Genomic DNA, 144,179 nt, shown 5'->3' with positions numbered 1-144,179 from the left:
TTGGGGAGGGTATGTGCTATGATGAATGCCGTGAAATGTGTAAACCTGGCAATTCACAGACTTGTACCCCTGGGGATAAAAATACATTATATGTTTATTAAAAAATATAAAAACAAATAAATAAATAAATAAATAAATAATAAAATAAAATGAGGTTAATAGTATCTATTATTAAATATCTACTTCATAAGTGTGTCAAATATTTAAAGATTTAATCCAGACTGCTTGCTAGTATCTGTGTTCTATTCACCCTCCTGGACACACAGCCAGAGTACATGTTCCAGTCTTCCTTGCAGTTAGGCGAGGCCATGTGATTGAGTTCCAAGCAACAGAAAGTGGGCAGAAGGGATACATACCACTTTTAGATATTCTCTTCCCCCCAAAAAAAAAAAAAAAAAAAAAAAAAAAAAAAAAAAAAAAATTCTTGTGTGTGATTTTCCTTCTCTATTTCCATCTGCGTGCTGAATGAGGATAATTGCAAGGACTTACAGGATGGGGGACATACAATAGAAAGACCTTCAATCTCTGAATGACTACATCCCTTCACCCCCATCTCTCCTCTGTCCCGGTGAGACACAGGCAAGAATAAAATTTTATTTTATTAAGTCACTAAGAATTTAGAGTTATTTTATCCATTTGCCTGATAGTGCTATGTATATTAGGCTAACCCATTCATGTAAAAATCACAGTGCCAAGTATAGAGAAATTGCTAGATAAAGATTAGCTGCTATCACCATTAGCAATGCCTCCATTACTACTACTTCTGCAATTACTCCTACCACAGACATAGTGTGACTGGAGTCCACCATCTTATCTCACTTGATCTAGTCATGTCAGCTGGAAATTGAATCTACTACTTGAGGAGTCACAACATACTTTGACTTATGTTGAAATTCTAGTAAACAACTCTGAAAAGAAAGAGAAAACCAGATTTTTTTTTACATGTTACTTCTTTCAACATAGTTCTCCCTCATTTTGTACTTTGAAGAATTGAAAATTATAATTTTTTTTAAAAACTGCTTGAACTCTGGAAAAAAAAAGCAATAACAAAAGTAAAAATAAATAAGCACTTCTGATGAGTTTGCTGATTTTGTTATTGGCCCATTTTGAAGACTGGTTATGTATATATAGATTTTTTTTTTCATTTTTTTAAAGCTTTTTATTTTAATTCCAGATTTTCATTATTGGCCCAGTTTGAAGATTGACAATTATTTTTGAATCTTGATTCTCTCATTCAGTGTATTATTTTCATCTCTCAGTTTGTGGCATGGGGACTCCCTCAAGATTTGAGAGCAATCTACTTATTCACAGTACTTGAGTTCTACACACTTAGACTATATTGTCATTCAACTCAAGTCTCACCATCTTGTTCACTAAATATCTTGAAATCTTTGTCAAAAGTTACATCAATAGTGTTGTTATCTAACCCATAGCATTCTCCTAATCAGTTTAGTAATTTTGTTAAAAATTTAAAATGGTAATTACTTGGAATAGTGTTTTCTTAACAATCCTGGCTAATTCCTGGTAATCATTGCTGTCTTTTCTACTATCTGTTGTCTTTTATAAACCACCGGTTGCCTTTTTCTCAAACCATCTGCTTATTAACATATTACAAAATTTTGCCTGGGTTAGACAGCAAGTGTATAACATTGAAACCCTCTTCCTTCCAACTCCCCTTCCAAAATATGATATTTGCCCTTCTCCAATTTCTCTAGAACCTATCTCAATATCTGTGATTTAACCATTACCACTGACAGTTGCTTGATCTCATCAGTAAATTCTTCCAGTACCCAGGATGTGATTCACCTGGATCTAAAGAACTGAACTTACCAAAGTCTAAAGTCCCACCTCCCTAGTCACAGAAAGTTCTTATCGCTACCAAATATGTAAGCATGACTGCAAATAATCGCAGAGACAGGTCAGGAAACATTATCTTACTTATGGAGCACCTCCAGTCTAGGAAACCTGCATATCCACTCAGCTATGTGCTGAGGGTCTGCCATAGGCCAGGCATTTAACACACATACCTCATTTAATCCCAACCATGAAAACAGAAGTTCAGAGAAGAAAGTTGACTATGATTACACAACCAGAGTCAGGCTGAGATGGGAGACAAACCCAAGTCTGTCTAATTCCAAAACTCAGGTTCTTCCTACTGAGCCATAACTACTGTCTCACTGGGACTCTCATTCCATCTTCCCTCCTCACTTGGCCTTCAGCTCCCTTTTAATTATACTGTTCTGCACTTCACAATATTCAGACACCTCTCCTTGGTGAGGAAAATGGGAACTTGTCAGAAACTGATATGCTTTCCTCCCTCTCATATCTGTACTTACCTTTTAAGCCTTCATCAAATAATTGAGAATGTTCTAGCAAAAAGAGCTTTATCATTTTTCACAGCTTCAACTTCCATTTTTATGCTGACCCCAAACTCACCCCCATATTTCACCTAAAATTCCCTTGATCATGTTGGTAAGCCTTGGTTCCTCTTGGTCCTCAAGATATTCATTCCGCTCTTTATCAGAAGTCCCTACTTCTCAAATCAACATTGTTCTTGGAACCTCATCTTCCCAACATCAGGGCCCTTCCCATGCCCTTCTTTCCATACAGGATCAATGTGTAAAATGGAAGATTCTTCTTGCTGCCTTGTTCACCTTCTTGTGGGCCCATTCTATGCCCTCATGGACATATAAGCTAAAAACATGGCTATCAGCTAACTACCTTTTGGTATCACCTGATTACCACTCCAAGTCTCCCTTTACCGAGAGGCATTTTCATCTTTTGCAGGGATTGATGAAGTATAGTGATTCCCAGCACAACTTCTGGAGTGTGACTGCCTGGGTTCAAATATTGACTTAACCAACTACTACCTCTTTTACCTTGGCATTTACTTAACCTCTCTGGGCTTCAGTTTATCTCTAGGATGGGGATAATTATTCCTTATGGATAAATGTTAACTGTTAATTATCATCAAGTGAATCTTAATGTTGGCATTTTTGGGGCACCTGAGTGGCTCAGTTGGTTAATGTTGGCATTTTTGCCCTCTAGTTAAATGAAAAAAGAAATATTTGAGAGTTGGGAGCTTTAACATTTGTCACTAAATTCATACTATGTGAGTAGTTAGCTCTTCTGCTTAGCAATAGCTAGCAACAGAATTTCTGAGCTGTAAATGTCATTGCATCCAAACCAGAGGCCAGAAGTTTTAGACTAAAATACCAGTATAGCAGACCACATAAAGACCCTGCTTATGGCCCTTCTGAAGAGAGTAGCCCTATTTGGTACCCACATGAAACTAAGGCCTCAATGTTACCAAATCTTCTTTTGCTTTTTTCCTAAGACATAGCAAAAATCTAGATTTTTATGTAAAATCTCCCAATTTTTAGATGTTGGCAAAATATTTTTTAAATAGTTAGCATTTTACATGTTTAAGAACAAAATACCAGCAGTTTGCAATCTCTGGCCTAAAGCCTGAGGCCTGAAGTCCCACACCCCTAGTCACAGAGAGGACTTGTAGCTACCACATGCTGTAACCATGACTACAAATAATCCCAGAGATAGGTCAGGAAATTTTATCTTATTTATGGAGTACCTCCAGGATGGGAAACCTGCGTGTCCACTCAGCTATGTGCTAGAGTCACCCTTTTCTTTGCCACAGATATTAATTTACCACAAGACAGCTCTTGTCAGATCCTCCAGAATCTCCAGGTCAAATTCCTGGCCCATCCCAAGATTCCAGGCACTCACCGGTGATCTTATTTATGGTGTCAGTTACTAATGGTGCTGAGATTAAGAACCTGGTGAAACAGATGTCAGACAAGCTGTTGCTAAAATTGTCTATGTATGGTTAGAGACAGAACTCTGCCCCGGGACTGAGCATCTATGGAAGAGAGGGGGAGGTTATTGGACACAGCACTCAGTGTGTTCATGGTCAGACCTGCTGAAGCCCAAAGATGAGCCATTTGAGGAAATGGGCTGGTGGCAGCTGTTGAGTAAGCCTTACTCATATGAGGATTATGAGAGAGGTGAAGAAGCCTTGATAAGTCGTTAAGAGCCAAGTCTATCTTTGGAATCCAACATAATTTTCCGGCAGACTCAACCCATAAAGGCTAGAACTAGGATTAGCTCAGATTTAATGCCTACAAGTGGCCAAAATACATATTCAAAATTTTTATTTTGGCACTGTTTGCATTGATAAAATAAATATATTAGAATATATTAGAAGCAAACTAAATGTTTATCTGGAAAGAACTGGATATAAATTATAGTACCTTCATCCAATGAAATAGTATATAGCCAGTTATGAAATAAATTAAATTAGTTTTTAAGAGCTGTCTATATAATAATATGCATGGTATTATCACTATTGGGTTAAAAACAGATGAATAAAAAAAAGAAAGAAAGATGGTGGAGGAGTAGCAACTGAGATGACATCAGGTTGCAGAAGTTCAGCTAGATAGTTATCAAACCATTCTGAACACCTACAAACCCACAGGAGACTGAAGAGAAGAACAGCAATTCTAGAAACATAATCGACCACTTTCTGAAAGGTAGGATGTACGGAGAATTGAATCCGAGGTGACGGAAAGATAGACCATGGAGGGGAAGGGACCAGCTCCCAGCAAGCAGTGGAACAATGAAGCACAAAATCTGAACTTTTAGAAGTCTGCTCCAGTGAGGGATATCGTTCCAGAGGCTAAGCAGGGGTGGAGCCCTCACGGGGACAATGTGGTCTCAGCTCCTGCGGGGTCACAGAAGGATCAGAGGTAACTCAGTGTAGCAGAGTTCGCAGGTATCAGAGCAAGGAAGCTGAGTACAGAGACAGAGCCTAGGAGTGAGCTCTCAGCTTGGGGTTACCTTAAACTGTGATCCACAGAACACTCAGGCCACTGCTCTTTGAGCAGGGACCCCACAAGTGGCAGATCTGGAGAGACGACCTTCCTCCACTGGAAGGCAGTGTGGCGGAAATCTGCTAAGTTTGGAGACTCCAAATGGGGCTCTGTGCCAGAGACAGAAACACTTGGTCACAGGCTGGGTGAGCTCGAAACGCAGCCCGAGACCAGGGAGATGGGAGTGGTTAAGCATTTCTCCAAGGGCACACTGAGGAGTGGGGCCCCAAGCTCTCAGCTCCTCCAGGCCAGAGATTGGGAGGCCGCCATTTTCATTCCCGTCCTCCAGAGCTCTACTGAAAGCATTCAGGGAACAACAGCTCCAGGGAGAGAACCCAAGCAGATTACTTAGCCCAGCACCTGAAGGGGGGGTGCAATTCTGCCTTGGGCAAAGACATTTGAGAATCACAACAACAGGCCCTTCCCCCAGAAGATCAGCAAGAACTTCCAGCCAAGACCAAGCTCACTGATCAAGGAGAACAGCGGAATTCCAGAGGAGGGCAAAGCAAAGAATGGAATTCATGCCTTTCGCCCCATGATCCTTTAGTCTTGCAAAGTTAATTAAATTAAAAACAAATCTTTTTCTTATTCTAATTTTTTTGACTTTTCCTCTTTCCTCTTTTAAAGTTTTTTACCTAGTTTATCTTAACAATACCTTTCTGTAAAACATCTTTTTTAAAATTATTTTTTATAAACATATAATGTATTATTTGCCCCAGGGGTACAGGTCTGTGAATCACCAGGTTTACACACTTCACAGCATTTACCATAGTACATACCCTCCCTAATGTCCATAACCCCACCACCCTCTCTATACCCCTCTCGCACCAGCAACCCTCAGTTTGTTTTGTGACATTAAGAGTCTCTTATGGTTTGTCTCCCTCCCTATCCGATCTTGTTTCATTTATTCTTTTCCTACCCCCCCAAACCCCCCATGTTGCATCTCCACTTCCTCATATCAGGGAGATCATATGACAGTTGTCTTTTTCCAGTTGACTCATTTCACTAAGCATAATACCCTCTAGTTCAATCCAAGTCATCGCAAATGGCAAGATTTAATTTCTTTTGATGGCTGCATAGTATTCCGTTGTGTATATATATACCACATCTTCTTTATTCATTCATCTATTGACGGACATCTAGGTTCTTTCCATAGTTTGGCTATTCTGGACATTGCTGCTATAAACATTCGGGTGTACGTGCCCCTTCAGATCACTACATTTGTATCTTTAGGGTAAATACCCAGTAGTGCAATTGCAGGGTGGTAGGGTAGCTCTATTTTCAACTTTTTAAGGAACATCCATGTTGTTTTCCAGAGTGGTTGCACCAGCTTGCATTCCCACCAACAGTGTAGGAGGGTTCCCCTTTCTCTGCATCTTCACCAGCATCTGTCATTTCCTGATTTGTTAATTTTAGCCATTCTGACAGGTGTGAGATAGTATCTCACTGTGATTTTGATTTGTATTTCCTTGATGCCGAGTGATGTGGAGCACTTTTTCATGTGTCTGTTGGTCATATGGATGTCTTCTTTGCAGAAATGCCTGTTCATGTCCTCTGCCCATTTCTAGATTGGATTATTTGTTCTTTCAGTGTTGAGTTTGATAAGTTCTTTATAGATTTTGGATACTAGTCTTTCGCACAGCAAAGGAAACAGTTAACAAAACCAAAAGACAACTGACAGAATGGGAGAAGATATTTGTAAAAAAAAAAAAATCTATTTAAGCTTTCATTACTACAGTCATATTTTATCCTTCATTGTATCTAACTTATTTTTTGTATACATATACGGTTTTTCTCTTCTAAAAGTTTTTGGGATATTATTTCTTCTAATAGATCAAAATATACCCTAAATCTAGCACAGGGCTTTGTCCTAGTCCCTAGCCTGAGCAAGTTCTCTCCACTTTCTTCTTCTTTCTTTTTCCAAACAACTTATCAATTCCTTTTTTATAATTATTTTAATTTTAATCTTTACAGTTATATTCCATTCCTTCATCATGTTTACACTTATTTTTGTATGTATATAAGGTTCTCTTTCTTTAAAATGTTGGGAGGTAGTTTCTTCTAACAGACCAAAATACACCTAAATCAAGTGGATGGCTCTGTTCTATTCACCAGTCTAATATATATATATATATATATATATATATATATATATATATATATATGAAATCTATCTATTATCTAACATATATATATATATATATATTAATAATAGATCTCCCCCCAGTTTGGAGTCTCTTCTGATTTGGTTAGCGTACATTTTTCTGGTATCTTTGCCACCATTTTAGTATTTTATTTGCTCCTTCATATATTCTTATCTAGATAAAATGACAAGGCAGATAAACTTACGACAAAAAAAAAAAAGAACAAGAGGCAAAGGCTAGGGACTTAATCAGTACAGACGTTGGTAATATGTCAGATCTAGAGCTCATAATGAGGATTCTCAGTGTGTTAGCTAGGCTCAAACAAGGCATAGAAGATATTAGAGAAACCCTAGCTGGAGAAATAAAAGCCCTTTCTGGAGAAATAAAAGAACTAAGTCTAACCAAGTTGAAATAAAAGAAAGCTATTAATGAGGTGCAATAAAAAATGGAAGCTCTTTGCCAGGATAAATGAGACAGAAGAGAGAATTAGTGATATAATGACGGAGGATAAAGAAGCTGAACAAAAGAGAGACAAACAACTACTGGACCGCGAGGGGAGAATTCGAGAGATAAGTGACACCATAAGACAAAACACTATTAGAATAATTGGGATTCCAGAAGAAAAAGAAAGGGGGGCAGAGGGCATATTGGAGCAAATTATAGTAGAGAATTTCCCTAATATGGCAAAGGGAACAAACATCAAAATCCAGGAGGCACAGAGAACCCTCCTCAAAATCAATAAAAATAGGTCCACAATCCACCATCTAATAATAAAACTTACTAGTCTCAGTGACAAAGCGAAAATCCTGAAAGCAGCTTGGGAAAGAACTCTGTAACATATAAGGGTAAAAATATTAGATTGGCAGCAGACTTATCCATAGAGACCTGGCAGGCCAGAAAGAACTGGCATGATATATTCAGAGCACTAAATGAGAAAAATATGCAGCCAAGAATACTATATCCAGCTAAGCTATCATTGAAAAGAGGAGAGATAAAAAGCTTCCAAGACAAACAAAAACTAAAAGAATTTGTAAACACCAACCCAGCACTACAAAAAATATTGAAAGCGGTCTTCTCAGCAAAGAGAGAGCCTAAAAGTAATAGACCAGAAAGGCACAGAGACAATATACAGTAACAGTCACCTTAAAGACAATACAATGACACTAAATTCATATATTTCAAAGTTACCCTGAATGTAAATGGACTAAATGCCGCAATCAAAAGACACAGGTATCAGAATGGATTAAAAAAAAAAAGACCCACTGATACGCTCTCTGCAAGAGACTCATTTTAGACACAATGACACCTCCAGATTTAAAGTAAGGAGGTGGAAATCTATTTACCATGCTAATGGACGTCAAAAGAAAGCTGGGGGGCAATCCTTATATCAGACAAATTGAATTTTAAACTAAAGACTATAATAAGAGATGAGGAAGGATACTACATCATACTCAAAGGGTCTATCTAACAAGAAGATCTAACAATTTTAAATATCTATGCCCCTGGCAGGGTAGCAGCCAACTCTATAAACCAATTAATAACAAAATCAAAGAAATACATTACAACAATACAATAATAGTAGGGGACTTTAACACTCCCCTCACTAAAATGGACAGATCATCCAAACCAAAGATCAACAAGGAAATAAAGGCGGTAAAAGACACCCTGGACCAGATGCACATCACAGATATATTCAGAACATTCTATCCCAAAGCAACAGACTACACAGTCTTCTCTAGGGCACATGGAACATTCTCCAGAATAGATCACATTCTGGGTTACAAATCAGGTCTCAACTGGTACCAAAAGACTAGGATCATTCCTTGCATATTTTTAGACCACAGTGCTTGGAAACTAGAACTCAACCATAAGAGGAAAGTTGGAAAGAACTCAAATACATGGAGGCTAAAGGGCATCTTACTAAAGAATGAATGGATCAACCAGGAAATTAAAGAAGAATTTTGAAAATGCACGGAAACTAACAAAACTGAAAACACAACTGTTCAAAATGTTTGGGACACAGCAAAAGTGGTCCTGAGAGGAAAGTATATAACCATACAAGGCTTTCTCAAGAAACAAGAAAGGTCTCAAGTGCACAACCTAACCCTACACCTAACGGAGCTGGAGAAGGAGCAGCAAAGAAAGTCTAAACCCAGCAGGAGAAGAGAAATCATAAAGATCAGAGCAGAAATCAATGAAATAGAAACCAAAATAACAGTGGAACAAATCAACGAAACTGGGAACTGGTTCTTTGAAAGAATTAATGAGATTGATACACCCCTGGCCAGACTTATCAAAAAGAAAAGAGAAAGGACCCAAATTAATAAGGTCGTGAATGAAAGAGGAGAGACCACAACCAAGACCAAAGAAGTACAAACAATTATAAGAACAGATTATGAGCAACTATACACCAGCAAATTTGACAATCTGGAAGAAATGGATGCATTCCTAGAGACATAGAAATTACCAAAACTGAACCAGGAAGAAACAGAAAACCTGAACAGACCCCTAACCAGTAAGGAGATTGAAACACTCATCAGAAGTCTCCCACCAAACAAGAGCCCAGTGCCAGATGGCTTCCCAGGGGAATTCTACTAAACATTTAAAGAAGAATTAATACCTATTCTCCTGAAACTCTTCCAAAAAACAGAAATGGAAGGGAAACTTCCATACTCATTGTATGAGGCCAGCATTGCCTTGGTCCCAAAACCAGACAAAGACCCCATCAAAAAAAGAGAATTACACACAAATATCCTTGATGAACACGGATGCAAAAATTCTCACCAAAATACTAGCCAATAGGATCCAACAGGACATTAAAAGGATCATTCACCACGACCAAGTGGGATTTATTCCAGGGCTGCAAGGTTGGTTCAACATCCACAAATCAATCAATGTGATACAATACATTAATGAAAGAACAAGAACCATATGATACTCTCAGTGGATGTTGAAAAAGCATTTGACAGAAAGAGTCTGGAAATTTTCCTTCTGCTTCAATTTTTTGAGACAGCTTCAGGAGAATAGGTGTTATTTCTTCTTTGAAAGTTTGGTAGATTCCCCAGGGAATCCATCAGGTCCTGAGCTCTTGTTTTTTGGGAGGTTTTTGATCACTGCTTCAATCTCGTTACTAGATATCGGTCTATTCAGGTTGTCAATTTCTTCCTGGTTCAATTTTGGGAGTTTATAGTTTTCCAGGAATGCATCCAGTTCATCTAGGTTGCTTAGCTTATTGGCATATAACTGTTGATAATAACTTCTGATGATTGTTTCTACTTCCTTGGTGTTAGTTGTGATCTCTCCCTTTTCATTCACAATTTTATGAATTTGGGCTTTCTCTCTTTTCTTTTGGATTAGTGTGGCCAATGGTTTATCGATCTTATTGATTCTTTCAAAAAAACAGCTTCTAGTTTCATTGATACGTTCTACTGTATCTCTGGTTTCTACCTCATTGATCTCAGCTCTAATCTTGGTTATTTCCCTTCTTATGTGTGGAGTTGGTTTGATTTGTTGTTGATTCTCCAGTTCTTTAAGGTGTAGAGACAGCTGGTGTGTTCTGGATTTTTCAATTTATTTGAGGGAGGCATGGATGGTTATGTATTTCTCCCCTTAGCACCGCCTTTGCTGTATCCCATAGGTTTTGGACCGAAGTGTCTTCAATCTCATTGGTTTCCATGAATTGTTTCAGTTCTTCTTTGATCTCCTGGTTGATCCAAGCATTCTTAAGCAAGGTGGTCTTTAGCTTCCAGGTGTTTGAGCTATATGTAGAAGAATGAAACTCGATCATTCTCTTACACCGTACACAAAAATAAACTCAAAATGGACAAAAGACCTCAATGTGAGACAGGAATCCATCAGAATCCTAGAGGAGAATATAGGCAGTAACCTCTTCGATATCAGCCACAGCAACTTCTTTCAAGATATGTCTCCAAAGGCAAAGGAAACTAAAGTGAAAATAAACTTTTGGGACTTCATCAAGATCAAAGGCTTCTGCACAGCAAAGGAAACAGTCAACAAAACAAAGAGGCAACCCACGGAATGGGAGAAGATATTTGCAAATGACAGTACAAACATAAGGTTGATATCCAGGATCTATAAAGAACTCCTCAAATTCAACACACAGAAAACAGACAATCATATTTAAAAAAATGGGCAGAAGATATGAACAGACACTTCTCCAATGAAGACATACAAATGGCTATCAGACACATGAAAAAATGTTCATCATCACTAGCCATCAGGGAGATTCAAATTAAAACTACATTGAGATACCACCTTACACCCGTTAGAATGGCCAAAATTAGCAAGACAGGAAACAACACGTGTTGCAGGGGATGTGGAGAAAGGGGAACCCTCTTACACTGTTGGTGGGAATGCAAGTTGGTGCAGCCTCTTTGGAGAACAGTGTGGAAATTCCTCAAGAAATTAAAAATAGAGCTTCCCTATGACCCTGCAATTGCACTACTGGGTATTTACCCCAAAGATACAGATGTAGTGAAAAAAGGGCCATCTGTACCCCAATGTTTATAGCAGCAATGCCCATGGTCGCCAAACTGTGGAAAGAACCAAGATGCCCTTCAACGGACGAATGGATAAGGAAGATGTGGTCCATATACACTATGGAGTATTATGCCTCCATCAGAAAGGATGAATACCCAACTTTTGTAGCAACATGGACGGGACTGGAAGAGATGATGCTGAGTGAAGTAAGTGAAGCAGAGAGAGTCAATTATCATATGGTTTCACTTATTTGCAGCATAACAAATAACATGGAGGACATGGGGAGACGGAGAGGAGAAGGGAGTTGAGGGAAATTGGAAGGGGAGGTGAACCATGAAAGACTATGGACTCTGAAAAACAATCTGAGGGTTTTGAAGGGGCAGGGGGGTGGGAGGTTGGGGGAACCAGGTGGTGGGTATTGGAGAGGGCATGGATTGCATGGAGCACTGGGTGTGGTGCAAAAACAATGAATACTGTTACACTGAAAAGAAATTTAAAATTTTTTTTTAAAAAGAAAAAAAGAAAAAGAAAAAGCATTTGACAAAGTACGGCATCCTTTCTTGATCAAAACTCTTTGGAGTGTAGGGATACAGAGTACATAGCACAATATCATAAAAGCCATCTATGGAAAACCAACAGTAAATATCATTCTCAACGGAGAAAAACTGAGAGCTTTTCTGCTAAGGTCAGGAACATGGCAGGGATGTTTATTTTCACCACTGCTATTCAACATAGTACTAGAAGTCCTAGCCTCAGCAATCAGAAAACAAAAAGAAATTAAAGGCATCCAAATTGGCAAAGAAGAAGTCAAACTATTACTCTTTGCAGATGATATGATACTTTATGTGGAAAACCCACAAGACTCCACTCCAAATCTGCTAGAACTTGTACAGGAATTCAGTAAAGTGTCAGGATATAAAATCAATGCACAGAAATCAGGTGCATTTCTTTACACCAACAACAAGAAAGAAGAAAGAGGAATTAAGGAGTCAGTCCCATTTACAATTGCACCCCAAACCATAAGATACTAGGAATAAACCTAACCAAAGAGGCAAAGAATCTGCACTCAGAAAACTGTTGAGTACTCATGAAAGAAATTGAGGAAGACACAAAGAAATGGAAAAACGTTCCGTGCTCATGGATTGGAAGAACAAATGTTGTAAAAATGTCTGTGCTACCTAAAGCAAGCCACACATTTAATGCAATCCCTATTGAAATACCATCAATTTTTTCAAAGAAATGGAACAAATAATCCTAAAATTTATATGGAACCAGAAAAGACCTCGAATAGCCAGAGGAATGTTGAAAAAGAAAGCCAAAGTTGGTGGCATCACAATTCCAGACTTCAAGCTCTATTACAAAGCTGTCATCATCAAGGCAGTGTGATACCGGCACAAAAATGGACACATAGATCAATGGAACAAAATAAGAGAGCCCAGAAATAGACCCTCAACTCTATGGCCAACTAATCTTCAACAAAGCAGGAAGAAATGTCCAATGGAAAAAAGACAGTCTCTTCAACAAATGGTGTTGGGAAAATTGGGCAGCCACATGCAGAAAAATGAAATTGCACCATTTCCTTATGCCACACACACAAGAAGACTCAAAATGGATGAAATACCTCAATGTGAGATGGGAATCTATCAAAATCCTTAAGGAGAATACAAGCAGCAACCTCTTTGACCTCAGCCGCAGCAACTTCTTCCCAAGAAACATTGCCAAAGGCAAGGGAAGCAAGGGCAAAAATGAACTATCGGGACTTCATCAAGATCAAAAGCTTTTGCAAAGCAAAGGAAACAGTCAACAAAACCAAAAGACAACTGACAGATTGGGAGAAGATATTTGCATATGGTGTATCAGGTAAAGGGCTAGTATCCAAAATCTGTAACAAACTTATCAAACTCAACACCTAAAAAAGAAATAATCCAATCAAGATATGGGCAGAAGATAGGAACAGACATTTCTGCAAAGAAGACATCCACATGGCCAAAAGACACATGAAAAAGCTTCAACTTAACTCTGTATCAGGAAAACACAAATCAAAACCACAGTGAGATACCACCTCACACCAGTCAGAATGGCTAAAATTAACCAGTCAGGAAATGACAGATGTTGGTGAGAATGTGGAGAAAGGGGAAACCTCCCACATTTTTGGTGGGAATGCAAGCTTGTGCAGCCACTCTGGAAAACAGTATGTGGGTTCCTCAAAAACTTGAAAATAGAGCTACCCTATGTCCCAGTAATGATACTACTGGATATTTACCCTAAAGATACAAATGTAGTGATCCGAAGGGGCACATGCACCGGAATGTTTATAGCAGCAATGTCGAGAATAGCCAAACTATGGAAAGAACCTAGATGTCCATCAACAGATAAATGGATAAAGAAGATGTGGTGTATATATATACAATGGAATACTATGCAGCCATCAAAAGAAATTAAATCTTGCCATTTGTGACTATGTGGATGGAACTAGAAGGTATTACGCTAAGCAAAATGAATCAATCAGAGAAAGATAATTATCATATGATCTCCCTGCTATGAGGAATTTGAGAGGCAAAGTTGGGGATTTGGGGGGTAGGGAAGGAAAAAATGAAACAAGATGGGCTCAGGAGGGAGACAAACCATAAGAGACTCTTAATCTCACAAAATAAACTGAGAGTTGCTGGTGGGATGGGGGTTTGGAGAGGGTGGTTGGGTTATGGACATTGGGAAGGGTATGTGCTATGCGGGTGCTGTGAAATGTGTAAACCTGGTGATTCACAGACTTGTACCCCTGGGGCAAATAATACATTATATTTTAATAAAAAAAAATTTTTAATAAAAAAAGGAAAGAACTAAAAACGAAGTGAACACATGTGTAGATAAGAGAGGACATATGAGTGTGTGGGCTGAAGAGTCTTAGGAAAAGAATCTAGAAAGATATATACCACACAATTAACAATGATAGGCCAGGAAAGAATGAATTATTGAAAATGCTGTTACATTTGCTTTGTTGCAGCAAGCAAGAATAATTTTGCAAGTTAAAAAGGGGAATATGTAAAGAAAATATTCAATTCTCATGAAGTCAGTTCATAATTAATATAGCACCTATGACTCCAGTACTGTGCTATGTGCCGTCAAGAATATAAAAGAAAACCTCCTCCTGTACTCAAATATTACTTACTATGAGAGCCTATCTATTTATCATCTATCCATCTATTATCTATTTACCTACCTACCTATCTATATTATAAACACTACTCACACCCAGGTAATCAAGTCCTTCCCATTTCATACATAAAAGAGCCATCATTACTCCTATTTCACAGAGAAGGGAAACAGGTTCGGGAAGTTCAGTGCCAGCAAGGGAGGGAACTGGATGCTGGCCATAAGCCCAGGAATCTTCACTACTAAATGCTTAAAAGCAAGTGTCTTCTTTGTAAAGAAGAAAAGATATTTCAGTAAAAATTCATCAAGAAGCATTGAGAAGTGCTTGGTGAAGAGGAGATACCTGGAGTAGTCAAGTCTGACTCTACACAAGTGAAATCTATCAGCTTATTGCTGATCTTGCTTTTCAACTACTTTTTTAAACATAATCTATTGCAAAGATGGACCAAAAATCATAGACAAGACCATCTATGTTTCATGGAGCATCAGAGATGGCAGAGACCCTAAAAACCACCTCTTGTCACATCTCTATTTTTAAGTCAGGAAAACAACACCCAGAAAGGCCTGAAGACTGTCATACAGCTGACCTGCGGCAGGAATAGGACTTGAGTCTGTGGCCTTTCCAGCACATTCACACCATGCTCATCCTCGTGAATGACCTGGTGACACATCAAAGTAGTACTGTTGATGAGGAAGGTGCTCCCACCAATTGCAGTCTGACCTTGGTTCAACATCCCCCAAATCAGCCTTGATGAATCAGTAATTCTCCTCTAATCACATCTTTCTTTTTTTTTTTTTTTTGGTTAAAGATTATTTATTTATTTATTTATTTGACAGACAGCGACCACAAGTAGGCAGAGAGGCAGGCGAAGAGAGAGAGAAAGAGAAGCAGGCTTCCTGCTGAGCAGAAAGCCCGATGAGGGGTTTGATCCCAGGACCCTGGGATCATGACCTGAGCCAAAGGCAGAGGCTTTAACCCACTGAGCCACCCAGGGGCCCCTAATCAGGTCTTTCTTGAAACAGAGATTGCTATCCTGTTATTTTCTATCAGGAAGACAGCGGAAAAACACCAGCACAACTAGTATATACCAAGTGCCTATTACACAGCCCTCACTGAGAGAAGGGTTTTTTATTATATTATCTCTAATAACAGAACATAGATTCTGATCTCCATTTTACAGCCACTAAATGACAGAACCAAAGGCTCAAATCCAAGCCTTTTAAAAATATGCCTAGGATATGTTCCCTGTGTGTTGTCTTCCATGTAGCAGGAAAAGAAAAGAAAAAGAAAAAAAAATGGCTATGGCCCAAAGACTATAGCTTCTTTAGAAGCAAAACATGCTACTACAATCTCTGCTTCCAGGAGCAAGGAGTCAATGAAAATCAAAAAAGAGTGCATTTCATTCTGTCATCTTCTGACCTATAAAACTGAATTAGAAGACTAGACTCCTGGAGAGTCACCGCCTCCGGGCTCTATAAGAGACTCTGTTCATTTCTCAGTGTTCCAGATTTCTAGATCTTGTCTTCAGGCCAGCTTCCTGTTCTCCTCTAATCACAGCAGCACTCCATTTTGTGCTTGGACAGTCTGTGAAATCTGCACTCCCTTGGAGCTGATGATAGGTCTCAGGCTTAAAACTTCTATAAATTCCATCCTCTGAGTTTCTTGAGGTGGCCACTGAGGAGAGCTGAAAACAAATTTGTCATACCTCAGTTAAGTCTAAGTGTTAGTCTACCGCCCTTCCACGTCCTCCTTAATGTCTCCTACTTCCGATCAGATCTAGGGCTTAATGCAATGGGAAAAAAAGAATGGTTTTGTGTGCACCAACACGTCCCATTAAAGCTCATACTCCTACAGTACAACTCTTTCCAAAGCAGCATTTTCCAAGATAATGAGCTGGAATGAATAAATCCCCTACTGCTGGTTCTTCTTTAATTATTTTCCTAAACAGAAAGGACTATGTCATTGAAAGTATAAAATGCACCTAGAAAAATATTCTTCAGTAAAGTGCACCAGAATCAAGGTGTGACATCCCCAAGAACAGCCAAGTCACAAAAGAGTTAGTCATGCTCGAGGCCAAGTTAAATAACTCATAATTTTGGATTTCTGGGTCCTGCTAAGATTCTTGAGTGTGGACTTATGAAATGCCTGACCAGGCAAGACGGCCCCTGTTGAATCTTGCTTGACTTGGCCGTTGCATGGGTAACTCTCCTATGATTTGGCCTTCCCCACACATCTCACACCTTCCTACAAGTGACCTTTTCACTCTGTGCTTGGCTTTTCTATGGTGGGTTAAGTGTCTGCACACATTCACGTCACCAGGTTTGTGGTGTGAAGATGACGTGGTATTGCTCTCCAGATTTGCAAGAAGGGCTGAAGTTCTTCTTTGGTTCATACAATTTTTTCTCGAATAATTATGGGTAAAAAGGATATGGTAAGAGGATGTATGCCCTACTTGTAGCTCTTTGAGCGCCTCTTGTAGCTCTTTGAGCTTCCCAGCACTTTTTATCAAACTGAGCTTCCACATATCCAGTGGTGTCTATTCCCTTGGACTCCAAATCTTAGGCCATGTGTTGTTATCTTCTGCCATTCCAGAGCCATTTCCTCTGATACAAAATTTCCCAAACTTCTACACATATACTGCATCATGCAGCGCTGGGCACCTGCGATTCCTTATAACATTGCTCTAGGTCACCCTGATTACAGTCATTGGTCCTCCACTTATCCTATGTCTGTGGTAAGCAGTCTTACTTTTAACCATCTGTTGTCATCGCCAAGAAGTCTTCCTTGAACTCTGGACTGACCCAGCTGCTTCTCCTCTGTGCCCCTGTAGCATCCATATTCATCTCTCTCATAGCATTTCCTCACCACAATAATTGTTTCTTTATGGTCTGTCTCCATGCTGGGCTGTGAGCTCCGAAATTGTATGGACTAGCTCTTATTTATCTATACATTACAAACAACTAACACTATGTCCTGCACAATAGAGCTGTTCATGTTGATGAGCCATTGTCAAAGGTTTGACTGAATGAATTTGTGTGAATGCCATTTCCAGGCCTGCAAATTAATTCTACTTCGGAAACTCATTTTGTTGTCAGTATTACTTTGTCATGATATATTAAGTATGGCTTGTGTTGACATTCAAATAGAAGGACACAAACCCAACTGAAGTTGTCACTACAGGAAAACTAATTTGTTTAACTCTCAAAGGGTAATTTGATTTACCAGGTCTTGTGGAGGGCCATGTTGAGGGAGATGGCTGAAGTTCCCCATGCTTTCACCTTGTAAGAGACAAGTACTTTAGCAGCTGCTCTGGACTATCCTTTAGTTTGGTCTATAGTTCAATATTTTCTGACAGTATCTTCCTTAAATCTTCCCCAAAGGCTCTGCTGATCTTCATAGACATTATCAAACCAAAATGTCTGATATGACTTATGAACCCCTAACCCTCTGTATCAACTTTCCAGCCACATTATCACCAGCATGCTTCTGTCTTACATACAGACTGGAAGCCCCAGAGATAATCTTTGCCAACCTCAACACCTTAAGTTCGCATGAGGATATCTCTGTTCAGCTACATAATAAAGGATGTCACTGAGTGTTTAAGTCTCAAGGAGTCTTATATCCTGACGCTTTGAGTATACAAATGAGTCTTTCCAATTCTGAATCCTCTGACTTTTGCCCTAATAATTTTATTACAGTTGCAATCTCCTCTAATTCTGAATGGTTAAAGGAGCCTTGCCCTGGCCACTTTTCAGGAGAATAAGGCCAAGTTAGGGTGGGGCGTGGAAAGCTTAATGTGAAGACATATGTAAGCACACATCACAAAGAAACCCAACCAACATTTAAGAAAAAGACTTTACTGATGAAACATTAAGTCCTCTGCAGACCAGCATAGCCTGATAATGGAATATGGAACCCGTGACCATTTGCCTAGGTTTTTCTGGGAATCACTTCTGGATGATGGGATTGCTAAACTAGTTCTCTTCTGCAAAGAATACTGATTGGCAAAGGGACATGAGATGTTTGTTGGCTTGCGGTACTGGTTGTTTCGCTTTGTGAATGTCCTTCCTATGGAGCATCACCAGCAGCATTTTGAGGCCAAAATCTGGCACTGTGACAGGGTTAAACAAAGCATAGTTCCAAAAACCTAGTTTGGAAGCCATGTGGGAAGGTTTTACTGGGTCTTTGGGGATTGCACAGAACATTACATCATTGGGCATCCCATGCTCCTACTTGAAGGTAGAAAGTGTCATACGAAGACCTGCATATCTATAAACTGGGTAGAATGTGATCCTGACACTCTAGAGAGATGGATCATATAACCATGTTCACTTTGCCTTGGCCTCAGCCCATTGAGTGATGCTAGGAATGACTGGGGCACTCACCTGAGCCCCTACTACTCTTGGCAACCCCCCACAGACACCTCCCTGATCGACTGGATCCACTTTTGTGGCTGGACCAGCCCTCGTGGTTCTTACTATGATTGCAAGGTACATTTCAGAAACAATCATCAAGGAACTTTGAAAAAACAAGGTTTTTCACAGGTCCTGGAGAGGACATGGCATTCCCAGAGCCACACAATGAGGTCACAAGAGACATGGACCTGACCTGGGGCTCTGGCTTGCTGAGGCTACAGGTGGGGTGCCTAGGTTTCTCAGGTTCACTCTTGATTGGTGAATTTAAAACATAAGAGCAGGAATTAGAGAATGGGAAATGTAGGGTCACTCAAGTGGGCTTTTCTAAAACGGACCTTCACGGGCAGGGTGGCCTTTATTTGGTTGTGTAACTGGTGATATGTCTGGAGATGAATGTCTTTGGAAAATAGCAACCAAAAACTTACTGTTGGGCACCTATATTACAATGTTTAAAAAGGTAATCGTTAGGCACTTAACAGTACGGTGTCATGCTTATGATCTTTCTGGATGAAACCCAATGAGAACTGATTCCTTCCATACTGTAAGCTTTCTAAGGGCAGGGAACATGACTTACCACTAGCATTCTCGGCATTTTGCCCAAGTAAATAAATATAAAAACAAAAAGCCAGCTATATTTAACTAACTTATATTAATAAATAGTGCAAACTCTGAATGGGACTGCCTGAGTGTGTCCTTGCACAAGATTGATGAACTTTGTAATTTTTCTTTCACCTATAATATGGGCATAATAATAATAATAATAATATTGCTGGCATGCAATAAGCACTTGACAAACATTTTTTGTTTCATAGTTAAATCTGCAAGATGTTTTAGGAGAATAAGAAGGAACTCCTACTGAAAGATACATCTTACTGATGAACTGACCTCTAGTGCGGTAAAGTCAGTTTCTCCAGATAGTTTTGCCAAACATTCAAGAAGCTGGGACTGGGAGTTAGCCTTACCTTTTTACCAGCTAGGTTTATAGAAAAAATGGATCTTAGAAAATAATTGAAGTCCGGGGTTTGCAGGGACTCTCTGATGCCTACTGAATCTGTCTCCTCTTCCTGAGCAATCACCTGGACTGTGTATTTCCCAGCTTCTCTCGCAGATAGGTGTGGCCATTGGAGTTCAAACTACACAATCAGGAGGAAGTCATGTAACCAGTTCCAGGCCTGATTTATCTACCAAGTTCAAGTTTCTACTCTTTCTCCATCTGCTACCTGATAGGAGAGGTAGCAAACGTATGTGTTGAAGATAGCAGAGCCTAAAAGGAGCCTGGTTCCTGGGATCGCTGCTAGGAAGAGAGCAACTCAACCGGGAAGCGTGGGTTGAATTGCAAGATGAGTGAGAAATTAACAATAACGTGTTCCTGTTTGAGGGTTTATCAGTTACATCATCCAGAGACAACTTAGGAAGGGCTTTCCCTGCCCATGGGCAGAGGGAGGATATGCAGTGTGGAAGGAAGGGAAAACTCCACAAATCCTCTTCACAGAGCCCAGAAACTTCTCCTAGAATGAGAACTGCAGGAGGGTTGACCTGGCTGTCCTTGGAAGACCCCTTTGTCCGCTTCAGCTTCACTGGGTGAAAATACCAAAAAGGATTCAAAACCTTTTTGGTTTTCTATGCCTCTGCAGGGCCCGCAATAAAGTCTAATAAAAGCAGAAAGTGTGAATAGGAATCATCTGAAGTGGGAAATGCCGTTAGGCTGGCCCATAAAAGATGAGTGCTATGAGCAGTAAAATGAGCTAAGAAGGAAAACATGATTAATGTTTTCTCGGCCTTAAACAGCAAGATCCCCTTTCACAGTCCCACGTGGCACTGCACGCCTGGCTAGAGAAGCAAGGGGCCCTATGCTGAGCTTGTCCCTGTGTCAAGGGACTTACTGCCATGTGCCTAGGGGACCCAGTGGGTTTGGGAGACGGACGGAGCTCAACTCCTCCATCACCTCCCTGGCCCTTTCCAGGATGAAGGCTCCCACTGAGACACTGGAGGAAATCCTGAATTGCCCAAGTTACAGAACTAGGACATTTCACATAAGGAAAGGAAATCCAGAGTCATGGTACCCAGTGTAGCAGGGAGAACAATTGACTTAAGAGATTTGAGATTTGACTTAAGAAAGTGAACATCCTCTCCCCTCTGCCCACTGCCATAACTCATTGTCCCATAGAGAAAATACTTGTCTTAACTGTGCTGCTTCCCACACTCACACCCAAACAACTCTCTCTTCAGTGTACGTGTGGTTTCTAGTTCTTCAAACAACAATTCAAATTCGCCCTCCTCCATGAACACTTCTCTTTCTTATAGTCCCTTTGAATTTCATTTTTAGAAAAACATAATAGTAAAGACCTGGGATGGAGCCCTGTCTTTGTTACTTACAAGCTCTGTGATTTTGTGCACATTGCTAATCTCTATGAGTTTCTATTTCCCCATCTATAAAATAAGGATTAAAATACAAATTCTGTAGGGTAGTTGCAGGATTAAAGGATAAACTTGCATAATGTGTAACATGCAATAAAAACTCAATAAAAATGTGTTTCCTTCTAACATTTTACAGAATATCTGGTCATTACCACAGATGTAATACTTTCACTGTTCACTGTTTCATATGTACATATCTTGACTTCTCAACCAAGCTAAAATCTTTTTTTTATTTAAGATTTTATTTGATTTTATTTGTTTATTTGACACAAGCAGTGGGAGTGGCAGATAGAGGGAGAAGCAGGCTCCCCGCTGAGCAGGGAGCCCAATGCAGGACTCTGTTCCAGGACTCTGGGATCATGACCCCAGCTGATGGCAGACGCTTAACTGTCTGAGTCACCCAGGCTCCCCTAAGCTGAAATTGTGATGGTAGGAAATTTTCTACATGTCTGCATTATATAGAACAGTTCGGAGAAAATTATGGAATACTAAGCCATATTTAGTACTTTTCTTGTTACTTGGTGTTCATAAATCATCTGATTGCTATTAATTAATTGATAGTTTGATAATTAGTGTTAACCTTTTGACAAAGTCAGACAGAAGGGATGGATGACTCTCATCCTTGACCAAGGAATTCATGAAACTAAGACTTTACTGGGGCCATGGAAAAGACAGATTCAGATTGAAGGAGTCTCTAAATGGCCCCGGTCCCAGAAGGCCAGCAGCCAGGTTTCAGCAAATAAGGACCAATGCTACAAAGAATAAAAATCCCCGGCCTCAGCTGATGCAAGACCAGCAGAGCACAACCTCTGGTGAGGATCTGGCTGCCCTCAGTTAAGTTGGAGAAAGCAAACTCTGAGATGACATCCGCATGTGTACTTGCTCAGAAGTCGTCTCCTTAGAACAGCCCTCTTAGAAAACCCTATTTAAATGATTCCTTATCCTCATTGCCCAATCACTCTCTATCATTCTGTTGTTTGTAATCCCCTCGAGATGACTCTTGGAATCTGAAATTATATTATTCATTTGTCTGTTAGGGTATCCCGTAGCCATCTCTCACTAGACCATGAATTCCTCAGAATCAAGCATGTGTCTAATTGTTCACCTCTATGTCCTCATTCCAAGGGCAGTGCTTGATATAGACTAGGCATGAAATACATGTTTATTGACATTGAACCAGATGAACTAATGTAGCCGGTCACAGGTATGGCCCTCTCTGGAAATCAGATCTCCAACCAACAACCGTAAGCACCAACACTTTGTGAAAATTTAGCTTTGTGGCTGGGTTTCCTTAGGAGGACAACTCTCCTTTAGTTTATTGAATGCAAATTAGTACAGCAGAGCTTCTCTAGAATCCTCCAAGTGCTAAGCAATGAATCAAACATTCAGCATCAGCCAAGCACCTCTGCCCTTCCATGTCTACCCTCTATGTGCTCACTAATGATGAACTGTTTCAACGAAGAGGCTATTAGTCTATGAGCTACAAGAAGGTTCTGAATTCTTTTTTATTAAATTACTAGGCTTGAATTGAGATGCTATCATTTTCTTCCAAAACTTATTTATTGATTGACTTTAAAGTTGTTATTTCATTTTTTTTAAATTTTTTTAAAATTTGTTTTCAGCATAACCGTATTCATTGTTTTTGTACCACACCCAGTGCTCCATGCAGTCCGTGCCCTCTCTAATGCCCACCACCTCGTTCCCCCAACCTCCCACCCCCCCACCTCTTCAAACCCTTCAGATTGTTTTTCAGAGTCCATAGTCTCTCATTGTTCACCTCCCCTTCCAATTTCCCCCAACTGCCTTCTCCTAACTCCCCATGTCCTCCATGCTACTTGTTATGCTCCACAAATAAGTGAAACCTTATGATAATTGACTCTCTCTGCTTGACTTATTTCACTCAGCATCATCTCTTCCAGTCCCATCCATGTTGCTACAAAAGTTGGGTATTCATCCTTTCTGATGGAGGCATAATACTCCATAGTGTATATGGACCACATCTTCCTTATTCATTCGTCCGTTGAAGGGCATCTTGGTTCTTTCCACAGTTTGGCAACCGTGGCCATTGCTGCTATAAACATTGGGGTACAGATGGCCCTTCTTTTCACTACATCTGTACTTTTGGGGTAAATACCCAGTAGTGCAATTGCAGGGTCATAGGGAAGCTCTATTTTTAATTTCTTGAGGAATCTCCACACTGTTCTCCAAAGTGGCTGCACCAACTTGCATTCCCACCAGCAGTGTAAGAGGGTTCCCCTTTCTCCACATCCCCTCCAACACATGTTGTTTCCTGTCTTGCTAATTTTGTCCATTCTAACTGGTATCTCAATGTGGTTTTAATTTGAATCTCCCTGATGGCTAGTGATGATGAACATTTTTTCATGTGTCTGATAGCCATTTGTATGTCTTCATTGGAGAAGTGTCTGTTCATATCTTCTGCCCATTTTTTGATATGATTATCTGTTTTGTGTGTGTTGAGTTTGAGTTCTTTCATTCTTAACTTGCCATTCCTTCTACAAAAATTCCGAGCATTGGGACACCTGTGTGGCTCAGCTGGTTAAGCGGCTGCCTTCAGTGCCGGTCATGATCCCAGTGTGCTGGAATAGAGTCCCGCATCAGGCTTCTTGCTCCATAGAAAGCCTGCTTCTCCTTATGCCTCTGCCTGCCGCTCTGCCTGTGCTCTCTCTCTCTCTCAACCTCTCTCTCACTCTAACAAATAAAGAAATAAAATCTTTAAAAATAAATTAATAAAAAATAAAAATGCTGAGCATCATTCAAACTCCATCATTCTACCCTCTCCCCACCCCCCCCCCAGTGAAAACAGTTCCAACCTCACCTTTTACCCTGAGCATCTCCTCTGAATTTTTAGTCTTTCACGTCATTTGCCCCACAGGCACATGACTGCCTGGAAAGTAAACCTTTTAAGAAAGAAATTATCACATTTTTTTTTTTTTACTCCTCCATTATGTACTTGTGGATCCTGGCAAGCTAGTATGCAAGTTGAATTTATATTACTCTTCCATGGAATGTCATATGAATGATAATCTTTGTTCATTTGGGCCCATTAATTTGGAGAGAGTGATAATTCAGCCATGCAACCATCTTGCGCTATCCTTGAAAAATGGGCTTGGCCAACAAATTCAGCAGTAAAAATGACTATGTATTGAGAATCTGTACTGGGCCACAAACTTTCCAAGGATGCAAAGAGGAACAAGACAGACTTTTGTCCAGAAACACGAGTAAGGGTGGAATAGCTTTCTAATAGCTCTTTATATGTACTCAGTGTGCCAATCATAAAGAATTTTCACCATTCCATTAAAGAGAATTGAGTACAGCATATTCTTGAAAATTTTTTATCCAGTTTGTTAAAAGAAATATTTTTATTACTTTACCACTTATAAAGACATATGCCATAATTGAGATGTAATTGACTTGGAGTGTTCTAATTAATCCAAATTACAGAAATTTTCTGTACTTAACACTCATAAATGATTATTGAAATTCTTACTCTGTTCAAAGAAAATACGGAAATTTCTTTTTTTTTTAAGATTTTAATTATTTGACAAACAAAGATCACAAGGCAGAGAGGGAGTCAGAGAGGGGGAAGGCAGGTTCCCCACCGAGGAGAGAGCCACATGCGGGTCTCGATCCCAGGCCCCTGAGATCATGACCTGAGCCAGAGGCAGAGGCTTAACCCCTGAGCCACCCAGGTGCCCCTAAAATATGGACATTTCTGTGTAAAGTTTGCTCCTTGGCATATGATGATTATCTGTGACCTGAAACCTAAAACACTAACAGTGCATAATATTTGGTATGCAGCTAAATCAGAAAGAAATAACTATAAGCTTTATATGTAGTTGTTTTCAGTCTGCCCTTATGAATCAAAGGTTGACTGCAAGATTTCCACATAAATGGTGCCTTTTTAAGTCTTAAGACATGTCACACCTACAATCCATGGAGATTCTCATCAGCTATTATTGCTCCAGGTCTTTCGGCAACCATGTAATAGCTGATGGAAACTGTCCAGCCTTTCAGTCTTTGAAGTCATCTATAAAACCAATGCTATGATAAAAGTGTTTGCTCTCCCAAACCAAGCTCCGTTTCCAGTGAATGAGTGTGGTAGTGGACAACCTGACCCCCCAAATCAAGCCCAGGTAAAATGGGTCAGTGGGCTCCCAGTGTCATTGTCTAGGGAGAAACAGTCCAACCACTGGTCTCCCATTTGCAAAACAATACTTCCTACCTTGTCCATCCCCCAGTGGTTACTGTGAGGATTAAATGAGAAAACATTGGGGGGGGGGGGATATGAGAAAGTGCTTCTAAGTGGAACAGCCTGAGGTGCTTTGTTGGTCTAAGTTGTCATTTGGTATGGGGTGATTCAAAAATCCCTCCCTCCAGGGGCTGTGGAGGCGCTTTTAAAGTGGGGCCGGGGTGGGGGGAGGGGTGGGGTGTAAGTGTATGATCAAACAGCCTCAGACCCCCGCTCATCTCACTGCCTCAGGACACAACTTTTTTCCTGATTGTCCAAGTGCCCAACAGGATTGCGGGGGCCAGGGGTGGGGGGCGGCTCAGGCAGCAGAACCAGGCACAGACCCAGAGTTCCAATGGCCCGCTCAATCACTTGCTACACGAGGGCCTGCATCCCATACTTATTTTTTTAAAGCTTGTTTCCAGATCTCTGAAATGATGATCAAAATAACACCTATCTCACAGAATTATGGGGGAATGAGCTGACATACACATATAAAGAATGGTACCACGCGCAGGGCACGGGGCCAGGATGAGGGTCGCTGTTGGGACTGGCTGGATTCTGCAGCTGGCACAAAAGCAAACAGCCCCCTAGAGTCAGACCTGGTTTCAAGTCCTCGCTCCCTCTCCAACCGGCTCTTCGATCCCGGAGGATCCACTCAACCTCACTAGTCAAAATGAGGATGGAGAAATCTGCTTGAGGAGGTCTACATAAAGATCACGCCAAGCAGCAGAGACAAGAGTGCCATGCTCATTGTAAAGCACAACGCAAATGCATATACTGCTATTTACTTATTCCATACAAACACGCCATAAGACAATTGCAAAGATTTTATTTAGCGGCTTTCTGTGCTTGGCACTTAGAAACAGAGTTCCGTGCATAAGGGCAAATTTTTTATACACCTTTACTTCATACATATTTTACATACCCTTTTTATTGCCCCCTTTTTTAATATTCATAATATTGGATTCCCCACTAGGCACATAAATACATTTATCTACAACACTTCAAAACCAAAAATCTTAATAATATCTGTTATTATTTTACTTGGTATTATTTGCATTTCCACACCACTTAAAAAGTTTAGCCTGCACCAAACTTCACTTGTTTTCTTAACATTAAAGGATCTGAAAGGGAAGGGAAAGATGAAGGAAAAAACCCAAAACTTCAAAATGCAATGAACTATTTGAAAAAAATTGGAGATCTAAGGGCAGGTGGAAGGATGGAGAAGACCCATCTGTAATTCCCTGGGATGAGCCCGGATTTCTTCTGCCACAGCGGTCTACGGGGCAGGCGATCCAGGTCAGGTGTCTGGATCTGGCATGTGGAGGGCCAGGCCTCTTTATGTCACCTCTGCTCTTGGTATCATCTGTCAGGCTTATAACACCCTTCCTTCTTCATACTCCTTCCGGTCCCCCTCCCCTGCCAGCTGCAGGCTCTGGAATTAGCACTGCCCACACGGGGCACCCCCCCCTTCTGGAAAACAGTGGTCAGAACTGCAAGATGGAAGTGCATTCCTTGCCCCGGTCCCTGTCACCAGTGCCCCAACTCTGCATAATGTCCCAGAGAGGTTTACTCCTCCGTGATGCCACGATTCTTTCTAGAACCTGTAGTGGGGGAAGAAGGGGGGACCAAACCAAAACCAATTTCCTCCATACATTACAACTCTCACCATTGCTCACACTTCCTCTCTCAGTCTTGCTTTCCACCTCTCTCTCTTGCTCACTACTCCTTCTCTTCCTTTCTCCTTCGGCTGCTCTTACTCCCTTTTCACAGGCACCCCGGGAACATCAGCGATAGCACGCCAAGTGAGGAGAGCCAAAGTTCAAAAGCAATCATTTCCAGGAAGCCAAGTCCAGTTGTAGTGCTGATGTCTGTCTACCCTCATGGACCAGAAGGGGCTCCAGGATACACGGTTCGTTCCAGAAACGGGGTGGGCTACGGGGCAGAAAGGTTGACTGCCATTGCTGCCCCAGTCCATCTACTGTTGTAGAGATGGATTCTTGGTGAAAGCCCCCACCTGGGCCCCCCTGCACACAGTTCACCCCCTTCCAAGTCAGTGTGCTTGTGTGTTGGTGTAAGAGTTTGTGTGAATATATATGTGTATGCATGCATGCACGTATGTATGTATGTATGTATGTATGTTTGTATGCATGTACAGGTAGGTCTGTATTCATGTCAGGGTAACTTTTCATGGCTGCTACATGCTAGCATCTCCCTTAACATTATTATAAAATGATTATTCAGTTTCTTCAAAGGCCACTCTGGAGTAGGCAATGCTTTATAAAACTAAGGTTTGGGAAGGCAGGAGAATGGCCACTGAGTCGGAGATGACTCCACTGCAAGTATTTCCTTCAGTGGCTTAAATGTCTTTTGTTGTTCTTGGGTATGTGCTTTCTTCCTCCAGAAAAAAAAACAAAAAACAAAAAACAAAAAACACAGTTCCCATTTTTCAAAGGCTTCGGCTCCCAGAAAGGAAGATCTGCTCATGGAGACGCTGGGGCCCTGGCTGCAGTGGGCTACCTGGTGTTTGGACGGGCCATTAAACCATGTGCACGGACATCTGGGAGGAGGAGCCTGGGACCGCCCCGTACTGCCGGCCATCACAGGTGTTGGTCGCCTGCTGGTTATTGGGCGAAGGGCTGATCATGTGCATGCTGTGCTCCATCCCTGTGGGCAGGTACTGCCTCTCGCCAAAGGCCCCATTGGAAGGAGAAGAACAGAGTAAAGTGCTTTGAGAGGCGCTCAGTTTTTCTGGGCTTGCAGCTAGCCTGGGAGAAGTGGGGAAATTGTATCCATAGAGATTGTAAGGGTTGTGGAGAGAGAAGGCGTTGTAGGAGCTCTGCTGCATGTGGCTGCCCCCAAACATATGTGGTGACGAGGAGCTGGAGGCCGCATTGCCAGCCTGCATGACATACTGGAACTGGGAAGTGGGGAAGGACCCCAGCTGGCCGCCGTAGGCTTCCATCTTGCTGTTGCTAGGCAACGAGGGAGGAGTCGGTATTCCTGAGATCAGGGATGGAGTCCTCTGAGGCATGAAGGTTTCTGAGGGCTGAGTGGCTGAAGCTGTGCCACTCTGGAGCCTGTTGTAGCCACTGTCACTCAGCCCTGGGTAGCTCTGCAAGGCCGCCATGTTGCTTCGGGCACATGGTGGATAATCAGAGAGGTTTAGATTGCACAGCTGGCTCTCTCGACAGCCCACATTGAAAGTGTTGGGGGCCAGATGAAATGTTGGAGGAGAACAGGATGGAGATAAAAGGTGAGAAGAAGCTGAAGGGGATGGTGTCCCAGTGCTGGAGGTGGTCGGGGATGTGCCTGTGCTGCCCCCTAAAAAATAAAAGATGAATACCATTGAGCCAAAGGCCTTTTTTAAAATTAACATATGTTATTTGTTTCAGAGATACAGGTCTGTGAATCATCGGTCTTAACACAGGTCATAACACTCACCATAGCACATAACCCTCCCCAATGTCCATCACCCAGTCACCCTATCCCTCCCCCATCTCCCCAACAGCAACCCTCAGTTTGTTTACTGAGATTAAGAATCTCTTATGGTTTGTGTCCCTCCCCAGTCCCATCTCGTTTCATTTTTTCCCTCCCTGCCCCCATGACGCCCCATCGTGCCTCTCCAATTCCTCATATCAGAGAGATCATATGACAGTTATCTTTCCCTGACTTGTTTTGCTCAGCATAATACCCCCTAGTTCCAACCACGTCATTGCAAATGGCAAGCTTTTCCCCTTTTTGATGGCTGCATAGTATTCTATTGTGTATATATACCACATCTTCTTTATCCATTCATCTATTGATGGACATCTAGGTTCTTCCCATAGTTTGGCTATTGTGGACATTGCTGCTATAAACATGCGGGTGCACATGCCCCTTCGGATCACTACATTTATATCTTTAGGGTAAATACCCAGTAGTGTGATTGCTAGGTTGTAGGGTAGCTCTATTTTCAACTTTTTGAGGAACCTCCATACTGTTTTCCAGAGTGAGTCAGAGGCCTTTTAAGAGGAGCCTGTGTAGGCCAGATGCAAGCCAGGCAGCAGGTGCCCTCAAATGCCCAAGATGGGCTGATTTTTATAGAATCATCACTTTCTCTTAACTCGGCAGACTTAGGTCAAGTGATTCTACCTGTGCACAGGTACATGGGCACACACACACACACACACACAGTCCAAAAGAGGGGACACAAAAGAACACTAAACTCTTGTGTCTGTGTGTGTCCTCAAAGTCTTGTTTAAAAGGAAAAAATAAGCCCTCCAATATTGACATTGTCATTTCTCATGAGCAAATTCACTTTCCAGTACAACCTCTTGACAACCAGCTTTAAAATCCACCAGTTCATCTTCCCCCCATTGTGCATGGAAATGCATTAACTACATGTTGTCACCTGGGACTATTGCTGACCTTGCCATATTTAGTCCTCCAGCTAAAAACACAGCATACCAAATCTCAGGCCCTCACCTGGAAAGAAAATGGGGTACTGGGGCAATGTGCCAAATCAAGGTTGAGGCCTGGAAAGGCTGAGCAGGAGGCCCAGGTATTATGAGGAGGTGAGGTGTGGGACCAAAGTCCAGTCATATGAAAGATATTATGAGCACAACCAGAAGAGCTAGGTTAGCATAAAACAAAGCTAACCTGTAACTAAATCATTATAATTCAGAGGCTCTGCTAATCTCCCTCTAGAAAAGCCTGTCCTGCATCTCAGAGATTGGAACCAAGACTGTAAATGTAGTTTGTGGATTTGGGATGTTTGTTAGGGCGAGTCCAGATAGGTCACAATGTCAGGAGCCCTCCTTTCTCCCAGCCTGCCACACAAAACCTCCATGTGACCCTGGGCACATCCCTATATTCTCTGGGCTTCTTTATCCAGAAGATGAGAAACTGAATCGGATCCAGTAGTTCTCAAGCTAAGAGAAGCCATGAGCTTTAAGTTCCAGATCCCATCTCAGACCAACTACATGAGAATCAAAGGATTCTGATGTATAGCCAGGGTTGAAAACCAGTGATACCAACCAAATTCCTTATTTCAAAGCACCCATCAGGGTGATTCTTAACCTTTAAGCTGTATGAGAATCACATGAAAAGCTTGTTAAAACAGATCGCTGACTCTACCCCAGGGCTTCTGATTCTATAGGTCTGGGGCAGGGCCTGAGAATTTGCATTTGAGACTGATGCTGATGTCTGGTATGAAGACCACACTCAGGGTGAGCAGACCTCCAGGTCCCTTTCATCTCCTCAAGTTCCTAACACTGTATTTGACAGAGTTGCTCCTCGGACATGCGGATGTTAGATCTGGATCGGGGGCTGAAGCAGCAACAAAGGAAGGGCCAGTTCAACCCAACCTACTTACTTCACATGTGTACTCAGATAGTTTCAGAAGGCAAAAATGACCCTTCAGAGCCTCTCCTTTCCCAGGGCTACGGAGCAACTGGGCAACAGCCCATCTTGCCCCACCCATTGGCAGTTAAAGGCAATGGTGAATGCTGGGGCTGCCGGATCTTTCATTTGAATTCCAGAATGGGAGGCTGCTCTGTCTTCCATATAGGAACTCTACCATGATGGAATTCCTCCTTTGGGACAAGGTTGGGAGTTTTCCAGAGTTGTGAGAGCCCTGATTCCCCCAAGGAGCATGGTGCCCCTAGCTCATCCACAACTCTCGTGAGGATTCTTAGAACCTGAGCAGCTATAGAAAGGTAAAGGACATTTTAAGTATAAAGGAGCAGGAATAAGGTTTTTTATCAGTGAGAGAAATGTGAAGAAAACCAGCAGCCTTCTGGAAATACTGAGATCCAGAGAAACCATCCACAGCGTGTCAGGGAGGAGGGTCCAGATGTGCAAACCAAGGGGCAGATAACCTCAAAGAGAAACCTAAATTTCATTTTTAGCCTCAGCCTACACCCACAAATATGGTAGTGGTATTGACTGGGGAAGTTCAAATTTAGCTCGTTAATAGTTTCTTCAGAGTTGAGTTTCTATAAAACCCAACTAATATCATCTCTTCCTTGGTCAAAAAATTCCCCCCAATGAACTTCCAAAATAGAAGAATAAACAATTGCTGATTTTAGAGTCATTTCAGGAAATTCTCCATCCTGTTTCTTCTTTATGCCTTAAATTCCTTTAAGAGAGGTAAGAAGATTTTTATTCCACAAATTGAGGTAAGGCATTATCGTATATACCAAGGTGAGAAGTAAACCAAAGTAATTCTAGGTCCACTGGCCTCCCTTCAGCTCATGACCCCAGGCAATGTGGGCTGCTTCTTCCTTCTCTTCATCTGTGACAGAGGGTCTCAAACTGACAGGCTTCTGTTTCTGTCCTTCTCAGAATTCTATTGGCATCTGAGGATTAAATTTATTCTACAATGTGAATGACCAATAGCAAGGACTTTTCAAGGAACCATTTTGATGTAAAGGAGTTTGGGAAGGGGACGACTGGGAAGCATGTGGAAGGACATCTCCTACTTCTTGTTTTTGGACCCCTGAGTGACCTGCCTCCAGGGCCTTATGGGAAATTCAGAGATTCCCGCTCTGCAAGTGGCACTCTACACATTTTCCTCCTCTTCTACCCTAAACGCTATGAGCTTCAGGGAAATAAGTGCAATGGCACAAATGGAGAAACTCGACTCCAGCTGTAAAGAGATTTGTGTTTTATGGGACATGTATCTGGTCTCCACTCTTTGAAAGTCCATCCTTGCTCTCCCCCAGATCTGGTGTTTATGCGGTCCCCGAAGAGACCACCCATTCAGCACACTGCACTGTCCTGCTCTAGGGATACTCCATCAGCTCTGGCCCTGGCCTCGCAGCAGGAAGGGCAAGATGGAGCAGATGACTTTTTACAACTCTAAATGGTTTTCTCAGATGGCTCAAGATGGAACGAATGGTATTGATTTAAGGCCGCAATTGGTTTCACTACAAAAAAATAAGAAGGGAACTATTAACAAGTTACAGGGATTTCTGCTGAGCAGATGAGAGAGGTACATGCTAAAAAGTGTGTAGTCAGCTTGCTTTTGGCTTTTAAATGACACTCCCTGGAAATGAGACTTGGTGGCCTGCTGCGTTTCAGGGGGTGGGAGCCCCCACATGAACTAGTGTTTGAAGAAACGCTGCTATGCACTTAAGAGTACTCAGTACAAATAATAGCTCTTTTTCATAGTCCACATAGAAAGAGCAGACTATGGTACATATTTTGCAGAGAAGCAAGCCAAGATACTGAAAAGTCGTTACTCTCTTACCTCACAGACTAGCGGTCGTTGTATAAGATGGGGAGAACCAGCCAAGGGCTAAATAAAGCCTCAGGAGGCAGGCAGTCCTCCCTGTGCATCTCAACACCGGGCTGCCTTGAGGCCTCGCATCACAGAAGAACTAGGGCAGAGTGGGAGGCCTGGGCACACTTCCCGCAGAGGGGTCAAAGCTGCCTCTCACAGGAAAAGCCTACCTCCCTTTCCTGCATAACAATCTCACCTCATCCCCTCCCAGATGCTCTAAGAGTCTGGACTGAGACCTTATTTACTAGAGGAGCACGGACTACAGAGTTTTGGATTGCCCGGCCCTCTTACTGAGTATGGCATCTTGTGAGTGAGCCTCTCTATGGAAGCAGAATTTTGAGTGTCTCCCTCTGTAGGGATATTTTGAGAAACAGATGAAATAACATGTAATACAAAGTGCACACAGGCATTAAGTATTTGTCAAGGTTCAGCACATTGTAAATATTGTTTCCTCTTCTCTGCCATTCTGTAAGTGAAAAAGGAGGAAGGGAAGGAGAAAGGAATCCTAGGACATTCGGGTTCCAACTCTCAAGTGTTGGCTCCTACCCATGGAGATGAGCCTCTTGGCCTCCCCGCACACAGGTGAGCCTATGTCACAGCTAGGTGCCCGGATGTAACAGGCTGCCTTCATGGCTGTGAATGATGGAGCACCGGGCCCTTAACCACTATGGGCCCATTAAGCCAATCTTCCCAAAAGCTAAACCACCTCTGTTTCCTCTCTGGACTATCTTTCACTCTCCCCTCACCCCTGCCCAGAATGGAAATTTGATGCCCCATGTCTATCTCTTCTCAGCCCAAGCAAGTAGAATTGAACACAGATAGGTAAATTGGTGTCTTTCTCACTGTCCTCAGAGGTCTTAATCCACTTCTGAGAGGTGATGAAAATGTAATGCCCAAGTAGCTGAAAAGTCTCTGGTATTCCAAGACCAATCCCCCACCCGTCCCTCCTCCCTACATCCTGTTTTATCCATGGACCCAAGCGAGGAAGTTCTCATCGAAATTCATCCTCCACATTAGCCTGTTCCAATATTTAAGGCTCAGGGCCAAACTAACCAAAAAGAATACATATTTAGCAGTGCTTCCATATGAGGACAATAACCTAGAATATACTTGTATACCATGAAGACAAGTTAAATGTGACCATGAAAATCCTGAATACCAAACCTGCTGACTTTTGCATCTTTAAATCGATCATTTCCAGATTATAACATGGAGGCTTCCATATACAGTTTCCTTTGGGGTTTATTTTGTTGTGCTTTATTCCCCCCAACCCCCAAGTTGAAAAACAGTAAAAACAATACCCCATCTGGGCTAGTAAAGAATAAATTTCCATGTGATTACTTGGTTCCATCAGCCTGACTCTTCTCTCCTATCACTCAGTGGTATGTGTCCCTGAAGAATGGACACGGTGGAGTCACCGTGGCCCTGAGCAGCCTTCTTTGAGGCTTGCAAACGGTTAAAAGGTAAAATGTCAACACCCTATGGACTCATCCCAGGGAATAAACCCAGAGGCCATGAAATTAATGGTCATGATCCCAGCCCTGTCCATCCCTACTAAGGAATTACCCTTAGTTGAAATGAGTACCCTTCTTAAAATGCAGATGCATAACATTACAGCGCTAATGAAAATTGTGTGGTTTTGATCTTAGAAAGACTCCCAATGCATCCTTCTCCATAAAGTTTAAAGATATACATGGATCTGAACCTCTTCCTTTTGAAATAGCTTTTAACATATTCACCCAATTCTCATCTTTCACACAGGTCCTCTGGGTTCTGAGTCTCTGTGCTTCCTGCATGGCCCTGTCTCACACCTGTGACACTGCCTCAGGTGGGCTGGCCCCATCTTTTCCCCTTCCATTAATTGGGTTGTTTTTTCTGCTACTTGTTTTACTGCCTTCCCTGTGTTGTATACACATCGGTTGTGATTTTCATTTAGAGCTGATCTGCCTCTCTCCTGGCTACACTACCCAGCTTCCCACTGAGAAACCCCCTCCCCTCCCTCAGCCCTTCCCCCCCACCTCTGAGGAAGGCAGGTGACTAAGGACTGGATGGTCCAAGCATCATATTTCCCAGCCCCCAGCACAGTAATTGGTTCAGAGGTGACACAGTTAGAGTCAGTGAGACTCGGTGAGATTTTGCTAGAAACCTTAAGAAGGGCATGTGACCTTTACCATCAGATTTAAACTTAAGAAGATGGAGGTCTAGGGCTGCTGGCAGCTATGTTACCACAATGGCAGGGGTTGGGGGTTGCTGAGAATGAAGTCAAGTGAGAGTCTGGAGCAGGGTGGTGCAAGGGAGATTAGAGGTGTGGGTGGGTTCCAGAACTTGGTGACTGTTGGTTATGGTGGGTAGGGAGGGAAGGAAACACCCCAGATGGTGAGTGGATAGCAGTGTCCTTCCTCCAGGAGAGGGCGCCAAGTCTGTGAGGTAAATCAGACTCAATTTTGGACACATTGAGCATAAAGGACTTTGGGACAACATAGGATATGTCACCAATAACTGTTTTAGTGAACTCAACTGAGATGCCCTCAGTTGGGGGCATCTGAGCATCTCAGTTGGGGGCATCTGAGCTGCTCATGGGCATCATTCCTGATCTCAGTGATAAATAAGATCTGCGTTAAGTGGCAATCTCTGAATTGTTTGGCGATCCACAGGAGTTCAAAGCCACGCTGTCCACTGAACTGTCCTCCTTTCTCTACCTTTTACTGGTATGAATTCTCAGCATCTAATCCCTTTCAAGGGCCAACCTTGTAATCGTAATTTGTAATTATTACAAATCAAACTGATGAAACGCCTAACACTGACAGAGATGCTCAACATCCTTTTAACTGCCTGACATATAAAAAGCACCAAGAGTGTTAAAATCCCTCTGTTTTGTCTGCTACTAGTTGAGGAGAAGGGAGGGTTTCTGTAAATGACAGGTCCCCTTACTTCCACAGATGAAGATGTTCTGCCGGCTCTGGTGTCACTGGTCCAGGATGGTTCCTTTTAAACAACAGTTGTCAGACCCCACGGAGAAGGATGGCACTCACAGAGGCTCCCTCAGTTTGGGCCAAACAAATAGCTCCACAGTATACATCAAAAGAACAATAAGACTGCCCTTGTCCATAACTGGCCTGGGATTTCTTTTTTCTTCTCTATCTGTGTTCCCTCAGTCAACATCCCCCAAGCACCACTTCCATGGTTGGCTCATTTTGGCCCCACCACTAGCCGTGTTTGGGCAGAAGCCGCTCCGGAAATGTAATCCCTAGCTTCAGACTCTCCCAACGTATAAACTCCCTGGAAGATTCTCAGTGGAGATGTCTGAAGGTAAGACCAGACATCTGACTTGATAAAAATAAAATACTGACCTATTCAGAGTTAATGTTTAAGTTGCTGACAAGAAAATATCAAGTGGAAGAGTAAACTAAAAAAAAAAAAAAAAAAAAAAAAAGTTGCAGTGAATTAAAGCTCTAGTGAGTAAGAATGAAGAAAGGAAAGTGGTGGAAAGGCAAGGGCCCCATCGAGATGGAGAGCCACCTGGGAATCCTCAACTCACTTCTGCCACCGCTTAGTGGCAAACATGCAAGTAGACTGCTCTGTACCTTGGTTTCTTTTTGTGTAAAAGGCTGAGGAGGATGAATTCCATGCATTCTTCTCCATAGGAGAAAACAACTATACAGAATACCCATTCAGTATCTTTTTTAAAATAGAAAGATCTGGGGTTTTGCAAAATGGTGGCTAATTCAACTAAGGGCTTTTCCTTTGAAATTTTATCAACAAATGGGTCTTCATGAAAGAGAAACAAAAATGACCACAAGGATGGGATAAAAAAAAAGCAGCCTCCTAATCTCACTCAGACAGAAGAGTGGGTCCAGCCTCCAGCAGCAGCAGCAACAGGAGCACAAAACTGGCTTGGGGCCGAGATTTGACATGCCAGATATTCACGTGTCTGAAGTGATGAAGTTATAGGGACATTGGGTGAGGCAATCATCATGTGGAACTTAAGTTTGGCGCCAATGCTGCCAATACTCACTTCACCAAAAGGGAACTGCTACAAGACTCCGTCTGCCACTGAAGTTTCCACTACAAGTTCAACACTCTCCACTTCTTCTAAGACACAAAACAGTTCAACACAGATGGCTCTGTCTCTTTTCTTCATTTTATGAGTGATACTGTCCAGAGTTACTGGAACTCTTAGTTCTTAAGGGAAGAGGGACTGGATGTTGTTTCTTTTACATCCTTTGTTAACGTCAAGAAACCAAGCCATATATTTCTTAATAATGAAAATCTGGATCAAGTTCAGTGTATAGTTCAAAAATGTATTCCAATTAAACAATTTAATAGAATTTTGGCTTCTCCTTTATCCCCATCCTGCTACCATATGTATCCAATAATTCCAAGTTCATTCCCCCCCTACTAATAAAAAATGGAGTCACTAAATAAGTGTGACATTTTGCTTTGAAATTTCAGTTTCTCCAATCAACAAAACGAAAAGGCAGCCTATGGAATGGGAGAAGATACTTGCAAATGACATATCTGATAAAGGGTTAGTATCCAAAATCCAAAAAGAACTTACCAAACTCAATACCCAAAGAATAAATAATCCAGTTAAGAAATGGGCAGAATACATGAATAGACACTTTTCCAAAGAAGACATCCAGATAGCTAACAAACACATGAAAAGATGCTCAACATCACTCATCATCGGGGAAATACAAATCAAAAACCATGATGAGATATTACCTCACACCTGTCTGAATGGCTAACATCAACAACATAAGAAACAACAGGTGTTGGCAAGGATGCAGAGAAAGGGGAACCCTCCTGCACTTTTGATGGGACTGCAAACTGTGTAGACACTCTGGAAAACAGTATGGAGGTTCCTCAAAATATTAAAAGTAGAACCATCCTATGACCCAGCAATTGCACTACTCAGCATTTACCCAAAGGATAAAAAATCCAGATTTGAAGACATACAGCCTCCCCAATGTTTATAGCAGCATTATCCACAATAGCCAAACTATGGAGAGAGCCCAAATGTCTATTGACTGATGAATGGATAAAGAAGACATACATGGTGTATATAAATGATGGACTATTAGTCAACCATCAAAAAAATAAAATCTTGCCATTTGCAATGACGTGGATGGAGCTAGAGAGTATTATACTAAGTGAAATAACTCATTCAGAGAAAGACAAATACCATATGATCTCACTCGTACGTGGAATTTAAGAAAGAAAACAGATGAACACATGGAAAGGAAGAAAAGGAAAAAAGGAGCAAGGGAAACAAACCATAAGAGACTCTTACCAGTAGGGAATAAACTGAGGGTTGATGGTGGGGGGATGGGCTAGGTGGGTGATGACCATTAAGGAGGGCACTAGTTGTGATAAGCACTGGGTGTTGTACGTTAAGTGGTAAATCACTGAATTCCACTCCAGAAACCAATATTGTACTGTAAGCTCACTAATTAAAATTTTAAATAAAAAAAAAATAAAAATAGGGGTGCCTGGGTGGCTCAGTCAGTTAAGCATCTGCCTTCAACTCAGGTCATGATCCCAGGGATCATGATCCCATGATCCTGGGACCAAGCCCCTCGTTAGGATCCTCTCTCAACAGGAAGTCTGCTTTTTCCTGTCCCTGTCTCTCTCTGCCCCTCCCCTGGCTCATGCTCTCTCTAAATAAATAAGTAAGTAAGTAAGTAAGTAAATAAATAAATAAATAATGTCTTTTTAAAAATTAAAAATAAAAACAAAAAAATAATTTAAAAAATACAAGAAATAAAAAATCTTAAAAAGAAAGAAAGCTCAGTTTCTCTTAAACCACAGTTTTCCAAGGGTCAACACCTGCCCAACCACCCCACAGGATGGTGAAATGCAGACTGTCAACCCCAATCATCACTCCACATCCTTATCCACACAGCATTCCAGGTGGTTGTGCTCCAGGCCAGTGTATCAGTGAGCCTGCCCACCTGAGCCCCGGTGCCACTAACTGACTTCCTTTCATTAGGTCCTTCCAGGCTGCCAGGCCCTGTGACAGTTCTCAAGAGTACAGCAGTGAACATAATGTCACCACCAATACCTGCTCTCAGGAACTAGCCATATCCCTGCCAGCCTTCTCACACTGGCTTCCATGATACAAATTCTCGCTTAGCCAGTTTGGGCAGTCAATGAGTAAAGCAAGGCAGAGAAACAAGAAGCCCCCTCAGAAATACACCAGATCAAGTAACTGTCTTTGCGTGGAAATGACCCACTTTCACTTATGAAGCCTGTTTATATAAAAGTCCTCAACGAAAAGTTACCCTTCTTTGGTAGGTGAGGAAACAGACTCGCTAAAAGTAATTTGTCCAAGGTTATAGAGGGAGTTCGTAGCCATCAAAGATGAAGGCCCAGATCTCCCAAATGTCGTAACACCTTTGCCTCTCAGGGCCCACGAGGGCCTTAGAGCAAGAGCAGCACCCTGAATATGTACTGACCCTGCTTCTCTCACAGAATTATGAGGAGAAAGTTGCTTCATGTGGAAAACTTCCTTTTCTCCTCCATTTAAAACAAAACAAAACAAAAAATGGATGGAAATTCTGCATTACTTGTCTCATCAGATCCCCATGATGAGGTTTATGCTTTACATAGTTAATCATCAGAAAGGCATTATCTCTCGTCCCTGAGGGAACTTCCTCTCAGGTCTCTATGCACAGGGACATGGTGGGGTGGTGATGATGATGATGGTGATGATGATGATTGCTAGCACATAGTGAGGGCCTACTCCATTTTAAATGTACTGTCTCGTTTAATCCTCACAAGAATTCTATTTTTCCATTCTGCAGATGAGAAAACTAAGTGTCAGAAAGAATGTGGAATTTGGCCAAGGTCACAAAGCTAGGAAAGAGTGGGGATAAGAGCCTCACCCAAGGGGTCTGCCCCCAACTCCTACGCTTTTAATCACCTTCTTCATCTTAAAACTGGAGAGATTTCAATACTTTAGGTTACAAAACCTAATTTAGTGCACAAACTGCTAGAAGCTCCTCTGGGAGAGGAATGTAATATAATCTTTAAGTCCTAGTTCTTCAAGTCCTAGAAAGGTTTCCCATATGACAGAGCCAACAATTTCAAAACTTAGGGTTCCATTAATGGCAGCCCTGTGACAGAACAGAGTAAGCTCTGTAATTTTGACTGATGTCACTTTGGGGTGGAAGGAGGTTAGAGAGAGAGACTCATAAAGTGTCTGACACTCTGGGAAGCTTCCTAAGGTGAAGGCGTCCTGCCGTGGGAAGAGCCACTGACTGAGGAAAAGAGTTGAGGTCAGCCCACAAGCCGTCTTTGCTAAAATCTCTGGCTTCCCAACCTGAGCTAACAGAGAAGGGAGAAACTGGAGGAAAAGCACAGAACAGTGCAAGGCAAAAGTTCACCCAGCACATCAACTTGAGACAGGTGTCTTGCCTTTCCAGGTGTTCAGCAGAAAAGGAGGGAGCATAAGTTGCAAGTTTCAGATGGGCTTGCAGCAATCGCCTCCTCACTGTCAGATCTAAGCAGTTCATTCCTATTGTTTGGACTGAGCTTTTTCTCCTCTACAAAACCAGAATAAGGAAACTGATAAGGCTGCAATGAGGCATATATATGAAATAATTATTAAATATCTCTTGGAATACCAAGGGCTATATGAACACTTAGGCATAGAAATAATCATTTCATGTAAACATGAACATAACCTTGCTTTTCAGAAAAGGGAGAGAACGCTGCATCTGGAGCTGGCTTCTTTGCACAAGTGGTTATGCTTTGGTTATTTACAAGGCTACCAAGTACTCTTCATTAGAGAAGAACCGGTGTGACCCATGGCTTGGCTTGGGCCCAGATTTGCTGTATTCAGTTCTGCTCCCACTCTTTCCCCAGCACTATCACTAAGAAGAGGCCATGGCCTCGGGCCTTACCTTGCTGCTTTTGCATGGTGGTGAAATCCTCAAAAGTGAGTGTGCGCACGGGGGGTCTCCAGAACGCATAAGTCTCCATGATGGCTTCCAGTCCGGTTCTGCGGAGAGAAAAGCCAACAAAGGAGGTTGTAAATCATGCCAAGAAATACACTGACTTTTTAAAGATCCTGCAGTGGTTTGTCTGACAGGTGGTATGTACATAGGCATTGAAAGATTTCACCCCCTCCCCGAGGAAATTAGTCTAGAAGAGCACAAGGAACAGATGACACTGAAATGCGTAAGGAAGAAGAAATTAACCCAATTCAGATTATGTGCAAGCAAGTCATAACTAGGATGGAATTTTGCTTGGAGCTTTCTTCAAAGGAGGTCCGGTCTTCATGGAAAAAAAACAATTGTTAAAGGTCAAGGTCACGAATACCATCATGACCAGAGCTGAGCCCAGAGCTGAGCCCAGAGAGGCACTGACGGTTTCTCAAGCACAGGATGATGTTTCATCATTACCGCAGTGCACGGACACAGCCTGCCTCGAGTCACCCCTACCAGTCAGTATTTGGAGTCCACAGAACCATCAAATCGCTTAAATGAACAGAGACAAGCAGGGTAATAGCAACAAAAGGAGAAGCAAGCAAGCAAACACACTTGAGTTTCTGTCTCAACAAAAAATTCCCACCTGAAGGCAAAGTAGGGGTTTGGTCCCAGAAATTATACCTCAGAGAAAAGGGCCAATATATTTCTGCAAATACTGATCTGTGTTCTATAAAATCTAATAATCAAGCTGGTCTTTGAGGGTCACATATTTGAGACCGTCAGACCTCAGGAAACATCCAGTATTTTCCAAATACATTAAGGCTTCTGTTTCATTGATACTGGAGGTTCCATTAATTAAAATATGCACACACTGCCTACTTTACCCTTCAATAAATGCTCTACCATATATATGAGGTGCTGATGGACATCCCTTCAACATAACTATCCAAGTTATCTTGGTCATATACTTGCTGATATCCCATATCCTCAAAAAAGTATTGGTTGGGTTTTATTTAAAGCTCTGAACTTTTAACTTCATTAAAGCTTCTTATTACTGACTTTTCTTTAAAACAAACTGCTTCACTTCCATCTAAGTGGAGGGAGCGGAAGTACAGGGACTATGGACAAGGAAGGTGGAAAAGAGTAGGTAGCATTGTCCTTCCACTGCAAAGTTTCTAGAAGGTAACATGGCATCCCTTCCTGCAAAAGATAAATGTTCCCTCTTGAGATGAAACTTATGCTGCCTGTCTTCCTCCCTAGGCAATACATTTCCAGGGTTCTCTTCAGTCCTGCAGACCAAGAACAAAGTGAGAAGCTTTATTTTTAAGTGAGAACAACTATCCTCTCCTTATAAATGTCTAGAAGATCCCTTGAGGTTCTTCTCAGATGAGCTGCTGAGACACTGATTGGCTCTTCATGTTGGAAAATTTCCTCTCTGAACAGGCTTTACTTGCACAGTTAACTTTCTAAAGTCTTCCCTGGAATCTTGGAGGCTTTAAATACACCAATGTTGGCAAATCAAACTCTGTATTTTTAGAAGAGGTTGAGAAGAGAGGGTGTTGCATGGTGTTTATTAGCTGTTAATCTGTTAAAAGTAGGAATAGAAGACATGTCCACATAGTCACCTACATTAATGCTGAATACAGTACATGGAACTATTTATGGAGAGAAAGAGTCCAAGCAATTAGGGAGTTTAGAATAATAAGAGGATAGGCAGATAAAGCCATGCTGAGCTTTGATGATTGTAAGAAAGAGACAGGCCAGGCATGGATCTCACCGCCTTGTTCTGGAATGTTGGCCACCCACCAGAACATCTTAGGATTCCCTTTAATGGCATGGGAGGCTCACTGCAAATGGTAAGGTCTTTGTTGTTCCACCTCCTATCTCATTCTTCCAGGAGCATTTACCAATGAGGGACAAAACATTAACTCAAGGACAAAGAACAGTCCCTTCTCACTTCACAAGAAAGTGACAGATGACTGTGAAGAAACAATTACACACTGATATACCGCCCATATCATATTTATTCAAGAAATAGAAAAACTTTGATTTCATTTTCATAATAGGCAAAAAGCCTGTGGCAAAGTTATTCATAATTTTATTTAGGCCATCAACACTATATAGGATAGTGACCATTTACCCATCTGTCCAAATCTAAAATCCAACTGAAAGACTGAGTTGTAGAATCATAGATTTAAAAACTGGGAAAGTTCTTAGGTATTACCTACTTCCAGTTTCTGGGATGCCATCTTGAATGGTTACCCAGCCTCTGCTGGGGTATTTCCCAAGGAAAACATTCAGTTTTCTAATAGATGTTAGAAAGTTCTTTCTGATCTTGGGCTGAAATCTCTGACAAAACTTGTACTCTCTGGTTCCATTACCAGTGAGTAAATGGTGACAAGTGCCAGACACTTTCCACATTCTCATCAGGAAGACTTTCCTTAGCAGTTAAGAATGTAATGTACAAGGTATCACATATGGACACAGCTATGCTCCCTCCAGTCCAGAGCTCTGTCTGAAGGTTCATTTTGGTGGTGGAGTTGTCAGGGAGGGGCTGTGACTACTGAAAAATAATGACTGAGATCACCCATCCCTCACCACGCTTTGCTGTAGATCCATCTTTCATAGATTTATCCCAGATACTTCCTGAATCTACTTACATATTCAAAGCATATCTCTTTTTATAAAAATTAATCCTATTTGTTCACTCTATGCCACATCTTATTGTCCTCAAACTCCATTAAGCTTCATCAAATAGATGTGATTGTTAGAAAGTACTAGTGCTAGATATCAGGATTTGGTGACATGAGGTGGCAAGCTAAGAATTAGATAATCCAGCTTTCTTTGTCACTTGTGTGTCTACTTTGGATCCCATTTCTCTGTGTCCCAGTGCTTAGGGTGACGACTGTCACACAGTCAGATCTCAATTTGTATGCATTGAATGAATAAGCAAAGGAGTCAATTTTCACCCTATGTCTTACTACTGCACCATTATCTCATGAATTTTAGCCAGCCTAAAACTTAGAAAAACAACTTGATGTAAAATCAAGACTGTGCAGACAAAAGGAATCTTTTAGTACTGGAGACTTGGGAATTGTTCCTATAGCTGCTTGTGCCTTTCTTGACTCAGGTCTCAGAGGGGTTTCAGTTTTCCTTTGGTTTCTTCTGGTTCCAGTCACGGAATTTCTGACCTACAACAGTCTGAGTCCCCTTCTCGGGGACCAGTCATTTCTACCCTCATCTTCTCTTATAAGAGTCTCTGCCAACTACCCGTTAACATCTTGAGCCACTTGGATGTCTATTCAAAGTTTATTATGAGGAATACATTGCTTACTTATTCATCATCATTCTATCCTAGCTTTGTAAAATTTTATCATAAGGTTCTTAAAAGTGAATTCATTGTCCAAAACAGATTTTTAAAAAGCAGGCTTAGGTAACCTCACATCATTAACGTGTTCCACATGGTGGGCCTCTCCGGGTCTGATGCACACCAGAGACCCAATGTCTGAGGTTTCCAATCAGAGATGATCATATTGGCAAGTGTCTCCCCTCTTGCTTACTTTTCCCTGTTTGCTCCAGTGACAACAGAGGCCATATCCAAACCCTCTTTGTTCAGTCCTTTGGCTGGAATCACCCCTCTGATTTCCAAGCCTCTTCTCTGTAGACTTTTCAGTCTGCTCACTGGCCAAACCAATAGAACGTGCTGAAGAGGAGGGAGACAAGGAAGGAGAGGAAACAAGCCAAAGATCTCTTTTGCAAATTGATGATGCCTCAAGATGAACTGATTTGGAAAAACAGCCAGACTGTAAAGAATTGTTCTTCCAAACTTCTCATTAAAAAAAAAAAGTTCAGCAAATATTTGATGATAATAATAACAATTATGACTATCTTCATGAACCTATTAGACAGCACTCTGCTGCATACTTTCTGTGTTTTATTTGTGTTGCGATGATAGAGGGTTGCTTTTTATGTTTCTTTGATTTATTTTCTCTGTAGTTCTGACTTTTAACTCTTCCCCAAGCTGTTGGCCAGTGATTCTGATAACAAAAGGAACACTGATGAGGCCAATGGTCATCTGTTAACAGAAGACAGTCAAGGGCTACAGAGATGGGGTTTTGAAATCATAAAGAAGACTTTCAGCCAGTAAATGTGCTAGGTCCAGGAGATACAGAGACAAAAAAGACATAGGGTCTTTACCCCAATTCAGGAGTGTTCTGTTCAATATAAAGAGAACAGCATGTAAACGACTGACTACACAACAGTGTGATGAATGTTACACCGAAGATACATGGAAGAGACCACGGAGCACTGAGCAAGAAGTACTTCCTCCACCTGGAAAGTTCCAGAAATGCTCCCTAAAGACCAGTTATTTCAGCTGAGTATTAAAGGGTACTCGGCAGTTTTCCACACAGACAAGAGGCAGGAAGAACTTTCCCAGGAGAGTTCACAGTATATACACAGACGTGGGGGTATGGAAGAGAAGGCACATTCTGGGAACTGAAAATAGTTCAGGGCGGCCGCAGCTCCAGGTGCAAGATGAGATGGTGGGGCGGATACCAGAGATATTTATTGGGGCCTGGATTTTATCCCATGGGTGGTCCTGTACCTCTGCTCTTCTTTCCTTTCTTTTCCTGTTCCAGCACTTGAAAAGACAAAGAACCAGAATATACTGTTCTTTCAGACATAATTACTATATCTCAACTTCCTAATCCTTTTTCTTAGACTGTCTTTCATCCACGGAGGTGAGGTCAACCCTTCCACATCTTTCTCTCCCCTGGATCTGGAATTGGCTTCTACAGATTGGTGGTCCAGGAATAATCTAAAAGACCTCCCAATAGAGGTCTACAAATTGCGGGGGTGGGGGGAGCCATCATTCAAAACTTGGCTTTAGATGGTGTAGTAAGTACATCTACATGATGAATTGGCTGTCACAGTGGTTTGGAAGAACAGGTGTCCAATGGACAGATGCTTGGGGCTGAGTCAAAATTGTTCCTCACCCAGTGATTCCCAACTTGGGAACCCTGTCCCCACATGGAGTCTGAAAAGGAAGCAATGGCAGTCCCTAAGGAGTTTTCATTGCCTCGAGAAAAATCGCTGACAACACAATGCAGGCTAAGAGATTAAGTTTCTTCAAGTTTGACTGGAGTGGTCTGACTTGAATTGGGAAACATGAAATCGCACAAGGGGCAAATGAGCTTAGTGGTGAAGAAGATCAGGAGTTACAGAGACGGACTGCCTGGGTTCACAATGCCATCCTGCTGATCCCCTGTGTAATCTCGGCCAGGCCGTATCACCATCTCATGCCCAAGTCTCCCTGCCTCTAAAACAGAGATAACACTGCTCCCTCCTAATTGTTATAATAAATGCAGATTGATTAAAGATAAAATATATCAAAGAGGAAAAAAACATAATGAAAGCTCGAGGACCACTGCTCTACCCCCAAGCAAAAGAAATGCCACCACCGGCTGCTCAGGCTGTGACCTGTAGCAGGAGAACATTCTTACTTCTCAGGAATCCAAACCTGGGTCAGCCCTCTGGCTCCAGACTGAATGTGGAGGGACCCTCATGTTACCCAATTCCGTGTCTCATTCTCTCCTCAGAGAACCAAAAACGTGTCCCTTTGGCCCCGGTAGGCCTCATTATCTTGCAGATACTTCAAGCTCCAATCTGTTAGCCATTAAAAAGACGTCACTCTGTTAGATGACACCATCCCTGGGCAAGTGCCATAGATAATAAAACAACTGCCAACTTTTCCCTGGCAAACCCACACAGCCAAGAGGACAATGGTGGAAAAGGTTCGTGACGGAGGAGGAAGAAGAAATAACAAGGCAGAGAAAAATGTCAAGTACCGGCTGGAAGACCGTAAGCCAGGGGACGTGATAAACAATCACAGCCTGGAAGGAGGGGGAATCTGGCAGGAAGGCCATCACTGGAGTCTAGGACAAGGCCAGCTACCTTGAGCTGTAGATGCCATGGTTCCTGAGAGGGAGCCCAGCACGGATGACTTACTTTTGCTCGGCTCAGTGGCTCCCATGCCAGGGATAACACAAGAGTAGGCAAAACATACAGGGGTTAGTAGGATTCCTGGGAACGAGCAGGATGAGACTGGCTGCAAAAATATAGGCAATGGCCCAAGGGAGAACAAATAAAAACATAAAAATTGAAAGTGAGGGAGACCCTTGGAAGTCGTGCTGGTTTGAAAGAAGGCAGGGGGTCCGCTCCCTGGCTCTCGGCTTGCTACATGAGGCTTCAGGAGCAATGGGGACCCGGACAGGGGTGAGGGCAGGGCTGTCTGATGACTGGCAAGCTGTGCCTCACTGAGGGAGAGGGACATCACCCTCTGGATGCTGCCATTGGCTGGACTGGCAAATTGTGAAAGCTAGCATCTCACCCTACTCAGTTTTACCATCCCTAAAATGGGAAACACTGTAACAATACCAGTCAGCTCGGAGACAAAAAAGGGACAACCTGGGCTGCGTGTGACATGCTTATTACTACTATTATTATTGAACGCTTGGGATTTGAATTCCTAGAAATAAACATACAAAGTTGAAATGTATGAAATTGCTGATATTTCACCTCTTGGGCCCACAAATGTAGTAATTTCATATGTTCAGCTTAGTAGGTAGGTAAAGGGGTGAACAAGATTTGAGAAACTTGGTTCTAATAGAGAACCCTTCTAACAGACTTTAACTGCACACTTCTTTCCCAGTTCACCAAGAAAAACGGTTTCTTTCAGATCTAAGCACAGATGACCTGACCCTGGGGCTGGGATCTAGCTGACTCTCCCTCTTCCTTCCTTCTCACTTCCATTAACTGGAGGCATTCTGATTCCATGCAGAGTTTTGAGAGAAGGAGCTGTGCCTCGATAGGGTTTCCTGTCTGTGTCCAAGGAAGTGGATCTTCACTCTATGAGCATGGCCTTGGCACAGCAGCCATTTAAGAGGGGGTCCCAGGAAAATCCTCTCCTCCCAAAGATTTTCCTCCCCATCAGTGGAGATGCCTTCCTTTGGGTTAAGTATCAGCCTCGTTCAGCATCCTCCTCCAACAAGCAAATCTATTCCCGTAATGCAGTTAATGGCTCCATTTTTAGATCTGTCTCTGGCACACCATGTAAAGGGACACTAGGTACCAAGGAGGACTGCCGCCAGCCACGTTCCCAGCAAACAGCAGGGCTGGCAGAGAATTAGCTCACACATTGCCTCCTGCAGGCCCTCTTGTTTTCTCAGGGACAGGCAACCTATTAAAGCCAGTTTCCATGTGAACCAGCCACTCCATGATACAGGGCCTGACACCGGCTCCTTGCTATCAGCTCCAAAGTGCTGGGATGTGAGCCATGGTTAAGCCTCCGAGGGTGGCCTCCATAGAGAAAAAGATCCCTACTAGAGAGTTGTACCAGTTCCCTAAACTGCAGAAGAGCCACTCTACCTGGGCCTGTTGTGGAACCAACAGCAGTGGCTTCTAGGGCACCATGCCAGCTCGGAGTATCTGGAGGAAACCATGTCACGTGGGACAATCCCCCTTGCAGTTGCCTTAGAAGCAATGGAGTCTGGGAGGAAGGGTAAGGCCAAGGTCAAAGACAAGATGAAGGGTACAGAGAGAACCCAGAGTCATGCACTCCATGGCACTCTTTTAAAACAAGTTCGTAGAACCTTTACTCCCCATACAGATCATAATTTTAATCCTCTCCTTTTTATGTATGTGTTTGCTTTGGAGAAGTCCCTGGGAATTACATAAAATTTCCCAAGCCGACTTGAGCCTTCTGTAAAATCTTGGCAGCCACTCCCAACAGAAACAAGGCTTTCACGTTAGATGCAGACTGAGAGACCCACAGTGTCTTCTTTCCTTCTGCTCCTCTGGCTATCCCTTTTCAGTGCACAGTCTGCGGTTGTGATGCTCCCTCTAGCTGAGCACAGTGTGCTTGCCAAGCATGGGGACAGAGGGACCTCCTGAGGCTGCTTCTTGACCATGGGACTCAATGCAAACACTCCTGCTTCTCTTCAGCTCCATGACCTTTGTCTTCTCTTTGGAATGTGCTGCCCGCTGGGGTGTCCATCCATAAAGATATAATTTTCCCTTTCTGTTCATACTGAGCGATCTTTCTCGACTAAACCTCACTCTGTTTGGGCTCAGCCTCCGGGACCCCTTCTTTCCTGAAGCTCCCAGACTCTGAAACTTGCTGGGAGTCCTCCTTTTCTCCAGGTAGTATAAACACATCCCCACTGTTCAGACACGGCTCTGCTGGCCTCAAGAGTGTGCATGTCTTACTCTAGGACAGGCTAAATCAGTGTCTACAGCATCAGTCCATCCCAGATTTGAATCAAAATTGCCCTAAGTCTTCAAACTAAGCCTATTTATAGATTCACTCTTTCTTCCCTTTTTAGTTGGTGTCTAAAACTAGCTCCCTGCTGTTGCTACACCTGATTCGCTGTTGCCTGGGGTAAGGTTTTCTCACTCCCAAGTTCCTGGTTTTTAATTTCTCTGTCACTCATCAACTCTGTTTGCTGTTTTGTAACTAAGTAAACAATTATCATTTTACTCTGTGTACCTGGCACTGTAGGAAATAATCTAAGACTAGAAACCTAAAAAAGTTACAGTCCCAGTTTTCAAGAACGTACATTCTAGCAGCGGGCAGAGCCCAGGAACACAGATCCCAAGACATCAATTCATCAAGCTGAGGGGATCTGTTTTCCCTAGGAATAGCAAGGGGCTACTGTCTACTTCGGGAAGGAGAAATGTCCCAGAGGTCACTCTGGATATTGTGCCCTGGGGCTAGGCCTGCTGATGGGTAAATATGCATGGCTCTACCCAAAGCCAGAATTGAGCCACATGATTTCTGAGAAATCTAGAAGGAGGGACAATTTGGAATTAAACACAATTGCCCTTCCATTGCAGAGACGATCAATCCCTGGAAGCAAAATCTGACAATGTCTCCACCCAAAAGGGCCAGCTGTCTACCTCTCCTCCCCTCAACATGAACACACACTTCTGGTAGAGACTTCTTATCAGGGACACAATTACACAGGAAGGCAAAGCAATCATTCCCTAAGTGCGGTTTGAAGAGTGGCGACCTCCTTACACTGAAGTGTGTGAATGGCACTTCCTAAGGAAGCAGGGAGGGCTGTGACAAGCTCTGGGGACAGTGATACCACAGGGCTAACACTGTGGACTCACTGGGGATTCTGTGGGGGTTCTAAAGGACCAGTGAATGTCACCTCTTGTCCTCATCTAAACTCAAGATAAAGTCCAAGAAGGATGTAGGAGCCCAAAGCCACAGAGACCGAAATACCAGTTTCATTGCAGATAAAGGTGTGTGGACACTCTGGCATAGATGTGGAAGCTGAATGAGTGGGTCAGGACTCCCCTGAAGCAAGCCAGCCCCCCAGAACAGCAGGCCTCCTGTGCTGAACCTGCGACACAGGGCAAGAACCTAGAATGTACGCTGTGTGCAGGAAAGCAGGACCTCAAGAGTTCCTTCTCCCAGACTCAGCAATCACAGGGGTCACTCTGGTGCCCGGTGAGAGAATGGAGAAAACGGGAGGGCTAGAAGCCAGGAGTATTCTCCACAGATATCTCTTTACATGGAAATAAGGATCTTCAGCCCAGCTCCCTCGAGTTCTTTTCTTTGCCCAGGACACTGCTGTTGCCTGCCAGCCCCAATCAGAAGACTCCGCAGTGAGAGGCTGGAAGGGTGGGAGAGACTCAGGAGAGGCAAGGGAAGAGAGTGCAGAGGGTGCTGTGTCCTCCCCATCTTCCCTCCACACCCCTCCCTCCCTGAGCCTTTGGATCACACTGGGATAGATTGAGATCGACAAACCTAAACATGTTTTGGTTTGAGGTTTGGCAAATTCTGTAACTCCAAAGTATTCCACAAATGTTTTGTGTTCTGCATAACCAAAAACCATTGGCCAAGAACTCCTCCCGCCCTAATTTTTAAGCCCGTGTGTTTTTAAAGGAAATGTAATCCGTATGTTTTGGGTACATTTATATGCAACTCATCAAACCATGCTCGTCACTATGAGTCATTTGATGTCTAAAATGCATGGGGATGATCAGAGACTTATAAGAACTCCGGTAACACAAGAAGGGCAATAGGTGAGGCACTTGTTGGACGGTAAGGAACTGGATTCTAGTGCTGGCAAAGAACCACCAGATCCCAGAAGATTTACAAATAATCCCCTATAGGGCGCCTGGGTGGCTCAGTGGGTTAAGGCCTCTGCCTTCGGCTCAGGTCGTGATCCCAGGGTCCTGGGATCGGGCCCCGCATCGGGCTCTCTGCTCGGCGACGAGCCTGCTTCCCCTTCTCTCTCTGCCTGCCTCTCTGCCTACTTGTGATTTCTCTCTCTGTCAAATAAATAAATAAAATATTAAAAAAAAAAATAATCCCCTATATCCTCATCCATCAATCGTTCCCATCTGCAAAATGACATTAATGGTTCTTTCCCTCGTCAGACCCTGCAGCCAGGAAGTGAGATTTCAAGTCTGATTATCAGGTCATTTTGAAATTTTTTAAAGACAGAATACAAGGGCCTCCATGAGTCTGTATTCCCAGACTGCTGTAGGACAAAAATTACTTCTATATTCAATGATTCACCTTTGCCCTCTCATGAGACAAGGGACTTCAAGGCCATTATGTCACAGTTTCACCTGCTAGGGAAGTTCAGCCTGACTTCTGTCCTCTACTAGGGAATCCCTTGTTGACAGGGGGTATAGCAAGTAGATGATAAAGCCATGAGGATGACTGCAAAGGCAGGTGGAGAATATACAGATTGTTTTATTTGGAAAAGAGAAGGTTCTGGGTACTTGAGTAGTACCTTTAAGTAAACGAAGTGTTTTCAGAGGAAGAGTTCTAGTTTCCATATCTGTTGGAGATAAAATACGTTGAGTTGAAACTGTTAGCATGATAGAACACGAAGTTCACAGACTTTGAAGTCGGGAACCCGGAAGTTACTCTGTGCTCCAGCTTTGCTCTGTGACCCTACAGAAGCTAATTAAGCTCTCTGAGTCTCAGTTCCTTCGTTTGTAAAATATAGGTCATTTTAAAAATTGGGAAAAAAAAAAAAACTAAGTGAAAGGTCTGGAACACAGTAAGTGTTCAATCATGGATAATTCTGGTAATTACTTAAATTACTTAAAGTACCCTGAAGTTTTAAATGGGGCATACATCACAAAGAATCAACATGTTATCAGAAAAATAAATAAATAAGGCACTAAAATGGGCTATTGAGGATCCAGAGTTCTGCTTTCATGGATTCCTTACAAAGAAGAGTAGCCCACCAGGCAGAACAAATAATTGCCTGTCCTGAGCAGGAAGATATTCACCAGCCCCAAAGCAGATCCAAGCCAGGGCTAAATGATGTGAAGGTCCCTTCTAGCCCCGTGAGGGGACAGGAGGACCCTGGGACTTGCACCAAGATGTCATCACAACTTCCTAACCAGAGGCAAATGCTTCAAGCTACATGGTCTAATTCACCAGACTAAAATATGGTTCCAGTTCTTAGAGCAGAGCACTGATGCTGGTCAGTACAGCCTATCTATTCCAATTTTCTGTTCTAGGTCACACCTCTGAAAAACAAGGACTCCGGTAGAAGAAAAAAAGCAAAGAAAAATATCAAAACAATCTTTAGAGTTCCAAGAAGAAAATAAACAAATACTAAGTGTCACTGGGGATACCAGAGGAAAGAAAGAGAAAGTAGTTGAATAACTAAAGTCATTAGGGTTGACCCCTCATGGTGTCTAGGGCAGAAATTCTTAACACTTGGTCATGGAAATTTTCGAAAACTTGGAGAAAGCTACAGACCTCTCCCCAGAAAATGTACACCCACTCATCCACACTCAATTTTCCTTATATTATCCAGGAACTCACAGAACCCCGGAAATCCACCCACAGACTCGAGCTAATGATCTTAAACACCCTAGCAGCTTCTTTATGAAAGGCCAGCTTCTATTCTGAGCACATCATCACCAGCAAGGTCCTTAGTAAGCCCAGAATGCAGAGCCCCGAAAAGGAAGCAACAGGACACCATTCACAGGCAAGTTCTATGACCTGAACAAGGAATATAAGCTAGAGGGCAGGAAGAGGCCTGTCTCAAATGGAAGGAATAAGTATGCATTCCTCACTGGCTACATTTGAAAGACAAAGGTCTTCACTGAACAGGAAAGCCTGTGGCCTGAAGTTTTCAAACTAGAAGTTGAAGTGAATTTTACTTTACTCAGTAGACATAACCTTAAGAAATTCTGAGGTAAATAAAATTGGATAGCAATTTAAATGTATTTTAAATATACAATAAGAGTTTCGTTAAGAAGTGCTTCTACAGGGGGCGAAGGGTACACTTCTCGTGATGAGTGCTGAGTAATATATAGAATTGTTGAATCATGATATTGTACACCTGAAAATAATACAACACTGTATGCTAACTATAGCGGAATTTAAAAAACAAATAATGTTTTTAAAAAAGCAGTGCTTTTGGGGGGTCCTGGGTCATGCAGTCAGTTAAGCTCTTGACCTTTGGTTTTGGCTCAGGTCATGATCTCAGGGTGGTAAGACTGAGCCCCACAGCGGGCTCTGAGCTCAGTGAGGAGTCTGCTAAAATTTCTCTCTCCCTCTCCCTCTGCCCTTCCCTGTATTCCCTCTCTCTTCTTCAAATAAATAAATAAATCTTTTTTTAAAAAGTGTTTCCATAAATAATTTTGTAAAGGAAATGATCACTATAGATGATTTTTAGCATAAATCTGGGTTCTAATAGAATGTGCTATACCGTTCATGAAAATATCCTAAATATAATACTAGATAGTTTATCTGAAAACTCTTGCAGAGAAGATAGTGAAGGGAACTCCTGACGGTCTGTGTCATTCAGATGTAAAGAAATGCCCCAAGTGAGGGAAAGGTCTGAACGCTCACGTAAATAGTTATTGCAAAGCCTACACACTTTACAAGACACATGTGTCACATTTGTGGTTTCTGTAGGGTTTATATGAAGTGAGTTTTCTGGCTGAATAACCTTTGATAGATCTGTGTTTCCTAGCAACTTCCATTCTCCCCTAGCTCTTGGGATAACAGATTTTAATTTTATATAGGAACGGTGGGAAAGAAAGGATTTAGAGAGAAGCAGAATTAACCAGAAAAATGCCACAGCTGCTAAGACCACTTACAACAAGAGCAAACAGTCCCGCAAACATCAGCGGGTCCTAAGAGTTTCCCTCCATGACAGCCTAATCCTAATGCTGGAGCATCAGGAAAGTTGCGTTCTAGAAACTATCTTTACTAAGGCAGGCAGCATCTAATATATTTGGGGAATATTCCTTAAGAGAAAAGGCTAATTTTTTTAACATTTTTTAGCTAATCTTAAAGGTGATCATCTTCTGATAATTTTTATTTGTCCACAAGTCCTTGTTTGATAATACAAAGTAAATGAGATTATCACTGTATGTGCTGTAGCCACCTAGAGTACTTAGCAGAAAAAGGAGCAATCATTTCGTGGTAATAAATCACCATAAAATTTAATTTAAGGGACTTGATTACCAAGCATGATGTAGGGAGAAAAACACCATGAGGGATCCGATCTGGTCATGTACAGAGTGTTAACAAAAACTGGAAAACTCAATCTCTTGGGGACAGCTTTTTGATTCTCAGAACAGCTATCCATCTCTCTTTGCCTGAGTCAGCACAGAGGCATAGTGTGCAAGTGTTCCCCCAAAAGCAGGAGCCAAAAGCCACCAATGGAGTGTGGGGGAGGGGGGAGTGGATGACGTCATGAAGAAAAGAAATGTCTTTCCCAATTATTCTTACCTGTTTCTTCCAGAATCTCTGAATCCTTTAGCAAAAGGGTTTCGATCAATTTTTAATCTGGTGATCTGGAAACAAAGAACATAAATTACATTTATATTAACTGACTCCTTTTTGCATTGCTCCTAGAAAATTAACAGAAATCACTCTGTTGCTAACAGCTGTTGTTTTTATTTAGATTCTTTTAAGTCTGAGTTTGAATGGAAGTTGATATAGGACTTGGGCCTGGCACCCAGATGTCTGACCCACCTGACCCACTTCTCCCTAAAAACTGAGGTCTTCTCAGTATGTGACTGTAAACTCCCTTCTGCTCACATTTCTTACCCCAGAAAAGGTGATAAATCACTTGCCTAGACACACAAAGGCATGGAACTAGAAAACTGGGCAATGGTCAAGTCCGTGGTACATAACATACAGGAAGAACTTGAAAAGCCCTTGATGGGTGAATGAGCCAGTAAGCGAGTGAGTGAATGATGAACAAATGGAACCAGTCAATCCAATCCAAAGGAATCAGAACCTTAGGCAACCTGCCTCAACCTGAAAGAACCATATAACTGACCGGACTTACCATCTCACTCTAGTTTTCCCTCCCTCCCCTCGAGATGGTTCCTTTAATGACCTAGAATGTTCTTGTAAAAGACACTGAAAGTAGCTACACTTTTCTCAAGTTTGCACCCAAAGGAAAATCTATAAACGGGGGACTCACTGGGGCAGGCTACATCCAGTCTCTAAGGCTTACAAGCAAATCAGAGGACATGAATGACTATGTGACCCAGGCTGGATGGGTCCTTAGGAGCCATCTGGTTCAACCTCCACTCAGAGCATAAGCCCCTCTCTATCACCTCTTATCTTAGCCCCTCGAACTCCTCAGCGAGGGTTGTACACACCACTCCCATGCCCCCAGACTAGACCAAGCCTGACCAACAAATTCCACATGTGTTCTTACATTTTCACTTTCAGCCTTGGTCATGGGAGGCATTTTTGATATTTTTTTGTCTAAACCAGATGTTAATGACTCACTAGCTTCAAGCAACAGAGACTTTGGGGTGGGGGTCAGGGAGCCCAGGGAAGGAGGAAAGGTGCTTTTAATGGAAGGTGATTGTAGGAAGAAGGGAATCTCATTATTAAAGACGACCTTCCCATTTCTGGTCATTGCAGAGCTTATCACCGGGACAGCTGAAGTTATTTCTTACACTGCAAGTCTTTTCCAAGTCTCTCTTCCATCTCACTTTGTCAGAGTGGAATTTCCCAAAGCTGAAATTTTTAAAGGTCTTTAAAAGGCAATGTGAGATTCTGAGCAACAGACTCTGACTTGAAAGTACCAAAGTTAATTTTTGTTTCTCCTAAAACATTCCTTGTTTCTAGAATGGCACACTAATAATGCAGCACTAATAATGTAGCAAAAGCAATTTTACATCTATTTTATAGACCAGAGCAGGAGCCTGAAGTTTTGGCTCTCTAAAGTCTAGTGTCTGCCTTGTGAATATTGTATGGACTTTAAAGACTGTCACTGCTTTTCTGTTTTTGACTTAAAATCCGTTCTTTCTTCCTCCATAATCCACAGCAATAAACCGCACACCATATTTTCTTTTCAAGTTAGGGTTATAATATTTTATTTTCTCTTTCAAGTTGGCTTATCCTGTCCAGCTCATTTATGATAGCGGTTTCTGATAGATGATTGTGCTGCCATGTTTTGGGGGCCTCCACAGACCCCTGTAAATAAAATGACATTCTATTTCATGGGCCTGAGAGAAAAGGTTGAAAACCTGCTTCCCACAGCTCATTCTCTCTCAGGCCAAGAGTTCTGCATGGAGATTTAATAGAAAAGTGCCACCAAATGTCAGGAAAAACAGCACCTCTATACTTGTTTCAAAGCTTTTAATGTGAGATTTAGAGAACTTTGTGTAGTTGCATACCCATTATTTACTTGTCAAGTACCTTTGTGTGCAAAGCAAGGTGACAGAAGGCAAAGGTGACAGTGATACACAGTCCATATATGGCTGTGGACTGTCTGGTGCCCGCCGCCCCAGAAGCTTATAATCTAGAAGAAAAAAGCAGATATATACACTAACACATAGACGTTAACACAAGATGGGAATTGGTAAGGTTTGCAATGAAGGCAAAAGAAAGCTTCAGAGGGAGCCGTGAGAGTCCCAAGTTTAAGAGCTCTGAGAGGTTTCACCTCAGAGACAGCACATGAGCCAGGCCTCGAAGGATGTGTAGGACTTGAACGCAAAGTGCAAAAAGGGGAAAAGGAACAAGGGAAGCATTTCATAAGACACGGCCTACGGAAGACAGAGCATGGAAGCAAAGAAGCATGACAGAATGAAGGGCACACGAGAAGCACCGAGAAGCCCAATTTGACCAGAGCACAGGGTATGGGGAGAGAGGCAGCAAAAGAGAGCAGGAGAGGCTGCCTGAGGCCGTATCTCAGAAAGCCTGTCTTGCCCTGATTAGGTGTCTGTATACCCTACAGGCAGAAGAGAGCAAGTTTAGCAATATAAACTGAACTATGACCCCGGCTGATGCTCACGCTGACCACTTTGGTGAGGTCTACCCATCCTGTAGGTAACACAGACAAATAATTTGGAGGAATAAACCAACGTATTCTCAACCTCAATGATCCACAGTCCCACGGTTCCCATAGGAAGAGCCAGCCTGGCGGCATCCACTCTTCACGAGCATCTCATATAGCATAGAAAGGGAATGCAAATGACAGCTGGGCCACCAAGCCTGCTGTTCTGTGGAGGAAAGGATGTGACATGAGGCGGATTCTTTTCAAAAGGAAAAAGAAGTAAGAGATCTTCCCCTTCCACCTCAGCAGAGTATGAAAAAAGAGGAAACAGACAAGAGAGAAGCAAGCCCGTGGACTTGCACGTGCCTTAGCTCCCTACTCAAACCGAAATCCAGGGGTGCAGGTGGGGAGCTTCAGAGGAAAACTGGCAGCCCCCTCCCCCAACACACACACACATGCAGGGCTGGTCGCATCAAAGTAAAAATGCCACCTGAAGAATCTGAAGAATCAGGTCTGAAGAATCAGGAAGAGGACAAGTTAGCCTCTCCAGGCCTCCTATCACCCTCTCTGTGGGGGAGTCAGGGACTTAGAGGTTCTCACATGCCATGACAGGAAAGGTAGGTGGACCTAACACAGAGGCACTACAGCCTGGGCAGGAGCCCAACAGATGACCCAGCTGAGCCCCGAGGTGAGGCTGAGCCAGCCAGGGAGGGAGGCCCAGGAGGTCCAACTGAGGCAAAAATGCGATAGCACAAGTTCAGCAGTCTTCTATCAATAGAGCATGTCCACACAAGGGACCCAGAGTAGACATGATGGTCACCAGCAGAGCCCAGTGAGGCCCACAGCAAGGGACCCACAAGCCACCACGTGAGGACTCATAATCCCCGCGGCCTCTGCCCAGCACACACACCACACATCTAGAGGCCATCCGGAGTAGTGTGGGAGATTCATTTAAATAGTCCATTTCCAACCCTACTCCATGGTTTATGTTTATCAACTAGACCCCAATATGGCTGCCAGTCTCCATCTCCCCACCTTCAACCAGAACACAGTCCTCCCTTCACTAAAACTGCTACATATAACTTCAGGACTAATCTCTCTTCTTCCACCCTTGTCCCTGTCTGGTCTACACAGCAACTCAAGTGATCTCTGTTAACATGTATGTAGACCACGTCATTCTTGTCAGTGGCTACCCCTCTACTCAAAACTCAACCCAAACTCCTTGGCTGGTCTTGTAGGGCCCCTGGCTAGCTCCTCACCCCCACCCACGCTCCCCTATGCCTGGGCCACAAGCTCCTATCAAGCTCGGCTGCTCTCAGAGCAGAAGTGCATCAAACTCAGGCCCCTCACACTCACTCTACCTCCAGTTTAAAAAAAAAAAGTTATTTTCTATGCTCTTCACAGAGCCAGTGCCTTGTCCTCGTCTCAGGCTAAATGTTGCCTCCTGAGAAAGATCCTCCCTGATCATCCCTCCAAAATAGGATGCTTTCAGGTAAGAACCAGGCCTATTTCCTACACCATTTTATTAAGAACCTAACATGACATGCTCCTTGGGTTCGATGAATATTTGTTCCATGAGTGAATGAGTGAGTGAGTGCATGACTGAATAATGTGGGAAAGAAGGATCACCAGTCGCAAAGCCGTAACAAACCTTAGAGAATACAGACCAGACAACTCCCTCGATCCTATCTGCTTTCACTGCAGCACCACAGACAGAAGTCTCCAATGTCCTCCTGGGTAGAACAAGGTCTATTAATTACTGTCCATGCAGCTAAAACTATTCTGCAGTGGTCATGTTCAAAACCTGCTCCAATGACAAGGAGGAGACATGGAAAGCACAGAGGTTGGGGAAGCATTTTTCTTCCCTGATTTGATTTCCATTATCCTGAGTTGTACAGTCTGCATCATAGAAGACCGTAGCACACGAAGACATGGTTGCTGGCTTGCCACCTTTGGTTTTAATCATTTTCATTGACTTTTTGCCTGGAAACGTCCAGACAGTTAATAAATGAGGTACACCTCCCCAGTGCACAGTGCTGACATAAATCGCACAATCTACAAAAAAAAATGAAACTTCAATATCCTGCATATGATTTTACAATACCAAGGCTGAAAAGGCCTTCCCTTTTTAACACTCTCTTAGTTATTCTTTTTTTTTTAACCATATTGCTTTGAAAGGTGTTCATCAGGGAAGGAAAAAAAAAACTCAGCCCATATGAAAAGTAAAAAATAAAAACCTCTGCACTGATTTGATTGGAAAGTTAGAGCACAACTGGCTCAATAGTTTAGGACATAATGAGTGGCTCAGAACTCCTATTGGATTTGCTTACACAAACCTGGCTGTGGTTTCAGACTTCCTATCTGGTTCGTGTAGCCAATTCTCATCAAGAAATAAGACTGTGTTACCTGAGGAGAACAGGGCTGTGTCTTTTTGAAATCTAGTTTCCTGTTTGGGAAAAAAAAAAAAAATCAAGGTTCAGCAGTCCTTTTCCCCTTAGAGAAGACAAAGACTGCTGCAATGGAAATTTCCTGCTAATTCCATGAGGACATGTTGGCGTCAGCTTCCTTCAAGAAAAAGCATACAGTGGAGTCACCTTTATTCCCAACTCTGCCACTTTATTCTCCACGATGAGAATCTGGGCATGGTGTACCTTCATCTCTGCCTCAGGCCTGCCAAGTTGGCACTCCAAGAGCAAATAATAGTAATAATAACTTCAGTATGCTAGCAGCCCTGGGAGTCTATGGGTCAGTCAGCAAGGGCGGGAGGAAGGAACGGGAAGGGGGGGGAAGAAAAGCATAAAATACTTCATAAAAATAGAAACTCTTTCTTCACATTTCACGACTACTTATATCCAAAGAAGCAGGACCATGGCTATGTAAGGAAACTGGTAGTGGAGGTGTGTTGGCTAATTACTCATTCAGTCCTTTTCCAAGCACACATTCAGTGCTGTGCACCATGGCAGACACAAATGCCTTAGATTTACACAGATGGAAGGGTTCTTCTTAATTAGTGGTTTCTGGCTTCAGGACAATTCTAATTCCCTCGCTCCAGGGAGGGAATTTGAGGGATCAACATTGATATTCCAGGTCTTTATCAAACAAAAAGAATTACATCTAGGATCTCCTGCCACCATTATTTCATAAAATAAGTGACATTTTAGTATCAAAATGGTTAAAAGGACAAAATAAGATACAGTCTATTTAAATGAATGCTTACAGGTATAAACCGCCCCATCCTGCCTTTATCTTTCCCATCTTTTGGTGGACTATAAAAAACCCGGAAAGAAAATACCTTGTTCAGAATGACATAGATAGCTAGTAGTTCGTTTAGGATGAAAACCCGAGTCTCCAAATGGCTAGCCCATTGCCCTTCCTTGGGAAGACTGGATAACATTTCACTTCAATTCCATTCCTCGCACTGTCCTTCCTTCACTGTGTTCCTGAACACAGTGTGTGACCCCCCCTACCATTGACTTTTCCTCTTTACTCTCTCATGCCTCCTAACCATTCCCTTAAAAAGAAATCCATGAAGTAAATAATTTTGCCATAAAATAGTAATCGTTCTCATTCAAGACAGTTGAGGGAAATAAAAACACAGTAGTTAGGTGATCTAGCTCACAGAAAAGAATGTTTTATGCAACCTGCCATCTCCGAGACAAGTCTGAAAATGATTGCCGGGTAACAGGATACAGACCTCCAGACTCCTGGGGGAAAGACCTCAGGTTAGTTTGCTTTACTAGAAGACACTGTGTTGTATGAAAGCCCATCTACACAGCCAAAGGGAATGTTAAATAATCCTGTTCCTTGATGTATCCAGGGACTGAAGACTTATTAAATGGGCAAAAGCTGTTATCTTGATGTCAAACAGGGCAGAACTGAATATGCGTGACTCATTTATTTTGGATGTCAGCACATCATGAATTCACCAACCTGACATGAGAACAGAAAGATCAAACCAGTTACCTATTGATTATAATACCTTAGAGAGACAATGCAGGTCCTCCAATTCCCAACAATCCACTTTCTCCTTAATAAGCAATTTATTCTGGAAAACTGACTCTACTCCCCAATCCCCTCCATGCCTGTGCAGACCCAGCCACTGACCAATGTAGGCTGACAACTAGTGATCAGATGCTGGGTTTTGCCGGTGACTTTATGCGTGTTCCTTCCTCTAGTTCTTGTCACTCACTCCATGAGGCTGGGATGTTTTCAGGCCAGGAAACACTGAGGAAGGGAATTAAGAAACTTGCTCAGGGGGCCCCTGGGTGGCTCAGTGGGTTAAGCCTCTGCCTTCAGCTCAGGTCATGATCTCAGGGTTCTGGGATCAAGCCCCGCATCAGGCTCTCTGCTCTGCGGGGAGCCTGCTTCTCCTCTCTCTCTCTGCCTGCCTCTCTGTCTACTTGTGATCTCTGTCTGTCAAATAAATAAATAAAATCTTTAAAAAAAAGAAAAGAAACTTGCTCAGGGTCATATAGTTCTCCAGTGGAAAGGTCAGAAATCAAACCAGGTTGTTACCAAATCCCACGAATTTAATCATGGTGTCCCACCCCCAACAAACCACCACTGCCCCCACCCCAATCCAGATGAAGACAAAAATATTTATACGAGTAGAATGTCCTCAGACATGGGAACACTGTGAGAGGAGATAGAAGAAATGAGAGGAATTTCAGGCAGCCATGTTTTGTTCTTCTTTCACTGACATTGCCACGGGTGAGTTGTGGCTTTTTAATCTCAGCTTGGGTGACAATGCTGACCCTCATGGCCTCTACAACTGATCTGGGGAAGGCAGCAGAATGTTCATTCACCAGTGTTCTAGTTTGCCCTACAAACTAGATTCTAAAGTTGCAGTATTTGTTGTCATATCTCTGCCTTCACGAGAAACTAATATTAAAATGGTGGCTGGGTGACTTGGGAAAAAGTCCATCAGTTTTTCAAAGAACTTAGACTTGCACTCCTCCTCTCCTGAACCACAGTTAATTCCAAGGTTCCAGTCACTCCAAAATGCATGTATGTGTTGCTGCACTATCTTGTTTCAGAGCTTGAAAAATCTTGATTATTAAAGATTCCTGTAAGGACCCTCCATGGCCTCTGTATTTTACTACCTAAGGAGTTTGAGGGCATTCAGGAGTTTTTTTTAAAAGGGGCCAAAGCAAACTAAGACTCTTCCTCTACTTGGGTCAAATGTGGCAACCACAAGGAAAATCGGAAGTTGGGAATGACTTACAGCAGCTGAGGGAGCCCAACAAGAGTATAGGACATGTCTATAGACTAAAGAGTTGTTGCATATCAAATTCTTCCAGAGGCAAAGAACATCTCAGGAGTCTTATGCAAATGTACTGTGAAAGACCAAAATGCTCTTTCTATGTAAACCAAAGTTTATATCACTCACCTTCACTTGCCTGGCACATAGTAAGCACTCAATAAATACTTAGTACATGAATATTTTTCCTCTATTTCTTCCTTTGTCAGAACACTAGCATAGTATCCAACACAAGTATTGTGGCAGAAGTTCATTTTGCTCCAAGCAGCCCCAAAATAAAAGTACACAGACTTTCAAGCAAAATAAATAAGCAAAAACTCTTGTTTTCAGAAAAGGATTCACTTCAGGATCCTATTAATTAGACAAACTGTCAAAAGATGAAATACTGTCTAATTTGGAAAAAATGAGATTTATACGCAACTTTCCAGGAACTGCATAAAGTGAGATCACTTATAAATCCATCTACTCACACTTCTCAAAAAAAGAACGATGTCTAGAATGCCCACAACAATTCCAGATGTGGTGTCTCTCTCCTTCTCTCCATATCCCACTTCCACATAATTCCCCCATTAGTCTGGCCAACTCTTTTTTTTTATTAAAGACTTTATTTATTTCTTGAGAGAGAGGGAGAGAGCACACAAGCACACAAGCAGGGTGAGGGGGAAGGGAAAGGGCAGAGGGAGAAGCAGACTCCACTGAGCAGAGGGCCGGATGTGGAGCTCAATCCCAAGACCCCAAGATCACGACCTGAACCGAAGGCAGATGCTTAACCGACTGAGCCCCCCAAGCACCCCAATCTTGGCCAATTCTTATGTGTATCTCATCATCAGAGAAAGCAACAGCTCTTTCAGGAAAACTTCCCTTGTTCACCAAATGCAAGAACAGCCGGTCCATGTCTCTGTCACTAAATTATTCCAGTTTTATCATTATGTATTTACGTGTCTTTCACTCACCTAAAACTCTCCTTTGCTTCTGGAGAAATAAGTCCTAATCTGCTCAATTTCTCTACTGAAGTTGGACTATTGTAGGTTCTCAAGTTCTCAAACATTTATGGAATGAGCGAACATATTGCTGACATAAAAACACAGATGTTAGGGTGTGGCTGGTGATCACACAGAGGTAAATTTAGTCTGATAATGTAAATGGAAGCAGTGGGTCTTCAATGGAGTTTGAGAGGCTAGATGACTTTGATGTAGCTGCTGCAGGGATACCCAGAAAACTGCAGAGAAGACGGAAGGAATGAATCAAACCTTGGTACTTGCAAAGGAATAGCAAATGATGAGGAACATTTGCCAGGATGCAGGACAGACCATGAATGCGGGTGCAAGTACAGAGAGACATGAAAATGACTCAGGAGAACCAGTCCTCCTGGTCAAAGATTTTGTCTTTGATCTAAATCTAGACTAGAGCAGCTGCTACCAGGCGTCATGGCCTTGTCATCGCCAACATGATGTCTGCACAGCAAGCCTGGGCCCCCTCATTCCAGTTCCTCAGTGTCCTCTCAAAGGACCAAGGATTTCTTACTGAAGGCATGAATAAGCTCCTTTAAAAGCAGATACAGCAGGTTTCTCTCAAAGGCAGCCTCTTACCTGCTGGTTCTGGTAGGCTGTGACTGTGGTAAACACCGTCTCAGGGAAGTTGAATGTTTTCACTCCATCCCCAACAGGGACAGGTTTGGTGGGTGAAAGGTCGCTGCTGAAATCCTTGCGGATCACGTGAACTCGAGGCTGGTATTTGTGCATTGAGTGCAGAATGATCTGAAATGAGAAGGGCCACATGATGCCAGAGTGGCTCAAAGGTCCCCACACCTTTTCAAGCCCTCATGCAAATACAAACGCAGGAGAGAAGCATTATAGGAACAGATAGGGGGTGGGTGGTGGGGGAGATGTATAAGAAACTGGAAGCCAGTCCTTACCTTGACTGGACAATACTAAACAACTGTCCCAATACCAGAAGACAACACTCCACTAAAAGGTCTCAGAAACTCTGCTATGGGACAGTGGCTCCTTCCTGCTTCAAAGTTTCATCACAGGCTCATGCTGTCTTTAAATTCTATAAGCTGTTATTTGCACTTTGTTATTACCTAATTTATGACCACTCACTGTGAGAGTGAACGGTGTATGTGCATTCTCCCTTCCTTGGAAGAATGTCATTTCCTTAAAGATAAGAGCCACGGCTTTAGTGTTTCAATCTTCCTGTAGCCCCGAGTCTGGACCGTGGCATTCAGCAAAAGTCCTATGTATGCCTTGCCACTAAAGATAAATTAATAAAATCAAGTGTTCTAATTATAACTGGACCTCTTCTTCTTTTAAAAATGCATAAATTTATTTAAAAAATGCATAAATTTCTTGACAAATCAGCCTAAACTGTCACTTAGTTGTTTCTCTGAGTTTATCGCCTTGTGAGTTATTCTGCTGACTGTTGTCATTTCTTTCCCATTTTTTAAAAGATTTTATTCATTTATTTGACAGAGAGAGAGAGATCACAAGTAGGCAGAGAGGCAGGCAGAGGGTGGGGGGGAAGCAGACTCCCCGCTCAGCAGAGAGCCCGATGTGGGGCTCAACCCCAGGACCCTGAGATCATGACCTGAACTGAAGCACAGGCCTAACCCACTGAGCCACCCAGGCCCCCCTCTTTCCCATTTTTCCCACAAGCTTGTCCTGTGTTTCTCTCTTCAAACTCTCCCCCAACTAGACTGTGGGTTTCTGGAACATGAGAACTCTTGTCTGATAAACACAACCTAATGTCCAGCAGACGTTCGCTCAATGTGAGATTTATAATAAATGAAAGTTCACCAGAGAGGGAAAAAAAACTTATAGGCCTACTTACTTAAAATGACTCCAAGTGGCACAGAGCTTCTTATTTTACCTGTTTGGAAAAGCCTAGGGCTAGTCAGTTCTAGAGCCAAAATGGGGGAAGAGGGAGATGGATGGAATTCTTTGACTCACATGTCCTTGATCATCCAACTCGTTGTTGGTCAGCTTGAGTTTGTCGAAACTGACCACCTGTCTCATCCAGGTGTCTCCAGAAGCTAGAGAATCAGGGTGTATATAAACTCTTGGAGGTACAGGGGAGTCCGCATTGCCAGCCACCATCCATTTGGAGCTGTGGTACACGTATCTGAGGCAGAGAGGGAGAGAGAAGAGATCAGAGACAGATACAGAGAGGGAATAGAGGCCCAGAAAGCCAGTAGAGATAGGAGTCGGGAGAGACAGAGAGATGACAAGATGGAAAACAGTAGGGATTAAACAGAGAATAAAAGAGAGAAAAGCAGTAGGGTAGAGGACCAGAGACAATCAGATGGAGATGAAAAAAAAAAAACAGAGAAAGAGGGGGGGTGGGGGAGGGCAGCAAAGGGTTGTGGTTAATGATCAAAGCTGCAGCACTCACAAGGAAAACATTCTCACAGTCCTTTTTCTTTCTTCTCCTCTCCTTGCCTTGCACCCCTGTGTGCACACAAGCATCCTGAGCCCACGTGTCTAGCTATGGAAAAGGTATTTTACTGCAACCTTTCACCTCTCAAATGCAAACCATATAATCTGTGGGCCACTTGTTCAGGATTTGGTTCCTTATTAAAAACATCTTCCATATTGTCCTATAAAACACAGCCATGTGCAGAGACCCTCCAAGCCTCTCACTTATTAACCATTTCCTTACTGAGAATCTGAATTTTGAGGCATTTCTATGAAAACGGAGTGTCTCTGCCTCAGTGCAACCATTCCCAGAAACACTGCAGAGTCTTCCCAGTTAGTGTTTTAGTGTTTCTTTGAACCCAGTTTTGAATATCATCATCATCATGACTTTCCCACAAAGCCCCTGGAAATGAGATGTTGTTAGCAGCAAAGGAGGTCAGTTTTCCAGAGTTTGCCCATTGCCCTGTAGTTCTGAAGAGAGCGTTCCATGGATCTGGTATTTCCCTGCTTCTCACTTATAAAGGACCACACAGGACCTGGATGGTAGTGAACAGAGGCACACAGTCCAAATCACAAGATCCTCTAAAACAGACCTGAAACATCTCCTGTCTTAAGTCATGCATCCAGATCACTTCTCTCTTGGCCAGCTCTCTCCCTCTACCCTATTAGTCCTCATCTTTCCTATTCATTCATCTCTCCCCACCCACGTCATAAGTTCAGGGCCAAGTTTTCAAACATTTGAAAAATGAGCCATGATTCACTGCTCTGATTGACATCTCAAGAGACAGATTAAGCCACAGTTTTGTTCAGAGAAGAACTAATGTGTAAGCCATCCAAGGGACACAGACATTGTGTTGGACTGTAATGACTTTGAAGGAAGGTTATTTAACAAACTTGCTCACAACCCATATTGATAAACTATAATTCTCCTTTCCTAAATGTTCTTCTTGAAATCTTACCCAATTATCCTCTTCTTCCCCTCCATCATCCACAGCATGATTCATTAGATATATGATTAAATATACTGCACTGGTCCACTTCTCCTTTGCCTCTCCAAAATAAATCATCTCAACTCGTTCAGCAATTTCATAAACCAAATCATTCAATATGTTAATCACTTTTAATGTTAAGTGAATTAATTTTAGACCTAATATCCATTTGATTTTTGCAACCCTGGCAGATACTATACAGTCCCACTCTGTCCAGATACTAGGGAGGATACCAGACAAAACCATTACTAAGTCCTGATTTCCAATCATGAGTGACTACTTCCTACATGGTGCTTTGCTACAGGCTATTGGCATATCCCCCCTCCTTGTTCCCTGTATAGTGCATCATACAGGGCACTGTAAAAATGGTTCATCTAATGAGTTTAAAGAACTGTCTTGGAATGCTGGTGATGTCTGCAATTCCAAACCCCAGAGTGATCATTACCTGTATCTTTTATTGTCCACAGGCACAATGTCCATTGCTATGTAATACTGCTGGTGTGGGTCCAGGCCAGTGATTTTCACTCTCATGGCAGGAAACATCCTCCTGTGAAGGGGAATAGGCAGTAAACTCAACAGTCAGAGGGAGAGAAGTCGCAGGAATAAAAGCTTAGAGAGTTTCTTCTTATCAAGAACGCTAAGCACACCAAAGTCCAATGCCTCTAATTCCCAAGTCGGCTGCTTTTTTTTTACTTTGGAAATTATTACTATAAAATATGCTAAGTATTCATTGCTGAAATAGCACCATTTCTTAACTTAAATTGACCTATTTTACGGTTCATATACTCAAAGAGCTCATATCATACCCTGATTTATATTATTAATCTTTAATGTGATTAGGTATCCACACACACATTTCCTATCAGACTATACCATTCTTGAAAATACTTACACTCTTACACTTCACATACTTGAATAACTTAGGCTTTCATAAGCATAAGTCAAGTAGCTTATCACAGTCAAGTAGCTTATCAAAGTCAAGTAGCTACTTGACTTTCATAAGTCAAGTAGTTTATCACAGTTGATTACAGGTGATGATGAAATGTTTTCTGATTGATTGAGTCTATGTAAAAGTAATCTCTCTAGGAAAGAAGAAAAAAGGAAGAGGCTACTATTCCCCAAGCAAAGGGCCAACAAAGTTGAGGGTTTTTTACTACGTAAAACTGTAGAAAAATTTCTGCAAGTTCTCAGGCTGTCAACATGTGTCAGAAGGAGGACTCTGTGGAATAGGGAGCAAATACCAAATGAATTCTAGTGGCCTCTGGGCAGTACCTTGTTTCTACCACAATGGCTTGTTAAACTTGCCAAAGCAAGCGAGGTCAGGATATGGCACTTTACAACTACTCTCATAATTGAAGAGGAGGAGAGGGAGCAACCCAGACAAGTATTGAGTTTCAAGGGTCTAGAATAAAATTCTCCATTCTTCTTTAACCATAAGAAGGAAGAAAAACATCAAACTCTTTTGTATGTCATTCATTTAGGAGTCAGACATAAAAAGTGCTCAGTTCAAAAAATGTGGATTGCCTGAATGTGCTCTAGGGTACTTGTACACAAAATGCTGCATTAAGCTTAACCATCTGGGGCCAGTTAGTTGAGCTGGGCAGAGCACGGTGCTAATGAGGTCAAGGTCACAGGCTTGATCCACATACAGCCTAATTGGCTTTGCTCCATTTCATGGCCATAGACCATACCCTGACCCCAGGCAGCCATCTTGCATATGTGCCCTAGTTGTTTACATGAGGGGCTTTCTGTGCTAGCCACACACTGCACTGCTCACCAGAAGCAATCAAAATGCAAGTGTCCCATGGTAGTAGGTCAGTGGCATCATAATCCTATTTGGGGGAAGGCACAAGAGGGACTACAGATCTTTATAGGAATGATGGCTAGTTCTTAAGTATTTACAAAGAATAATATACAACATTCCTTTCTTCCTACTTTATAACTTTCCAGAAGCTTCTATTGGTATATCATTCTGGATTTTCTACCTCTAGCTTCACCAGTTTAATTAGAAAGCCTTATATTTTAGTCTTATGGTGAGCTAATGAAATCCCATGATGGACTTCTCATAATCACTAAATCTAGCATTCACTATAGAGTAAGCAATTTGATCTATGTTAATCCTCTCCAAAAATTTGGGAATCTTGATGTATATACATTTACATTTAAACATTTAAACCTTCTTAATAACAATGATTTATGATTGCCCTATACTTATAAATGGTTGGAGAGGACCTTTCCAGGGATAGAAAGAAAGTCCTCTCACTTGCTACCTGAGGTAAGAAAATATGGTTCCTCTCAGACATCTACAGAGGCTGTGTTACATTGCAAGAGATGAATGTCTTTCTTCATGACTCCAAGGAAAAGGGTTAAGTGTTTCTAAATTCAATACCTGTTTTGTTTGGAACACCCACATAACCTTGAGTGGAAGAGCTACCAGTTTCTTACCAATACCCAAGTTCTAAATGAGAGGTGTGACTTTGGAAAAGTTATTTAACCTTATCACCCAAGAAACAAAAAAAAGGGACTATCTAATCTCTAAAGTGCCCTCTTACTTTGAAATTCTATGACTACATTTGAATTCTCTTCCTAAAAAATTACCAAAAGTTGCTTTTTCTTTTTGCCAGTATTTTAGCACAGAATATCAAGTGAGGTCATAACACCCTAGGGAAAAATTAATCTTTCATATTCACAAAATGAGATCTGTTTGGTTTTAATTTTATGGTTAAATTTAGGCCAATTCTTATGTCTTCTAAACCCATTAATCCCTATAAGCACCTCTGTCCATGGTGCTGATTCTACAGATTATGTTGGTACCTTCGAAGATTGAGGGCTCTGTAGCCTGCAGTAGTTCTGAATCAGAAGGATGACAGTTTAGGGAGTGAGAAGTAGATGGTGATGAAAATCTCAGCAGGAAAAAGGAACAGAGAGTCATGCAAAACTATGTAACTAAGAAAATAAAAATTGAGATTAAAATTGGAAAGGACATTATGAAGGAAGAGAAAGGAAGTGAAAAGGAAGAAACAGACTTGAGGAACTGGGAGGAGGTGAAGAAAAGTCAGAGAAGGGACACCTGGGTGGCTCAGTTGGTTAAGTGGCTGCCTTCACTCAGGTCATGATCCCAGCATCCTGGGATTGAGTCCCACATCCGGCTTCTTGCTCGGCAGGAAGCCTGCTTCTCCCTCTGTCTCTGTCTGCCACTCTGTCTGCCTGTGCTTGCTCTCGCTCCTCTCTCTCTCTGACAAATAAATAAATAAATAAAATCTTAAAAAAAAAGAAAAGAAAAGAAAGAAAGAAAAGTCAGAGAAGAGAAGTCTTTCTTTGTATGTTCTTGAGTTGTTCCAGAATTTCTTGAGCAGAGTTACATGGAACAATGGCAAAGGCTGAGGCAATCCAATAAAGGAGAAATGAATAACATACCTAAACCTCAACAACAGGATATGACTAAAGAACAAAATTTAGGGGCGCCTGGGTGGCTCAGTGGGTTAAGCCTCTGCCTTCAGCTCAGGTCATGATCAGGGTCCTGAGATCGAGCCCTGCTCAGCAGGAAGCCTGCTTTCCTTTATCTCTGCCTGCCTCTCTGCTTACTTGTGACCTCTCTTTCTATCAAATAAATAAAATCTTTAAAAAAAAACTTTATATGTTTGTTCTGGGAATATCTGGGTATATCCACGTAGGTCTCAACTGAATTTGTGAAGTAAGAGATGTGGAAATGAAAACACTGCAGAATAAATCATGAAACAAGGTCACAGGAGACCTGTGAAAAATGTATTTGGGGGAATTGAATTCATAGAAGTGCAAGGAACAAGGGAACGATATCCGAGATAATATTGACTGGAATACACAAAAACCCCTATAGTGAGTGAGAACCCAAAATTAAAAAACTAGAAAATCTCATAGGCAAAAAAAGTAATATTTTCCCCTCTCTCCAAATGAACCCCCTTGTCAAAAACTAAAAAGAATAAAAACTTTGTCCTAGAATTGCTGTTTCCATCTAAATCATAAGATCTCAAAATGTAGACCAGAAGTAGACTGAAACCCAAGCAACAAGAAAGAGATGGTATTGGAAATAATTCCCCTTCAGAGTTGCTCCTCCTAAGAAGCCTTTTGCTGGTTTTATTCACCACCAAAACTTAGGAAGGAAGAAGGTTCCAAAGGAGAAATAAAATGAACAAGATTTCAGGTTCATTTTGACCTCATGTTTTTGTGATGTCTTATTATATTGGGAGCTTTTTCTACATGCATTCAAGTGCTCTTTTACTTTAAATGTCCATGTTCATGAAGATAGCTTATGACCAATCGGGTGGGTCTTTTTGGTCCCCATGATATAAGACTACGTAGATTGGCTTTGAAAATATGAAAACAGCATAACTGTTTTAACTTTAATTAACTATTCCTATATACTCAAAAGCTTAGTCCAAATTTATTTTTATTTAAATCATTTTCAGTTTTAATCCAAGGGGCAAAAACTACAACCATTTCTTAACAGTGTGGAATTTTAAACAGTTAAGACCATTGTTTTAGACCTAGACAGATTTGTGTGGAATTCTGAAGCTGCCCTTTATTATCCGTGACTTTAGCTAATTAGTTAATTTAGTTAATTAACCTCTTTCAGCCTTTGCATCCTCATCCATGCATGGGATTATTATATCCTATCTCAGAGGATTCCTGTGATGTCTAAATGACATAATATATTTTGAGCATCCAGCACAAAACAGATGCCTAACCATGGAAAACTGAAAGATGCCAGTGAAGGAATGGCTTAATTAAAAGTGTTTATTTCAAAAGAAACTGTATTTTAAAAACTTTTATCATCCTACATAGTGATGCAACAGTTTCCACTGGGTTGCCATTAAAGTTTCGTAATAATTTCAAGCCAACAATAAAACACATGGATCAGTAAGAAGGGCTCAGACATGTACCAAGCCCTATTCTTACCAAAAAAACAAACAAAAACAAAAAACCTCTTATAAAAACATCTGGCTGCTTTTAAAGATTTTATTTATTTATTTGACAGACAGAGATCACAAGTAGGCAGAGAAGCAGGCAGAGAGAAAGGAGGAAGCGGGCTCCCCATCGAGCAGAGAGCCTGATGCGGGACTCGATTCCAGAACCCTGGGATCATGACCTGAGCCGAAGGCAGAGGCTTTAACCCATGGAGCTACCCAGGTGCCCCATCTGGCTGCTTTTAATGCTTTAGGAGATGCAAGCTGTTGTTTGGGGAGCAAGCTTTTTCTCTCAAAAAACACTGGATGGTGAAGTAACACTTGCTTTGGAAATCTACCATGTGGTCCTTATGTACCATCAATCTCCCATATGGGCTGATATACATTTGTAGGCAGAAAATGTCTGTGAGTGTAGAGGTGATTGAGACATTGGAATGGCCCTTGGAGGAAAACAGCAAAATCATAGTAAACTCAAGATCACTTTACCAAGATGTCCATATGCAGAAAAGTGAGCACAAGTAGCTCGGGCATCACCAATACTACCTACCACAAGTAAGTGAAAAGAAAAACGTGTAACAGCTCCTACTTTTGGTCTCCATTCTTGGAATCTAGCCATCCAAAGGAACTTGTCCTTACCTGCCTGCTTTGGTGATGATCATCTCAGTTCCAATGTCATGGAACCTCTTCCAGAGATCAGCGCATTGGAGCTCCACCTGAATCTCTTCCATGGAAGACATGGCAGCAGGCACAGGGCCTGCAGCACCAGAGCCCAAGTCAGGGTGAGTGTCAAAGGAGCAGGAAGTCCGCTCAGTGAGTACCTCAGAGTCTGAACCAGTGCTTTGCTCGGAATCTGCAAGATAAACAATCAAGTCTTAGGTGAGAAACTGCGGAGCCTCCCCCACCCCCACCGCCCTGCTTTGGTAACTTAAAGCTGGGAAGCTCCAGGGCACAGCATTCAGGGTATTTTATTATTTCTTTTATGGTTTGTTTTTGAGATTTACAACCACCTTTTAGGTTTTGTGTTCTCAACATGACATCTGGCATTTTAGCAACAGCTGAACAAAACTGGTCCACAACAGGCAACATAAAGAGTACTAATGTCACCATGGTGAAGTGAAGAAGCCAAACAGGGCAATAAAATAAATGCCAAATTAAAAAATAATAATAATAATTACAGATCTCAGCTCCAAATCTAGACAATTTCACTGGGGGCTGGGGTGGGGGGTAGGGCTCAATGCTAATAATGTATTTTTTAATGTTCTACTACTAAGCATCATTGCCCATCCACCAGTAAATTTTAAACAGAGCAATTTTTTTTTCTCTATTTATATATCCTGGTCATCAAAAGTAATGAAAAGTTGTTTGGGATCTTTAGAAGCACTCTGTCATGTATTTGAGTAAATGGCTTTTCCTAAGAGTCCAATCAGGCCATTTTGGATGGAAAAAGGAAAAAAAAAATGTCTGTTGTAAGGCATATGGAAAAAGTTACCCAAGAAGGCGGTTGAAACAAAGGGAATAAATGAGTTCAGGAGACACCTTGATTGGTTTCTGAAGTATGAGCAGAGGGGAGGGGTGATCCAAACAGGAAGGTAGGATTGAGAGCAACCAAATAAAAAGTTGGCATGCTGTGCCAGATGGTCCTTTCTTCCTGTGTCTCCTATACTCACGAAGGGGTTTGCGGGGGTGGGGGCGGGATACATAGCATGATAGAGAAGGCTGGAGTCAAATTTTCCAGGGAATTTACTGTAATTTTTAAAGCGTTTTACTCTTAGAGGCCCGGTGCCAAGAATCTTATCTCCTAAGATTTTCCAAACTCAGATTAGCTGATACAGTCTTCTTAGGTCAAACGATACTGCAAACTAAGCCTGAGAACCTATTTCCCCAACCCTCCCTTAACATCTAGGATTCTGACTGCTTCCCCTGTCAATAAACACATGCACAAGTAAAGGTTGGAAACAGCAGTGTCTTTTGCTGACAGCTGACTGTTGGGTGCTGTCAAAGGTCAGAGCCTCTTGGGCATTAGTCCTTGATAAGAACAGGATGAAGAAGGATGGGACAGAAAGTCAGACCATTTTGCTGCCATCCTCACTTACCTGCAGCAGGTTTCTAGACCTGTGAAAACCCATCCCACAAGACCTTCCCATTTCCTTCCTTCTAGCCTTGATGTCTTCCTCTCTCAAACCCAGGCGGCATCACTGGCAAGTCTTCCACAAAGCTGCCAGTGCTCACAGGAAGCAAAGTGACATTTCTTTCCACCCTCCCCAGCTCCCCACCCCTCATTTCTGAAGACATTCAGGGTACTGCAGAACTGAACCAAGCTCCGAAATGACAGAGAAGTCTCTGCCCCAAATCTAGTTTATCCACAATCACTAGTCCAGTCACCATCTTCACACACACAAATATATATACATATGTGTGTGTATGTGTGTGTGTGTGTATGTTTTACATGTCCAAGCATATAATCTTATACTTGGTGCTAAACAGGGGCTAACTTTGGCCTCCTTCAAGAGCAGAAAAGTGGAGCTGCTCATCTAACATGGAAGTTGCTGCTGCTGAGGGATACATCTCCATCCTCGCCTGATCCTCTATGCCTTTCCACTGTAAAGCCATAGTATCAGCATCACACACTTGGCCAAACACAGAAATTCTGATCCTCTGAGACATGGATTCCCAAATCCCATTGTTTCTGGGACATGCCAAGAGCTCCTCACTTGCCACAAGTATTGTGAGCTTTTCAAAAACTTCTCAAAGCAAGAGTTTTAAAAAATAGTCTTGTCCTACCTTTGGGAGTAAAGTGGTATGAAATCTGCTTACCATAATGTGCTATGATTATGAAAAAGCTAGAAATTCTGGACATGTGATTTCTCCAATGAGTGTTTAGGAAGAAGGAGGGAAGGGAAAGATATAACTATGCTAACTGATAACTTTTCAATGGGGGCCAAACGGTTGGGATTTGAATGGGGACTATGGCTGGAGAATGAGGAAACCAGAGACTCTACACTCTTAACACACCATGTCATCTGAAATAAAATGGGAGCTCAAAGTTTAACACTAAATGGACTCTTAGTTCATTTAATAATGAATCACCTGGACAAACCTATTTCCTTACCATGTATTTAGAAGGATTGAGCTGAAAACTTATAATCTCTTCCACCTCTAAGGACTTGGAGAGTGTTAATGCATACTTTCCAATGCAACTTTCGGGGATAACCCAGGCAACCTCAATTAGAAGCATCAGATTAAAGCTACTTGGGCAAGACAAGTTAAATGAGGAGAATGTCTGAGGGCTCAGATTCATGTTATCATAGAAGTTAAAGAAACCAGTGGAAATTCTGTTTATAGTTTCAATCAAATCAATCAATAAGCACCTATCAGCATGTGGCCCTATATGAGGTACCAGGTAGATAATTTGAAACAGAATCCCAGACCCTGAGAAGTTTCCCAGTTAGTGTTGATTAATTATGTGTTTATTGGGTGCTTACTATGTGCCCAGCACTGTGCTAGATCCTGAGATATACCAAAGTGCAGAACGAGGCTCTGCCTCAAAGTATTTACAGGACCAATGGAAACTGAGCGCATTCACAAATAGAAACCAAGACAAGTACTACCACATAATTTTCCACACCACTGCATATTGCCTTGGATGTCTCATAGGAATCCAGCAAAGACAGGGATCTCAGAAAACTGGAACAGTCCTGGGGAACTCAGGCTAACTAGAAAAGAACTGGACAAGACATGGAGGCATAGGCAGGATTTGCCCATGAAGAGGATTTTCAGACACAGCTATTTGTTTCCCTGGAAGTGCTCTGTGCTAGATTCTCACTCCCTCACAAAATAGAGCCCAAGTGATTTTATATACAGAATACAGGCATCAGCTCACATTTTCAATAACATAAAGTAAGCTGCCCTATAATACCCTTAAAATAGAGTTAAGACCAACCCCTTAGGTAAAAATAAAACTGAATCCTTTGTAAGATGTGTTTCTAAATCATAGTCATATCAAATATTTAGGCTAACCAGATCATTTATTCCAGCTAGTAATCAGAATGCATAATCAAGTTAACTCAGTCATGAAAATAAGAAATGCAGATTATTTCAATCAAATAGGATCCATTTAGAAATACAACCAGTGCCTTGAATATCAGAATACACCTCTGTGTTTTCAAGCTTTTTTATTCTTCACAATTTGTAACTTCCTGCCTTCAAAAAAAAAAAAATGTTAGGAACTCAGTTGAATGACCTGGAAAGACTTCTTGGCTGTCAGATGTCTCTTGTGGATAGCATTTGAACAGGGAAGTTTTGGCAAATCAAGAACATAAATGATAAAGTTATATATAACTAAGGAAGTTAAAGAAGACTTGAGAACTTGCATGGATCCAAGTTACAAGTCACTGGAGAACATCATATGACACATACAGTCAAACCAACATGTCTATTACCATCCCAAAAAATTCCTAAACAAGAGACTCTAACCATCAGTTCATAGTGTCACTTGTTTTCTATCTCTGACATATTTCATGTTGATAAAATGGACACAGTAACACTAAGTTCCCACAGAAAGTTGGGTTTAGCTTACAGCAAGTTTTCAAGTCTCAATTCATGCAAAATAATAGCAATAAGAAAACAGTTCCTTCATCTACATTTTACACATTATTTAATATATCCTTCCATTTGATGGGGATATAATTTTATATCCATTATATAAATGAGGTAATTGAGACTAAGAAAATAAAAAAACAATGTGACCTAGAAGGTAAGTTTTCTGCCTCCTGATCTAATGATCAGATCTCTCCCAAGATCATATTGGGCTCAACCCCAGCCAAAAGAGCCAGCAATTCTGTAATAACCCTCAACTATTATAACCATCCTTACAAATGAAATGGCTTAATATGTTTGATCCTGGCCAAGTCACATAACTATTCTGGCCCTCATTATCCTTAATCATTTTAACACAGCATATACATTTAATTAGAAGTGCTATCAAGTCCCTCTTAAGTCTAATGTTTACTGGATGAATTAGTAGTGCAGCTTAAAGACCACCAAGCCTAACAACAGCAACTCAACCATGATAAGTTGAGTTGGTTGGCATGCACAGAAAATGCCTAATTTATGTGTATTTTGACTTAATATCAAAACCAGACACTGTTAAAACAGATTTCACAGTCTTTCAGGCAATTTTTGTCTCCACTTAACTAATAATTTTAAGGAATGATTCATTACTACAGTGAATAGAACACATTTATGCCTGGGGCTCTGCTGTTCACCATGAGTGGGGTGTTGGAGAGTCATTTCATTTCACAGAGCCTCAGTTTCAGTATCTTTACTATTTCCTTATCTTATCTATTACTATTTCCTTATCTTTACTATTAGGGACTAGAGGAAGATATCTCCTTGCTTAGAAAATTACATTTATTGCTTTATGATAAAACAGAAATTAACGATTCTGTTAATAACAATGCTAGTGACTTAGGACTATGAGACAAATATAACCCCACAAGAACTATCCCAACCAAAGGGTTAATGGTCAACATCTATTAAACACTTACTAAGTATCTGATGCTCGGCTAAGACTTTATATACATAACATTATGTAATAAATCTAAGCATTATTATTATCTCCATTTTATATATTATTGAAACCAAAATCCAGATTACATCAGCTCCACCTCCTGGGGACTGCAGGCACATGAGACTACATTTACTTCCACTTCTATTTCACCAAATGTTTCTGTTTTGTATAGATCAGGTTATATAGTAATAGACCAAGAGAGAGAAAATAGGTTCTTGCTCCGTAGGAGCTCACAATCCAATTTCATAGGAAAGGACACACAAACTGTTAAAGAAGACTGGCTATGATAGGTGTTCCAATAGATATGGGAGCAAGGTATTAAGGAGCTTTGAAGAGCAAGCAAGTCAATGATTTGGGATCAAAAAGCCTTCTCAAGATGTAATTTGAGGATGGACTTGAAAGAGAAGTTCAATATGAGCACACAAAGAATTTAGGGGGATGGAATTTAAGTTAGTGGTAATAGCACCAGTTAGGACTTGCCATTTTTAGAGAATTACAAGAAGACTGATATGGCCAGAGCTTAAAATACATAAGGGAAGGGGAGAGGTGAGATAAGAGATAAAGGTGGGAAGTCAGGTTCAACTCAAACTCAACTAAATGACTATTTATTTAACATTTACTATGTGCCAGTCACTCTTCTAGATCCTTGAGACCTCAGGGGGGAAAAAATCTCTGGCCACATGGAGTTTATATTCCAGGAGGAACTTGGGTATCATAATATGGAGTTTAGACTTTGCTTTCTTTATATCAAAGTGTTTTTTAAGTGGAGGTGATGATAGTTCTGACTTCCCTCCTGAACTGTGAATTCCCACAAGCTGAATTTAATGCTTTGTCACATCTTCTATATGAATGATGTACAACAGCCCAGTTTCAGTGTGGGAGAGGGGTCACAGAAGACTACTATAGTCAGATAAGAGATGCAGAATTTTCTGAGATTAGATGTACAGTGCCACTTCCATAAGCTTGGACTTTGGCTACTCCAAGGAAAAAACCAGTTTGAAACAAAGGAGAAAAACACAACCCAGATGATAATCAATCAATCATTTTTTCCTACCGATAACTGGAACATGACTATACTGAGCGATACTTCCTATCTGATACAGGTAGGGCAGCCACTCCTTGGTCTATTTCCTAAGTCCTGAAGTCTCCAAAACCAAGACTCCCACAGCCATCTAAGGGTTCCCATTCACACCAGGGCAGATGTCAGAAGCTTATAACCCAGGCAGCACTTTCTGCACCAGGATGAAGTAAACTCCTATTTCTAGAGGATCTCTGCAGTGGAAATTGGTTCTGGGATGTCAGATTTTATCAGGTAGCTTAGCAAAATTTGGTGATGAAATTTTTCATAGAGTAATTCTAAATATGGCAGAAGCAGAGCACTTGGCACGGACCCGAGTACGGACTGAGCCCAAATTTGATACCCAGTCCAGAGCTTCAATGGAATGAACTATAACCCAGGTTGGATTAAAGTAAAATTATGATGATAGCAAACACTCAAACAAGCCTGTTAGATGACTTTAGTGATGGAATGAAGTATCTGAGCTCTCCATGCCCTCCAAGTTCCATTTGGGAAAAGGGGGGAGGTAACCCGAAGCCTTCAATTCCCATGCCAATAAGCCAATTAAGGAGACAAAAAGCACATATCTCTCAGCTGCCTAAAGCACTCGCCACCTGACAACCAACATCTCTCTCAGTGACACACAGAACCAGAGGCAGGGACCCAAAGTCATCCCTGAGAACTCAGCCTTTTAAAGAGGCTTTGCAATGAAGTGGCAGCAGTAATTTTTGTATCTATTTCTTGTTGATCAAAGGCTCAATGTCATGAAAGGTTCAGCCTCTTACGCTCCAGCATACTTTGAAAGTGGAAGCAAAAAAGGAAGAGAAGTTATGAGCACTACACTAGATCTTCCACATACATTATCTCATGCAATTTTCATAGAAAACCTTATGAAGTAGGCATTACTGTTGCCACTTTGTAAAGGAGGAAACTGGGGCTTGGTGAGACTGAGAGGTTTTCTCACATTATGTAACTAGTCATAGTGGGATTTGAGTCCTCCTGACACTAGAGTTGATGTTCTTTCCACTCAACACTCTTTCCCCATTTTCAAAATGAGTCCTGCAGAGCTGGGTGCTTCCCACACTGAACTTGGAAATGCAGAGCTAACATTCAGATTGTTCAGTCAGGATATAGATCCATGGGAACTAAAGCATTGTCACTTCTTTGGGGAGAGGAGAAAATTCAAGCCAGAGTCAGATAGGAATTTTGCTCTCAGTAGCCAGGCGGTTGTGTTCAGGAACATCTGAGATATCTACACTGACTTAATATTATTTAATAAGTAAGCACAAGTACAAAAAACCACCTTTTGTTGTACTTCACATCCTGTCCCCAGTTCCCCTAGGGTAAAACATCCAAAGGTGACAGGTCACTGAAGATCAATGTCAATGTCAAGTCACTCTTTCACTCTAGCCTAGACCATAAGCAAAACAACATTAGAAGGTACTCAGAAAATGTTTGGACTTTGAGAAATGTGTAATGACCGCATTGAAAGATAAAAAAAGTCAGCTGAGTTAGTTCCTACTTATGCAGAATTTGATTTATTTAGGCTTAACTCAGGTCACAGTTCATGGCCCAAGAGTTTTTGATAGTCCTAAATGGATATCTATATTTGAGGAGGATTCATCTGATCACATTGTATGTGAAAGCATTAGTAAACAGTAAAGTATGAAATTCACATATAAGATTACATGCCAATGATGAAGTTAATCAGGAAGACCAAGAAAAAATGAAGACAAATATGGGTCTTGTGTTTCCTAGAACAGTCCTATATAAATATTTTATTTCATTCTTCCTATAAAATTAAAATTTTTGAGATTGACTTTTGGTTCAGAAAATACTCCTGATGGAAAGCACGGAAAATGCATAAACAGAAAAATTAAAAATTGGTCACAAGCCACATGGCAATATTCTATCTAAATACCTCTTACACCAGAGGTCCTCCAAAAGCTGATCCTAATTGACTGGGTGGTCTTCAAGATTTACCAGTCAATTTTGAGCCAGTAGCTGTCAACACAGGCCCCTCCTTGAGGCGTTTGGCATATTTTCTGGGTGAAGTGACACATTAGTTCATCCCCAAGCCAGTGGTTGTTTGCTCTTTGCAACCACAACTACTTCTAACCTCCCACCACCACCCTGACCATGGCTGTAGCACCATAAGTCATCTGCCATAGTGGTCCTTCATTTCCACGAAGTGAGAAGGAACCCTTCCCCCATAGGCCCTAGAAGAACCTGCCTTATACCTTCTTAGGATATTCTCACTGAGCACCAATAAATAAACAAATACATGCTAATACACAAAAGGGGAAGAAGTAAACAGCCAACAATAAGTGTAATTCAACTTCCAGAGACAGTGCCCTTGGAGATGGAGATCTCAAACATGTAAGTAGAATAGACATTTGAGCACAACCAGGGACACAAAATTCTCTTCAAATTATACGCAAGAGACCACCAGCTACACTAAGTTTAAAACCCAACGTACCATGCCAAACATAGAGAGCCATCCTGTTTAAGGACTATAAGAGAGCTACATGGCTGGCAAATATATAACGACCTCCCCAATAATCTTCTAAATCCATCTGTTTGATAAATCACTTATTTATTCAACAAATAATTGTTGATTAACTCACTTAGACCTACCAATGTGTAAGGTAATATGAGGGGAACAACACTGAATAAGATATGATCTATGTTCTCAGGAACTTACAAAAACACTTAGGAGACAGGAGGGGTCAATAATCTAATAAAAATAGATTAGTCAAAATCCAACATGGCATATAGCACACTGGGGTCTGGAATTTGGAATTTGGAATTCAAAAGAGCAAATTCTAAAGTTTACCTCTTCCTTTCTGTCTAATCTCAACCAAGTCACTTAACCTCTTGAAGCCTAAGTTTTATCATTTGTAAAATGAGGGCATCATTAGTGCCTACTGTGTCACTGTCTAACACAGTATGCATGTATGTGTATGTGAATACCTTATCAATAGTAAAACAGTAAAAGAGATAGATAAATGCTCATTTTCATGTTCATCTAAGAGAAACATCAAAAAAATGCTATGGAAGTTTAGAGATGAGAAGACTCTCTTCCAGCCCAGGGGTCTTTTCTGGGCCTAATGAAGAGATATCTGCAATAAAATGCCAGAAATGGGGGAAAGGGGCAGAAGGATCTTCCAGGAAAGGGGAACTTTATGGCAGAGACAGAGCAGTAAAGTCTACCAAACAGGTTTAGAGAACAGCAAGTAATTCAGAACACATCTGCATTACTCCTCTTATATAGTCAGTACCGGGGACAGTGCCTGGCACCTACTATGCACTCGACAGAATGTTGGTTTTGTTGAATAAATGAATGAATGAAATGCTGTATGTTTAGCAAGGCAAGAGGAGAGATATGACCAAAGAGCTGGGGAGTGTAGACTGAAGCCAGATGAAGGGACTTGCATGCTATTCATCTTCTGATCTTCCAGAGACCAGTGCACCTCTGGCAATGAGGATCTTCATTGAATGCCATGTTCCCAATGAAATCTCAATGGGGTCACCTCCATATATAACCTAAATTATTGGCATCCCACCTACTTTTCCTTCCATGACTGTGGGTTGTGTTAAGCTGATTGGCAAGGTCTGACCTCAAGTTTTTCATAGGCTTCAAATGAGTTCAGTGAATTCAGTCACTTCTGTGAGTAGCACTCGCAGCCAAGCATCTGGAAAATTCTCAGATACTAAGTCTCCTCCATAGCAACTTAAGAAGGGACGGTGCCAGGGGTCATGAAGATAAAAATGGGGAAAAGAGTAAGGCCTTCAAGTGTTAGAGCTAGTGATGCTGAGGGAGAAGTAAGGTGGCACATAAGCCCTCTCCTTCAGAAACAGAGTGACCCCTGTTTTTAGGAACACAGTGACTCCTGCCCCCTCTACACCCCCATTCAGCTAGGATCTGTGCTGTCTGCAGTAAAGCCGGGTTTCCAGAGATGCAGCCAGGAAGGGGATAAAACACAGTCCTCTAGAATCACACAGACCCAGATCTATGACTGTGAGCAATCAACTTAACCTTTCTAAGCCAATTTCCTCATCTAAAATAGAGATGCCAATAACTCTCAGTAAAGCCCCTGGCACACAGCAGGAGTATATTAAATATTAGTTCCTTCCATCATGTGGAAAGGGGAGTGACCACAAGGGTTAGATCCTTCCCCAATATCTGAGAGATCCTGTCCATATCTGAGAAAGAGAAAGGTTTGTGTTCTTTCAAATAGAGAAAATTAAATCCTAATAAAGAAAATGTAAAATGTAGATCCCATGGTGAGAAAATAATTCAGGGCCTAGAGCAGAAACCATCAAAATTGAATGGTGTTAGAAGAAACGGTGGAAAGGCAGAAGGAAGGAAAGCAAAGAAATAGTGAAAATGTCAGCTAAGAAACCCTCCTTTTGTATGGGTCTGCCTACTTGATGTTCCCCTGGTAGACAATGGCTGCCATTGAGAATGAAAATGACTAGGATGTAAAAGAAGAAACAACAGGGAATATCACTGGGGAAAGATGTATGCTGGACCTTCAGTAAGGAAATGGGGCTGGGGAGGAAAAGTCGAACCTTGACTTCGGTCAACCTTGGCTGGAGACGCAGTCCAAGGGCACTGTTCCACGAGAAAGGGGGACACATGAAAGAGCTGGGAGGCCACAGCATCCCCTGACTCCAAATCGACAGCCTTGTCAAGAGCATTCACCCTCTGGCTCAGGCTAAGGAAAATACACACTGAGGAGGCAGGAAAGATCTAGAGCTCAAGGGAGTCTCCCAGGGAGCATGGGGATGAGGTCTGAGAGCTGTGCACTATAACCCTATCAGGGAGACTTAGCCAAGGTGACCTGCCTAGTGCCACCCACCCAGAAGTACCAGAAAGAAACAAAGGACCCCGGTCTTGGTCTGAAGCCTGAACCCATCCACTGTGCCACACTTCCTTTGGAAATCCTAAAGCCAAACGCTTTGACGAGGGAAAAGAATCCAGTTGGGGGTATAAGGCAAGCACTGAGAGTGAAACGCACACCTTGGATTAATCATGTTTGTGGCAGTGGCTTTATATTTACAATTCACTGACCTTCAGCCTGAGATGCTTACCAAACTTGGAATTCCATACTCACATCCCAGGGCTCCAGAACCCTCCCGAAAAACCCCCCTCCTGTCTTCTCCGGTCTTCTTTCTTCCTTCTAAGGCCCTCCCCAGAAGAGAATGAGTTGTCAAAGGATGCTCACCGTAGAGCAAATTTTTTGTAATGGCAAAGAAGAGAGTGGGGCAAGGTAAGGGCTTGCCTAACACTGTCCTCTACATGAAGGCTGACTTGGAAGACTGACTTGGGAATCCCAATGTCAACACATTATCCCTAATTTCATTCCTGCCTCCCCGAGTAATCCTGCCGGGATCACTTAACTCCACTCGTTCTTCCACCAACACCTTGGCCCCAGCACGCCTCTGTTTTCCCCCAGGCCTACCTACCTTGATCAGAATGACTCCTGAAGAGACAGTGTCCTCCAAGTGTGTCAGGAATTCAGACACGGACAGCTTCTAAAATAGCTGGTGTGTGGCTGCTGGGTGTCTGTTGCTCTCCGAAGGAGCAGTGCTATCACTGAGGTAGCAGGATTTCCTTGCCAAAGCTGCTCTCACCCTCCTCCCCATAAGGCTCTTCACTCCCTCTCCCTGTCCCAGCCCAGGAAGACTTGGAGCCCCAGGGCCGTGGCATTTAAGCACTGTCACAGTTCCCACTCAATCCCCATCGTGGTGCCAGCTCGGCATGTCATGATGACCCAGCCTGAACTGTATTTAGAAGCCTGGGGCATGGCACCGTGTCCCAGCCCATCTCAGAGTGACAGGAGATTTCCTGAGCACCTGGGCTTGGGATTCCCTCCAGAGGATGAGGGTCAAAAGGACTTTCCAAATGGTCTGTTTCCTTCTCATGAGGGTCTCCATCTGCTGGAGGCCCCTCTCAGAGACTCAATCTCCGTCAATGCTACCATTTCACCCTGTTGTAAAATCCAGACTTGTTATAAAGCTTATGTGTTATAGGAAAGAGAGAATTGTGGGAAAATCTATCAGAAAATAGATTTAGTGGTCTGTCCATGGACTATTCTTACAAACATACATTTCCCTAGAATTATACCCTGGGGATGCACAGAATCTACCAGATGTTGCCAGTGAACAGGGAGAGACTGCCTTGGACTCTTAACTTCTTGGGGGACAGTACATAATAATTCACGTCATCTTCTTGGAAGCCTCTATGCCCATCTTGAAAGTAGCCTACTGGAGTCCAAAAAAAAAAAAAAAAAAAATGGAAGTTATTCCCAGTTACCGGTTTAAAAAAAAAACAAACCTTTTTTATTTACACTTGAATGTAATCTCCACCCAGACAGGCAGACTGATAATTGAGTAACACTAATTAGGTTGGCTGACAGTTTTGAGGGTTACTGCACATAGAGTGGGTCTAGTCCTCAGCTCCACTGGAGCACTGGAGAAAGAAAGGCTTTTTACTGATTGACCCTCAACAATCTGTACCAGTGTCCCTGACTAGAGTCCCATGGAGATACCCTGTCATGTAAAAGGCATCAGTGTTTGGCCTCTCCCCATTTCTGGGCAAGGACCCAACACTCAAGAGAATGTGGTTTTGGGATCATGGCATCTAATCCATTCAAGGATTATTTCCCCCCCTACTGCTCAGATGGGTATGTTAATCATCACCTCCCTTTGTTCTGTAATAAATTCAGCCCTGGCTAATTCTGAGCCTCTATGCATCACTGGAGTTTAAAGATGGCAGTTTTTGACAGGTCAGATATTTAGAATCAACAGACCACCAACCAGTCAAAAATCTTAAGTAGTTTTAGGAACATGTGGAAGTAATTTTTTCCCAGAATTCACAAGTCTAAAGGATGAGATCTCATAGATGGCATTTGGGCTGTTGTATCTATTAAAATATTACTTTATATACCATATTCTATGTGTAATCAAAACTGATTTAACAGTGAAGGCAGATTTTCATTATACCAAATATCACATGTGTTATCAGATAAAAATTACAATGGAGTACACACTATGCACCATCTTTAAAAGAATTCATAAAAAAGTAAGATAAAATTAAAAGTGAATGTGAGGTCACCTGCCTGGCTCAGTCAGTGGAGCATGTGACTCTTAATCTCAGGGTCATGAGTTCAAGCCCCATGTTGAGCATAGAGCTTACTTAAAAATATGTGTGTGTGTGTGTGTGTGTGTGTGTGTGTGTATACATTTTATAGCTTACTTAAAAATATGTATGTGTGTGTATACATTTTATATATATAAATATATGTATATATATATTTTAAGTAAGCTCTATGCTTCACATATATGCATATATGAATGCACAATGACTACAGATGGAAAATACAAATGTTATAGGCTACTTCACAGTATAACTTCACAGAAATCAGAATATTTTGTGTGACACTAGCTGTATACATACATTTTAATTATAACCATCTCAATTGCATGCAGTGAATCTTTTTATAAAGGAAAAATTGTTTTGTAAAATATTAATTTCTAATTTTTTCAAGGAAGAGGCTATTAACCTAATGTAAGTGGAAGGGCTTTGGGGGTTTATATGACCTAAAGTCATAGGTTAAATTTATAAGAACTTGCATTTCTCTGGGAAGAGAATGTATGGTATTTATGGGATTCTCAAAGCAATCCATGACTTTAAAAGGATGAGGACCACTGGTTTGAGAGGCTTTCTCCAAGTGGGGGAAATGTCTAATTTCTAAGTTCTTCTGCTGTAATGTAAAGCATTTCCCCTTCACCAGATATTTTCAGGAGAAATATTTAAAATACGACACAGAATACCAGCAGGGCATCTTCACAAAAACACGTTCTTTGTCTCCCTCACAAAGACAAAGTGGTTGTGTTTCCCTGTGAGTGTTAAACTTTCTCTGTATGGTTCCTTATTTCTTATTTATCTGCATTTTAACCACATATACATGTATGTATAAATGTGTTTTTTTAATCATTTGGGAAGATAGGAGGAATTAAAAATTATCTTTAAGTGAATGAAATGGGACTTTTTTTTCAGTCTTGCTGCTTTGACTCATTCATACCCCCTCAATCTCCTTTCCCCTGCCCCTCAGAAAATCCTCAGTTGGCAAAGGAGGCCCAGGCTCACCAGGCCATTTCTCCTTCCGTGTGCTAAAACCACAGTAATTTTGCTACTGTGGGACACACAGTCATCCCTCACCAGGGATGGGCTCCAGGTCAGTGGCTCCCATGCCTTAGAAGAAACCCTCCCCCCAGTCCCTGCCCCTCAACCCCACCCTCCACCCCCACCCTGTGTCCTCCAGGGCAGTCCCTGCAGGAGGCAGCTCCTCAGGGAAGGCTGGGCACAGTGAGTAGGTGACATTGCCGGCTGCAGGCCTGCCAAGGCTTTCCTAAAGGCCACGGCAACTGAGCCTGCCCACGAGAACATTTTGGTGAGCTCAGTTTGTTTGCTACTGAGAACCCTCTTGCCCTCAGAGTCTATTTTTACCATGCTGTGACGCGGAAGACTCCGCTGTCACAAAAGTGAATGATAAATAAACTCTCCATTATCTGTCATTCCGTGGTGAAAGGGAACCCTGGATTCAGACCAGAAGGCAGGAGTTGGAGCCCTGGTTCTGACCTTGGTATGACCTTAAGGAAGCCACTGTGTCCCACTGAGTGTCAGCTGAGGCATCTGTAGAAAGTGGATAAGGAATCCCACTGCTTATCCCACTTGATGAGTCCTCAGCAGGATGAAATCATGCAGATGAAAGCACTTTATCAACTACAATGTGCCTTCAAAATCTAGGTCACCACATTTCATCATTTAACCTGCAGAAAATTCTCCCTGCTCTTGAAACACTGTGATAAACCCTCATTGATGTGTCCACACCCATTAAAAATGGGAAACTGAGGCTCCGAAGCAAAAGCAAAATGGGACGTGAGGTCTGCTGCCTGGGAGCCTGCACTGTCTCCTCTCACTCCCCCATGCCTCCCCCACGTTGTGCACTTGACTTACTCTTGCTGAGCAACTACTTCCTGAAAACAGACTTGATGAGAATCCCTAGCTCCTTGAGGCAGAGATCTAGACAAAATGCCCTCCCCAGCATCTCATCCCATGACCTATGATTCTGCTAGATCTGAGCAAGGTCCCTGGGTCCCTAATGGCGGGGTAGGGACTAGTGCCCATGTCTGCTATCCAGTGGATCCCATCACATCATCGCCACTGTGGCCCCTGAGCTCCAAAACCTGGCCATCGCCCCTGTGATGACCTCACGGCATGACAAGTTCTTGAACTATCAATGAGAGATCACGGTGGAGTTAGGGGCTCTCCATGCTATGTAGGCACTTTACTATATTCTGATTCTCTGTTAATCAAAGTATATAGCGTCTCTTCACCAATCAAGGAAAACAGCCCATCCCCTAACACAGCACACAGGTAGTTTTCTTTAAATGATCAGATTACATTACACACTCTAAGAGATCTGCTCCATCACGGACCCCTTTATATGGACATCGCTAGGCTGTAGACAGTTATTATAGCCGAATCACTTTGTCATTATCAGTGACGGGAGGCTTTGTTCATTCCAATGACAAGGCCCGTGGGATTCCCAGACCTGCAGCAGAACTGGCCTTCTGCTCCCTTAGTGTGAAATGAAGGCCAGTCCCAGCAAAACTCCAAGTTTTCCGTAAAGTTACTGAGCTTCTCCAAAGTCTAACATTCCTGTCTCTCTTCTCTCTAGACTTCAGTGTAGCTCTTCTCTCAAAGCATACCTCACTTCTTTGCCCTAACGACTTGCTATGTGGCTGGATTCGACAACGTTTACAAACTCTGCGAGGAAATGCCTAACGAAGCATGCTGCTATTGATTCTCATTCCTCAAAAGAACTTTCTGGAGCCTGCTGCTTGTTGCCAAAGAGGAAGTGACATCTCTTCCCTCCGGAAAGACCCTACTGAGATTTGAGTTGGGATTACGCATCTGGATTCAGTTCTCGCAAAACTATTTGTGGAGATGGATGTTCTGCTAACTCAGCCTTTAGAAGAAAGCATGTAATGTGTTTCTTGTCTTGTTCTTAAACTAAACTACCTGTGAAAGACTTCCTTCTTGTCATTTTTTATAATTTAATTATGAACCATGTGGTCCATGAAAAAAAATACATCTCCTTAAGCAAGGAGGGAAAATGGGTTTTAATACATGTGTCAACTATGGTCACTTGATGGTGGCAGTCAGGAGCACAGAACTGAGGAGCGTGAGACTCCAGGTTCAAAGGGAAGAGCAACAGATTGATCAGCGATGTGTGCCAATGGCACAGAAGTAAGGGACAGCAGCCTACGTGTGACATACTCACTATTATATTTATTCCAAGGCTTCTACTAAAATGCTATCACACATGAATCAGCACACTGTCCCTCTCACCTGCTTTAGGGGAATAAAGGCTATCGTGCTATTGTTCATATTTTGTGCCATTCTTTCCAAGTAGACCAGGTCTTCTGGAGGCAGCAGATAGGCCACTAATCTCTCTCCTCTAGCAATAAGGTCAACATGTTAGCAAAGTTCCTCTGCTCTGACACAGTTGTGGTTTTAATGGAGAACTAATGTCTTCATCAGTATCTGTGCTATTTCACACTTCATTTCCTTCCCCAGCTCTTGGATGAAAACCATCCGGTCCTGGTGATTTACTTTGTGGGAGTTTCTTTCAAGTTAGTTTCCTTCTCTAGGGATGCCATGCAAGCATTTTCAGGGCTCCAGCTGGGGAGCACCCAGCCTTGAAACATCAGTGTGTGATCAAGTCATTCAAGAAAGCCGAAGGCCTTGGCAGGCACCTAGCAGTGCGGTCCTTAGCCTCAGCCTTTGAGGCCGAGGGTAACAGAAGCAGCTGCTACATTTTCTGCCTATCGGGCTGCACTGGTTCAATGCGGCAAGGTGGTCTAGACAGCCAGGACCCTGAACACTAGGAGCACACAGAAGGAAAACACTGGTGCTTTAAACTGAAACAGTTCAGGCCTCTCTCAGTGAGTTTCACAAAATCTCCAAACAACCTCAAGGCAAAAATGATCTTGAACTTCTTTTCCACGCCCTGTGGTTGCAGTAACCCCCCAGCCCAGATTCTCTAAAACAGTCCTGATTTCCAGTATTCCGTTCTGTGGCTCTTGAAATACATGTGCATTTAAAATATACAGATAGAAGATAACATCCTAATGAAAAACCATCCCTTAGCGTGAGTACACAATAAAATTCTTAACTTTTAATTTGGCACATTCTGGCCAAATGGCACAACTTGGCAGGAGTGGGTATGGAGGCTGAAGAAAAAAGTGGCACAACTTCAAAAAAAAAAAAAAAAAATTTAAGGGCTGCTCTCCCAGGACAGAAACACAAAGCAGCGCTGGGCTGCAACAGTCATGCAGCTTTGGGGGCGGGGCATACGCGGCTGGTGAAGGACAGATTCCCGGACAGCCTCCTCTGGTAAGGCCAAGCCTAACGCTCTCCATCGGGAGGTGGCGACAAAGAAGGATTGAGGACGATGGACCCAAGGGGAGGCTGTCTAATGCAGAGCCGAGACCCACCAGCAAGAGAACCTCCCTCTGCATGTATCCTTGGGGCCTATGTGCACATGATGTGGTCTCGTTTTTAAGGCGGCCAGAGCCGTGTTGGACCACTGAAGAATCTGCCACCTGTTGCGTTTGACACTAACACCTACCCTCAGAGCAAACTCCACAAAGAGCACCAGGCCCGAGGCCTTCCCAGAGAAGCCTGTCTAAAGTGGCACAGGCCTGAGCTACCCAACATCTGCTGTGCTTTTGCTGCTGCTGTTTTGTGGCATTATCATCTTTTTTTATTTTTTATATTGTTTTGTTTTGTTTTGTTTTGTTTTAAAGACTGATACTCATATCTTGGTGACTCTGAGCCCACCCTTCATCCTCCGAGAGGTAAGCATTAATCAGGAGACCACACAGAGTTCACTATTATCAAGAAGAGCAGGAACGAACAGCCTCAATTTCTCATGGCTTGCTGGTATGAAAGCATGGTATGCTCCCTATTTCTCACTGGAAAACCAGGCAGGTCATTTTCAGCCTCAGCATGTGTGACCTTGGGTCTCTGCCAAACGAGGCAGTCAAAACAGGAAAGCCAAGCATGTCACAGGGTCACTCTGAATGAGTGCTAGCATTTATGCCACCCAAAAAAGTAGCACCCATGAACCATGTTCACACTACAACCAATGTAAATTTTTAAGAACAGATAAAAAATCATTACACTGTTCAGATGTCATCTAGCTATGTACAATAAGGGTGGAATATTCCAGAAAGCAAATGACTAGGGGAGGAAAAAAAAAAAAGAACTACATCCCTAATGTCATAAAAGACCTAGTTTGGAATAAGTTTCCTTGATGGTAGAGAAATGAATCTCCTTGCTCAAAGGCTAGAAATGTCCAAATTCCAGCTGTCAGAGGATAACAAAAGCGTGGGGAGGGAGTTTATGTCTCCATGGTAGGTGATACTGTCCCTGCCTGACTTGGGGTTCTACATTCTTCGTAGACCCTAACACTGACTTTAGTAGAGTCCCACAAAGTGCTCACATTCAGTCCCTCAGAATAAGAATCAGGGAGGTCTTGAGTAACAATAATACTAATCATTGGCTCCGAGCCTAGAGCAGATCTGTGGAATCCCAGGCCTGGTCCTCCCACTTTGGCTGGGAGGGTCTCCAAATGGCCCTTGAGCCCTCCTTGGCAGTCATTAAAGTTCACCTATAGCCACGCAGGTACAATTCTCTGCTCCGCCTCATGGTTGCAACACCCCATTGTTGCAACACCCCATTGTTCCTGATCCCAGCGGGGAGCCTGAAGGTCACCATTGGCCTAGACCAAAACTGCTTCCTGCTCCCATCCCTACCAGTTCCCACCACACACTCCAAAGTTTAGCAGCTTGATGCCAATGCTTCCTATCCCTACGTGGGCCTTGATGCTTCACCAGACCTACAGCCCCTACAGGGTCCTCTGTTCTGTGCCATCCCTGCCACGCATGGGAGAGGGCCCCGTCCCCAGCAGTGTCAGAAATCTGAATGGGACTCTCGAGAAGTGCCTTCAGATGATGTCAGTGTACTACAAGGAGCACAGTTTCTCTGTGCTTAAAACTAACCAGGTCCTCAGGCTGAAACCAAGACTCTCAAGTCTCAGATGGGCCCTTATGAAGAGACAACCTTGTTCAGCACTCCTTTTTTATAAGCCTTGTTACAATCCTGGAGCCAACCAGCAGTTCCAGGTGTTGAACCCCTCTGCCTCCCTGGCTGCCTGGCCTAATGTAGCCCTGAACACCTACAAATGCCCATCCTAGGTGCCCACATGAAGAATGGCTGACCTTCCCAGGTGGGCTAGCCACAGGAGGTGCCACAGACAGAACCACAGTTACTGTTTGGCTCTGAGAAGGATGACAAAGACTTTTTTTCTTGCCCTAGAGCCCCCCCCCCCCCCCCCAAAAAAAAAAAAAAAAAAAACAACGGAAATCAAGGACTTCTTTTACCTGAAATTCTTTTCAGAGCACCAGCACAGGACACCACCAGGAAAAGACTCTGAGCACTTTAAGGAACAGCATATTTCCCAGCCATTTCCATCCACCCTCAGCTCAAGCATCTTAGAACAGCAGAGAAACAGAAAAAGCAGTCCCAAAAGGAGGCTGGGAGAAAGGGAGGCATTCCTTTGTTGTTGTTGTTGTTGTTGTTTCTAAAGTATATAGACCCAGTCCTAACATTTTTCCACATAGCTAGCGACTGGTTTCAGGCCTATTCTCTTTAAGACTGAGAGTGATCTCTTGAACACTTGATTTTTATGACAAAACTCTTCAAGGCCACTGCTTCTAATTATAAAACACATTTTAAAATGCAGTTTCACTATTTCACAGTTCCCAGAATAAGACTTCGGATGGTAACAGAAGATGCATGAGCAAAGCCATGTGCCCATAATATGTATGAAGTTACACATATGGGAATTGTCTGAAACTCATGTCTTCCTAACTCAGCACTAATACCTTACACACAAGGCTGTTTCAAGTTTTTCTTTCTTTTTTTCTTTCCAGTTTATTGACCTTCATGCTCAAGTAAGTCAACAATTCTCTCCATGAAATTTTTTCAATGAAACTTGGGGTCTATTTTCCTGCCCCCTACAAAGGTAGACATTATTTCAGCAAATTTGGATTCACTCTAAGTAAACACTCCAAAAAGGCCAAGGAATGGTCTGTGGAGCAGGAGTAGTCCTAACATCAACACTGTGGGCTGTGTATAATGGCTTTACCTACCTTTCCAAGTCTCAAACCAGGAAGCCCAAACAAAGCCTAGTGTCCTATCCCTCATGTCACATGACAGCCAGGTGATGACAGGGGGGAATACTCATCTTCCTGCGGACACCTGAAAAAGCCTCAATCTGATTAGCTACTTTCTAGTAGACTGTCGAAGCCTTCTTTTTCTCCAACCTGCCACCACATCAAACTGTAATTTGATGACTAAATGTCACAAATGGACAAAGTCAGATGAACCTTCATGGACCAAGAAGTTCCCCTACTTGGCTTGCCAAAGCCGGGATCAAAGGCAGCTTGGAGTGGGTGCAGAATCACAGCCCTGGAACAGAGGTCAGCTGTTTGGCCTTTGCCTGGCTTCCAATGATATTGAATACAACAGATAAATTAAGATCAAGGCGCACGGCAGTTCTAAAAGCACCAGCCTGTCCCCAGGAGATCCCGGGGGGAGAGCCATCATCCACTGCAGGCCAGATCTTGTCGTCACTTGGAGGAATGCCTGTTAACAGGGGGCTGGATTACATACAACAATGTCTAATCAAAAGCCCTACAACATGATCACAGAAGGGGGCGAACTCATCAAGAGTACTCACTTGGCCAAGGAAGTGTTCCTAAGGCAGCCCAGGACAAAGTCGACGAAACTCCCTCCGCTCCCGCTCCTGATTAAGCATATGTGTGTGGAGAGGTGATTACCCAAAATAGCAAGAGAGCTCAAGCTCAAGTGCTTACGGGAAAATCTGACCCTTTTAACTTAAGGCAAGCATGGCCTACCAGCAAATCTCAAAGACAGGAAATATTTCTGGGCTTAATAACTCAAGCCGATGTTCATTTCAGGTTGGGGGATTTCCTTAATTCAAGTGCTGGTTTCCAAAGTTGATGTACACGGGTATCCCAGCTGTGAGGGCTGCACGAGGTGATCAGTCCGTATCCAGTAGAGCCCTGGAGTTCTACCAGAACCTACCCCTACCATTTAGGGGGCAGAATCCCAAGCATCTCCTGGCTGGAAGAATTATGAGATGCCAATCTTCAGGCTTCACGGGCCCAAGAATAAGGCCCAAAAAGGGAGCATAAAGAATGTAAACCATCTCTCCAGGAGCCATCTTCATGGGCAGCAGAGAAGTCACTTACATGTTTTCATCTGAGGATTGCCAGGAAGGCCTCTCTTGCTTTAGGTTTGCCTATAGTTCAACGCGGAAGATCATCGAGGTCATAGTTCTATTTTTTTATTTAAAAAAGACTTTTCAATATACAGGTACCCCTTTCTTTTAAAAGGCCATCTGCTTTTTAAATAAGGAACAATGTGGTGGGGCACCTGGGTGGCTCAGTCATTAAGTGACTGCCTTTGGCTCAGATCAAGATCCCAGCGTCCTGGGATCGAGGCCCACATAGGGCTTCCTGCTCAGTGGGAAGCCTGCTTCTCCCTCTCCCACTCCCCCTGCTTGTTTTTCCTCTCTCACTGTGTCTTCTATCAAATAAATAAATAAAATCTTAAAAAAAAAAAAAAAGGAACAATATGGTTAAGAAAAAAAAAATGTTTAGGAAAAGTGAAGTCTGGAACTGCTATAGTGATTTTGCTTCTACAAAGGAACGTCTAGAGCCACTCCAGGGCCACAAGTTTAAGCTAACATACACACACACACACACACAAGCTATAAATTTGCACAATTCAACAAATCTCATCACTGTATCTCCCATGTCACACATCACAAAGTAGTTGCAGTTGTTTCAGAAAAACAATCAATGCATGAATAACTCCTATCCACATACAATAGGAGATGCCAATATGAAAAATGCAGAGCTCCTGCCCCCAAGGCATTTACAACCTTGAGTGTAGGCAGTATGGAGATATACAATTATTGGGCCAGGAAAAAACCTTGGCATGCTTTTCTGCTAGGTAATATCCTTTCTGCAAGTCTGGCAACATCACTCACAAGAGCTCAGAGCTTCCAGCTCTAGGACAATTAGGAGTGAATAAAGGCAGAGAATGTCATAAGGTCATGCTCTCCTACTTTAACTCCATTACCCTGCTCAAGGCTGAAAGGAATTCTTCTGCGTGGAAATTCAGTGAGACCCAAGACTTACTTAGAGCAGCCTACTCTTCCTTATGTGCGTCCCACTGAGATTCATAGCCCAGGTTTAAAAGGTCACCTATGAAACAGTTCATCTTTCTAGGCAAGGCAAATGTGCAGAGTTCATCCAAGGTCTGCCAAGACTTCCTGTCCTAATGGTTATGAGCTGTGGGGTCTTGCTGCCTTCTCCATCCGCTTCCATTAAGAGTTGGTACAGACTTACTGTTGGCACCCATGTAATACAGTGATGATTTATACACTTTCATGTGGCATTTGCCATGGCTTAATGGAGGTTCTTCTTGCCTTCCCAACTAGAATATAAACTACTTGGGAGCAGGGACCATATTTTATGCTCTAGAGAATCAACAAGAACTAACCACAGAACCAACCATCACTAGATATATAGAGTTAATTGGGGGGGTTTTAATTGCAGTTCTTAACAAACGCACCCAAATAAGACAATTGCCTAAATGAAAATGATACATCAATACACCTGTGCAAATTATACCCAGACCTGGAATTCTAAACCAAAGAAGAACAATAGAGTTACAGAAGACGACTAACAGATGACATCTTTTCATTGGAAATGCTAATGACGTCACACATAGAATATAGTGTGTAGCACAATAAACCTAACAAATAACATGGAATCCAACCTCTATCTTCATCTAGAATATCATTTCCAAAAAAGAAAGTAGTTGATGTATTAAAATTTAATTATATTGTTCTAGGGATGGAGCAGGAAAAGTGCAAGACAAGCCTGCAATATCATGTTGCATCAGAAAGTAAGAAAGTACTCAAAGAAAAATGGGAACACATCAAAGCATACAAAAGCTAATTGGAAAAGACTTCCACTGGCCAAGTCAGGAGTGATCTGAGTGTCAAAATAAATAAGAACAGGTTATAAACCTTTAAATGATATAGGAACCTATGAGTCCATGAGTCCATTTAAATAAATAAATGCATAAATACATAAATATTTTACTTAACTCACTAATAAAAAGAATAGCTCTTCCTTGTACTAGAAGACCAGCTAATAAAAACAGAAGGAAGGATGGAGAAAAAAATACGATCATCAATGGACTTCCAGTTTCCAGGCCAGCATATAAAGAGCTTAGAAGTCATCACTCCACCCTAACAGCAACTAAAAAACGAAGCAAACTGAAAAGTCAACAATTCCCCTGGAATATGTCAGAGAAACGAGATCACAGTGCCAACCACTCCCCACCCCATCCCCAGAACTGAAGAGATAGACAGGCAGACACTGAGACTCTTAACTTACTGGAACAGAAACCCAAGAGCACAAACCCCTGCAGGAATGGTGTCAGGGTCAGAAAACCTGATTATAATGGACAAATTGCTAGAGGCTCGACCTGGATAAGTATGAGAGTTAGAAACTCCAGGGGGCCTCGGTCCTAGGGGGCTCCCACACTTGGGTGACTTTTACCTCCAGGAGCTCTGCCAGGAGCTCTTCATAGCAACTAGCAAAGAAAAATCCCCTCATGTTTCCAGTCCAGGGAGAAAAAAAGGAACCATTCTGAAATATACCACAACATACTTTCCTCAACAAGGCCCGCCCTCAGAAGAAACTATTTTCCTGAGCCTAACCTACCTGGGGAAGGGAAATGTCACAATTCTGGCGCCCCTCCAGCCATCCTGTCCCAACCACAGGGAAGGGAGGAGGAACCCGAGAGGAACTGATGAAGTTCATGGTCCAGGAGCACAGGCTCACCTGTGCCCCAATCACAGGACACTACTCCCCACCCCCCACAGTGTCTGCTTGAACACCATAATGGAACCAAACTAAAAATCAATAGCTGAAAGAGAGCTGGAAAAATCCCCAAATCCTTGGGAAGTAAACAACACGCTTCCAAACAACATATAAATCAAAGAAGAAATCTCAAGAGAATTTTTTTTAATACTCTGAACTAAACAAAAACGGAAAACAATCATCAGTGGATGCTAAAACAAATGGGAGAAAGTTTGATTAGGAACAAAACACAGAGTCTCAAAATAACTCTCTATAAATTATTTATTAATTTCAAAAGAGAATAAACTAACTTTATGGTAGAGAGAACTGTCTGGCACTACCTGAACCAAGTGGCCAAAGGGAATATCACCAAGACGGCACAACCAACCCTATCATGGCAATTATTCCACAATATAGTCATATATCAAATTATCACATTGTACACCTAAAATTTACACAATGTTATATGTCAATGAAATCTCAATACAAGTGGGAGGGGAAAAAAAGCAGCTGGGTGATGTCTTCTCAAAAAAAAAGGAAGTCAGCATCCCCCAAACTAGAATAAACCACTATCATGGGCTTTCAATATGGTAAACTGAGGATACATCACTCTGTGGTATTCCTGCCAAAGATGCATAACCTATGAGAAGACATCAGACAAACCAAACTTAGGAACAGGCTACAAAGGAACTTTGCCCTTCAAAAACTAGCAAGGTCAAGAAAGACAAGGAAAGGCTGAGGAACTGTTCCAGATTAAAGGACATTAAAGGAATCTGACAACCAAAGTTGATGCATGATGTTGGGTTAGATCTTGAATCCCGGGAAAAGGAATAGATGTCATGAACATTAGGACAAATGGTGAAAACTGAATATGGACTGTGGGTTGTATAACAGATTGTATCAATGAATGAAGTCTCCTATTTACTAAGGAATGTTTCAGAAAACAATTATATATTTATATGTATGCATATTTGTATATATATATACATGTATGTGTAGGTCTATTCTTATATGTATTATGTGCATTCATACATGTGTTTGCTCATATCTATGTGTGTTCATATATGTGTGCATGTATACACAAAGAGAAAGAGAAAACAAATGAGGCAAAATATAAACAATTAGTGAAACTGAGTAAAGAGTATATGGACAGTAATCCCTTGAATAGTTCCTATAACATTCCTGTAAATTTGATATTATGTCAAAATCAAAAGTTAAAAAAATATTTAATTTGGGGAAACTATCAAAAAGATTTTGGAAAAAAAATCACATTATCCAAGAGCTAAAAAGACACTTATAATCTTTAAAATTAGATTAACTCTGCAGACGCACCAAAATTATGGAAGTTACAGCAGAAGTTTGCCTAATAAAGCTGAAGATTCAGGAATGGGTTCCCTGGTTCCTGACTATATCCATTCATATGAGAAATTTTAAAAAATGAGATTTGACTGGGGCCCATGGGTGGCTCAGTTGGTTAAGCCTCTGCCTTTGGTTCAGGTCATGATTGGTGTCCTGGGATCCAGTCCTGCATTGGGCTCCCTTCTCATTGGGCAATATGCTTCTCCCTCCCCCTCTGCACCCCCCTATTCATGCTCTGTCTCTTTCTCTCAAATAAATAAATAAAATCTTTTAAAAATTTAGATTTGATTATGGAACATTACATTTAACTAATTATTGCAGTATTGGATGAAATGCAAAGTCCTATGGAACAACAGAAATAATTAAGTGTTGAAAATGCAACCCTACCCTTGACAGTAATCAAGGAAGAAAAAGGAAATGAAGAATTTGGTCAGCACTGGACCAATACAATGAGTGATTAACCTTTAGCTCAGGGTGATGCCTTGACGCAATGCCCCTTCCCCAGATCCAGGTGTTGGAGTTTCCCTAGAGCAGGGCCAGGACAAGGATGAGGTGAGTAAGACAACATTGAAGGTAACACCGAAAACTTCTGTAATCAAAATACACAATATTTTATGTGATATTTTTAAAAATAAAAATTAATACAAAAATCAGTGATGAACAAAATATCAAAATATTAAATAAAGACAGTGTTATGGACTGAAAGTTTGTGTCCCCTATAATTTGTATGCTCATGCTTTAACCCCCTATGTGATGGTATTTGGAAATGGGGACTTCGAAAAATAATTAGAGCTAGAGGAGGTCATGAGGATGGGCCCCCCATAATGGGATTAGTGCCCTTTTAGGAAGGGACACCAGAGTGCGCTCTCTCACTGGTATGCATGCTCTGTCTCTGTCTCTCTCCCTCTATTTCCACCATATGCAGACACAGGGAAAGGGCAGCCAACTGCAAGCTAGGAAGAGAGCTGTCACCAGAAACTGACTCTGCTGGACCTTGATCTTGAACTTCAGCCTTCCAAACTGAGGGAAATAAATGTCTGTTGTTTAGGCCGCCCCGTCTGCACTTTGTTGTGGCAGCCCGAGTTGACTAAGACAGACAGGATAGGTACTACTGTCACTTCAAGATTTTGATATTTAGCTCACCATGGATTTTTTCCATTAAACTTGATTAATTTAATATTGCACTAAAACATTACTTACCTTGATAGCAAGGTAAGCACTGCCTCACCCGAGCACTGGTCCTGCCCTGGGAAACACAGTCTAGGGCTGAACACTGCTTCCCCCACAATATCCTCACATATCGCCAGCAGCCTGCCCTCCCGCAGCAGAGTAGCCAAATCCCCACAGTTCCTGGCCTGTGTTCTACCAATGTCTTGCCTTGTTAGGCAATATTGAGGTGCTCACCAACTCCCTGCCAATTCCACTGGCCAGCCCTGCCTCGTCTGCTTTCCAATGGCCTGGTTCCAAAGAAGGGAAATATTAAACAGATGTCTCTTCACAGGGCAGGGGTGGGGGGAGGGGCAAGAGAGAGGTTGGAGCAGTAAGTGAAATGGCAATTTGGGGGCAGGGGGGAGTCGAAGACAGGGCTGAGTGGCCGGGTATTACTCATACTACTTAACAGGGAGGCTCGCTCAGAGAAGAGACATCCTACCAGTCTTCTTCCCTTAGACATATACACATAATGGGAAAGTAAACGCAGGTTCTGGTAACTTCCCTGGAGGGAGAAGGTAGGGATGAAGAAGAGAGGGGAGGTGGGGCAGATGAAGGAAGGGTCCACACCAGGAGCAGGATTGGGGCTTCCCATATTTATCTCACTGAGTCCTCCCACCTCAGAGTGCTGGGCTGGAAAGGAGTCCCTCTGCCCCACTGCCAGAAAGCTTTCAGGTGCCTGAGAGAGTGTATTTATAGACATCTGCGCTTGAGACCATCAGCTCTCCCTGCCGGAAGGCAGAAAGCTGTAGTCTGCCAGGTGCGCTCCTGCATCAGAACATGAAATGTACGAGGTGTCTCGGGCTGGTGCCTGAGAGATGATGGTCCTTGATATTTCCAGAACCTGACCTCTGTCAGCACCGCAGGGGCTCCAGTCTCTGTAGCTGGAAAACACATGCAGTCGGTGCCAAGCTAGGCTGGGCTGAGCCCTCCCTGGAGGTACCGTGGCGGCCGCACCTGTTTGATTGCTGTGTGTTTTACCCATCTCCTAAAATTGCCCTGCCACCCTGGGCACTAGCAAAAGGCAGAGCTGTGCTCTGCAGAACCGTGTCAGTCCTCCGCCAGGCTCCTAATTCATCATCCTCAAATAGAGAATGAACTCAGTTCAGGGTGCGACGAGAGCTACCTCCAGCCCAAGTGAGAAAGAGATGAACTCTGACTTCAAAACCAGAATAAGCACATGTGTCTGCAACAAATTCAACATTTACAAAAACACCGTGATTAAGACTTGAGTTAGGAGCCAATTTCTCCTCCTTGTAGGAGAAACACCTGGAATATATTGCCTCGGGGTAGAACAGAGAGGCATGTTTCCCATGGCTTCCCAGAGAGGAGAATTCCGTGGAGGAGACCAGCTTTCTCTGCCTCTCTCCTGCACTCCAAAAAGAGACCCAGCAACTCCAAGATCATCAAGCCAACTGCAGCCCTGCAGGCCAGCTGAGGAGTCCCTAGAGCAAAACAAAACTTGGAGAAAGAAAGAAAAACAAAGAAGAAAAAGCAGGAAGGTAGAGCAAGGGAGGGGAGCATCTGGCAGGAGCTGGAGGGTCTGAGTGAGGCTGGATGAGGGGACGCCTCCGTTATTTCCTGCTTTTGGCGGCCTCTCCTTCTTGCTGTTTATGGGCCTGACGTGACTCTGCCCAAGTACACCCTGTAGGCCTGCACTGCAAAACTTGCCACCTTCCATACGGTCCGAGTTCCATCTGATTCACACCAGGAAGCTCTGGTTTCAGGAGCCCAGAACATTCTTGCAACTGGACAGAAGCAACAATGCAAATCAGAGGCCAAGAACATCTGTAGCTCCTCGCCGCACTTGCCACCAGCCAGTTCCCCCATCTAACCTTCGAGGTGACTGACTTGGGTGACTAGATTCAATGACGGAGCTCCTCCAGGCTTTGGTATAGGCAGCTACCAGCTTCCCAAGACCCCCAAAAGAGGGAACCGGGTCCAAAAAGCACAAAGTTTGCACAGCAGCACAGGGTGACCAGGAGCCCAAATTGGAGAATGAGGGAAGGACCGCAGGAACGCAGGCCAGGGCAGGAAGCACAGGGCTGTAATTTACAGGATGTGACACAGTCCCCCCAAGCAGGCTAGTGTTCCCTCAGGATCAGGCCTTCATGTTCCAAAGCTGAGCAGGCATGAGGAAACAAGGACCAGTGGCCACTCTGACTCAATCAAATGTTTGCTACTCATCGCTCTCAAGCGGGGAGGGCTGGCTGGAACCGAAGCCTGGTCCACACAGCAGCGGCTTGAAGTGCAATTTAATCATCCTGGGCTTGGTCCAACTCATCCTGTCAGTGTGAGGGAGGAACAATTTGTTACCGCTGCTGTCATGGGCACTGGGCAGCCTTAGCCAGAGACCTGCAGGCAGCAGGCTCAGCAGAGGCAGGAGCAGAAGAAGGAGGGGTGGTGGTGGTATCGGCTGTGGGGGTGGCAGAGAGCAGAGGCTCCAGCAAGCATAGGGAATTCACACAAGGTCCTCCTTCATCCAGGCTCTGCCTCTGGGATACCTGGAGGGAATCAAGAAACTAGGAGTGACCTCTCGGCTCCTTCCCAGCCCAGGCCAGGACAGGTGCCCCTGCTCTGTGCTCCCACACACTCAGCACACACTCTGTGGGAGTGCGATCACCTGGGTTCCATTTCTCTGTTGACGTATGTCTTCTTGGGAGCGGGGACTGTGTTTATCTGTCTTTCTGCCTCCCGGCACCCAGTAGCCTGGCTGTGAGGTTCACACTTGACTGAATGAACTACCACTGTGACAAGAGTGTGATCGGTCCCCTCTGCTGACCTGTGGGGAGCCGCTGTGCCTTAACACACTCTCAACGTTTCCTAGCACTGAGTTGGGATGAGGCGGCCATCTTTTCTAGGACAAAGGAGCGTGACTCAGGCTTTGTCTGTCCCTGCCATGCAGACTGACCTGTGCTGACTCAGCTCTGATCTCCCCATCCTTCTCTTTCCCCATCCGACGCTTTATCATCTGATTTGCTACTATCACACGGATCTTCCTAAGGCACAGGTTTTTTTTTTAAGATTTTATTTATTTATTTGATAGAGAGAAATCACAAGGAGGCAGAGAGGCCAGCAAGGCAGGTGCGGGGGGAGGCAGGCTCCCTGCTGAGCAGAGAGCCTGATGCGGGGCTCGATCCCAGGACCCTAAGGCACAGTTCTGATGACCTGCTGACGTTAACAGATCACTAAACTACGGATGACTTTATGTAATTCTTAAAACAAACCTTTATGGGTAGGGAAACTGAAGTAAGAGGAAGTTAAGCCACCTGCCCGGAATTTTCAGAGCCAGTCAAGGATGGACACAGCCACAACTGAAACCCAGTCTAAGCTCGTCACTATTCTCCTCAAAATCTTGCAGGAATTCCAAATACCTAGTCATTTATTCTTTGTGCCTACATTTTAAAGACCTTGGGGCAGGGACTGTTCCTTACTCATCTGCACACTGTAAGTGTTCAATAAATACTTGCTGAATTTAGCTGAATGAACTATTTGTCTTAAGACTCCTGTAAAAACCACCTGAAGAACTCGTGCATGGGTCAAAGAAAGCATAGCACAAGGATCGAATAAGCACCACGCATCATGACCGCTCACAGCCATTCTTTGGGCAGAGGGGGGATAGTCGTGTAGGCATCTTACCCTGGGTCCCCTTCCAGGCTTTTCAAGGGGTCCCAATTCTTTCCTACTACAGGAAGGGATAAACACCCTTCGTATATTTCCTCTCACTCTCAACTGCAAGGAAAACAGTAACACTAATTAGTTGTAACAGGGTGTTCATTTCACACAGTTCTCAGCAAGCTGCCTGCTGTTCTTTGAAATGGTCTGGAAACAGCCTTGATTTTAAACATCTGAAGATAATTGAACCAAAGTTGCACCCAGAAACCCTGAGTGACATGCCTTTTATTCTCTCTCTCACTAACAAGAAATGTTTGCTGCCATTTCTTATTTACTCAACACCTTGAAAGCCTCCGGCACTGACGACTTGCACCCCAGGATCCTAAAAGAATAAGTTAAAGTAATGATTGGTAGTAAATGGAGGAGCAGGGAAGCCTGAGAGATTAAACAAAACCCTATGCCTCTTTAAAGGGAAGAAGGAATTGCCCTATAGACCTATAAAGTTAAGTTCTGTACCTGGAAAAAAAATGGGAAGTTGTGGGGGGAGAGAGCTGAAGAGAATTTATGACAAGATCAATTTGCAAACATTTTTCAAAGACAAGGATATTAGTTAGTGAAGATGGAAACATTTTCTAATATATTGTTGGCAAGTGGGTGGGAAAACAGGTTGTCATACCCTGTGGGTAGAAGTGTAAATTGCACCTTTTGGGTGAGGGCAATTTTGGAACACCTATCAAAATGTTAAATGCTGTAGCTTCAAGTATACAAGTCTACTTCTAGAATTTATTCTATAAATACTATCACAAGGGTAACCCAAAATAACGAGGGAGCTATCTTTATAGAAGCAAATGACTGAAAACAACCTAAAAGTCCATTAACATAGGTTTGATAAAACCTATGCTAGCCCCACAAAATGGAATACTATGTGTCCTTTAAAACAGCAGGGAGAGGAACTCCTAAGTATGTCCATTTAATGCTTGGCAGTATAACAATTCAAACTAAAGTCATAAGGTCAAAGTTATGTGCGTTACACCACACTTAGTGTTTTCATTGTAAAGGCTTCTGTATTTGCATATGTATGTATTTATACATAATGATTCATACATATCACTCCTACAATGACTCGTATACCTCCTGCATCTATCTGAAATGAGCCAAAAGACGCTGGTAATGGTGACAGGTCCTGGGATCATAAACTAGGGGACCAGGGATGGCAGATTACTTTTCTTTCTTTTTTTTTTTTTTTAAAGATTTTATTTATTTATTTATTTGACAGAGAGCGATCACAAGTAGGCAGAGAGGCAGGCAGAGAGAGTGAGAGGGAAGCAGGCTCCCCACTGAGCAAAGAGCCCGATGCGGGACTCGATCCCAGGACCCTGAGATCATGACCTGAGCCGAAGGCAGCGGCTTAACCCACTGAGCCACCCAGGCGCCCGGCAGATTACTTTTCACTTCATGCTTTAATTACTTTTTGTGCTACTAGTACTGTTTAATATAGGTACAGATTATCAGAGTGTTTTTCTTTTTTTAATTTATAAGCAAAAAAGGAGAGTCAGTAACAACTGTCACAGCCAATTAGAGAATGGAATCTTACAGGTCAGCAAGATCAGACACAGATCCTAGTATTTTAAGAGGAAAAGAAGAATGGACCTATCCTGTGATTTTGAGGCTTTGATTCCAGTCTTTGTAGGGGAAACCTACAAACACACTTGCGAAGGAGACAGCAATTCAGCAGGTACAGAGGTAATGACTCAACAGAGTCCCACCCCCAGAAGGAGGGACCTGACAATCTCCGCCCTTCAGCAGGGATTTAACAAATAGCGCAGAGCAAGTGCTCTTGGGTCTACTGGGCAGTCGCTGAGGAAACATACAAGTAGACATTTTGGGCCAGAAACACTGGCTCCTCAAAAAGAGTGAAGGAAACTCTCCACGTTGCTAACGCCTGCCAAAGGCACAGCCCTCAGCTAGACCCCTGCGCACTCGAGGAAATCCCACTGCACACGCTCAGATGCCCTCACAGTGTACAGCCGTATTCCGCCTGCTTCCAGAACAACCTCTCACCTCCCACCCCACTGCCGGCATAAGGGAAGCACGGTGGACTGAGGCTGGTGGGGCACAAAGTTCGCGAGAAATCCACAGGCCTCTCCCGGAGCTCTACTCATCCTTGGCTATTTGGGGCAACTTGTCTTCATCTGCTGCCCCACCCCTAGAATAAGATGACCGGTGGCTCTGTTCTGTGTGCTTTTGAGAGAATCAAAAGAGAGTAACATAAATTTTCAGACTAGAACAAAGCTTTGAGAAAATAAACTTCTATGCAAATGTAAAATATTAGCAGTATTCCACAAATGATCTTTTCGGTGAAAAGTCGGCAATTTGACTACATTGTACAGTCTGTTGGTTCAGTCAAAACAATCAATCACACTCACAAAACCCAAAGTTATGATTCATTCATTAACTGCCCCACATATAAATTAAGGCCTTATTGCCAGGCAGGGGTGGTATAAGGACTGGACCCACAGAGAGAAGCCAGACTCCTGACTTCCAGATAATGCCAAGTCTAGTCAAGGAAATACGTAAACAGATGATCGTACCCCCATATCACCACTACTACATTTTGTTAGAGATACGAGCACAGCACCACTGGAGAAAAACAAAAGTGTTGACCCTGTGATACTCACAGTATCAACCTTCAAATACAGACAAAACCAAACACCAAGGTATATGGACTAATGACCATTGCTCACGAAACTGCACATGTATTTGGTAAGGAACCTGACAGAAATTAGCAATAATTTTTGTAACAGAATGTTAATCAACATATTTCTTTAGTATCATTCTGATTTAGTCAAGGCTCTCATCAAAAAATCACAAAACTAAAAGACCAAAAATGACCCTATCACAGGTGGTCATTCCAGTTTTCACAGTCATAGGAACACTGGGTAAAAATTTTAAAAATGGCGGCACCCGGGTTGCTCAGTCAGTTAAGTGTCTGCCTTCGGCTCAGGTCATGATCTCAGAGTCCTGGGATCAAGCCCCATGTCGGGCTCCATGCTCAGTCTGCCTCTCCCTCTTCCCCTCCCCACCTCATGCTCATGTGTGCATGCTCTCTCTCTCTCAAATAAATAAAATCTTTTTTAAAAAAATAAAGAAATGACCTGCAAGGAGCAGCATTACTAGACAGTATTTTAATCAAGATAACTTCAAATAATATGCTCACCACCAAGTTCAGGTTTTACGTTCTCCATGTACCTGAAAAATATAGCTGTATTCCTCCCCCTAAACTCCGTGGATCCCATGCATCAGTTAGAGGAGGAGACTGAGAAGTGGAAGATAAAACACACCAAGCAGCTGTCTAGAGCCATGCAGACAAAAATAAAGGTTAATCAAAGGTTTCACTTTTAAACTTAGGCTTTATTCAACCTGGTGTTCCATTCAGGACCAAATATCATTCTAAGAGTTGCAAATGTTGGGCTGAATTCCCTGAATTAACCTGCGTAAAATTAAATTTAATTCTAATTTAATTCCCTTCTAGAATGGTATTCTATTGCCAATATGAAAACCCTGAAGGAGTTTCATTTTCCATGACCTTTATAAAACAACAAGTTGTATTTGCCACAACCAGAAAAACATCCTGAGCCTTATTTGTCTAGGGAGCTTGTAATCAGATATTATTTACAGGCCCACATTATTTCAATAGCCACTCGTCATTCCTATTAAAACAAAAAGTAATTTTCTGATGTTGTTATAATAACAAATTTTCTCAGATACGACATTTATTTGGGGGTTAGTAGAACAATAGTCTTAAAAATACAGGTTCCAGAGAATTTTTGTCATATGCCAAACATGCACTGACCAGTCCCCTCCTGGGCATTCCGAAGGAAAACACAGTGGTAGAGAGCAGTGGTTTCCAAACCTGGTTGCCCATCAAAATCATCTGAGGACTTCTCCAAAACAGACTTTACCACCTCCTCCCGGTTCAGATGTCCTAAAAGAAGTCAACCATGCTGGGGCCCCAGAATCTGTCCTGGAAACACACCCTTCAGATATACCGGGCAGAGTCAGCATAGTACAGACCTTTGTTTGATATATGGCATTCTTTTTTTTTTTAAGACTTTATTTATTTATTTGAGAGAAAGAGAGAGCATAAGCAGGGGGAGAGGGAGAGGGAGAAGCAGACTCCCCACTGAGCAGGGAGCTGAACACAGGGCTCCATCCCAGGACCCTGAGATCATGACCTGAGCCGAAAGCAGATGCTTCACCATCTGAGCAATCTAGGTGCCCCTGGCATTCTTTAAAACAACAACAACAACAAAACAGGTGGGCAAAATCAGAGGAGAAAAGGTAGCCCAGAGGGCTTAACAGTTTTTGAACAAAGCAGAAATTTGAGTGTGGACTAAGATGGTATCAAGGAACACGTATTGATCATGTTATGTGTGATGATGTCATTGTATCTAGGTCAGCAGATGATCCTCTTCGGAGGTCTACTCAAGTACAGAAGTACTTAGCAGTAAAATGCCAGAAAGCCTGAGGCTTGCCTTAAAATGCTCCATCCAGGGAAGCCTGGATGGCTCAGTTGGTTAAGCACCTGCCTTTGACTCAGGTCATGATCTCAGGGTCCTGGTCCTGGTCCTGCACAGCCAGGAGCCTACCTCTCCCTCTGCCCTTCCTCCTGCCTGTGCACACATGTGCTAGCTCCCTCTCAAATAAATAAAATCTTAAAAATACATACATACATACATACATACATACATACATACATACATAAAATGCTCCAGCAAAATAGAAAAGAGATAGTGGGCAAGTTCAGCAAGAACAGTGATGACAGTGAAGGTGAAGGGAGGGTTTGGGAGGGTCCCCAATGCTTCCATGGTGAGAAAGTTTCCTAATAAAATGTTCGGTTGTCTCAAAAAGAACAATAATAGTAGCCAGACACAGCTGTTTTCCACTACTTCTGAAAGACAGCTGGGTGCCATGCTGCCTTCTCCCCAGTTTGCATCCAGAACTAAGGGTGCCAAGAGGCCAGATGATTTTCTTAGACTGCCTGTTACCTGCTACTAGGAGGTGGCTGACATTTTTCCCATATAAGAAGACTTTCCGAATCTGAGGGTTGCTGGAGGAGAAGGGAGCACGGGGAGGGGGTCACTGGATGATGGGCATTAAGGTGGGTACTATCTGTTGGCTAACTGAATTCAAATTAAACAAAAAAGACTTTACATTCAGTATTCTATCCCAAAAATGGAATTAGGGCTCTTTCCCTAACCGTAACATAAGCAACGTTTTTGAAGTTGACCCCTGTAAACTATTTCGAATTCTTCTTTGAGAAATTCCCTGAAACAGGACGCTGTCATTTTCAAGCAGTAATCATGGAATCTGTGAGCCAAAGCAGGAGGTGAAATTCTAGTCATCAGATATACAAAACGTGTCCATTTTCCAGGCCCAACAAAAATACAAAACCCTGGCATTACTTACGTGATGGGAATTTGCCTTCACTTAATCAATGGATTTTTTTTTTTTTGCCCTGCATAGCATTTCACTCTAGAATACCTGAAAACAGCAAACAACCATTGTACATTGAAAAGTAAGTTTATCATCCAGAAATTCTATTCCCCATTTGGCAAAAATCCACATACTCCAGAGTAAGGTATAGTAGCACCTAATTATCAATCCCACTGGTTAAAGTTAAGTAGGAATTTATTTACAGGTTTTATTCAAATATCAGAAGACTTGGTGCCAATATTATTTTGCACTCATAGGTAAACCGTTTTGTTGATGCTGCTACATGAGGAAGGAAAGACCCAGAAGCTCTAAGCATGAAACTAGTTTGAGGGGCTGGTGGCACTTGTTTGGGCTTCCGAAAAAGGGTGTTGGTGCCACACTTCCCATCTAAAGAGAACACATGATGTGGATGTTGGATTCAGGTTTGCAATGAACACGGCCCCTGAGCCAGACACAGAGAGCATCTGTTTGTCCAGAACCCCCTCCAGACAAAGATATGGGGTCTCAAACTCAACCCTGAGTACGAGGCACTTCAGTGTTTTGGGGGTTTTGGGTTTTTTTTTTTTAAGTTTAAAGACAGAATTTCCCTAAGACAGAATAGCCCAGGTATCATAACCACTGCGTCACCTACCAGGGACTATTAACAAGAGCTGGTTAAAGAGAAGCTTTGAAAGTCATGAAAGGCAACTGGCACGATGGTCAGAGCGTCTCTTTCCCCTAAAGTGTCTGTGCCAAGTTCTTTAGCATCCTGGACAAAGGTGCTTTCTCAAAGCGGACGCCTTCCCCTCATCCTACAGGCTCAAGATCCTATCATCCTCTCCTCCACCCCACATCTTTGTGAAATAGAAAACAAAGGAGCTCAATCTGTGTGATTACCACAAGGGCCACAAGGCAATGACTTTCTGGAATTATATCTGTGGTTACTGTTCCTGACCTTCTAGACCATGAGAGACCTTAAGGAAGCCTAGTTAAGTATCAGGATGCCATTGAGGAGGGCACATGATGTGATGAGCACTGGGTGTTATATGCAACTAATGTATCATTGAACATTATATCAAAAACCAATGATGTACTATATTATTGGCTAATTGAATTTAAAAAAAGAATCAGGATGCCAATGCATGAATAATGAAATTTTTTTTAATTCATTTGACAGAGAGAGAGAGCACAGGCAGGGAGAGAGGCAGGCAGACTCCCCACTCAGCAAGGAGCCGGACATGGGACTCGATCCCAGGACCCTAGGATAATGCCCTGAGCCAAAGGCAGACACCCAACCAACTGAGCCACCCAGGTGCCCCATGAATAATGAAATCTCAAACCTCTTATGGACAATATAGGATACACTACATACAGCATCTGAAGAACCCTGTTGGCCTTCAGAGGTTTGTCAGTAGGGTCCTTCATGATCCACAACTAGATACGAGTGCATGCCCATGTGCCCCATCCCCAAGTTCGAGTTTCTGAAACACATTCTCTTTCTAAAGAGGATCTAGAAAAAACACTGTGTTGGAATGGTGGGCTCCCAGATGACACCAGGACATTAAACAATACCCAGAGTCTGTTGGCAATTAACATTTAGAGGCTCATCTTGAGGAAGTAGCCTCATGATTCAGGATCAAAGATGTTCAACTAGAGAAAGACAGACTCAAATGATCCTACTTGTTTACATATAAAGTGCAGAGAAGCTCTCTTTTCCCACAACTTGGAGCTTCAGGTCTGTTGACCTCCATGGAAGTTTGCTTCCAGTTTGCTATATGCAGAATGTAATAATGGCTTGGAAGCCACAAGCCCTGGGAAACCATAATGACATCGGGTTGGTCCCAGTGACTAGCCACCACTGTGGGCACAGTAGCTGAGAGCCCTAACAAGACAAGTTTGGAGAGCCTTTTCCTCTAAAGCAGGTTCCAGATACTCACAGCTGTAAGACACATCGTGAGGCATAAAGGATGAAACGAAATGGCAACCTGAGACTGTTTTTCCCCTTGATGATCTGAGTCAGAGCCGGGATAGCACTAAGGCTCTTCTTTGTAATTGACAGATCCCAAAAAGTACTTGGCTCTTAGTACATCTCAGTCCCTGACTCTTCTTTATGACTGTGCTGGTTCTGAAATGCATTCTCACAGAACTCCCTTACATCCCTCAGACCCCTGCCCTGCTCAAAACTTACCTTATGGTTCAGAGGATTTTCTCCTTTTTCCTCCTGACAATTTGCCTTTCCCCACATCTTGGGGCCAAGCCCTGAGCTGGGACCTCCTGTCACTTCACTCACATATTCCGACTGCTCAGGGGAAGGAACCACCAGAAGAATTGCTGTCATTCTGCCTCAGTTCAACGGAACTCTGTGCTGCTTTCTCGGGAAAACGCATGCAATCTGTCTTTCATTTGGAGATATTTTTGCACTTCAGTTTAGCACTGGGGATTTTCAGATTGCCTTTTATTCTATTTCTTTTTCTCCCATGCTGGGCAGGAAACAGAGGCTGCCATGGACATAAGGCTTGAAAAAAAACAGGGTGGGATGGGACAGAGGTACGCCCACAGACTAACCGTGATTCTAAATTGCTGATACTGGGGCGCCTGGGTGGCTCAATGGGTTAAGCCTCTGCCTTCGGCTCAGGTTATGATCTCGGGGTCTTGGGATCAAGCCCCGCATTGGGCTCTCTGCTCAGCGGGGAGCCTGCTTCCTCCTCTCTCTCTCTGCCTGCCTCTCTGCCTACTTGTGATCTCTGTCATATAAATAAATAAAATCTTTTAAATTGCTGATCCCTCATCAAGAGAGAGCTTCCAAAATAGGATCCATACAGACAGCATTCAGCAATCAGCTACAAAAATGCCGTATTAGTAGTGCAATTAGACTGCCTTTCCTTCTTACTAAAATTCAGTGGTCTTATCTCTATGAGAGATAGAGAGACTCCAGAATATAGAGACATCAATTGACACGTCCAAGATCACACCTACAGGCAACTGGCAGACACCTCATGCTGGGCGTCTAGGACCATCTTGAAGCCAAATCATCTGCAAAGTGGCTGTAACGGTTACAAAATCCATCACTAAAGTCTGACAACTACGGATTCCATTTTACAAATGTTGAGAGCTAACAGCAATTCAGAGATGAGTAAGACACAGTGGTCCCCAGGGTTTTCCACTCTAGTCCATTTCTGAAACAAATATGCTCTCCAAAAAGTTATCCTTCAAGGCAAAATGTGTTAAATGTCATAAGAAAAGTACAAAGCATTAAGTTTTATAGGATTCTACTTTACCCCTTCTTCAGTGACCAGTTTTAAAATGTAGAAAAGTGCAATAGAAAGCACTATGTGAGTGTGTGTGTGTGTGTGTGTGTGCATTTGTGCAAAGATAGCCACAGAACAAAGAGAGATGGCTAGGCAGTGTCTCCTGGCTATAGGCATCAGTTGCTCAAGAATTGAAAAGTATGTGTCTATCTAACAGGACAGCAAGAAGATAACAGGCATATATCCTGCCAAAGAAAGAAACACTAAAGTCAAGTTATTGGCTTGTTGGTAAGCCTGTAGGCTTCCATTTTATGAAGCCAAAAGCAAGACAGAAGCCTTGCTCAGAAATGGTCTAATCAGATTACTTGAAGACCTCCTCTCAAGAGGAGCCTGCTGATGAGGGAGGTCACAAAGGACCCCTGTATGTTTACCATCTTGGTTACTCCTTTGGGAGCCGAATATCATCTAGCTGAGATTCCTTTATGACTACCAAATGAAAGGAGGACACTGGCGCCATTTTGAGAGGAAGCCATAAAGAAACCCCATTTGTATCAAATTGCCCTTTTTCATCTGGGAAGATTTCTGTCATGCTAAGTGCTCAAGACGGGTCTTGAAAGCAGGATAAGCTCTCTTCAGGAGAAATTTTAGGCAAGGAGAAGGGAGAAAGTGTTCCAAACCGGAGGAGGAGCAGGAGCAACTGCTGGGGGGATGATTAAAAAGACTGAATAGATGAGCACGGGCTGTTATATGCAACTAATGAATCACTGAACACTACATTAAAAATTAATGTTGTACTATATATTGTCTAATTGAGTGCAATAAAAAATAAAAAAAAATAAATGTTTGGTGCAATTCACCTGTGAAACAAAAAAAAAAAAAAAGTATAGAAAGGAACTCAAAAAAGATACTGTGCACTCCCATGTTCGCTGTAGCAATTATTCACAATAGCTAAGATATGAAAACAAGTGTCTATTTGTTTTCAACGGGTGAATAAATAAAGATGTTAGATAGATAGCAGCCGGAGACAGTAGGATATTACTCAGAGAAAGAAGGAAATCCTCCCATTTGCCATAGTATGAATGGACATTGAGCACATATTGCTGAATGAAATAAGTCAGAGAAAGACAAATCCTGCACAATTTCACTTCTGTGTGGAATCTCAAAAAGCAGAACTCAAAAAAACAGAGTAGAATGGTGGTTACCAGGGGTTGGGGGGTTGTGGAATCAGGGAGATGTCAGTCAAAGAAAACAAAACTTAGAGTGAGAAGATAAATATTAAGATCTAATGAAGAACATTGTGATTATAGTTGACAACACTGTATTATATACTTTAAAGTTGCTAAGAGAATACATCTTAAATTTCTCCACGACAAAATGTGGTAATCATTTTACAATATATAAATGTATCAAGTCAACACACTGTGCACCTTAAACTTATACACTGTGGATGTCAATTATGTGTCCACGTAAAAAATTAGTCAGCCTGTGTGAACGAACATGCTATGAATGGGGCAGCAATGGATATCAGCTAAGAAGAGTGGTTTGGGACAATCCTGTGTCTGGCACTCACCAAAAAGTTTCTCATCAGAACACTGAAGAGCTTCTGAGTTTTCTTAATTTACTGAAAGTATAAGCATGATCAAGGGAGACAAATGCTTATACTGGGTACACTCTATGAGCCTGGCACTGTGCCAGAAGTGCTTCGACTTTGTTATCTCAATGACTTCTCAACAGCAACCCTGCAGCAGGCCATAGTCCCCTCAGACTCCATGTACTCAGCTGAGGCAGAGTGAAGTCACTTGCCCAAAGACACATGGCCAGAACTATGCATCCTAACTACCCCACACCGTGTTCTCGGCTGTGTTCTGCTGCATCCCTGGCCTCCATCTGTTGTCTTAGTCTCCCACACCAGCCAGTCCCTTCTGCTTCTGAGATATGAAGGACCGTCTGCTTTCCAAAATATTCCATAATTAATCCTCAACAGAGGTCATCCAATGCAATACAGGATTGGTACTAACCTGACAAGATAACGCCCCCGCCTCAAAAACCTCAAAATTTTTGAAAGATGCTGGATAAAAACCTCTCAAAAGTTTACCTATACATGCCCCAAAATTGCCCTTGCAATAAACCCAGATATGTCATTCTCAACATTCACCAGCAATGAGCCACACAGCTGTGGAAGCCTTAACAGCTTGGGCAGGAAAACAGACAGGCAAAGAAAAGGAAGAATGTAGTCAAGCCCCAGGAAAAAATGTTAACATCCGGAACCAATTCACCCACGCAGGCTGGGGGAACCATTCCTCCCAGCTCTCCTTAACACCCCTAGGCACCCCTGCCAGCCCTCCCCTACACATACACATGCACATGCGCGCATGCGCACGCGCACACACACACACACACACACACACACACACACACATACTCGCCAGGGCTGCCTTCACTATTTGCTCATTCCTACACCCGTCAGATTGTCCCATGTCTGTAGGGAGTGCCTCCTACACTACCTACCACCCAGTCCGAATATCACAGAGATGGCTTAAATCTCTGTGATGTCACAGTCTAATCTGGGTAATGCACAGTTGCACCAGATGGGATCTAACGTTCCCAGGATTAATACTGGCCATGCAGATAGGGCTCTGAATGCAGAGGGGAAAATGAAATGGCCAAGGCATGGCTCATTTCACATCTTGCAGAATCTACCTTTGTCATTGAACAGATCTCTTGAGTGAGCGCCAGCAAACCATCCAGGATTGCAGCATTCATCTCCTCCTCTGCCACACTCTATATTTCAAGAGTCTGGCTCCACACAGGTTCCTTGGGAAAGGAAATGGGCCCAGAGATTCATATGCTTTTGTTGATGCAAGATCATATTGAATCCCATGAATTGCTGCTTGCACAAAGTGGGGTGGGCAGCCAGGAAAAGCAAAGCATTAAAACAGAGACGGACTTCACAGCTCTCTCTTTTTTAGTTTCTAAAAGCCGCTTTTCTAACACTGGGCACAACAAACAGGAATTCGATAGACCTTACAGTGACACAGCCAAGAAACATATTAATGTACAGTCCATACACTGAAATAGGGGGTGTGGTTTTTCTCCAAATCCCTGCTAGAGACATCAGACTTCCTAAGAGAGGAAGGTTACTTGGAGTGGGAGTGAAAGTGGTGGAAAGACAGTGAACAGGTGGACCAAAAACCCTGGAGCCCTTTACTAAGCTCCCGGAAACTCGTCACTGGGGGCACATCTACGCAGAACATGCTAGAAGAGTGAAGGAGCACAGAGTGGAAGTGTGTCTAGGGATGAGAGATCTCTGCAAATAAGTGATGCCATACCAAATAAGGCTGCTCTAAATAGAGCTGTTACAAAATAAATGAATCAGAGCAGCCACTCAGAGGTTAAAGTTAAAGCCGGGACTCTGAGAGTGGTTGTACTTGCTGTGGGTCCTCAAGGCGGTTTCCTAATCCTTGGGCATTAAAAAGAAGCCACTGTGGAAATCAGAATCTCTTCCTTTGTAAATTCAATCCATGGCAAAGGGATTTCAGCTGTGATTGCTGAGTTTGAAAAAATCAACAGTACTTAGAAATGCACAAATTGCTCCTCACTGCAACTGATATGTTTCTAAGCTGTTCCATTTTGAATCAATTACCAATAAGATTCCATCCATCCCATTGTGAATGGAGAAGGGAATGGGTAAAACAGGGCAGTTAAAGTTTCCCCTGAATTTCACTGCATGAGGGGATTTAGGTTGAGGAGGTTTCAGATCAAATTCAGTATGTAGTCACCACATTTCAGACACTGAGATTTCTGTGCATGAAAGTCAAAGAAAAGCAAGTGAGCTTGGCATGGGTGCATACCTCCTATTCCAAAGACCATGGCTCCCAAACTCCACCTTATATCACTGTCACACAGAGACTTCCTCCAGCCTGTATGGAGAAAGCACCTTAAGAGAGAGACCCTGAAATTATAAATGAGCTCTCTCTCATTTATGATTTAATAATTTCTGTTTGGGGAACAGCACAGGCAGCAAGCATAGATTTCCATCTACAAAAACTGAAAGTTCCCTCTAGGGCACTGAAGAGCCATGTACCGGGGAAGGCAATATTGTGTAGTGGTTAAGAATACTGGCAAGTTATTAAAACTCTTTGGTCCTCAATTTCCTCATACATAAAATGGGGAAACAATCACCTCCCTTCCAGGACTATTGGATGAATGCAAGGAAACAATGTGAATGAAACCATGAGTATAGTGCCTGGTACAGTGTGCCCCCAATCCGTAGGAGTCCCTATCGGTCAGCACGGTGGGCACTCTGAGAGAAGAGGATGTTTGTAAGATTGGGGAAGTAAAGAAACAGCTGTCTTGGAGATAAAATGTGGTGCATAGATATGTTTAGAAGACTGAAACCTGAATTCTAGCCAGGGCAGAGTAGCTCCCCCCCCTCCCCCGACACCTCTGGATGGTCAGGCAGGGCCTGAGTGTTACTGCTGAAGGGTGCTGAGCTCCATGGAGGAGACCTTGGGAGAGATCTCAGCTCCTCTTCCCCTGGGAATGCACTTTCCTCCTCTGCTACCAGGAATCAATATAAACAAAGTCTGGGGTGTAACTAGTTTTGTAAAAAAAAAAAAAAAAAAAAAAAAAAAAATCGTAAATGATCAAATCCAGGCTTCTGTTTGCTGGAAGGAAGAAAACTGCAAAATCATGCAGCCAGATGTAAGTTCTAACACAATGGCTGGGGCTTCTGTTGTTTTCCCTAAGAAAAGACTTCCCAGTCTCCTCTTCCTGACAGTCAACTTCATTATAGATTGTCCTTAAACTTGGCCCCTTTATTTTTTTTTTTTTTCCTCAACTAAGCAACACCTACAATCCTTTACTGGGATTTCAATTACTAAATGCAACTGGTTCATTTTGCCCAACCTTGGGGGCCATCGGAACACAGGCTTCACAAAATGAATCTTCCTTATTGCCCATAGGATAAAACCTGACCATTTGGGGATTTCTGGGCTCTAGGTAAAAATATCAGAAACTAACCAGAAAAACATGCTTGTGTTCTTCCACTTCCCACATCCAGAAAGGCCCCTCTGTCCTCTGCTAGAGCCTAGTTCCTGGGGAGCTGGTAAAGCTGAGGCTCCCTGCCCCACCCTCCACCTACCCTCTCTTCTTACTGCATGCCAGACAGCTGGTCCTCACCCTTGAAGCCCTCTCTCCCCGCCTCAGATGCTTACTCGGAGGCTGGCTTTCTGCCTCAGCGGAACCCTGAATAGCAACAGCCCGCAAAGTCCTATTTAACTTCCTTAGCCAGCCATTCCTACTCAGCTTTGCTCCTCTGTTTCTAACCATAGACTATACACCAAGTACCAATGGCCCTTCAAGTCCCAAACATCCCACTTAAAGCAAAAGACCGGGGAGAACAGTAGTGCCTGCTAGATTTATAATTTGCAACAATTTCTTATCAAGCTGGTCACCAAAGTGAATAATCACGGTCAAGTCAACTGACAGGAATCACAGACACTACCAAATCCTTTGTTCCTCTATGGGTACTGATTTAATCCTCACAACCACTTTTTTTTAAGATTTTATTGTATTTATTTGATAGACAGAGATCTCAAGTAGGGGGAGAGGCAGGCAGAGAGAGAGAGAGAGAGAGAGAGAGAAGGAAGCAGGCTCTCCACCGAGCAGAGAGCCCGATGTGGGGCTTGATCCCAGAACCCTGGGATCATGACCTGAGCTGAAGGCAGAGGCTTTAACCCACTGAGCCACCCAGGCACCCCCTCACAACCACTTTTTGATGAATATGTTTATTATTACAATTTCCTAGGTGCAGAAACTGGGTTTGGGAGAGATTAAGGAACTGCCCAAGGTCTAGCAAGTGCTGAACCAGGTCTCAGAAAGCATTCTTAAGCTTAAGACCTGAGCTTTTAACCACTATCTCGTATCACTCATTCATTCATTGCACCAAATAGAAATGATAATAGTAAGATTATTACTGTCTCATACCAGTGCTTTGGGATGTGTGTGTATGTATACTTGTATATTCTATATGCACACACATACACACACATATACATTCTATATATATAGTTGTATATTATTTGGAATATACATGATTATCATACTGTGACTTAGAACACACATATTATATAATAGTATAACTATACTATGTATTTTAATATGTATTACAAACAACTATATATTGTGTTATGTTATGTTATATCACTGTAGTATATAATACACAACTTAGCACAGTGGCTGGTACACAGTGTTCAACAAATGTTGCTATTTATAATCATTATATAGTAAGTGTTGCTCTGTGCCAGCCACTTGTACGAGGCTCTAGAGATACAAAAACAATGAAGACAAGGTCCCTGCCTTATACCAGTTTATAGGGTGATAGTGAAAGGGGATGACAGTAAATCCATAAGGTCCCTGAGGACACAAGTCCACACAGGGGCTGGGGCTGTAGAGAATAGGGACATCAAATACAAGTGGGGAGCTGTCCCTGGCCCAGCTGTGTAAGTCTATAAGGAGAGACAGTCCCACAGATAGAAACATGAGAATCCTTCCTAGGTGTATGCTGGGCCCAGTTTTTTGGTCTGACCCTGCCCTCAAGTTCAGCAGCTATGAATAGAGGTCTTGAATGCTAAGCTGTCTTCTGATCTATCTTGTTGACAAGCGTTTTGCCTGTTACTAAGTCATCCTTTTAGCATTCTCACTTCTCTGCCAGATCAAGACCTCGGCTTAGCAGACTAGACATGGAAAATAGTTACTAGTGCTTTCCATCAGGCTCAGAGAGTAATGAGGGGCAAGTGATTTTTGGAGGGGAAGGGAAGACTCATCCATTCAATTTACAAGTGATGAAGCTGTTTTTCTCAGTCTTCATTTTTCAAATGCGTGGTTTTTCCAGCTATTTCTGAGAATGGCACAGAAAATGTCCAAAGCATAGATAATTTGTATTTTCTTTAAATTTACTAACGCCATAGAATTCTCCCAGCAGGAGGGTCCCAGGCAGTCACACAAGCAACAATAGGTTACATCAAACAGAAGGGACTAGATCCAGAACTTCTGAACATGTGATATTAATCTAAAAACTTTTCAAAAGCTTTATGGAAGCTCTAAATTTTAGCAATAAAAAATCTTTTTTTTTTTTTACCTTGAATTGCTATTACTGTTACTTTCTACAACTGCAGTAAAACTTCCCTTGTTCCAACAAAAGGATGGGTCAAGTGATGGCTAAGGTACCTCAGGAGAAAATGTTAGTATTACAAGAAAAAAAATGTAACAAGATCACAGAATCCTATAACTAAAGGGGCCTCAGGTGTCATTTCAATCTCTCTCCCTCATTTCACAAACCAGGAACTGAGGCTATGATACAACTTTAAAACAATTTTTTCAACATTTATATGTCTGCTTTTAGAACAAATATCTCTGGTTCCAAAATTAATGAGAAAGCTAGTGCTAGCTCTAAGTCCAGTTTAAGCTAGTCAAGCCCTCTTCCTACCATAATACAGGGATGTAATCTACACTATGAGGACCTGTGTTGAAAGCTTTGTAGTATAGTGAAGACTCATAGATGTCCACATAAGCAATTAAGTTTCCTGAAAGGTTTTTATGCAAGCTTGCTCATAGATTTTCTCATAAGCCTTGTTTTTCCCTAAATAGTGCATCAGTACATAATCCCTCCCTCAGCTTTGTTGCAAATAAAAAATAAATAAAAGTGTAAGGTTACTAGATAGAGGAAGCTTTCTCAAACCCAGGGAAAGCACTACTGTGCTCACAATCACTCACTCACTGGCACCAATGCCTGCCCCTCCATATGGCTAAAATCAACTATATATTTTTCAGAAGGAGCAAGAACAGGAGCCCTACACCACCCAAATTCCCTAAACCCTAGGTTAAAATTCTGGGCCCTGGGGCCTGGTGGGATTGATACTTTGAAGCCTTCCAGGGAAGACTCCCCTCACAGCTAAAGTGGAGCTGTAGCCAGAAAGCCATTCCCGCCCATTTCTTACAGAGTGTAGTGTGGCTAGTAGTCATTTCTATGGGTGGTTTTTTCCTTTTTTTTTTTTTTTTTTTTTTTAAGGAGAAGAATTAGTTCACTGTTTTTAATCTCCAAGAATAGCGTGAAGGGCAATTGTTTGTTGTCCCTTTTTCTCAGTTGAACAATGCGGGGATTCTAGAAGCCAGAGGTCAACGCTGCCATCACGTGCCCTCTGAGGCACCTGGGGATCCTAGGCTTCTCCAAGAACCGACAGAATGACTTTCCTTTTTAACAAAGTGGCTATGATATTTACTGACCCTAGAATTACCCATTTGGAAATGGTTAGGGATTAAAAGTTCCTCAGGCCGAAGGATTCTTGGTTTCTAATTGCTAATGTTTTGAAGTCAGTTTAATTCCTTGGATATTTGTTCAGCCTGATGAAAGCAAAAGCTCAGACTCCCCTCGGGGCGCGAGGTGTAAGATCCTTGGGTTCCGTTTAGGGGTTTGGGGGTTTTTGTGTTTGTTTCGGTTCGGTTGGGGGGGTGTTGTTGTTTTGGGGTTGTTTGGATTTTTTTCCTTGATTTTTTGCGGGGAGAAGGGGTGGTCTTTTACCAAGGCCTTCCCGATTACCCGACTGCCCGCATTGCTCCAGGCTGTAAAGGGAGCTGAGAAGGGCACCGACTATCCCTCGGGATTGCGCACCTCCTGGTTTCCAGCGGCGGCGCGGACCCGCCGTTAGGGACCAAGCCTCGAGCGCCAGAGCAGGAGCCGGGGCCGCGCGCACCGTGGCCAGGCCCGGGCGCTCCTGACCCTGCCGCTCCCGCCCCAAGGCGCCACCAAATCCCGGGCGAGGGGCCGGAGGAGGGGAGACGCGGCTGCGGCCCGATTCTCTAACTTCGGAAGGTCACTCGACCCGCCCTATTTTCCCAGGGATAGTTTCACGGGAAGAGATGCAATCCCAAATCCTTCCCCGGTGAAACTTCATCTGATTTTTTTTTTTTTTTTAAAGAGGGAAAATATGGGCGTTTCACCGTGCGTATAGGAAGTGGGGGGAGGGGTACAGGATGTGGGGGGAGGAGAATTTGGGGGAGGAGAAGTGGGGGAGCATAAGAGGAGTTTACCGCTTTCCGAGCCCCCGTCTGGGGTTTCGACTAGACTTTTGGGATTGTGGGACAGCAGAGAAGACAGCGGGTGTTGGGAGTAACAATTTCGGTTCACTCCGCTGAGAACTAGACGCTAGAACTCTAAGGCTCCCAGCTAGGTACATAATAATGACCTCTGATGATCCTTTTCAAGGGAACTCTACTGTTACCTGTAGTATTCGGTTTTTAAAAGAAGGCTATGTTAGGATATTGCATGTGCAATCCAGACTTGGGGGGGGGGGGTTGCAGTTAATCTTCTAAAAAGTGTGTGGCGATTTGGAAAACAGCTCATTTAGCCTCCTCAGCTATACTGAAGAAAATACAAGAGGACAAATAGGGAGAATATTTTTGCACGTATTTCTATGTTGTTAAATTATTATCCCCAAATCACAGTTTCTCTCGTTATTTCTATTAACAGATTTCCCTTAGTGATTCCGTTAACTCTCTGCATGGAAGAACATGAAATTATACTTCAATACAAGCCAGCATTCTGCCCATCCGAAATGAAGGTGGCATTATTCACAAATTTAAAAGCCAAGTTTAGTTAGAAAAAAAAACTCCACTCTTCCTGCTCTTCTAAATTGCATCTGTACAGTTTCCTTTTCTAGTGTTTTCTCTTGGACTTTGGTCAAAATCTTAAATTAATTTGATAGTTAAATGAAAATGCCAATACCAAGAAGTTTCAAATCTGGAATTCTCTTGGAATTATCAAGTGGATACCTAGAGATGACAAAATTTCTGACCCCCCAAATTTTATGTGTTCTCCTTCTGTTAACTGGCTCCACAAATAAGAGGGGCAGTTTATTTTCTCTAATATTTTTCTGGTATTTCCTGAGATATTTTCTATGTCTCATTCAGAGCGGTAGATTTCACACATAAATTTGTGTGTAAACACATACAGTTGATTATATACTCTTTAATACATTTTATAACGCTTACACCTAAAGGGCATAGCTGAACACTGGCTGGTAAAAAGAGTATAGAACAGAGTATCAAATGCAAGGCCTATTTTCACTTCTTTTTTTTTTTTTTTAAAGATTTTATTTATTTATTTTGAGAGAGAGAGCATGAGCGAGGAGAAGGTCAGAGAGAGAAGCAGACTCCCCGTGGAGCTGGGAGCCCGATGCGGGACTCGATCCCGTGACTCCAGGATCATGACCTGAGCCGAAGGCAGTCGTCCAACCAACTGAGCCACCCAGGCGTCCCTATTTTCACTTCTTGTATCAAAAAAGCTCATATCAGTTTGTAGTCAGCAGAATGTCCTGCCTCAAAGTGAAGCCAGTAATGGCACTGCATAAATGTTGATTTGTCGTCACCAGTTGCTTAATTCCCCCACCTCTTCCTGTTTCACCTTCTATCCTCCCTACTGAGTCTCATTTTCCATCCTGACACTTAGAGCAAGGGCCTCACTTAAATTAAGTAATGATTATCCATGCCCAAATACGTGTAAACAGGCCCTAATTTATAAATTTGCTAATTGCTGTCCCCAGTGCAGACCCCTATATCGCAGTCATGCACTTATAAAATTCAGGGCTCGCTGGAAACCAGAAAAGGCAAGGCAAAAATAAACCACAGGGATGAGAGAAAGAAGGGGGAATGATTCCACCAGTTCCCTACTTTACCCTGTGGAAAAATATCCCAAAAGGTCAAAACTAGAAAACCACTTAAATATTCTCTCCTGCTGAACTACTTTGTCTTTTTCTTTTAGGAGTAAGAAAGCAATAACTAGTTACACCCCCCCCCCATATAATAGATGGATTTCTGCGTTTCCAGAAAGAGAAGTGAAATGCCCATCTGCTCTCTGCTCTTTATCCCTGTGGAATCTGCTCAGTCTGGTCTTGTTTTTGTTTTTAACTCTACAATCACCTAGAGAAGAAACTGACAGATTTAAGAAGTAATCATTTTACTCCTGGGTGTGAGAAATAAACTTCTAACCAAGTCCATAATCAGGACTCAAAAAAGTCCCCTCATCTTATTAATATTATATTTTTGGCAATACAGAGAACGATTGTGACAGACCTGGAATATTTCACTCTTTAATACTAAGCAGTGCCCTGGAGAAGCTTGGATGAACAAAATGTTTCTGGTCTTCTGAGCCAAAAGGTATTTATCCTTCTCCCCTTGTGGCCCAACATGAACGATTAATGATGAGGGACTAGCTTCCATTAAACTCCTGTGAGCACACACGAAGGAAATTATACAAATAAATGGGCGAACGCAAACCACTAATACCCTATCATCTTAGGTTTAGCTCCCATTCGTCAGTCGCTCCTCGGGTGCTGGGTGTATTAATTAGATTTTAAGCTAACTTCCTTTAATATTTAAAAGATGGCCATTATACCATTTGAAGTAAGGGGGGGTGCGGACAGGAAACCGGCAGCGGGTATACGTCGATATAATTTCAGTACGAACTCCACTATTAAAAATTTAATTCCCCCTTCCCCCTGCATGAACGTCACCCCGCGAACTTCTCTTTCTGGGAGTTTAACCTATAAAATCAGGAACCCGAAAGTGGCTAGGTCTGAACCCAAATAAATAAAGTGTTCAATAAGAAATGGTGTTGGGGGGGGGCGTGGAAGACGCAAATTCAGAACCGCTGAGCGCCTACGCTGTGAGCTGATCTGTCCAGAGAAGGTTTCTCCCGGCGCGTCGCACCAGTCTCAGAGGGGCAGAGGCGGACGGCGGAGCCCAGTGAAGGGCCTTGCACCGCCCAGCCGAGAAGGGAGAGACCTTTACCTGAGGCTCGCCTGTTAGCCCTGCGCCTTTTACGTGCCTCACAAGGAGCTGTGAAGCCCGCGGGGGCACAGGGGATGACTTGAGGGGGTGCAAAACAGCACACTCCGGCTCCCTTCCATCACATCCCAAACTCTGGGCATTAGGGTTTTCCCAATTCCCTGTCCTCCCCACTGCCCTCCATCAGTTTGCTCCATCTACGGGATAGAGGGTTAGAACAGTTTCCTTCTTCCTGGTGGCTTCTATTGTGCCACAGCGCCAGGGCCAGGGATTTACACAGAACATCTTCATAACCCTGCCCACCTCCCGGAAGCCACCGCGGTGTGCTCTCCAGGCCCTGCGCATCCAGGGGGCGTCTGACTTAGCCAACATCCGACCTGCGCGACAAAAGTCCTTTTGGCATTCATTCCCGAGCACATCCATCCTCACCAGCCTATGACGAATTCAGATCTAGCCTACCCTCCTCAGTCCCCTTCACACAAGGTCACTCACCAAAGACGCGGCCACCGCGGAAGGCCGTTTTGACTGGGCAGGCGAGAGCGTTGCGCATGTCCAGCAGGCACCACATTTGGCTCATCCGCAGGGTCCAGGCCTGGCACCTTCGAGACCTGCACTGGCTTTTGGGGCTCACGTACCACTGAGGAACCGGCGTTTCTCGCCCCGGGCTCTACCTCAGACTTACACTATGGCTTCTCGCCCAGCGCACCCCACACCCTTGCCGGCAGTCCAAGCACTGGCCTGCGCCCTGGCTGGTTCTTGCCCCGCGCAAGCACATTCTCCCCACTGGCTTCAAACTCATCGCTTTTTCTCCATTACTTAAACGTCAGTGAAGAGTCACTTCCTTCGTTTTGACCCTGTGTCCCTATTGGGGATTAGGGGTGGGTGGAGGGGTGATGTCAGGATTAAAATCTTGGGAGTTTTACTCTGAGCAAACAAGCCATAAACTGGCAGATTAATTCGCGTGAACTGTTGATCTCGGTAATTCGAAAGAAGAAAGTGCCTTGGGGCACTGCACGGGCGTTTCCTGTCTCATTTCACTAGGGATTGCGCGGAGAGGTGCACGGGACGCGCGAGCCTGACGTACGTGCACGTGTGCGCGGAGTAGGGATCTGCCCTCACGTTCTTGACTGCGCCTGCTTTATGTGCCCACCCGCGTAAGCCGCCACCTTCTTAGGCCTCTGGAGCGCCGCGGCTGCAAGGCTCAGGGCCGTAGGCCCTGGAGGGGGAAATCCTTTCGCAGAAGGTTTGAATTAGTTCGCTCCGCGGGAGACCGGACCTCGGCCTTACTCGGCTGTGGATTTGGGCGGGAAAGGCCCAAACTCCAGACTCGAGAGGGGGAAGCCGGGTGGAGCCGGGGCTGGGGTCCGAGCGCAGATGGCGCCGCCGCGTGCCTGAAATATACTTCCAAGGCCGCAGCCGGAGCAGCTGCTCCGGGCGATCCTGGCTCAAAAGTGTTCCCTGTTGCTGCTGCTCGGCGAGAGGCGGGGGTAAGCAGGCCCGGGGGTAAGCAGGCCCGGGGGTAAGCAGGCCCGGGGGTAAGCAGGCCCGGGAGTCAGGCTCCTCGGAGACCCTCCTGAGCCTGCGGCGGCTGCGTCTGGCGGCTTCTCCAGAAGACGAGTTCTGGCAATAATGAGGGCACCTCACAGACCCTTCTCCAAGGCCCTTTGGGCCTCGGGGTTTTTCGGGACCAGCAGGCTCGATGGAAATTTTTGAAATACATACGGTGTGTCCTCTGATGTGTGAGTTCCTACAGCGCACAGGCTGGGCTGGTCCCCCGCTGCTGCAGGTTGGCGCCCCAGGCTGCGGGCGCTCGGCGCCAACTAAAGCCAGCTCTGTCCGGACGCGGAAAGAAAAACGGGCTGTGAAAAAGCAAAAGGCCACGTCTTTGAATAAAAGTTAAACATTAAAATCTAACCCTTGGGTTGTCGCAGGATCCTGGGATTTTAAGGCACGGACAGGAAGGGCTGGAAAAACGGAGGTACCAGTCAGAGGGAGGGAATGGTGAAAATGATAAACACGATTGCTTTAGGCGGGTGTCCTGTGTCTGTATGCGTGTTTGTTTAATCCTTCCCCAGCTCCGTGGCAATTTTATTTCTGTTGTCGTTTCCCCCACCCATTTCTGACTTATCAACAGGCTAGCGCAGGCGAGCCACGCGGCGGGTCCAGCCAGCTCGGGGTCCTAATTTGGGAAGAGAGTTTAAACAATTTGAGGCCAAGGACGGCAGAGACTTTGTCTCGGGCACAATGGAGTCACCTGGGCCCCTCTCCCACCTCCATCATCATACACACACCTTTAAAGGTGATGTATGCGTGTTCGTTAGGGCGCGGGATTAGAAAAAGAAAGAAAGGCCTACAAGGGACCCCAAGCCCTGGACCCGCCTTCTGCTGCTGCCATCCGGGCCCAGAGCCTGCAGCTCCGCTTCCTCCACTCTGGGGACTGCGGGGGCTCCACTCCACCACGCAGTTTTTCTGAAAGATCTTTTCTGTTTCTATGTCCGGTTCCTAAGAAAGCTTTGGCCACTGCTGGGGCTCGAACTTGGATATCCCCTTGGTGCATGAAGCAGCCAGGCAGGGCTGGTAGCCCAGTCCGCAGAAGGCCCGAGAGTGCTCTCAGCTTTCAGCTTCTTCCTACTCCTGGGCCTCAACCCCCACAAACATATTTCGTTTTCTCTAATCCAAACGCCCATCTTTTTCTTAAAAAAAAAAAAAAGAAAAGAAAAAGAAATGGGAATGGGTCAGCTGAACTCGGTGTGACATAAAGTCCTATGTTAGGTCCTCACCCCCTACCCTCATACTGTGGGAGCGAGATAAGAGCATTCTGGACAACAGGTCTTCGGGTTTATGTCTCTGGAATGGTCTCTCCTAGTCCCAACCATTTCTCTCCTCACTATGGCCGGGGAAAAGAGAAAACTGCAAGCTAAGTCCCTGATTATGATCACAGGTATTGGTCGTTTTGAACAAGCGACCCTAGACCAGGTGCAGCGGACCTGGACCCCTCCCTAGAGAAAAGTACCTGCAGACAGGGTGTCTACCACACACAGTTAAGTAACTTCTGTCTTTTCCACCGTCAGGAAAGTAAAATAAACTAACCTTCCAAACCATGAGTTGTCAGGAGGCCTGAAAGAACTCCCACTAAACTGTGTGAAGGCGCAAGTGGATTTTGACAACATATAAATGCGGTGAGGAAACAGGGTCTGGCCAGAGATGGGAAACACACATTAGCTACGCGTTCCTTTCTGGATTGCCCACACAGGGGTCCGCGTGGACAGGCACCCGCATCCAAACACAGAGAAAGATTTGAGCGGATGAAATAAATCTCCTTTTAATTTTCTTTTCATCGACTAATAAAAATAATTCCCCAGCACTAAACTCAAATACCGTAACGGGCCACAAAAACACGGAGAATTCATAAAACTCGGTCTCTGCAAGTCACCCGCTAATCGCGTTATTATTAGCCTCAGGAGCATGGAAATTGAACTGTCACTGCCGAAAGAGAAAATGTAAGCGACAGCTGTCCCTCCTTGGGTCGGCCAGTGTTCCAGCCCCCAAGCCCCTGGGCCCCAATGCTCTGTCCGTCCCCAAGCTCTTCGGGCCCGTAGCCACCCTCATCCCTTTGTGGGCCACCGCCCCCAGCCTGGCGTTCCGCTTTCCAGCACGCTGACCCAGGTTTACTCCCCAACGTTAGCTGGTCAGCAAGAGCACCTTCAGAAAGGCAGCAGAAGCCCTGGCTGGAAAGTTTCTGAAACCGCTAAACCAAGCTGCGACCGTGTGTGTATGTGTGTGTGGACGCGCGTGCCCGCGCTCGCGCGGGCGCGCGCGCAAGATTCTTCCGACAACAGCTGTTCCCCCGGGCTGTTTTGCACAGTTGAAATCTTGGCACTTAATACAAAACGTTAAGTTGTTCCCCCTCAACCAACTACCCGCTCAGGTTTCTGCTAAAATAGAGACACCAACATCCGCTCTGTGTTTTACGGGTTGTGTGCATATAATGTGCATGGATAGATCCGAGGCAATAATTAATCACTCCGCTTCCCCCAATACATAGAGATGTTGGCCCTGAAGAGTGACCCAGGGCGCAGGGTAAGGGTTATAACATACATCCCTTTTCCGTAAACGCCACCGAAGTAGAAATATAATTATGCTCGGTCGTCCCCGGAGTAGGGGAAACACAAGAACTTGAGTCCCAGAAAAGTTGGTGGGGGAAGGGCGAGGACCGAGGACCGAGGTCGAAGGCTAAATGGGACAAACTGGGCATTTCCCGAGACTGGGTGTTGAGCCAGAGAACTCCACGCCAGTCCACTGGAGCTCTCAGGAGCGAATCCCAGCCCCTCTCCTCTCCCGCGGTCGCCTTCGATCTCTACCCCTCCTTAACCCCCGGGGGCCTGCGGCCGCTCAGCTGTAGACACCAGAACAGTGCGCTCCGCTCCCAGAAGAGAAGGGGGTGCGAGCGAGGCCTCCTTGCCTGAGGCTGACGACGAATATGCAAGGATCAGTTCCCACCAAATTGTTTGCAGCGAATTTGCGGAAAGCTTAAGACGTTTGCGCAAAGAAAAGGAAACCCGCGTCGGAGCAAGGCAGGGCATCAGGGAGCAAGGCCTCCTTCCACACCATACCGCCCGCAGGCTGGCCGCCGGGCGTCCCCTCTCCGCCCGCCTCCCTCGGTCTGGTCCTGCGCACTCACCCGGGTGAGGTTCCAGGCCGTGTGCGGCCGCGTCCTCCGTGTCTCCGAGTGGGCCCGCGGGGCTCAGCGCCTCCATGGACAGGTCCAACCCCTTCTCCTCCCAGTCTCGCAGTTTCCGCTTTTTATTTGAGCCGATCAAGGCTTCAACGGAGAAGGCATGTGCTCGCGAGCTCAGGGCGACTGCAGATCTTCTCCTTTCACTCATCTTAGCCGCCCGCACCCCCGCCTCCGCTCGCCCCCACTACTGAGGGAGCAGCCTGCGCCCTCACGCTTGGAGCGCCCGCCGGGCCGGGCCCGGGAGAGGCGGCGGCGCAGAGGCCGAGATAGAGGCGGCGGCCCTGCGGGTCCTCGGCACCCTCCCCCAGCGTCCTTCCCCGCCCTCCGCAGCCGGCTCCGACCCGCGCCCCTAGCTGCCCCAGCCGCTAGGTACGAGCGCCCGGAGCGCCGCCCGCTCGCTGCATGAGCGCCCGAGTCCTGCTTCCCACCCACCGGGGCAGGCGCTCACAGGCTGTGTAGACTGGACTTCATCTTTTTTTTATTCTCTCTCTCCTCCCTCTCCCTTTCTCTCCTCCCTCTCCCTCTTCCTCTCTTGGTCTTCCCGTCCTTCCTCTGATCCAAACTTCTGGGAAACTTTTTTTTTTTTTTTCTAAATTCCTCCCTTCGCGAGGAGCTGGGGGCAGGCGGTGCGCTCCTGTCCGTGGGGTGAGGGAGAGGGAGGGGGAGGAAGAGAAAGACTGAGGGGAAAAAAAGCCAGTCCCCGACCAATGGCGAGGAGGGAACAGGAGAAACCCTAGGTGCGCGGGCCAATGAGAGAAGGGGAGAGACTGAGGCTCGGGCCAAGGCTCCGCGCGGGCTGTCCGGGGATGCTCCTGGGCCGCTTTAACCCCTGGCTTCCCGGTCCCCCACGGGTTCTCTGTGGGGGAGAGGGGAGCGCCGAAAGTCTAGGTCTGATCTTCGCCTTTCCAAACCCCTGCCCGTCCCAAATCCGTATCTTTTCCTCCCAAATCTGCTAAGTCTCATAGACGTTGCAAGCCCAGAGTGATTTTAATTACTGCTCTGGAGTTTGGGGGCTCTCAACCTGTCCGAAAACGCTCGAAAACGACCCCGATAATCTCGCTCCAGCCCCCAGACGCTATAAGCCCTTCTGGGTCAGCCGAGATTTCGCCACACAGGTTACTTTCCTGTTATACGATTTCTAAGCAACTCTGGCTAACGCAAAACGAAAGAAATAAACAAAGACGCCCCGTTACTATCCAGGGTCTTGTAATTGTAAATCTAATGATCGCTTCCTCCTTCCAGTTCTACCTGGTGAAGAAGGAGACGTAGACTCGGCAAAGCAAGAGGCCCGCGGTGCGGCGCCCGGTTTACCGCACGCTCGGCTGATACCCTGACTGGGCCCGCACGCAGCAAATGCTCGCCTTCCCTTCGGCGTGGATGCTGATCTGAGCGTTGACTGCCCGGAGCGCCTGTTCTGGAGAGCCCACAGAGAAGGGATGGGCAAGGCCGGCCAGTAATTTTGACAGCGGAAGAGCTTTTCCAGAATTCCCTTCAAATCTGATTACTTCGGAACCCGGCTCTCCCGCTCGCTGATCCTCCCTCTCCACCCTTTAAAAACAAAAACAAAAACAAAAAACTTTGACAGAGCAGTCGTCAGGGATTTCTCTGGAACTCAATCCAGCACTCTGGCCATTCTAATTTCCCACACCCCCTCCTGGGTTACGCTACTGGTCGCCTGCCGCCTGAGACCCCGAGCGCAGCCCAACGCTGAGCGGGTTCAGAGGGGCCCAGAAGTTGATCCTGCCAAGCAGGAAAAAAGGTCTCGTATTTCGCGGACTGCAGCCTAACCACAGCCTGATCTTCCCATCCCAGTGCCCTGGTCCACACTCTTCTATCCCCGTGCGAAGAGGCAGGAAAGAGCCAGCCCACCAGTGTGAGCGACAGACCAGACTGAGAAGCTCAGCAGACAAGTCTAGCCGACAGCCAGGCCCCGAACAGAGTCAGCAAGCCTAGGGCAGAGGGATCCACGGCAGCCACAGACTCCCGAAGAACAAGTGCCCATCTGCCCTTCCACCTTGGGGCAAGAAGGGAGGGTCCTGTCGGGCCTTTGAAACGCCAGATTCGCCTCCTGACCACAGGGTAAATCTAGTCCTTGACACTGTAGTTGGAACTGCTCTGGTGCGGGACGGAAGGGCTGAATGTCATGAATCCACCTTGGGCCTCTCCAGAGGAAAGCAAATACGAACACTTTGGGAGCCCCCTCACACTGGGCGTCAGCCAGACTAGAGGAAGCCCGCGGCTCAGCAAATGCAGAAAGAATAATGGAAGCCACCAGTTGAGTGCGACTCAGCCAGGCTTGGCCTCCAGTGACTTCCAGGAGCCTCTCTCAGGCTTGGGGATCCCGGAGCAGCACTCCAAGCACCCCTGGGATCTAGAAGCCCGCCGCAAAGCCCCTCCGCGTCTCCCTCTGTGCTGCACCGCAAACTCCAGGAGCCTGGGTGGCAAGACTCAGGGTTTCCCACCTCAGTCACCACCCCGCACTGCTTCCAGGAGCCCTGGCAGAAAGGGACAGCGCAGTCACCACCGCGGGGCCTCAGCAAAAGAGTTGGAGACAAGGGCAGGCCAGGAGCAGGCAGTTAGTTACCTTCCTCTGAGGCTCTCCTCTATGTCGGCTCCTGATTCTGGTGTCACTGCTGGGGCCTGCTGGGACCAGGCCCAGTGGGATAGCAGCAATGGGGCCAGCCTCTCTTCCTTTCCAGCATTTTCCTCCTCCCCATTGCCTGTATCACCCATCTCCCTCTGGCAGCCTCTCGCCTTCCCTCCGCAGACTTAGTTTGGATTGCGAACTAAATGCACCGTAGGACATACACCCTCCCTGGGGCTGTGAACGTTTCTCAAAAAGAGAAACTTTTGGTTTACCTAGGTACTGTTATGCAGGTCCAGAAAGCCTGCACGTTGAAGGCGACCATATACCCATATGCCCTTCAACAGCATGCAGCTGCACCTCACCCCCAAACATTCACTCTGCACAGAGTTCCGAGGCACTCCTACATCCTTCCTTCCGGTCACACATAAGTGGCCCCCACCTCCATCCCATACATACACATATCTTAGAATTGTGGGTTAGGCCATTAAAACAAATCAGAGGGTCATGAAGCCAGGTTGCTTTGGATCAGTCAGGAAAATAGGAGTGCTCCTCCAGGTAAATGGGAGGGGCAGGGATATTTTCTTTTTGTGACTGTAGGGTCATCTAAGTCTCCCCCATTCCCCAACCCAGCCCAGGGTCCTGCATTCCTTGGTTCTTGACCTTATACTGATGGGTAGGGAGGTCTGGAGAAAGATTAAGCAGGATGGTTTGATGTCTGTGACTTAAGTGTATAATTTTATGTGATTGGGAGAAGAAAAGGAGTACTGGGGGGATTAAATGTAGAAATCTGGGGGTGTGCTATGCAGTTTCCTCCAGTCATTATATTAAAGGGTTTTCAAAATCTCATGACCCATTTCTCTCTCCTTTAAGCTTTACAAATAAAAGTGGGATGCCCAATGCGTGAGGCTAATTCCTGAGGCAATGGCCCGGTTTCCTAGCCTCCAACCTTGGGTCTTGGGTGGCCTACTGGTCTATTTCAGGCCTCACCCTGATGGAAAAGGAACAAGCTGGAGCTCCCTTCACCCCATCCCCTGCAGTGTCCCAAAGAAGAAGGGGTTATTAAGCACCTGAAGAGTCAGAGGAAATCAAGGGGAAAGTGGAAGAGAGGACCCTACTGACTACCTGTAGGGACCTATGGGAAATGGGTGGCCAGTCCTAGCCTTGACAGGAGAAATACCCAGTAGGAAAGAGCAGCATAATGACTGCCCACTTGAAACTGGCATGTCCAGATATTTTGATTTTTCAAAGGAACAACAGAGTTCTGCATCATAAGGACAAACGTCCTGGGAACACAGCCCTACCTCGCCCATATACCAGTCCTCCTTCTGTTTCTCCACACTGAATACCACCAATGCTAATGCCTCAACACAAGGTGATCTACCAGGCGCTGGGACTTTGCAGTTTTGAGTAACTGAAAACAAACTTAAAAATAGTTGCCAGCAGGACACCTTAGTCTGCCCTTAAACACTTGAGTGGGACACCCGGTGGGGGTGAGGCAATTACAATGAATTCAGCCTGTCTAGGCACTAGATATAAAACATTATGAGGCGACTATGGGGTGGGAGGTAACCCTCCGGACTCCAAGGCAGGTGAAGCCTAGCGAACAGGTCCCCTTCCGCTCTTAACTGTGTTACCTAGGCAAGTCAATCCATGGCCTGTGCCTCAGTCTCCCCTCCGGCGGAGTGAAGGAGCCCTAAATACCTTACAACTAAGCAAAGCAGGCAAGATGATCGGTCGGAGGCGGAACAGACCTGAGGTTTTACTGTTCTGTGATCGTCTCTTCAGGGAATACGGAGCCAACGTACCCACTTTTCACTTCTTCTTCCAAATTGGTGCCCAGTTACGGGGTGGCAAAACTGGCCTGGAGCCCTCGGGTGGGCATGGGAGGGACCAGATTTCTGGAAACGACCGCCGGACGCCGGCCCCGCAGAGAGTGCGCAGGCCCACTCCCGCAGCCCTCATGTCCAAGTGTCCGGGTTGGTTCAGGTTGCCGGGCGCTCTGGGACCCGCGTGCGTCGTTGACTGTTCTGCCACCCCCTCACACTTTTTAAAATAAATGTCCGTGGGGGCGAAAGGGTCTTTAATGATGTTTTTTTGTTTTCGCGAAATAAAATCTTTTGTTTTTATTTTAAACCAGCAGCGTGCCCACCTCTTGGTCCTTCCAGATGTTTGCAATAAAATCGCAGGTTTTGCCTTTGGGACTGGAAATAAAATTTAACGGCCTTCACCCTGTAATTATTCTCTTAGCTCGCCCTTCATAAATTTATCTGCTTTCTATCGGCGTTGGGGTAGGGGGCGAGCGAAAGGGGAGAAAGCCCCGATTTTATGTTTGTGACTATAAAAAAGCGCCACCCGGTTTCCTCGCCTTCGGCGGCCGTGGTGTAACCGGGAGAGCCTGGGCCGGCGGGCGGCAACATTGCGCTATTGTTCGCTGCCTTCGGTCTGCGCAGAAGCTGGGCCCCTCCACAAAGGGGGCCTTGTACGGCCATGCCCAGAGCGGCCGCGCCCAGGAGGCGAGGAAATCCTGTTACCCCAGGCCCAGCGCCTCTTTCTCCTGGGCGTATGGTGCAACCCGGCAGCCGGACCTTCGCCTTCAGATTGTGCCCGCCCTGGACGCCGCCAGCTTCTGCCCTGCCAGCCTTCGCAGGAAGCGAAACCTCGAGCCTGCGCTGAGCCCACTGAGGGTGAGGGAGGAGCCTGCCTCTGCATCCCCAGGAGCTGGGAGAGGCGGGCACGTGGTGGCCGGGAGGCTAGGGGTTTTTCTGGAAGGCCCTCCAGCCCTTTTCCTTCGCCTTGCTTGGCCTGGGCTGGAAAGTAACATTCCGGGACCTTCCTGAGCTCAGGGTTGCAGGGAAACCCTAGGCAACCCAAACCAAATTCAGCCAATTTTGAGGACACCAGCGTGCACTCCAAATAAACGTGGGTACATCCGTAACTACTATATATTTGTATAGAAACCTTATAAGTACAAAGTTCATGCGTCTATTTTGCATGACTATACGAAGCTTATGGTTTTATCTGTCTGGCAATATACACATACACAGTAGTATGTACGCACCGCATGCAACTACAGGCGTGTACACACATGTCGTCCTAGAATCAAACATGCATGTGGAAACAACCCAGTGTTGGGTACAAAGCATCAGGCATGCCCCATCTAGGGAAACATTCTGCCCACACACTCAGCTGGCCCCAAAGTCTGCAGAAATCTACCAGAATGCCTCCTGGTGCATCTCTCCCCCAACTCCACAGGTCCCTTGAGCTCTCCCTGGCTTCCAGAATCTTAATCCATGTGGCTGCCATGACGTCCTCTTTCGTCTGCATGGATCTTCATCTGTAGGCACAGTCTCATAGGTAACAAAGGAAGGGGAAAATGAGGAGCACCAACTCTCTGAGGCCTCAGTGCCTTGGGGAGACCAGGGCATTCTCCAAAGCCCTGAAGACCCAGCGGGGACTGAAAGACCGGGCAGTGAGAAGTGACACCAAGTGGGAGCAGCAGGGGTTTGTCTTGTTTAGTTTTTAATTGTATCCAGTCTCTTCCTTGGGCCAGAATGCCAAACTCCAGGAGCCAGACAGAGCAGAGCATCCTTTTGAGTTCTTTCTGACGTGCGGACTCCCAGCTCTTCCAGGTTTGCCCCTAAATGTGACTCCATCTCTCTTTTCCTGCTGAGTTTTGCAGGTGGTTGGCTAAGCAAGGTTAAGAGTTCCCTTTGGTTTTTCCACTGAAAGGAAGGATTATCTAAAGCTTACAGGGATGAAGAGCGGAAGAAGCCCCAGGCCCCACAGTCTAACACAGTGGGCCAAGGTCCTGGGACCTAAAGGAGATACTCAGGGGTTCCTGGGGCTGGGATGGAGGACAGTGGCTGGCAGTAGTCAGGCTGGGAGGAAGGGCACCCACAAAGACCAGCAGCTAAAGGTAAATGATTTGATACATTAGGGCCTTGATGTGATGGCTTTTTTGCTGTAAGTGTTTGGATTTCACTTGTCACTAATAAAAAATCGGCCACTCAGGAGCACAAATGTCCTTGGTAGAACTAGTCGAGCTGGCTGGGCCTGAGCCGGCACTGGCAAAAGCCGGCAAGTAGATATTTACAGCCTCCTTATGGATCAATCTCTCCCTCTTCAGGAGTGAAGAACAAATTGTCCATTATACAAAGAGAGTAGGAGAAAGGCTCTCCAACTGCATAGCTCCAAGGAGCGGCTGGGGAATTAAGCCTTCGGGTGTGCGGAAGTTGGGGTAGCTATAGGGGCCAGAATTGTGCTTGCTTTTGCCCTCTGCCTGGAGAAGGAGGAGCTGGGAAGAGGCCTGCAAGCTAGGTCAAAGGAGGTTTTTAGTCAGCGTTTGTCCATAATTCATAAGCCACCTCTTCCACCCTCTTGAACAAAACCAAATCAGTAGGGGTGTAAAAAGTACCCAGAACTCCCCGGTGATAGGCATCACATTGCTGGTGACAAGGAAATTAGCTGGCATAGGGATATTACCAAAGCGGAGACCTTTGTCATCTTGGCAAATGAGCCCTCGAAATGTTTGTATATATAAAACATTATTATAAATATAAAACATACACCTATAATATAAAACCAATTACATATATATGCATATCTGCAGTTGTTTTCCAACTCCAGTGGTCTTTCAGAGCAAAGACACACGGTGGGTGTCCATGGAGAAGCTGACATTGCCAGAGTTACGGGGTCTGCCGCTGCGAATGGGGATGGGAGTCCCATGTTGGTGGAACTCAAAAAACGGGGTGGGAGGGTCAGTCATCGTACTCTAGCCCATAGCCAAGCACCCCAGGAAGCCAGGGGCAAAGAAAGCTGTCTATCTCTAAGCCAGAAAAGTGTCCACTTAACTTTACATACTTTCCAGAGACTTCATAGGACTGTCAACCAATCCAGGCAAATGAAGGCATTCCCAGGGCAGAACAATTAGTGCATCCGTATTCTCCCAATCCGGAGTGGTGTCTGCAGCCCCAGAATGAGAATTTTGCAGGCGAAGAGCAGTGGCACAAGGGTGGGCACTGCACCACCAACACCTGCCCCCAATATTGCTCTCCTTGACTGCTTTCACAGGAAATGAGAACTTCTGACCCAGCTCGAAAACCAGTGGAGGCATTACCATCCAGAGGCCCCTCCTTCCAGGAAAGTCAGAAAGAAAAGTTAAGAAGTATGTATTTCCACAGCCTCCCTTTCATGGGGCGGAGTCTCATTTCTTATCTCCTCTCTTTCTCATCTGCACCACTTGTGAAGAGCTAATATTCATTGAGCCTTCTCTTTTGTGCCAGGCCTTGTATTAAGTGCTTTACATAAACTGAGTCTTTCCATCCACTTCAAGTTCTGTGAACCAAGAACCAGTGCTACTAGTCCCATTTTACAGAGGAGAAAACTGAGGTACAAAAGGGTTCTGTAACTTGCCAGGGGTCTCACAGCTTTCAGTGCAGGTATTCTAGCTCTATAGCCAACATTCTCAATCCCTTATACCTCCAGCCTCTCTGTGTGCAAATGCACTAACATGCAATTTATATGCCTAGGTTGTCTGTGCCTTTGAGGGACTTCAGCAAAGGGAATGGGCTGGGGAGGAACTGGTGGAATTGTCTCAAGGAATTGTCTCAGGCAGCCTGAAAAAAGCCCAACCCATCTGAAATACACCCCAAGGTCTTCCCCATGTGAAGGTAGAGATAAAAGGAGTAGATATCCATCCTGCCTTTCCTCAGGGTGAAACCCCATAGGGGCTGAACAGAAAAGATAACAATGCCACCAGCCACAGGGGAAGGGAACTGGGGGTGGAGGGGGAGGCTGCCGTCTCTGGTGGAGCTCAACTGAGATCAAGCTGCCAGGCTCTGGTTGGCTCCCTCCTGTGGCTTTTCCATGGTACCAGCCTCAAGCTGGCCTCTACCCTCAGACTTGCCAGCCTTGGACCTTCCCTCCTGGCCCAGCAGTCCAGTGGACCAGAGATGCTTCGCTTTAGAAGCATGGGCTTTACAGTGTTCAGATCCTGTATTGATTCAACCCCTAAACCACCTATTCCCTGAAAGGGTTTTGGCTACACATCACCCATACCCTTCCCCAGGCACAGATCTCCAAAACACTTGCAGGCTGGTAACTGAGCAATTAGGAGGCAACTGAGCCCCACCTCATCCCAGCTCAGTTCAAAGCACCTGTAGGTCCCCAGTGGCATTTGTCCACCCCGTGGTAGATGGTAGCCAGTGCCATGTAGACCACCACTTCTGCCCTCAGACTGGGAGTTTCCTGAGAATAGAGTGTGTTAATCTGGCATAGACGACAAAACAAGGTCGCTAGGAAGATGCTGTTCCCTATGGGTGAACCCTCAAATATTTTCAAAGTGAGTTCTCCTCCTCCCACCTCCCTCCCCCCCCACCTATGCACATATTCACAGGGCTCAACTTTGAGGTCCATAGTATATTTTAGTCCTCATTTCTCCAGCACAGATCTGTTTGAAACACAAATAAGGAACAGGTCTTGTGTCCCCAGCACTGACTGTTATCAGCAGTTTATTCCTCAAAATAGCAGAGGCCCCAGAGAGCAGACTTGCCGCATAAAAGGGAACAGAGAGGGAAAATTCCTAGGGCCTTGGGGACCAGCATAAGGGCGAACTTTGGAGTTTGGAAGAAATACCTTGGCTTGGGAGGAATAGCCTTTAGGTTTAATTGGTAGGAAAGGAGAGAAAAGCAGAGGTCCCTGGTGCCCAAGGAGGGCTCACTGTGGAGCCACAGATGAGCCAGCCTTAGGTGAAAAACAGACTCATCATCAGAATCCTCACTCCTGAAAGGGTGCACCTCAGCAAGAATACCCCAAAGTCCCAGGAAACCTTCAGGTTCTGCGGGACTCAGAGTCCAGTCATGTTTCGGTGCCCAGGGGACTGCAGCCTCCTCCCTTTACAACTCATGAAGGCAGGCAGGCCTGGGGAGTTAGGGCTGTGGGTGTGAAGGGAGCTTTTTAGATGGAAAACAGTCCCTGGGATGGCCGAGGTGCTGGCCCCAGCCAGCTGCTTCCTGCAGGATCCAGAAAGCGGGAAGAGGATGAAACTCAGGCAGATCATCCCTTCGCCTTTTTCCCTTTTCCTGATTTTGGTTTCTTGGTGGAATGCCGGCAGCCTCTCTTCTTGGGCTCTTTTTTCTCTCCCCCTGATGGCAAATCCAGTCTCCCTGGCCGACTTGCTCTGAGCACACGCCGCAGGAAAACTCCTGTCGAGGCAGTGTAGTGATGTGCTGGAGTCCTTGTTGTGGCTGTTTCCCTAGGCGGGAGCTCCATGCTGCTCCAGCCTCCCCTGTGCTCTCACTGTAATGGCCACCCCATCTCTCTGGCCCGGGAGCTTTCCTCAGGGCCACAAGATGCATTTTTCCAACTAACCACCTGACCCAGTTCCCTTTTCTACCTGCCTGGGACTCTCACTTGCCTCCTTTCCACCTATAACTGTAACTAGAAGCGGACCTCATATGTGTCCTGTGGGGTGGAGAGGGAGGTGCATGAGTGGGTGTGTTAGAGAAAAGGAGAGGAAAAGAATGTGCAGGGGGAGCAAGTCCCTGTCTCAGGCCTTCACCTCAGGCCCTGGGAAGCCCTTACCACTCTAAGACTGTCAGCTTCTGTTTTGCTCCCTGTTTTGTTCCCAGGCATCCAGCAAGCTCTTTCCCTGATCTAGCAGTGCTGGTGGGCAATTTGAGTGGCCTCCTCAGAGCCTGAGAAACAGGATTGGGACTTTTAGGGATGAGAGGCTACAGAAAATAAAATCCAGAGAAACATAAGAGATAGAAAGGATAGAAGGACAAGACAAAACTTGGAAGGAAGGAAGGAAGGAAGGAAGGAATGAAGGAAGGAAGGAAGGAGAAAATAAAAGGAAAGAAGAAGGGGAGAAAGGGGGGAAAATTGAAGGGAAAAGGGCAGGACTGCTTCACTGCCTACAATCCTAACCCTGGCTTGGGCCTTAAATCAGTGTCCCCCACTCTGATCCATCTTCCCAGAACAGAATTTAGGGTAAGTGAGGACAGAGGATTAGGGACATGGCCTGGAAAGGGTCTTCCTCAGGCAGACCAGAGCCCCTGTAGCCAATCACCTAGCTTAGGGTTCTTAGTACAAACCAGACTCCTCCAGAGACCCCAGTGGCCTAGTAAGACCGAAGATGGGTAAGCCTTCAGCGTGTCTCTTCCACGATCTATGACTTGGAGGATACACAGCCCCAAGGTCTCCCAGAGAGGAAAGAGGAGAGATTTGAATTAGAGAATAGGAAGTAGTGGGGTGAAAGGGCTGGCCGGCTGAGGACCCCAGGGAATCCGAGACTCCAAGCATGCCCTTGAACGGTGGGAGCTCGGCCTGCAGACCTCCGCAGAAAAGGGAGGACCTCTCTGCTGGGTGTGCGGGTGGGAGGAGTCGGCGTTTGACTGGCGCTGTACGGAGTTCAATATTCTCAAGCATCTAATCCAATTTGAGGTTATTAGGCAAAGTGCCAGAAAAGTTTGCACTTCGGTTTTATTTCAGTTAATCCCTGTGGCAGGAAAGACCGGGTTGATACTGGCCCTCCACCCACGGAGTCTGAAGCTGCCCCTTTCCTGGCGGGGAATACAGTGGCGGGTACTAAGTTCTTCGCAGCAAGGCAGAAAGTGTCTTTACTCTCTGAGCTCCTCCTCCCCTCTCTTCCAATTCAATGCACAGAACGTAGAGCCTGACTCATTGCCTTTCTTACTGCACACCCCCGCCCCCCTCGCGGACTCCCCCCCCTGCCCCCCACCCTGGCCAACCTCTCCACACCTCTCCTAGCATCTCTAGGTCAAAGACAAATAAAGCCCAGCTTCCTGCCTGGGGTGAATCAGGCGGACCAGTCCGGCCGAGGGAGGAGGAAGAAAAAAACCCTTTCGAGGAGGAATGCGCTGCAAACCGGGCTGAACAGATGTGCCTGGCATCCCGGGCCCAGCCCTGGCCCGGCCCAGAAAGCTGCTCCTCAGCCCCAAGCCCGTGGAATTGGATTATGTTCTCCCCGGTCCAATCATCTTTGCACAGAAAAAAAAATTTTTAAAGAAATATAAATTACTCCGTTGCAAGATCAAAGTGCCGCTTTCTGGTGCATCTGGCTGAGCAGGGAGATGGGGGAGATGGGGGAAGGAGTGGGGCAGAGTGGAGCAGGACTAGTTACCCAACTTCAAAGTGTTCTTAGCAATGAATTTTGCCCAGTGTATTTTAAATTTTTTTCCTCCTCCAACTTCGCGGGATGCGCAGCGGGAAACCGCGTAACTGCGCTGTTTCTGTGAGCGTGGAGAAACTTTACCTTCACCAGCTCCACTCGCTCTAGATTCAGAGCCCGGAGGTTCCAGCCCAAACACTGACTAGGGGACTGCGTAAGGGCATGGTGAGCGAGAGGGCGAGGGTGGCTAATCAAGGACGATGGGGTCACCAAATACCCAAATAAACCGTGGAGACGCTACCAATCGCCAAGTTCCTACCAGGTAGCCGGCAGAGGCTCCTTGTCAGCCTCCTCTGCGCTCCGGCACGCAAGTCACTTCTGCTCTGCCGGGAGAACTGGGGAGAACTAGGTTAGGATTCGAATTATTCGGGGGGACGCGGGCCAGTCCCAGGTTTTCTGGGCAGAAGGTAGCCAAGATCTTGATTGTGAACTTGTTTCTACGTGTCAGGTCAACTGGGCGGCTATTCAGGCCTGGTCACTTAGGTCAGAGCTCCCCTAAGCCCCCTCGCCCTTTCCTTAAGTGAAGCGCAGGGCTTGGCATCCGCCACGCCAAAATCTCGTAAGGGTGGTCGGGGTCCAGCGGCGGAAGCCGCGAGAAGTGCGTGGCGAGTTTGCAGGGCTTGGGAATTTTTGCAGCCAAAGAGGCTGAATCCAGGTTGGGTTGAATCCCGGGGAGGGGCTGGCCGCCTTTTGGCGTTCGCCGCCAGGTTATCGCGGAGCCAGGCGGCAGAGATGAGGGATTTTTCTCGCTCGTCTGCTGAACCCACCTCCCAAGCACGGCGAGTAGAGGACCGCCACGTCCCCACTGGGCTTCCCGCGCCCTTCGGGGCCCGCCCGGGGGCAAGCCGGAAGACTCGGCTGCTTCCAAACCGCAGCGGTCGGTCCTTTCCTGGAAAGCCCAAGTGCGCAGTGTCACCTCGATTGTACTTGACCTGCGTTATCCCTGCGTGGCCATTTCTGATGTTTTAAATCTCAGATTTTCCTGCCAGAACAGGATGGGTTAAAATCACGGAGAGCGTGCCTGCTTTCTTCCTGCCCTGGGTTCCGCTTCTCCCCAGCCGCCGTGGGGACCGCATCTCCGACCAGAGAGCTGTCACTCCCCCGGGACGTGGAGACAACATAATGTTGTTATTCTCAATCCTAGTTAAGAAAACCAAGGTCCCTAAAACTTCGTTGACTGGTGCTAAGTTACTGTGAGGCAAAATTACCTAGGACCTTTTACCCAGGTTGCCAAAAATTATTATTCTTCCCAATCCCTGAGGGGTGACTCCCGCCCCCCCCCCCCCCCCCCCCCCCCCCCCAGCCTCACACTCCCTTCTCCAGACCCTCGTTCGAGGACGTCGCCGAGGCCGCTCCGGCAACTGGAAGCGGGCGTGCGCGCACCGCCCTCAACGCGCGCGCCGGGCATCTCACCTCAGCCAGGCAGGTGCAGAGGTGGCGGGCGCGGCAGCCGTGGGTCGTCCGGCCGAAGGGCAGGAGTAGGCTGCCGCCTCTTTCCGCTGCCCGGTGGCTGAGGGGGCAGGGCGGGGGGTGGGGGGGAACAGGGCTGGGGAAACCGCCGTCAGCGGGTCCCGGCCCCGCCTCCCGAACACAACATCCAGGAAACCTCGTAACTTTCCATTGTCTTAGGAGCTTCACCAAACAAATTGTCTCTATATAGCTCTGGGGCTACTTAGAAGAGCGGCTAACTGTGGCTTCGAGTTGAAAAGAGGGCCTGGGCAGGCCCTGGAGCCTGGGTGCCGGGAGCCTGCCCGCTGGGGAGTGTGACCACCGGAAGCCCTCCACTTCCCCGGCACAGCGAGGAGTGAAGAGCGCAGCGCCTGGGCTTCCCAGCGTCTCAGTCTGGGAGCTGCGCTGCCAGCGTCCAGGCCCCAGGAGGAGGGGTGTCCAGGCCCGAACTCCTGGGTTCCGGATGGGCAGGGGGCTGGCTCTGAGAGAGTGCTTATTCCTCGGAAGACCTGGTGCCAGACTACCCAGCCCAAGAGCCAGGTTTCCCGGATATTCATTTTGTAGCGATCCCCACCCTAGATGGTGGTGCTTGGTGAAGCTTCCCCTTCCTCGTCTGCACAGAAGTGACACCCCTCCACCCCCAGATACTTGCTTTCCTGTCTCTGCAAGGCTCGAGCGTCCCACTTTTCCAGGCACGCGCCTTCCGGTTCGGTGCACTACCCTTAACCCCACCCCGCCCCCGGAGGTGGATTCCCAGGGGGCCCAGGGACTCTCTGAACGCGAATCTCCTGTTCTTCTCACCGCGTTGGGCAAAAAAACAGGCTGCTTTTTCTTGGGAAGCCGATGCGTGTGGGCGTAGACCCGACTCACTGGGCCACCGAGTCACGAACTAACATTACTACCTTGGTGACGATCACCAAGTTCACGTGTATTTGTAAAATCAGGGCGATTAGAGCAGCCAAAGAAACGGGCTTTACGGTTCCTGGGGACCGTCAACTGTGCCGCGGATTCCAAGCACATCGGACACGTGTGCACAACTACATTGGAATCCCTCCACCTGAGACCCTCAAACACCAGCGCACAGACCTACGCTGTCTTTCTGTCCCTCTAGCCACTTTTCCTGCTTGCTGGGCTGGTTTCTGCTGGGTGATTAACGACCCCAGATAGTGTAAGGAATTCGGCTTCTCAAGCTCAGCATTTTCAATTCTTTAATTTGTCCCTAGGTGACCATTAGCGATCGCGGCTGTAGATCACATCGGGAGGCGGGTCAGGTAGAGTGAGCAGCTGATTCAACACTGTTGAGTTGGGTTTGATTTCGTTTTTTAAAGGCGACCCAGAAAGCAGCCCCCAGAGAACTTCAAGAAGGCGGCAGGCGGCAGGCTGCCCAGGTCCCCGAGCTAGACTAGCCTTTGGGTTGTCACCGCTCTCATTCTTTATAAACTGTAAAGCGCTAGCAAATAGCAAAGCCCCTCTGGGTCTTAGCCTGTGATGTGGATGGGACAGACTGGTGAGGAAATAGAGGATCACAAGTGTCCTGACCCAAATCCAAAGCCTCACTGGGAGAACTATTTCCTGGGTCAGGCCTGTTCCTGGAAACGGGTCACCATGGGGCAGCTCCAGAGGCAACCAGAGTTTGACATTTTTCTAGCTGTTCTGGTTAGAAACAAGTTGGACCCCCCTCCACCTCCGCAGTCTGTTTGTGGGGACCCTTTCCCCCAACCGTTGAGTCCTGATCACTGTTCATCTCATTTAAAGAGGAGATATCCTTCCTGTGGGGCTGGCAATGTGGTCTGAAACATTCTAGGTTGTCCTCTGAAGAGCTGCCACTGGTTTTGTTTGTTTGTTTTTGTGAGTTGTTTTGTTTTGTTTTGTTTTTCCAGTTTGGCTTTAGTGGAGTTTTAAAATACTTCTTTTTTTGACCCTGTCCCCACTGTCCTTCCTGATGAAGCAGGCAGCAGCCTTGGAGGCAAAGCCTTTAGAGACAACCCCCCTCCTGGACCTCTTGGACCTCCTGGACTTCCAAATGCTAGGGAGACTATGAAGGAAGAGATGAGAGATGAGGAAGAGGAGAACAGAGGGGAAAGGGAAGAGTCTTTGTCTTTGTTTTCCTGGGTCTCTCAGGCTCCGGCAGACTCTTCCAAAAGAACAGAAGTTAGCAGGGCTCCTGCCCTGTGGTGACTAGGGCAGTGGTTTGGCTACTCCTTCCAGCTTGCTCCTCTTCGAAAGGGTATGGGGGAAACAGGAGGAAGAAAATATCCTTGTCCTCCAGGTGGCAGCAGGCTGACTGGGGCACAGAAAAGGGTCCTCCAGCTCCCTCAGAGTGATGATGAGTTGGGGTCTACTGGATAGCAGTATTGAGATCCACTGAGCTCAGAAGTCCTGGCACTGGACTCTTTTCTCTAAGGCACCAAGTTTGTAATTTCTAAGTCACACAGAATTGCGATTACATACACATCTTTTTAATGCAAACCTAGAGCATGAGACTAGTCTCAGCCAGATTGGAAACAGTGGCTTCTGTCCTTCCCGGAACTGGCAATCCTTTCCCATATTAAGACCCAAAGCTTTCCTGGGAACTTTGTCCAGTCTGTGAAAATGCTGATTGAGGCTAGGTCTGTTAACAGAGGCGATCTGGCTGTTTCCAGGCCTGTGAAACCCAAGCACTATACCACCTATAGAGAGTATAAAGGAATGTGGGGGTGTGCAGGATGAAATTAGCCGAAGAACCTTTATAGAAACATGAGTGTGATCTGTGAGGGAAGTAAGGACGTGACCAAAGCAATGCATTTGCTTTTACTGGCTGACTGACAGGCTTTGGTGGGGGACGGATAAGCTTACCAACTAGTTGCAGAGACCTG

At 44.2% G+C, this 144,179-nt stretch overlaps 1 protein-coding gene across 3 annotated transcripts; it reads right to left on the bottom strand.

The window, feature by feature from the left end:
* Window positions 1-27,038: 27,038 nt before the first annotated feature.
* On the bottom strand, window positions 27,039-128,651 carry TBX15 (T-box transcription factor 15). Of its 3 annotated transcripts, none has more exons than XM_032881316.1 (8): window positions 128,042-128,651; window positions 72,510-72,723; window positions 67,376-67,477; window positions 65,477-65,648; window positions 64,118-64,285; window positions 54,757-54,821; window positions 40,941-41,038; window positions 27,039-29,090 (listed from the first exon to the last, which is right to left on the bottom strand). In XM_032881316.1, exons 1-8 carry the CDS (start codon window positions 128,244-128,246, stop codon window positions 28,306-28,308), a joined length of 1,809 nt encoding a protein of 602 aa, XP_032737207.1. In that variant the 5' UTR covers window positions 128,247-128,651; the 3' UTR covers window positions 27,039-28,305. The 3 variants fall into 3 exon arrangements, with proteins under 3 accessions (XP_032737207.1, XP_032737208.1, XP_032737209.1); XM_032881317.1 differs by lacking the exon at window positions 128,042-128,651 and adding an exon at window positions 123,853-123,977; XM_032881318.1 differs by lacking the exon at window positions 128,042-128,651 and adding an exon at window positions 83,972-84,173.
* Window positions 128,652-144,179: the final 15,528 nt, after the last annotated feature.

This window comes from Lontra canadensis, unplaced genomic scaffold, assembly GCF_010015895.1.
Source record: "Lontra canadensis isolate GAN:19392208 unplaced genomic scaffold, GSC_riverotter_1.0 scaffold75, whole genome shotgun sequence".
NCBI classification, from domain to species: domain Eukaryota; kingdom Metazoa; phylum Chordata; class Mammalia; order Carnivora; family Mustelidae; genus Lontra; species Lontra canadensis.
This window is presented reverse-complemented; position numbering and strand designations above follow the sequence as displayed.

Excerpts from the sequence above, each read along its gene's own strand:
- TBX15 (XM_032881316.1), bottom strand. The coding sequence starts at position 128,246 with ATGAGTGAAAGGAGAAGATCTGCAGTCGCCCTGAGCTCGCGAGCACAT. Across the intron at positions 67,478-72,509 it reads ATCATCACCAAAGCAGGCAG|GAGGATGTTTCCTGCCATGA; the intron begins GTAAGGACAAGT and ends TCCCCTTCACAG. Across the intron at positions 41,039-54,756 it reads AGAGATTCTGGAAGAAACAG|AACCGGACTGGAAGCCATCA; the intron begins GTAAGAATAATT and ends TTCTCTCCGCAG.